Source organism: Crocuta crocuta, unplaced genomic scaffold, assembly GCF_008692635.1.
Source record: "Crocuta crocuta isolate KB4526 unplaced genomic scaffold, BGI_CrCroc_1.0 scaffold186, whole genome shotgun sequence".
Taxonomy (NCBI): domain Eukaryota; kingdom Metazoa; phylum Chordata; class Mammalia; order Carnivora; family Hyaenidae; genus Crocuta; species Crocuta crocuta.
Window position 1 is genome coordinate 842891 of NW_027551569.1, and position 144179 is coordinate 987069.

A 144179-nucleotide genomic window follows, 5' to 3' on the forward strand; every position below is an offset into this window, starting at 1 on the left:
CACCTTGCTGGGAGAATAGAAAGGGGGAGTAGAGACAGTATCATAAATAAACTATTATTATTTATAATGTACATTCTTCATTCTCATGCACTAATGCACAATGTTATTTATTAGTGTAATCACTGTTGCAAGAATTGTTATTATTATTTCATGACATAAAACTGAGAATGGAAATTGGAAAATAGGAAAGAGAAAAATACATTCTATCTTGAGGACATGTGAGATTTACTATACCTAATCTGCACATAGACAAACCATATTTATTTCTATTACAATACCTTATTAATCAATGTATTAAATCGCCTCCTACTCCAGTAGTCATTGAAGCATTAGACCACCGGAATGCAAACCTCATTCCTTCCCATCATCTCCCACACCCTTCCCCTCATTTCTAGTCTTATAACCTTCCTAGTCCCACATTTCAACCCATCAAGCCTCAGATAACTGCGAGGCAGAGTTGGCTACTTCTGCAGACCCAAATGGTTCAGGGGGTTGTGGGAGTTAAAAAATTCTGAGTGCATCAGCTCAAATGTCGCCATGTCAAATTTCAGAGTCCTCCTTCCTCCTAGTCAGGGTCTTGACCCAGTAAGGGAAACCTGCTGGACTGTGAATTCAACCTTCTCTAGAGATCCACAGATCTTATAATCAAATACCGAGCCTTCTCTTTAACTTTCCTGCCCTCCAACTACAATAGTCAAGAATATTTATACTTACCGGGGTGCTTGGGTGGCTCAATTGGTTGGGTGTCTGACTTCAGCTCAGCTCCCGAACTCACGATTTGTGAGTTCCAGCCCCGTGTTGGGCTCTGTGCTGACAGCTCAGAGTCTGGAGCCTGTTTTGGATTCTGGGTCTGCCTCTCTCTGCCCCTCCCCTGCTCACACTCTGTGTGTGTGTCCCTTTCTCAAAAATGAATAAACATTAAAAAGAAGAAGAAGAAGAAGAAGAAGAAGAAGAAGAAGAAGAAGTAGAAGAAGAGATTTATACCTACCAAGGGGAACCTCTAGCTTTCACTAGTCACTGACTTAAACTGGTCATTGATCATCCTCAGACTTTCCCCGGTGCATCAGTAGCCACCCTCCACCCCCAGCAAGAGTTATTCAATTACACGTCCTTATCATTACCACTTTCCCCAAACCTTTCCTGTGCTTAAGCTATTGAACCACCAGTGTTCTCTCTCACCACTGTCCAAGTTCTAATGATTGCACAATTCCAGCAGGCCAAGGGCTAGCATGACTCCACATGCCACAGGCAATGGGGCTTTCATTGTTCTCAATTTTCTCAGAGTCTGCTTCCTAGAAACATTTGTGTCTCAACTGGCTTAAGTCAGGTCCCTAGGAAAGAGATGCTGAAACAGCAGATTTCCATGCAGAAAGCACTGGGGGAGTGCTCTCCTGAAACATATCTGTAAGAGAGTAAGGAGCAGAAACGGGCAGAGGGAAACATTGCTGGGGGCGGGGTGGGGGTGGGGGTGGCAGAGACCTCAGCACATCACACAGGAGTTCTGAAGGTGGGATGGTTCTTTAGAGTTAACCTACCTTTGAGGCAAAGGGACTGGACCTTTGTATCCCCACCTCAACTAGTCATGATATTGAATGAGGAAGTTCATTTTGGGGGAGAAACTCAACTATGTCCTGAAGGTGGCATATGAGCAGTGCATACTCAAGGGTCCACTTCATCCTGGGAATCAAGAACCAGAACGATGCAAATGACAAGGATGGCCAGCACTTCCCAGCCAGGCATCTGCTGACTTCTCCAGCCTCATCTGCCACAGCACCTCTACTCAGACTTTGTCAGCCAAATCAGTCTACCAGGTATTCCCTAAATAATTCACAAACATTACTGCCCCTAAGCCTTGCCTCAAAGCTTACCTCCTGCCTGGAATACCCCACTCCTCTCCCTCCCACTTTCTCACTGATTCTCTTTTGACCCAAGCCCCACCTTTTCCAGGAAGTCTTACTGGTGGCTTCAGCCCACACTGCCCTCCTGTGAGTCAATGGCTAATGCCCTGTCCTCATCATGTGGACACTGACAATACCCTGTGTCCACAATTCACTATTTTCATGTACATTTTCCCTGGCTTCAACCAGACTGTAAGTTCTGCTACTTGCTAAGATACAACCTTGGACAGTCAATGAGTATGTCTCTGAGCCTCAGTTTCTCTGTTTGTGTTAAACCTAAAACTTATTAACTTACTGCTTTAGTGAATATCTGAGAACCTACTATGTGTTAAGCCTAACAACAGACTGTTTCAAGAGCTGGGAGGTGACCTTGTTTATGGAATCCTTAGCTCAGTGTGTAAAAGACAGACTAAATCAATGGAGGGGTATCTGGGTGGCTCAGTTGGTTAAATGTCCGACTGTAGCTCAGGTCATGATCTCACGGTTCATGGGTTTGAGCCCCGCATTAGGCTCTGTGCTGATAGCTAGCTCAGAGCCTAGAGCCTGTCTTCGGATTCTGTATCTCTCTCTCTCTGACCCTCCCTGCTTGCGCTGTCTCTGACTCTCAAAAATAAATAAAAAACATTAAAAAAAAACTTTTAAATAAACCAATGGATATGCCGCAGCCTCAGTAGGAGGAGAAAACAGGTACAAGGTAAGAGAAAGGTAGATTCTGGGGAAAATGGGCCTGGAGGGGAGCAAAGTCTAAGCCCCAACTCCATACCCACCCTCTTCCACTGTGACTCGCTCTGAGATTCACTGCTTACACCTGACGTCCACAGCTGCTAGCTTTAACCCAATTCTTCCGACTCCCCAAGGACATTCTTCTCTCCAAATATAAAAAGGACTTCAGGAAAAACAGCAAAAATGAAAAATTAAAGTCAGTGGGGAGGAAAAAGGTAACTTTGAGAGTTTGTCGTTAAATCCTATGCTAGTTCCTTTAGATTTTAGGGCCCTAAGGCAATGACCATTCCTTTGTCCTAATTTACTTTAAGCACCCAGCTCCCCCACAGGTATTTGTCTCATTGGCTTTAAAATTGTGCCCTTAGAATGAACTTCTCCAGGGCTGGGGTAAATAAACATCCCTCTTCTATGAGATCATGTCTCTTTTTCATAAAGTATCTTTGTTCTGTTCTCCTGGAGTGGCTAAGTTTGTGCTTTCTCGATTTTACAAACGGGAAGACCCTGGAGAAAGGAAGAGTGAGGAGTGACGGGGTGGGTAGGGAGCTGAACATAAAAACTGGACCTTCAGCCCACCTCTGTCCAAGTCTCTGCCAAGGGCTCATCTGGAAAGAAGCACATACTTCCCAGATACAGACTCTTAATCCCCACATGAGGGAATAAGGTCGGCCAATTCTGCCAACTTCAGGCTAAAGACCTGTGTCTAAGAAGGGAAAGAGGCAGTCACTGTAACTCCCATCTGTTCCCAAGTCTCCATGGACCCGTGTCCTACCTGCGCCACTTCATCACTGAGCCGCTCCTTCCTGGGGTCTTGAAGTAAACCCCTCCAGGTGAGGCCACACCACCACGTAGAGTGCCCTATCTTCATTCCTGAGGGCACTTTCCCCAACTCCTTCATTGCCCAGCAGTGGCTGGCCTGTGGCCCCTTGCTTCTAGACTCAGGAGCACTCCGGGGTCCAGCTCTGGCTCTGTTCCTCAACACGGTCTTCTTTGCGGTTCAAGAATGTTCAGTTCTCCTCCATGAACACAACACCAATAACAGCTATTGACCAAGTGAGGCTTCTAGAATTAGACAATATGCTCATCAGCAGATGAAGGGAGGAGAGGAGAAAAGATAGCAAGGCTTCCTGACAACATGGAGTGGCCATTTCACCACAAGGACACACAGGCTGCTGGAATTACAGCTTCCTGATGAATGGCACATGGGCTCCACCAGGAAGGTTTCAGGGTCAACTCCTTTTCCCCAGTCTAGTTTCTGAACTTCTATGCTTCTCCATAAGCAGGTCCTTCCATTCAAACTTCCGTGTTAGCCAAAGTAGAGGTATGAGCCTAAGCAAGCCTTCACTTCTCTGGGTCTCAGTGTCTTTACCTAGAAAGTGAGGACAGTGAACCAGCTCCTCTCTGTGTTCCCTCTAGCTCTCGGTACATGAGATTAACATATGGGCCTCACACACATGCTCTTGTCTTTACAGTTTCAGGGTCATCATCTAGAACATCCAACCTCTCCCTCTGAATAAAATTTAATTCAAGGGCGCCTGGACTAAGTCGGTTAAGCATCCAACTTCGGCTCAGGTCATAATATCACGGTTCCAGGATTCGAGCCCCATGTCAGGCTCTGTGCTGACAACTAGCTCAGAGCCTGGAGCCTGTTTCAGATTCTGGGTCTCCCTCTCTCTCTGACCCTCCCCTGCTCATGCTGTCTCTCTCTCTCAGAAATAAAATAAAAACATTTTAAAAAGTTTTAAAAATGTAATTCATGTTTCTCTTTATGCTTTTATTTGTTTGTTTTTAGAGAGAGAGAGAGAGGCAGACAGAGAGGGAGAGAATCCCAAGCAGGCTCCATGCTAACAGTGGGGCTTAATCTCTCAAACCATAAGATCATGACCTGAAACAAAATCAAGAGTGGGATGCTTAACCAAGTGAGCCACCCAGGCGCCCCTAAAGTTTAATTCATGTTTAATTTTGCAGTGGACTCCCTGTACTGGTTGGTAACTGGTCCAGTTGGAAATAAAGACAGCACCTTTCGAGTAACAGATAGTCGGTGGTCATTCTAGAGAAGAGGAGGAGCAGGTTTGCCCTGCTCATCAATGTGCTTCAGTAATAATGGCCTCCACTAAATCATTCATCATGCTTTACACACATGTCATCTGAATCCAACTCAACAATGTCAGCTTTAGTCTCTCCACTTCCTGGAGAGGAAAACTGTAGGTGGAGGAGCAGGAATTTGACATTAACCTTCATGCTCTTTTGACTCTGCCATGCCTGCCTGTCTGGAGCACCAAGTAAAGGATCAGACCAGCACGGTTAGTATATTATGGACACGCAGCTACTTTTTAGCCATAGTAGTTTTGTGTTTTACCTACTGTTTAGGCACCATATCCTCTTCCTATTAATATAACAAAATCTGCTCTTATTTTTGGTATAAAACTTTTATTGTTTCACTGGTTTTCATTGATGTATTTCCCTCTGTGTCGAATGCTTAATAAGTAGAATAAAATTCCATTACAAAGTCAATGAAAAAATTAACACCTATAAGTGTTCCCAGACTTTACTAGGTGTTATGCTTCAAGGGGAAAATTGAGTCATGGCATATTTAAGTATATGCAGTGATGAATAGGTCTGACTGTTCTCTTGAAATCTCTTTAATTCTCCTAGTCCCTCAAAAGAGACTCCCAATACCAAGACACTGTCACTTTTCTCCTAGACCACCCAAGAGTGGCCATGTGCCACACCAGCCTGTTACCCTGAAGCTTATTATGACAGATCCTACAACCCATTTGAGCCAGCCAGTCCTTCTATCAACCTGTCCCTATATATCTTAGGCAGCCCATAAATGAGGCCAGCACGATTGCTATTCAGTTGACATGAAACAAATATTCTCAACTTATCCTTTTTATTTTTTTCTCTACAAGTCTTTAAAACCCTAAATAAATTCAGAAAAGTACAAAGGAAACATGTAACAATCACCCAATCTCCAGCCACGTAGAGTTGGTCACTCTTAATATGTCATGTTGACTTCCACTTTTCCCTTTGTTTTTTAAATTTTAAAAAAATCACTCATTTTCAGAAAAATGCTAAAGCCTATTATGAAAATGTAAAGAATGTAGAAAACATAAAGCCAAAGTTTGAAAAAAAATAAAAATCCCACAGCCATGAATAGCTGTTAACATTAAGTTAAAATGATCTCACACGTCAGGGTGCCTGGGTGGCTCAGCTGGCTGGGCATCCAACTCTTGATTTCAGCTCAGGTCATGATCTCACATTTCAGGAGTTCAAGCCCTGCATTACACTCTGTGCTGCCAGTGCAGAGCCTGCTTGGGATTCTCTCTCTCCCCCTCTCTCTGCCCTCATGTACTTTTTCTCTCTCTCAAAATAAATAAACTTTAAAAAAATCTGAGGATTGCAGGCTTTTTAAAGCTACTTATTTTGATATGATTTCTTTTCACTCTCTGCTATTTGCTGTGAAACATGAAGACTTTCATATTCTCACATATCTTCCTATCCTCTCCCCTCTTCCTGATATTTGCTACATTATCATTTCTAAATTGTCCATGTTTACAACACACACATTTTGTTCTTTACTCATAAGTCTCATAGCTGTTTAACATGAATTCTACATTTATATGAATTCAGTGTTCAACACAGTATTTGCTAGGGCTTCTACGTTCCTGTATTCTGTATTTTGATTCATACATTAAGTGGCTGGCTGTAATTGCATGCAGTTTTTTTTTCCCAAAGAAGCTCATATAGATATGGCATTCTTTACATTCCTCTGTGTTTCCCTGTCAGAATGGCTAAAGTTAACAACACAGGAAACAACAGCTGTTGGTGAAGATGCAGAGAAAGAGGAGCCCTCTTACACTGTTGGTGGGAATGCAATTTGGTGTGGCCACTCTGGAGAACAGTATGGAGGTCCCTTAAAAAATTAAAAATAGAACTATACTATGATCCAGCAATTGCACTAATAGGGATTTATCCAAAGGATACAAAAGTACACATTCAAAAGGGCACGTGTGCCAGGAGCCGCACCGGCCTCGCTGGATGGCAGTCACAGCGAGGAGATGGCAGTGTTTGCATAGCTCCTGCCATGAGAAATGAAAACTGGTATCTCTTTCTGTTACTACTGGCTCATGTTGGATATAAGCCTGCTGGTATTGACCAGGCCTCACAATATTCCAGATGAGACCCATATTCTGAACACAGATACCTCATAAGGAAAAGCATATTCCTGCCTTTACAAAAGAGATTTTAGATGAAAGCTCTATGGATGATTGTCAAAAGGCTCTTCCTATGGGCCTTGCAGATCCAAGACTTAGATAATAAAGGGGGTTAAGAACACAGGAGTTATTATTGAGCCTGGCCCCGAGACAAATAGCCTAATTTAGAGTTAAGGTACAGATAGGGGCAGAACATAGTTACGACATATATCTTTGCTAATTGGTGATGTATAGCAGTCCCTTCCTCAAGGCCTACTTTCTGCAAACACCCNATGTGCACCCCATTGTTTACAGCAGCACTATCAACAATAGCCAAATTATGGAAGGAACCCAAATGTCCATTGACTGACAAATGGATAAAGAAGATGTGGCATATATATATAATGGAATACTACTCAGCCATCAAAAAGAATGAAATCTTGCCATTTTCAATGATGTGGATGGAACTAGAATGGATTATGCTAAGCGAAATGTCAGTCAGAAAAAGAAAAAGAAAATATCATATGATTTCACTCATATGTGAAATTAAAAAAACAGAACAGATGAACATATGAGAAGTGGGGTACAGAGAGAGAGAAACAAACCTTAAGAGACTCTTAATGATAGCGAACAAACAGAGGGTTGATGGAGGGAGGTGAGTGGAGGATAGACCAAATGAATGACGGGCATTAAGGAGCACACGTGTTATGATGAGCACTGGGTGTTGCACGTAAGTGATGAATCACTAAATTCTACTCCTGAAACCAATATTACATGATACATTAACTAACTAGAATTGAAATAAAAATTTGGAAAAATAAAATAAAGTAAAATAAATTATTCTGTGTTTCAAAATCCCTTTATACCTGAACATCATCTTAGACAAGTAAAAGAATTCAAGTCAAATGTTTCCCTAGTAAGATTTTAGAGTTCTAGTTCTATTGTCTTCTGCCATTAAATACTGTGGGAAAACCTGAGACCAGCCTAGGTTTTTTTTCTCCTTGTAAAGGACTTGCTCTTTCTCTCTAGATTCCTAAAGAATTGTTTTTTATTATTGAGTTTCAGCTTCTAATTTTTCTAGAACATAGTATACCCTTTGGATTTCCATACTCAGTTTTGTATTTGGTTCAGAAAACAGGTTCTTCATTATTTCTTTGAATATTTCTTCAGGGATACCCAATACTTTTATGTTGATTTCTTTTTTTGCATTTTACATCTATTAACTTCGATTTGATTGCTTTAATTTTTATCTTTTTCATTACATTTGCCTAAATTGTCTCAAGCCTTTCTTCTATATTAATAAATAAATAAATTTTAGCCATTTTTAAATGTTGTTCTTTGCTACTCCCAATTATTAGTTCCATAATGATATCATTTAGTTCTTAACCTGAATTCCACAGGTTTCCATAACTCCTGGATTGTACTCCATTGTTTTATCATGTTTGAGTTACCAATTTATTATATTTGTTCTCTTATAAAGTCAAATTGTTCTATAACACAGACTGCAAAGAATTTTCTTCTGTTCCTTCTGTTTATTTCTAAAACAGATTCTGCATAATTTGCTTCTTGCTTACTCACTTTGGTCTGTAGTTTGTTTGTTGTGTCTTCTGCTGAACAAGGTTTACATTCCTGTCCTGCCACATATTTTGTTCATGGTCGACAGCCCTGACTGGACTTTCTAGCTGGTCTTTTGTAGTGGACTGGCTTCTTGGCACTCTTCCCACTGTATCTGACTAAAGTATCAGGAAACTTTAGTTTCCTGTCCAAAACACAGATGAGAGAGCTCACCTGAGTAGGTGGGTACAGCAGGGTTGGTTAGAAAACTTAACCTTGCTCTCTTCCACCATCTTAATATTTGTACTATCCAAAGGCCCTCCCTTTGATAATATGTGTACCTCGTTCCCATTGCTAGGTGAGCATGCACTTCAGTGGATTTCTCCAGTTCCATGCTTCACCTTGGAGCTACCGACCACCACAGCCCTCTTTTTTTCAGGATTCATTCCCACTATTTCTCAGTCAGATGAAGAAAAATATAAGGTCGGTTTACTCAGTTGCCTTCTTTTCAAATTGGGGTTATTCATGAGATTTCTCAGAATTTTATTGCCTCTGGCTTATCCAGGCTGTCTTCTAGAGGGTCTGGCTTCTAGACAGTCCAGAGCAGTCTGGGATTCTACTCTGTTCCAGCATTTTCTTCTTTTAAAAAAAAATTTTTTTTAATGTTTTATTTATTTCTGAGAGGAAAAGAGAGAGAGAGACAGCGTGAGCAGGGGAGGGTCAGAGAGAGAGGGAGATACAGAATCCGAAAGGCTCCGGGCTCTGAGCTAGCTGTCAGCACAGAGCCTGACGTGGGGCTCGAACCCATGAACTGTGAGATCATGACCTGAACCGAAGTTGGACGCTTAACCAACTGAGCCACTCAGGCACCCCAATGTTCCAGCATCTTCTGAGACTCTCCATAGTGGCTAGTTTTTTAACCTTATTGATATATACTATGTCTCTTTCCTCCCTTGGGTACTGTTCCTTTGTTTCTTTTTGCTTTTATGATTTTGCCTCATTTCATTAAGTTTTGGGAAAAAGATACAGTGTGAGTCTACCATACTAACCCAAAACACACAAATTTCTCTAGATGTTGTTAAATTGTACAACATACTCCCACGTGCACCCAGGATTGTGAGAAGTTTCTGGCATGCTAGCTGTACCTATTTCCTTTCTCTCCTACTCAAGAATCCATATAAGAAAGGAAATGAGAGCCACCCACTCATTCAGTAAATACTGGGTGAGCAACTACTCCATGGAATACACTGTGCCAGATACTGAAATACATCAATGAGGAGAACGGAGCACAGTCATAACCATCATGGAGCGGAGAGCCTCGTGAAACAGGCAAACGTTAATCAAACGTTAATCAAAGAATCACACAATGTTAAAACGATTTCAGGTTTGTAAGATGAAAAGAACACTGTGGATGGATTGGTGATCACAGTAAATGTATTTAATGCCACTGAACTCTATGCTTAAAAATGGTTAAGATGGGGGCTCCTGGTGGCTTATGCAGTTGAGCTTCCAACTTAATCTCAACTCAGGTCATGATCCCAGGGTCTCCACATTGAGCATAGAGCCTACTTAGAATTCTCTCTCTCTCTCTCTCTCTCTCTCCCTCTCTCCCTCTTCCCCTTTCCTCTCTCTCTCTCAAATAAAATAAATAAATAAATCAATGGTTAAGATGGCAAGTTTTGTTATGTGCACTTTACCACAATTATTAAAAATGAAAGTAAGTGTTACGAGAGGAAGAAAAGCAGTGCTGTGAAAGCAGAGAAGAGGGNTCCCCTTTCCTCTCTCTCTCAAATAAAATAAATAAATAAATCAATGGTTAAGATGGCAAGTTTTGTTATGTGCACTTTACCACAATTATTAAAAATGAAAGTAAGTGTTACGAGAGGAAGAAAAGCAGTGCTGTGAAAGCAGAGAAGAGGGTAGGTCAGGAGACCCTCCCCTGAAGAAGAAATGATCAAACTGAAATCCAAAAGAACAATAGGTTGGACGTTATTATAGGGATAACCTTGAAACCACTCCAATTTATAAAAAAGATAAATCATTCACAAATGTTGGTACTTTATTATTGGTATGGCAGGATAATATATTTGAAATATTAACCAATCGTTTTTCTCAGTATCCCTTTTCACCTTTCTATCCTTCTCCTGTGGCTCGGTTAGCCAGGACTTGTTTTGTGAGGAGATGGGAGGCAGAGAGACACAGCAAGGAGAAAATCAAACAGCCTTCAAGATTCATTCCATGTCGGAGGCCGGCTCCGGTTGGGTCCAGGGGTCCCTGAAGGATGGACGGTGTCGGGGGGTGGCGGGGGTGGAGAGAGAGAGCCCCGAGAATCTTTCTAGTCACCAGGCAGGCATCTCCACTCTGACTGGGGCTCAACTTTATTTTATAATTAAGTGTTGGGGGACAGCACAGAAGTGGCATTTGCCTTAGACAATGATTTCTGATGACAAACTTCTTTGATATGTAAGAATTTCCCAGAACATAGATTTGTAGAAGACTCCTGCATAACCTTTATCAATAGTGATTGAGGTAGGTAATTTAGATGCTTTTCCTATGGGGAAGGAAGGTATCTTTAGCATACAAGACAAAGTTTTTAGCATAAAAAAGGTGAAGTTACTTCTTTGTGAGCAGGGGTCAATAGCTCGTTTAAGGAGTATTAAGAAAAACAGGTCTTTCAGGAAACACCTTTGCTCCCATAATCACAAAAGAAGTTCTTCAATAGGTTCTTTCACAGGGAGCAATCAGCATATTCAAGGCCAGAATAAGTCACTCACAAATGCCTTGGGGGACCGGTGCTCCAAGCAGAAACAATTGGGTGGGGGTAGATATCTGTCCTTAACTCTAAATTAGGCTCTTTGTGTCAGGGCCAGACTCAATTATAACTCTTGTGTTCTTAGCCCCCTTTATTATGTAAGTCTTGGATCTGCAAGGCCCTTAGGAAGAGCCTTTTGACAATCATCCACAATGCTTTCATCTGAAATATCTTTTGAAAAGGCAGGAATATGATTTTCCTTATGAGCAATCTGTGTGGGGAATATCGGTCTGATCTGGAATATTGTGAGGCCTGGTCAATACCAGCAGCCTCATTTCCAATATAAGCCAGTAGTAGCAGAAGGAGATACCAGTTTTTGTTTCTCATGGCAGGAACTCTACAAACGCTGCCATTTTCTCGCTGTGACTGTCATCCAGTGAGGCCTGTGCTTCTCCCAGCAATCCCAGATTTTGGTTTTTCCAAAAGACAAAGCATTAAGCAAAATAGAGAATTTAGGTTATGGTTTTTTAGGGAGAAATCATGAATAAAGGAGCAACGATCCCTCCCACTCCTAAATTTAGAAATATTTCCCAAGATTGAGATAGAAAGCCTCAAGGGAAGCAGAGAGATCATAGAAGCTGAGGATGCAGAAGGACCTACCTTGGGCCAATCCCAGGGAGGCACTGAAATCCCCAGGCAGGCTGGAAATGAGGCATCAGAGAACCCGGGCAGAGGCTCTCCACTCTTAGGGAAGAACTCTGGGAGGCAACAAGATTTAGAGAAGGAAGAGCTGTGTGGGGTTTCTGGGACAGTTGTCAGGGCCACAGCACCCTCAGCAGCTTCACAGAGTAGGGCAAGGCAATCTCTGTACCTCTAAAGGCACAGGCGGTAGGTGAATGAGCTAATGAATCTGAAACTTACAGAAGAGAGGATGGATGTCTCCTTGGCAATCTGAGTGAACCGATAACCAGGGACCAGATGAGTAATGGACTTCTCAACAGATATCCACGGCCCAGATGACATCCAGGGCTTAAAAGATTGCCTCTGTGCACACACCAGGGTCTTCACGTCACCCTCTGCCCCCTCCTGCACCACCCACCTCAGAAATGACTAAAGGAAGTTTCTGCCATTCCAACGGAAGGCGGGAACAAAATGAAATGAGAATGACTCAGGAGGAGGAAGCAGGCTACAGTTTGGGCTGCCTGAGTTCCAGGCTGAGATCCTGAGGAATAGCAAAGGTTCCCTTATTTACTCCTTACAGTCCCCAGTTTACACCTGTGTGTCATGGCTCGAAGATTTAGAATCACTAATGCAAACATTCGCTGCTGGGATGTTACATTAGTCAAATCCAAGCATCCACCATGAGCAAGGGCCAGCACTGGGCCACTCCAACGAAGGGATCGGAGACAGGGGCCCTGACGCAAGAACCAGCTCTCCTGCCCTAATGTCTCAGCACATTGGCTGCTCCTTTCTTGTTACTTTCCATTTAGGACCTTGATAAATCTGATATTCCTTCATGATGGTGATAATACCTTAATTTGACTTAAATTTTTAAAATCTCCTGCTGAATTGTAAGCACTGAAAACACCTGGAGTAGGTCCACAATAAATATATGTTGAGTGAAAGACTGCATCTTTGTATCTTCTATCTAGAATGTCTCAGAGTAAAGACTTTATACAAATCTCAAATGGCAGCCAGGAGGCCTAAGTTTAACAGCTTGACCAATTCCATGAAATTCTGGATTTAGCCAAAGACAGCCTGATGCTCTTAGATAACTTGGCCTAATTTTTAAGACTCAACAATTCAGATCCAGCTGAGTCCTAATTACAAAAATATTCTCAACATCTGGAATGCGGAATACTTAATTGATCGTTCTTATCAATACCCAGTTGAATAGAAGCCTGGAGGTTAGAACCTGCCACTTTTAAAATATTATACTAAGCTATTTAGGCCTTTAAATGTTGCGTTAAACTCACAATACGGGAGTAACACTGTGTTGAGTGCTGAGAGCCATCTGTGTGGGGAGTGTGAGGAGAAGGGTGTGTTCCAAATAGTGTGGTTATGCCTCCCTCTAGTGGTGAAATGCCATAGCATCCGAAACATTTCTGGGAAAAACTTCCTACACTGCTGGTACCGCCAGTAATAAAGGTGTACTGACCACTTTCTGTGACTTTATAAGTGTTACAGATGTTCTTTATTTTGTATTTAATCTCCATAACAACCCAACTTTCATGTATACTACTAATATCTCCATATTACAGATGTGAAAAGTGAGGCTCAAAGTTGGTATGCCCCAGTTCACCCTAGAGGTAGTGAGACCATATCCAGACCCAGGTGGATCCAATTCCAAAGCCCATATCCTCTCCTACATTACTATTACCAATAATAATTTGTTCAGAGTTATATCTCTGGTGTCTTACACGTAGTGGATATTCACTAAATGTTTGTTCAGTGGGTGAATGACAGAAGTAGCAGTTGTAACTTTGTAACAGTGTCTACAATGTGTTGAATGCCCGCCATGGACACAGATCATCTGATTGTGCAGGGCAAGGTTAAGACATATTCTGATATAGTTTTCAGCTCCTTATTGAAAAGCATTTAAGTACTCTCTCTATACAGATATATGCCTTCATCACTTAACAAGTATAAGAACCTACTGTGTACCAAACATTGTTCCGGCTACGGCAAGGCTTCAACAATTTGAATGATGTCCCTAAAGCCTTGGAGGCAGTTTTCTGCCTTTCCCTTCACTTCTCTAAGAGCTGGAACTGGACTGAAATCCTGCATCTATTTGTTGTGTGGTGTTTTGGAGCATGGGTCTTGATTATTAGCCTTCTAGATTATCTAAATTACTTAATAGTTGTATGTAATAGCTTTAAAAGAAAAAAGAGAAGAGGGTGGAGCCTGTGTGTTGTTAAAAATAATTGCACTCATCAAAACAGACCTGGCCAACACTGTTGGAATTTATAAATCTGACCATCCCACAGTTTCTGTAACTGTCAAGGGGGCCCACTTAGGAATGGCCAAATGTAGGAGTAAAGCATTAAGACCCCAAAGCTACCACCTGTTTCCCAGCTTAACGAGTCACTCCACAATGAAACATTCAGGAAACATGAGCAGGGAATGAGAAATTTGAGAGAAGAGCAAACTGAGTATCTATCCAATATATATTCCATTCAATTCAAAAACGAAAATATTTAAGTATATGTTATTGAACCAAGGCTCAGACAGTAAGGAATGTAAGTCATTAAATTCCTATTTGTAAAACAACAAAGAAACCAAATAATCACTAAGATCCCTTTCATCTCCAGAATATTCTGATTGAAATTGCATGAAAATTGCCTTTCTGTTTTCTTTGCCCTGAGATCAGAGAATCAATGTTAAACATACCCGACTATGTTCTGAAATCTCAATCTTCTCTTTGTTACTGCAAATGTTTTCATTCAATCAACAAAGATCTGTCGAATAATGCTGTGTGCACTAGCTTCATATAGCTTTGGGGTTGGATTTGAAATGGAAGGAAAGCTGACATCATTGCTTTATATTTTCCCTTCCGCCGTCAGCTCTTTGTCATCCCTGGGTGTTGCTCTCTCTCTTACAGTAGGTAAGCACCTTCCCAAAAGGCCGCAAAGTGTGGCAGAGAGGGACAGAGGGGGAGGCTCCAGTGGTGATTTAAACCCTAACGATGTTCTGCCTAAAAAGTGGCCATGAGAAGGAGACAGACAGCGAGGTGAGTCTTGTAGACTTAGTTGATCAACTGCAGGATGCATTGACCTTCCCCCTTCTCAGTTCCGATGTCTGAGTCTCTAAAGCTGAATCCTCCCATCCCCAAGGGTCACTGGCCTACGTATAAGCTCTCTCTCTTCCTGAGACATTGCTAAGGAAAGAAAATGGCACAAAAGCCTCTGCTGTCCTCCTAGCCAGTTGGCCCCGGCAGCAGCCAGAGGCCAAGTAGTGGCAGTAGGAAGGTCATCCATGCAGGAAACCATTCACATGGGACTCACTGATGGGCCTAGGGCCTCTCCCAAGTCACCCTGGTGGCTGTCAGGGGAGCTAGAGATTCCCACAAGACCTATGCGTGGGGACAAGTGGGTTGAGGGATTTGAAGTCACCCTCAGGAGAGCCTGCTGGCCAGCTTGTCACTCATACCCCAAAGGTGTAGATTCCCCATATTCCAGTCTTATCAGAGCACACCTTTGGATTGCTGGAATCCTAGCCAACTGCTAGCTAGGTGTTGTAACCTTTAGCAAAACTCTGACCTCTCTGGGTCTGTTAACTTTCCTAAAATGACAGGGTAGGAGTAGATGACATCAAAGGGCCAATCTAGCCCTAAACTTCCCTTTTAAAGAAGTAAAAGAAAACTGCCATCCTAGGTAACCCCGTAGCCTTCAACAGAGAAGGCCTTGGAAGCTGCAAATCTGCAAACTCAGTTCCACCTTCCCACCAACTCACTCACAAAATTGCACAAGCCGTGTAATTTGCTTGATTGCTACCTACATTTTTCAAGGCCACTCTGTCCCTAAGGTTGGCTTTATTACATTTCCTCCTATATTCCTAGTAAAACTGGACTCTAAAGTGAAACTAGGTACATAAAAAGGAATGGCTGGGATGCCCATTGTGAACAGAACGGCTTACCTACCCATTGCCTGAGCTCCATAGTGCCTGCCTTATTTTGGTCATTTGGTTGTGCATAAAGATGCCCTTCTAAAGTAAACCATACTGACTATTAGCTTAAAACTCCACATAACCTTGACCTTGAACCATTGTTTCTTAACCCTCAAACACACATAAAATGCTTTTCTGTGGGCCTACCTGGCCATTTTGTTTACATTCTTTCTAGCAGTGGCTTTCTACTCAACTCCCATTTGAGTACCACAAGCTATTAGTTTGTCGCACTAACAGGAACCCCCACCAGGTGTGCAGCAGGATCTGAGCCCCACCTTTACAGGTAAAAGTGTTTATAGGGTTTTTTTGGTCTCTTATCTGTCAGCCAGGCAAGGCCACTCCCATCTTCCCATACCTCCTCCCTCTAATTTACCTTCTTCAAATGCGGCTGACAGGCTCACCTCCACCTCGTCACCTCACCTCCTCAGTCCAGCAAGGGCTGATCTTTCCCAGTCCACAGTCTCACTGTAAGCATTAAGGTGGCTTTCTTTACTTACTTTCAATCAATATATAAAGTTTCTATTCTTGGAACATTCTTTATGAGTTACCCCGATTTATTTCTATCTACTCTCTTCTTATCTCTCCCAGTCCACAGCCCCTGGCAACCTCGCACAATCTCACACAATCTCACTAACTCTCTCAAGGTACCCCTGAGACTCCAGGGTGCCTACAGGCTCAGGACTCTGTAATATTGGGTGATTTTCCTCCCTAAATACCCATCTCCATCACCCCCAGCCCAGCATTCTGCAAGTGGCCCCCTGTGCTTCCTAAGAAGCACCCCTATGTACAATAGCCATGTATATGCAGGTGCTGTGCACACACTGTCCATTATCTCCCAGCCCCCGTCCTGTTCGGCACACTATGTCCTCTCTCTTGCCATTCCACTCTCAGCATGCCACATGACAATTGTTTTCATTAAGAGACTTACATGAATTTTTTTAATCCTTGGAAATGTTTATACTACCTCCTGCAAGAAGTGGGGAATGGGCAATTTNCCAGCATGCCACATGACAATTGTTTTCATTAAAAGAGACTTACATGAATTTTTTTAATCCTTGGAAATGTTTATACTACCTCCTGCAAGAAGTGGGGAATGGGCAATTTTGAGCGGTGCTTACATCCTCTAAGGTTATCTTCGAACTGTAAAAATTAAGGCATCTCTCTTGGAATGAGTGGAATGAGTCCTAAGTGTCAGCAATGAGCAAACTTGTCAGAGTAGTTTTGTCACCAGTAATAATGCTGACGTTTTATCTCTGTCTGACTCCTGTGTCTTATTTCTTAATTGACTCTGAACCCAGAGAAGGAAGAAGGTGAGATTCTTCCTCAAGCCTCAACAGGGAAAACAAATATTAAACAGATAGTAGATAAACTAAAAGTTAACCGCAAGCTGGGATGAGCGCCGTGGAATATAACTGAGTGAGTGAGAAAAGCCTCAATCCTCCTGGGTTTCTCCCCTACTCTCTCAGGACTACCACACTTCCTACACTTCTGACACCAGATTGGGGGAGTCCCCCCACACCAAACATTTCTGTGACCCCAGCCGCGTGGTCTACAATTAACTCAATAATGACACTATCTACCTGGAGATAGCATCAGACGCCTCAGGTGAAGGGCTCTGTCCCACAAGACTGCCCCGCCCCCCAGCTTCAGATGCCCCTGGCTTCCAACCCATCAGCTGTAAATCAGTTCTCTCCTCCTCTAGTTCTATTAAGGCACATTAACAAATATAGAATCAAACTAGATACAAAGTAGCCAGGGAGCTTTCCACTGGCAACGCTGAGGCCACGGTAGTGTTCCTGCAAACGGACACACCCACCCCTAGCGTTGTGGGGCTCTGGCCCTGAATACGAATGGAGGCCAATATCCCATGTCTGTAATAAGCTGAACGTTATGCATTAAGTTAAACATGTTCTACCTTCCTGTCAAAACAAATACACCTTCATGAAAATCCACAACTGCAAGGGGGCAAATATCAGACATCTGAATTTAATTATCACTGCACATGCCTGGGGCCTGTTGCCGGTCAAGTTTGGGTGAGTCATAACGTACGGACATATGTAATTTGCAAATTACACATGAATTCCTAAATATTTATTTTTCTTGTCTTAATTTCAGCAATGTCTCTAATTATGTTGTTTAATCATATTTTCCACAAAATTTCTGTTCTATTGATGGTCATGCCAAATGATGTGATTTGTCTTGAGTCATTGAAGTGCTTACATAATTTTTTAACTCTAATTTTGGGAAGATACTCTGCTGAGGCTGTAACAATTTGAATTGCCATGAAGTCCTTAAAGGCTTTTTGATTAATATTTTCTATTTTCTTATTGTGCCTTGTACCACGAATAATAAATTGCTTATGGAATGACTCTGAAAAACACAGCAACCGCTGGAGACATAGGGTCTTCCTCACTTAGATTCAAACGTGATAGAATAGGACTGTGTACGGTGATGTCCTTCCTAAGAGTACAGCATGGAAAGGAGAAAAAGAGAACTTTATTTTAGAGAAACCTGATGAACACTGCCTCAGCTGTGAGCGATCAAGGTCAACATCAACAGTGATGAGTCGTATTGATCGTGTGTACCCTTGATACAATGTGATGAAGACGGTCTTTCACCTCTGGTCTTCCTCACAAAATGCATAACCTCAGTCTAGTCAAGTCCCAGTTGAGGGAACATTCGACAAAATACTCTGCCAGTATTCCTCTAAATTGTCAATCTCATCAAAAGCAAAGGAGACCTGAGAAACTGCCACAGGCCAGAGGTTCCTAAGGAGACATGATTAAATGCAATGTGGTATACCTGGGTGGGATCCTGGAATGGGAAAAGGACATTAGGTAAAAAAATAAATAAATAAAGTAAAATAAAATAAAATAAGTAAATAAATAAAAATTAAAAGCCTAGGGAAAGCTGAATGAGGTATGGGCTTTAGTTAATAATAGTGTATCAATACTGGCTCATTTGTTGTGACATACGCCCTTTAGGAATGTAGGATGTTACTAATAGGAGAAACTGGGCATGGAATATATTGGAACTCTGCTATCTTTGCAACTTCTCTGTAAAATTTAAAACTATTCTAAGGCTAAAGGTTTATATATATATATGATATATACATATATCATATATATTTATTTTAATGTGATAGAATATGTCAGAAGGACAAAATGGCCTCAGATGAGGTCTCCTAGCAGGAAAGGAGAAGCTAAGAAGACACTCACCATAGAAAAGATGATGGCACAATCATCCCAGGGCTCAGACCGTCCTAGGAGAAACCTGTCTGGGCACAATAGGCAGTGATTCATCTTGTCTCAGCCATCCTGCTGTCATGGACATACTTTGCCGGAAGTAGCCATGTGTATGTCACCAAGAGCCATCCATAAGCCTGGGAACCTCAGGCCATTTTCGCTATGAGCCACCTTGACTGATTCAGACTGAGTGAAGGAGCTTCCTCCTCCCACCCAGAGCGGGGCCATATCTAGCGAGGACCACAAGGGGGCGCATGAGGCCAGGAAGAGCCCCAGATGGAGCCCTGGAAGGGGATGTGGAAAGTACCAGCCACAGGACAACCACGCTTTTGATTTTTCAGGTCAGGGTAAGGATTGCCAGGCTGACCGAGAACACGCTAGGTGTGCACGGCCAACGTCACAGCAGCGAATAAACTGCATTGCAACTCATTTTAATTTCTGAACTCTTGTGCCAGCCCCTTCGCTAGTAGCAGACGATCCCTCCGGGAATGTTTACATCACAAAGTGACATCGAGGGGGAAGCTAGGCTTCCGTCTTGGTTGCTCATCTCCTCCCCTGTTCTCTCCGTCCAGCGATGGCTCTTAGCTCCCCCTGCTGACCCGGCCCACAGGTTGGCCCTGAGACACAGCAGATTCTGTGAGACCTCAGCCATGTATTTTATGGTTGTCCACCCCTCTGTTCCCGGCAACCAGCCTGCTGGTGTCCCACTTTCCCTCTGCCCAGGTACATGAGAGCATTCAGATCCCCTCCGCACCCGCAACCACACTCTGGACCCTCCTGTGAATAGACGTGCCATGTCCCCATTTTCACGGCTTCTCCATGCCTAGTGGTATGAGGAGAAATCTATAGGGTTGGTGGCCTCCGAGAATTCATATATTAAGCCCTCCCCACCTACATGATGGCATTAGGAGGTGGGGCCTTTGGGATGTGACTAGGTTTGGATGAGGTCAAGAGAATAGAGCCCTCATAAAGGGGATTGGTGCCTGGTAAGGATCCCCAGAGAGCTTCCTCCCTCTCTGCGCAGCCATGCATGGATCCCATGAGAAGGCAGCAGTCTGCAACTCGGAAGCGAGAACCCACCTCAGCTGGCCCCCTGATCTCAGACTTCCAGCCTCCAGAACGGTGGGAAATAATCAATTTCTGTTGTTGATGAGTGCTCCAGACTAAGGTATCTTGTTATGGCAGCCCAGACAGACTAAGATAGTATCTCAAAAGGCCCAGGCAGGGGGCGCCTGGGTGGCTTAGTCGGTTAAGCGTCCGACTTTCGCTTAGGTCATGATCTCGCGGTTCGTGGGTTCGGGCCCCGCGTCAGGCTCTGTGCTGACTGCCAGCTCAGAGCCTGGNTCCAATGCAAGGAATTTTTCTCCTGTCCTGGACATTCCTCACGACAGCCGACAGCCCATCCCCCTCAGGCACACATACAACCCCACGACAGATCTGCGTGGGGAGAGGCAGGGTGGGGTCACGCAGAACACCCCTCCTCTCCTCAGGGCAGCTCATCAGCTCTGCTGTGGCAGATAGGGGCTCCTTTTACCTCTCTCTTCCCTCCTATTCTTGGAACAGAAAATAAATTCTTTTCTCTGTGCCACATCAAAATCCAGCCTGCCTTACATTAGAGTGATAGGAATCATGAACTTGGCATCTTTGTCTCACCCTGTAAATTGTTCCCACAGCTACCAAACAAAGAAGAAGGACAGCTATTTTTGGCATGTGAAAAAAATGGGGCCTCAATTAATACTTTAAAAGACTCTTAACCACACCAGCTTTCAAGAAAAGAATGCTAGAAAAAGGAAATAGTTTTAGGCTAATGAGGGCAGGTAAGAGGTTAGAATCACTGTACTTTAAACATTTAAGAAGTGGTTCTTATTGGGGCACCTGGGTGGCTCAGTCGCTTAAGCGTCCGACTTCAGCTCTGGTCATGATCTCACCATTCGTGAGTTAGAGCCTCACATCAGGCTCTGTGGTGACAGCTCAGAGCCTGGAGCTTGCTTGGGAATCTGTGTCTCCCTCTCTCTCTGCCCCTCCCCCACTTGCGCTCTGTCTCTCTCTGTCTCTTAAATCCTGCTTTGCCAAATCATGGCCTGGGTTGGGGACTGGGCCAGGGCATGTGGAGGCAGGGTGGGTGGCCATGGAAGTGAAGACTGTCTGAAGGCAGTGAGCAGAAGCTCATACATGCCCCGTGGGGCATGGCAATGAGCATGAGCAGGGCAATGCTCAGGAGAGATCCAGCAGCCACCCATCTGCAGAGTGCGATCACTTCAGGTTTGTCATAGCCTATGTGTAGCCGAGTCCAAAGTAGCAAGACTTGCATTGCTTAATGTGCCCACATCTACAACCCTTGTGGAAAACGAGTTAGTGACTGGTCTTAATACGTAGGCTATGGCTCAGTGCAAGGGTGCACAATGCTGAACCCTTTCTCAAAAAGAGCTGCTTGCAAAGGGCAACCTTGGTCCATCATGAATTCATGTGGAGGCTATGCTTCTCCCAAGCTGGCCCCGGCCAATGGCTGAGCACACGGGGGACTTGAGTCAGGCCACTTCTGCCCAAACACAGGCGCATCAGCTTTTGACCCGGGTGCCCGGTCAGCTGAGACTTCCTCAGGACCCCTCTGACCCAGTCACTTCCATCCCTCCCTTCACCGGTGTTGGCTCTGCATCATGGCCGGAGGGCTCGCCCTAACACTCCTGCTTCCTCCCTAACTTATCCTTCTCAAGATTCTCCCCCTCCCCCTACATCTGCTTCTCAGAGACACAAGCTGACTGAGTAATTTCACTCTTATAAAAAGGGAATTCTTAATTTAAAATAAGACCCGACAAAAAAATTTATCAAAGCATTATTTATAATGAGGGGGACGGGGGAGGAGGGTGAAAACAACTTGAATATTCAACTTCAAGGGGCCCCTGGGTGGCACAGTCAGTTAAGTGTCCAACTCTTAGCTCAGGTCATGATCTCACAGTTCCTGGGATGTGGCATTGAGCCCCCTTGTTGGACTCCGTGCTGACTGTGCAACCTTCTTGGGATTCTCTCTCTCTCTCTCTCTCTCTCTCTCCCTCTCATTCTCTCTTTCTCAAAATAAACTTAAAAAAAAAATCAACCACAAAATAAAAGCTAAATACAGAACTCAGGCAAACCATAGAGCCACTAAAATTGTTTCTGTGTTTATCTGTGTGAACGAAATCGCAGGTAGTACACCCTACCCATGAGCTTTACTTCAGAGTTCTTTGACCCCCTCTAATTGTCTACCCTGGTGCAGTGTGAAGCTTCCTGCAAGCCCCTTCCAGAGCAGGGGAGGGTGGATCCACATCTACTTTTGCCCTTCCTGCTCTCAGTCTCTGAGCAATGAGCATGAGCAGGGCAATGCTCAGGAGAGATCCAGCAGCCACCCATCTGCAGAGTGCGATCACTTCAGGTTTGTCATAGCCTGTGTGTAGCCGAGTCCAAAGTAGCAAGACTTGCATTGCTTACTGTCTCTGCCTGGCTATATATCAGTCAGGATTCAATTAGAGTGTTCTGTCTCTGCCTGGCTATATATCAGTCAGGATTCAATTAGAGAAGCAGATTTCAAATGTGGGTGTTTACATATATATACATACTTGCTACAGAGGTGTGATCTTACACAATTGTGGGAGTTGATTAAATACTCCGCCTTTGCATCTGATATTAGAATTTGAAGTCCACAAGGCAGAAAACCTGGAAGGGAAGATGGAGTAAGGTGTGGAGAGGATGTAGGGGAGCCCACATGAATGAGCCAGGGTCCACGATGGCAGGCTAAGCCCACACCAGTTCTTGTGGCCGCTGACTTTGATAATTGCTCTGGGCTGAACTGCGTTATCCCCAAACTCACACGTTGAAGTCCTCACTCCCACACGATGGTTAATGTCATGTAACAACGTGACTGGGATGCAGGGTGCCCAGATTAAATATTATATGGATGGGTCCACAGGTTGCTTCCAGATGAGATTAGCATTTGAATGGGTAGACTCAGCAAAGTAGATGGACCCCCCCAGTGTGAGTGGGCATCATCCAATCAGCTGAGGGCCTGAGCAGGACAAAAAGTGGAAGAAGAGATGAATTCTCTGCCTGCTTGAGCTGGAACATCAGTCTCTTCCTGCCCTTGAACTGAGATTTACCCCATGCTTTCCCCTAGTTTGCAGGCCTTTAGACTCAGACTATAATGACACTCTTATCTTTTCTGTATTCTCCAGCTTCCAGGGGACAGATCCTGGAACTTCTCAGCCTCTATAATTGCATGAGCCTGATTCTTTATAATAAATCTCCTTTTATACATATAAATTATTATATATATAATATGAATAATATAATGTATCTTATATAATTATAATTAATATAGCATAAATAGGATATATCTATAAGCAGATATTAATGTAGACACATGTATCTATAATACATTTATATCTTACTTATGTATTTTGGGGGCTCTTATTGGTTCCATTTTTCCAGAGAACCCTGACGAATACACCCCAGTGCCTTAGCATGTGACTATATTTGGAGATAGTTTCTTTAATAAGATAATTAAGTTAAAACTACTTAGTAGGGTGGGCCATGATTTAATATGGCTGGTGTCCCTTTAAGAAGAAGAAATTAGAATTCAAACACACACACACACCAAGGGAATGTGATATGAAGACACAGAGAGAAGATGCCATCTACAAGCCAAGGAGAGAGGCTTAGAAGAAACCAACCCAGCCACCACCTTGGTCTCAGACTCATCACCTCAGAACTGTGGGAAAATACACTCCCGTTGGCTCAGCTACCGGGTCTGCGGTATTTCCTTATGGCAGCCCCAGCAAACTAATACAACGACAGGGGCGTCCCGCAGAAGCCACGGCCCTTCCCCATGAAACTTCATACATCTAGGAGTCAGAGATGCTGAAGGAGGGTTCAAGGAGATTAGAGCAGTTGCACACCCAGCGGCTGCTTCACACCAACAGGGTGACCAGAAACCTCCCCTGACCAGAAAAACCCAGGAAAAGGGATTCTAGAGAAAGCAGTTCAGCCCAGACAAGTAGGCATGCTACAAAGCCAACACAGTCACCCAACACGAAATGTAGCCCCATTTCCATTGCAACAGGCGTTCTCAGCTGAGTTTGCCACCATGGGATATTTGGCAATGTCTAGAGATACTTTGAGCTGTCATAAATGGAAGGTGGGCTGCCAGTGGCCTCTAGCTGGTAGAGGTCAAGGATGCCACTAAGCACTCTTCAATGCACAGGGACTGCATGACAAAGAATTATCCAGCCCCAAAATGTCAGTGGTCCCCAGGTTGAGAAGCCTGGCATTGCATCAACAAATCCTTCACACTGAGGATTCAAAATTTTAGCAGATGTAACGCAAATGAGCTGGGGACAGGGACATTGCACAGTGTCCAGCAGTGACCATCACCTCTCTGTCCCCCTCTCTCCCTCCGTCAGCTCTCCACTCCCACCTCCCACACCTCCTGGGAGCTCCACCTTGCCAAGTAGCTTTCTCCTTCTCTGAAATTTTTACATCATCCAATGTCCTGGAACTCAGGATCCCATCTTACAGCCCAAGGAATTATCAGAATTTTTTTTTAAATACCATGACATCTTCCCCAAAGGGAAATTCGAATGCATAGAGGCAAGATACAAAAATTTTCTCCACCTTGAAATATATATATGAGTGTACTCAAATACTCAGACCAAAATTTAAAAAAAAAATCTGAAGGTGTATAACACAAAATGTTACTAAGGCTTAATTCGGAAATTGCAATTTGATTTGCTTTCCCTTTTTGCTTATCTGTACTTTCCATTTCTCCCACACTGAAGAGACATGTTTATTAAAGGAAAAGATTATGTCTATGGGGGTGATATAGAACAATTCTTACAAAATAATACCAAATGAATCAAGTCTCAAATTTAGTTTTACATACTATGTGACTCTATTCTTAAAGTATGGGTGGAAACCGAAGGGGAATAGGGAGGATCAACAAGAACAAATGACTAGAAAGAAACAAAACCAAATCAGAAATGATTTTGTTTTTCTCTGTTGTTGCCTTTCCTAATTTTTAAAAATTAACCCAATATAATACCCAGTATAACCCTCTGGCCTACAATGTGGGTGAGCCCTTCAAATATGATGGGTGTCCCTTCCATGATTAAGTTACATTATATGACAGAAGTGAAGAGAGTTTTACAAATAACAGGTCCCTAATCAACTGACTTTGAGTTCATCAAAAGGAAGATTATCCTGAGAGGACCTGACCGAATCAGGTAAGCCTTTAAAAATGCTTATTTATTTATTGAGAGAGAGAGAGAGAGAGAGAGAGCGCACAAGCGGGGGAGGAGCAGAGAGAAAGGAAAAGAGGAAGAATCCCAAGCAGGCTCCACAGAGCCTGACATGGGGCTAGATCTCACGAACCATGAGATCATGACTCTGAGCTGAAGTCAAGAGTTGGGCACTTAACTGACTGAACCACCCAGATGCCCCAGGAAGCCTTTTAAAGGAGGTTTTACAGGCCAGAGATAGGAAGCAATAGACTCTCCTGCTGGCCTTGAAGAAGCAATTTGTTATTGCTATGAATTTTACATCTGCAAGGAAATGAATTCTGCCAGTATTCACATGGGCTTGGAGGAGGGCCCCAGGTCTCAAACACCTTAGTTGCAGCCTTGTGAAACCCTGAGCAGAGGGTTCATTTCCACCGTGCTGAGACTCCTAAAACATGGAAACTATGGGATAATAAATGTCTGTTTTAAGCTGCTTAATTTGTCATAACTTGTTAAGCACCAACAGAACATGAATAGATCCAACTAGGCTTTCAATAGAAAAATGCATTTTAATAAATAAACCATAGGGGTACCTGGGTGGCTCAGTCAGTTGAGTGTCTGACTCTTGGTTTTGGTTTCGATCAGGATCTCGAGGTTTGTGGCTTTGAACGCCACAGTGCAGAGCCTGCTTGGGATTCTCTCTGTCCCAAAATAAATAAATAAACTTAAAGAAAAAATAAATAAGTAAGCCATAGAATGGAAAGAGAGATCTGGGTCTGTATCATCACCATTAACTACCTATGATCTTAAACAAGTCACTTCTTAAGGTGTGAGGTTTTAAATAAGTAATAAGAGACAAAGGCTTGAAAATCCTATGATTCTAAATCTTGCCACAACCAACTCTCAGTTACTGTGCTTTTTTCCTCCTCTTGCTTATGATGGAGTCTTGTAGTTCTAAAGATAGGTAACCCGTTAGTAAGGCTGTCAAAATCTTTTGATAATAAAGAGATGCTCTTTATAGCAATATTTATTCTTCAAAATATGGCACTTGCCTTACTACAACCCAATTGTAATTTCAGAATAAAAATAGATAGCAAAATGCTTAAGATCAAGTATACACAAACTAAAATGGCACAAAGGAGTATTTTATGAAAAGGAGAAAGCCCAACAAAAGAAGGATTCAACTGCAAGTGTGCTTCTTAGAATTTAGAATTGGATTTTGAAAAGGAAGGGAATTAGAAAATAAAAGCAAGCAGCCCAACGTGAAGAAAGGAGAAAGCAGGATTAAACAAGCAGGTAAAACCGCATCTGAAACAGAATATATGTTTCTACAGATTGAATTGTGTTACCCCTCCCAGATTCATATGTGATGGTATTTGGAGATGGGGATCGCCTCCTTTGGGAGATTCGGTTCAGATGGGTCATGAGGGTGGCGCCTTCCACTGGGATTACTGTCCTCATAAGAAGAGACACCAGAACCTGACAGCGTGCTCAGTCTCCCTCATGGCCACATGAGGACATAGCAAAAGGCACCTGTCTGCAAGAAAGCTCTCACCGGAGCCTGACCACAGCAGCACCCTGATCTCAGACCTCCAGCCTTCAGAACTATGAGAAATAAATTTCTGTTCTCTAAGCCACTGGTCTGGGGTATTTTCTTACAGCAGCCTTAGCTGAGTAATACATATGTATTAGGGGAAAGGGAAAAATAGGATTGGAGATGTAGAGGAGAGAAGGGAAAAAGATGCTTGGTGGCCATGCAGAGAGTCTGAATTCATTACCCAAGGTTATAAGAAGTCCTTGTGACTTCCTGAGCTGGAGAGATTGAGGAAAATGAGTCTGATGATGATCTCCTCAGCAAGTTTATGTGATATGAAGTTATGAGGGCTATGATTAGGATGGTGACCGTGCGAAAGATTGGAAGTGGAACTTCCAAGAAACATTAAACGACATGAATTGCCAGGACTTCAAAATAAATTTAATTATTATTAAATAATGAACTCATTCCTTAAGCTCAACAAATGAGAAATTCTGATAAGGAACATGGTGGGCATCTGGCTAATTAATGAGGAATTGACAAAGGAACCTGGCCCTCTTTAACAGAGGCACCTATCTCCCATGCTCACCAGCAAGCCTCTCAGTTTTCTGGAGAATCAATAAAAAAGTGAAAACGTTTGATCTTTAATTGGACTACTGAAGAACAGAATACCCAGGCTGACCTCTTTCTTAGGTGCCCCTAATCAGTGCTAAAAAAATTGCTAGGGGTGCCTGGGTGGCTCAGTCGGTTAAGCGTCTGACTCTTGATTTTTGGCTCAGGTCATGATCTCACGGTTTATGAGTTTGAGCCCCGAGTCAGGTTCTGTCTGCACTGACAGTGTGGAGCCTACTTAGGATTCTCTCTCTCTCTCCCCTTCTCTCCCTCTCTCTCCACCCCTCCTATGCTCACTGACACTCGTGCACTCCTACTCTCCTTCTCTCTCTCAAAATAAATATTTTTTTCAAATTTGTTAAAAATGCTCACTATTTTGGGGTGCCTGGGTGGCTCAGTGGGTTAAGTGTGCAGCTACAGCTCTGGTGATGATCCCAAAGTCCGTGAGTTCAAGCCCTGCGTCAGGCTCTGTGCTGACAGCTCAGAGCCTGGAGCCTGCTTCAGATTCTGTGTCTCCCTCTCTCTCTGCCACTACCCTACTCACTCCCCTTCTCTCTCTCTCTAAAATAAATAAACATCAAAAAAAATTTTTAACTGAAAAAAAGCTTTACTTTTTTGGTCTTTTGTTGTTAGAGTGCTTTCTTATTTTATTGCTTTTAATCCTCATGACAGCTCTGAGAGGTAAACCAAAGTAAAATAATCCTGATTTTGTAGATTAAGAAACTGAGCCTCAGGAATATTATATAACTTTCCAAGGTTTCCGTAGCTGAACTGCTGAGTTGGCACATGTCACAAATCAGAGTAGTGCCCAGGTCTGTTCCACAATATGGCTTTATCTTTTATTTATTTTTTGGTAGCACATGAGACTGCTCACTTAAGTGCATTTTTTATTTTTATTTTTAATTTTTTGAGAGAGAGATCACATGTGAGAGAGGGAGGGGCAGAAAGAGAATCCCAAGCAGGCTCCATGCTGGGCATGGGGCTCGATCTCACAACATGATCTCATGAGATCATGACCTGAGCCAAAATCAAGAGTTGAACACTTAACTGACTGAGGCACCCCACATTCATTTTTTAATACCTTTTTTTTCAAAATGAAGTACAGGCATACCTCAGCTTCGGTTCTGGCACACTGCAATAAAGCCAATTTTACAAAAAAAAGCAAACATTGCAAAAAACTGAGTCAAATGAATTTTTGGTTTCTCAGTGCATATAAATTATGTTTACACTATAGCCTATTAACTGTGCAACAGCATATGTTGTAAAAAATGTACATACCTTAATTTAAAAATATGGCTAAAAGATGCTAACTACCCTTCCCTGAGCTTTCGATGTTAATCACTGACCACAGATCACTGTAACAAATATAATAGGCACATTGTGAGTGCCCAATGGAAAAGTTTGAAATATTTCGAGAATTACCAAAATGTGACACAGAGCAGATGCTGTTGGAAAAATGATGCCAATAAACTTGATCCATGCCAGTTGCCACAAGCCTTCACCTTTTTAAAAAAATCCAATACCCGTGAAACACACAAAAAAATAAGGTATGCCTTATTAATAGTTTCTTTCCTATTGTCGCCTATTACCAATTTCCACAAACATAGTGACTTAAAACCACACAAATTTATTATCTTACAGTTCTGAATATCAGAAGTCCAAAAATGGGCCTTCCAAGGCCAAAATCAAGAAGTGGGCAGGGCTGTGTTTCTTCCGGAGGCTCCAGGAGATAATCCATTCTTTGCTGTTTCTATATTCTAAAGTATGTCTGCATTCTTTGGCTCATGGACCTCTTTCAAAACTAGCATCTCTTCTCTCTTTGACTCTGGCCCTCCTGTCTCCTTCCTGTAAGAATGTTTACAATTATATTATGACTATCCATACTCACTTAATTACATCAGCAAAGTCCGATGCCTTCAAAGGTAACAACGTATACACAGATTTGGGAATTAGGAACATCTTGGGGGGGGGGTGCATTATTCTGCCTGCCACAAGGTATCATCTATATACATTAAAATGCGTTGATCTTAAGGGCATGGTTCTATGAGTTTTGACAGATGTATCTCTGTCACTTATGTGACCCACAAGGTAATTAGACTATAGATGATTTCCGTTAACCAAAAGTTCCCTCTTGCTCCTTTCCTGGCCATTTTTCTCTTCCCACTCTAACTCCTAAGCAACTGCGAGTCTGAACTCTATCACTACAGGTTAGTTGTAACTGCTGTTGAGCTCCATAGGAATGGAATCATAAAGGATGTTGTCATTCATGTCTGTTTTCTTTTGCTCAGCATGTTTTTGAGATTCGTCCATGATATGCACGTATCAGTAATTCTCTCCTTTCTGCTGCCAAGTAATATTCCATTGTATGAATATATCACAGTTGGCTTATCCATTCACCACAAGGTGAACATTGTAAGTTATTCTGAGATCTTCCCTATCATGAATTTAGCTACGATTAACATTATTTCATGAAACAGTTCATGAACGTAAGATTTCATCTCTCTTGAGCAAGTACTTAACAACGGAAATGTTAAATTACAGGGTTGGTGTATGTTCACATGCACAAGAACAATGGTTAAAAAATTTACTCAGCAGATGTACCCTTTTCCAGCCCTATGAGTTCCAATTGCTCTACATCCTCATCAACATTAGTCATTGTTTAAAAGTTCAGCCATTTTAAGGGGAGTAAGTGATACTTTGTTGTGATCTGAACACCTTTTCATGTGCTTATCATCTATTTATCTATTTTCTTTGCAGCGGTATGTTCAAATCTTTTCCATTTGTGTATGTTTTATTTTATTTGTATATTTATTATTGTATTTCTATTTATTACATTAATATATTCATAATATATGTTATATTTATGTTATTCATATTATGTAATTCATATTTATTTTATTTCTGTTTATAGCCTGGATAGTTTTAAAAAATATATTCATTATGTGTTTACTATCGAGTTCTTAACACATTTTGGACACAAATTCCTTTTAAAATATATGCACTGAAAATATTTCCTCCTGTTATCTCTGTGGCTCATTCATTCATCTTCTAAAAGATTTTAATATATAGAAAGAGATAGATAGATAGATATAGAAATGGGAGTGCCTGAATGGCTCAGTTGGTTAAGCATCCAACTCTTGTTTTTGGCTCAGGTCATGATCTCAGGTATGTGAGTTCAAGTTTCACATCAGGCTCTGCGCTGACAGTGCAGAGCCTGCTTGGGATTCTCTCCCTCCTTCTCTCTCTGCCCTCTCCTGCTCCCTCTTTCCCTCTCTTAAAATAAACAAACATATGCACACCTATATATACACACACACACACACACACACAGACACACAGACACACACACAGACACACAGTCACACACACACTTCCTAGCTCTGTCTGTTAAGAGATTTTAGAAACATTAACAACCCAGTAGTAATGAATACTCCTAGAATATAAACACCATTCTCCACTGAAAGAAAACAGGTCTTCTTGGAGAAATAGCTGATTCCAGGGCTGGATCAAGGAAAGTAGAAAAATATAAATAGTGCAAAAATGTAAGAATGCTCTCAAAAAGATACAATAGTCAGTTTGAAGAAGCCCTCACTGGCTAAATCTGAGATAATCTGAACATCAAAATGATAATAGGTAGGATTATAAAGTATTGAATAAAAAATGGGTGAGTCTATAACAATGTAAATTAATCAATTACATGAAAAAATAAATAAGAAAAATCTCTGCCTACACTAGAAAGCTAATAATAAATGTAGAAAGAATGATAGAATTAGAAAACCACCATTTGGCAGCTGTCATAGCAATTATTGATTCAGGCAAGAATCATGAATATACATGGTAAAACTAGTGGGTGAATGTTTAAGGAATAGTGAGATATTTGCAGAATTTCAAACTATCTTCTTCAAGATACATATCAATTGCAAAAGGTAAATACAATGGAAACACCTCCTTAACGAATTGATCAACATTATCGTTGCCAGAATTCGGACTAACTAACAGCATTTGGCTCCTGACATGATTCACTAAGAGAATTCAGCAACATTTCTGTGGTGGTCTTCCCAAATGTACATAATCTGAATGTAATCATGACACAAATTGACATTAAGGTACATTCTATGAAATAAATTATTTATACACTTAAAAATTACTAGTAGCAAGAAGTTCAGGAACACACATCCCTTCAAGAACTCTTCCGGGTTAAAGGACACTAATGAGATGTGACAAACTGGATGCAAATGGCAACGTTGGATTTTCTATTTTAGAAAGGACATCATTGTGGCAAGTCAGCACACTATGAATAAAGTCTGTAGATTAGATGATAGTATTGAACCAGTGTGAAGTTTCTAATTTTGATCACAGTTCTGTGGCTATGTTACAGAATTCCTTGTTTTCAGGAGCAACTAACATATTTGGGGATAAAGAAGCAACATGCTTGCAACTTATTCTCAGTTGTTTTAATTGTATACATTGTGCCAGTGTATACATTTTTCATGCATATGTGAAATATGTATTCATTATACATCTTAGTATATACGTAACACATATATTTCTTTTAGTTGCTGTTAATGCAGACCTTCAAGTTGGATTTATGTGAAGTCAACATAGCATAGTTGGGAGCCTATTCAAAAATAGGAAATGATCAGGGTGCCTGGGTGGCTCAGTCGGTTAAGTGTCAGACTTCAGCTCACGTCATGATATCATGGTTTGTGAGTTCTAGCCCTGCATCTGGCTCTCTGCTGTCAGTGTGAAGTATGCTTCAGATTCTCTGTCTCCTTCTCTCTCTCCTTCTCTCTCTCTCTCTCAAAAATAAAAATAAGACATTAAAAAAAATTGTTTTAAGACTAGAAAATGATCAAAGGACACCTGGGTGGCTCAATCGGTTAAGCATATGGCTCTTGATTTTGGCTCAGGTCATGATCTCACAGTATGTGAGTTCAAGCCCCTGTGTAGGACTCTGCAGTGACAGTGCAGAGCCTGTCTGGGATTCTTTCTCCCTCTCTCTCTGCCCCTCCCCCACTTGTGCATGCATGGGCTCCTCAAAATAAATAAACTTTTAAAAAACTTATTTTGCATTGTAAATGTTTTCTAAATTTACTACCTAGTGACTTCCATTTACAATAATATTATTTGAATACTCTGAGGACCCTTATTTGAAGATCTTTCTCTTTTACCATCTTAATTTTGTACTTACCGTCTCAGTTTCTAATCAGTATATAAACTCGTGCTGAATCAAACTTTTGAGTACAATTGTTTTAATTGGTCACTTTATCATTATATCCCAACTATTAATAAAAAGGATTATGTGATTAGCTCATTCTCATGCAGGACGGGGGGAAGCTCCAGGCCACTATCCAAGCCACACTTCAAGAGAGCCAGTCTCAGAGTGATAAAAAGTAGCATTATGACTGCCCCTTATTATTGACCTAAAATCACTAAACCATCTGGCCCCAGCCGCTCTCTGATTTCCCCTGCTCCCTTTCTCCTGCCCTCCTTCATGTACTTCTGCAGCCACATAATTCCTTGCTATTCTTGGAGCATAAGAGACATGCTCTTGCATTAGAACCTTTATTGGGGTCGCTCCTTATTCCTGAAAGGCTCTTCATGCCCACAGTATTTTTAAAAAACGTTTTATTTTCTATTTGAAGGGTAATTAACATAAGTGCTATATTTATTTAAGATGTTACACAAATCAAAACCACAATGAGATATCACCTTACACCTATCACAATGGCTAGCTCCACTCCATGTCTTTATGGTTCATTCCTCCTAAGTCTCTGCTCAAATGTGAGCTAAACAGGGAAGTCTTCCCTGACCTCCCTGCTTTAAATGTAAATGGCAGTCCCCACTCACCCCCCAGAACCCTATTCCCCTTCCTCGCTTTATGTTTTTTCTCTATAGTACTTAGCACTTTCTAATAAATAATTTTTTATTTATTCTATTTCTCCCATGGCTAGAATGTACACTCTATGAATTTTGTCTGTTTTATTGATTGCTGAATCCTCAGCACCAAGAACCTGGTGTATCTGAACAGTCGGTGCTGAGAAAGAAAAAGAGGGGCCCTTGACAATCAGAAGCTGGCCTGACACACACAACCAGACCATGTTATTCTTCTATAGGACATCCACAATCTCAGAATACCAACCACAGACCAGTTATTCTGCAACTAAGATAAAATGAAACAAAGCAAACCATTTCATGATTTTATCTAAGCACAGACAGAAACAAGTTCCCTGTGTCACCACAAAGTACCAAGCACTTCCTCTCTTGGCTAAAATAAGTAACTACTGTTTATTCACCAATGATTGCTTTATCCTCATTCTGATCTCTCCTTTAGGTAAGATTGACTGATTGATTTCTACCAAACCATAGAAATCTGGGGTACTTCTAACAGCATCCAATCTAGAACAAACCCAGATTCCCTAGATCCTCCCACCAATTACCCAACCAAAGTGCAAATCCTATAATAGGTTATTTCTAAAGCCCCCATGCACAGAGACATGCCATGCATGTGTTCCTCCTCGTTGCAGTAAGTACTAAACCTAATGTGTTCAACTACACTGTCGTCTTTAGCTGGAGGCATTGACTGTGCCCAGACAATATTTGTTGAAGGAAGGAAGGAAGGAAGGAAAGAGGGAAGGAAGGAAGGAAAGAGGGAAGGAAGGAAAGGTTATCTTATGAATATTATGTTCTTAATACAACATTCACTGATTAAATACATTGCCATCTACTCAGTTAAGTAGTGTGAATTTAATGGGAGCTCTAAGCTGTTTATCTCCACCTTATGAGGTTCACTTAATCAAGTTCTTATTGAAATATAATTTTAGGGGCGCCTGGGTGGCTTAGTCGGTTAAGCGTCCGACTTTCGCTTAGGTCATGATCTCGCGGTTCGTGGGTTCGAGCCCCGCGTCGGGCTCTGTGCTGACTGCCAGCTCAGAGCCTGGAGACTGCTTCAGTCTGTGACTCCCTCTCTCTCTGACCCTCCCCTGCTCACGCTGTCTCTCTCTCTCTCTCTCCTAGAAATAAATAAAACATTAAAAAAAAATTGAAATATAATTTTAATCCAGTCTCTCTCTCCAGAACTGGTAGTTAATAAATCTATGAAAAAATTAGACCAAAAGACGCCTGTCCATTCCTCCAGGGTATAAAGGTATTCCAGCCTTTCCTTTATCTGGTATGAATCAACACTACTTAGAAAGCATACACACCTCCAAAATAAATGTCACTTCAGGATGGAACTTGGTAGAGCCTGAACACACGCACACACATATGCACACACACGCACTCGCAGATACACACGCCACACCCTGTTCATTCTATCGGCATCAGAGCTTAGGTATGTTGAACACTGTGCTCTGCAGTCGGGATCTACACTCTGACCTTTATGACAATTATAATCTTAAAAAGCTATAAGTACATTCAAAGCATATTTGATGATTAATTATGTGCCTACTATAAACAATCCTGGAATCATAGTTAATACAGTGAAGTAAAGAGCCTGTTGCCCATTTACTCAAGGAGCTCAGAATGTTTATGAGGAGACGCCAGGTTCCAAATCGTGATTTGGTGCAAGGATTTCAATTTTCATTTATCCGTGAGAAATGAACACAAAAACAATGACTTGAATTTACCTCATCCATAGCAAAGAACGTACCTTCTTCTCTAAGCTCTAAGGGGAAAATATTCTGCTCCTTGTCTCTCCCTAATCCTCCCCTGGCAGATATGTTGGTTCAAGCGCTGACAGCTTGTGTACATGGCCAACCAAATAGATGCCTAAGAATAGCACAGAAAGGATACACTTGACTAGAGTTAGTGACAATCATGGCATTCTTAGGAAAAGGGTCTGGGGGTTGTCTTATCATCCATAAGCAAAAAGCAAACTAGATTTATGACCTCAATACTTTCTGAAGATTCTCAATACATACTGATTGTTTGATTCATTTCAATGAAATAAGGTCACATCAGTGTCCTCTGCATGAAAAAGCGCTTATTAACTACCTCCATTGGGTCCTATGCTGGGTTGTAATGCCGAGCAAACAGGTTTTCTACAACTTGGAAATCTATGACAGTGACCCAGAATGCTGATATGGACAAGTTAAAAAGAGTACAGACAGCTGAGCAAATATTAAAGAAGTCTATGAATTAATAAATAATATTAACATTTTGTGTAAGTAGAGTGAGTACCTAAGTTTAACTGGGAATGTTGGCAAGAAACTTGATGAATGTTTGCTTGGACTAGATAAGGCCATGGAGAATTCACAACCTTTTCACTAATTAATCATCATGCAATCTAGCAGGCCAATAACATCTGGCTTTCCCACACCAGTCTTCCCCCACTAGACCTGTTTAGGAGAATTGGAATTTCCCCGCAAAGTCAAGGTCCTGTGAGCATTCTCAGAAGACGTCAATTATTCGTTGTTGGCTGAAGACAGTGTAACTCTAGCACTCTAAACCATATTCAAATTAAGGGAATAGAACTAGTTTTATTAGTCTTAATAAAAACTAATATTTTTGTTTCCTTCTTTGTTTCAACCAAGCAATCAATCAGAAATAATATTTGTAGAACATTCTGTAATTAAAGCAATACTTTTTTCCTGCATATCTCTTTTGAGATATGAACCTCACAACAGACCTAGTGAAAAAGACGTTATTAATATACTCACTTTACAGAGCTGCAGAGGAGTGAAGTAAATTTCCTTATACTAGGAGTGCAAATGCTCCTTGATATTTCCCTGTAAAATATTTTAAGATTGAACTTATAATAGATAGCAAGTATGTTGAATATCTTACTATTAAAATACTTTATAAGTAAGGTGGACTATCAATCAACAAAAATTAGTTAGTGGCAAGTCCAAAGCTATATACCCATGCACAGAATTACATAATTGTCTTTGGCCTCAGAAAGTTTACATCCCATTTAAAAGGCAAGTTTGTGAATGTTCTGTGTACCCTTAGAGACATAAAGAATAATGAGAACTGGCCTGGTCAGAGAAGGCTCAGCCAAGATGAAATCCAAGTGAAAGTGGGAAGGATGCCATGGCTGCGGGTAAGAAGAAGGAAGGACAGTGGGGAGAGAATAAAGGAGCCATGACAAGGCAAGAGTGCGTTCATGTGGAAACCAGGGAAGTGGGAAATGTCCTCATGCATGTAGCCCAGGACCTTCAATATAAGAAGCACTTAGGAAAGAAGAAGATAAAAAGGGAAGCTGAGTCTCAGGCAGTGAACGGTCATTCCCTAATCTATCAAACAGATAATCCCTGCTTCTTTTGTAGAGGGCAGAAAAATTTCTTCACAGTATTTCCTCAAGAAAATAAAACTGTCAGCACAAGCTCCTATTTTGTCAGGAGAAATTCTAGTATTTTTTGATTCAATGACAAAGGCAGTCATTGAAAATTTTTGAGCAGGAATTTTAATTTAATTTCAATTGAATTGATATTGAATTTTGAAAGGAAAATGAATCTGGCCATATGAGGCTTAGGTACGAGTCAAGAGAAAATGATGTTGGTGAATATAGCTAGAACTCAGGAGCATCATGCAGGTAAGAAAATGAGACCCAGGAGGGAAGTTTTGAGTGAGAAAGAGAAAAGCACTCGCATAAAAGAGTAATTACATAGCTCAAATTATTAGGATGCAATGATCGATAAAATGAAAAAGGGAGGAAAATACACCAGATTTTACTCTATGATTTAAAATCAGAGGAACTCTGAGGAAACACTGTTAGTGACGAAAACAGAGCTGAGTGCCAAGGAGGTAGTAGTGGAATAGTAATAGGTCAATATTTTTCCTTCATCCCTTCCAATGTGAATGCAGAACAGCAGTTTGTTTTTTTGTTTTTTGCTTTCCAGCAGTGAGCTTTTTATCCTTGTCCTGGAAAAGAGGACTTTCTATCAAAGAAGATGGAAGAAATGTCTCAGGTGTTAAGATATGTGGCCAGTGTGGACGTCTCCAGAACCCTGACCTCAAACTGAGCTCAACTCAGTGCCAGGACTGAGTTGAGAGTGGGTGGACTCTAGGGAAAACAAACTGACACAATCAGATGAAAGGGCAAGAACACCAAGCTACTGCCCTGCTACCCAGTGGGAGCATGCCTGAAGTCAGTACTTAATATAGAGGACTATTTCATTTTCTGCAATGCAATTCACCATCACCTTTATCTCCAAATACATCAACCCTGCCTCCTGAACTTCGTCAATGAAGAAGAGAACAGTGTAACTTACAAAGACTACACTGTACAAAGAAAGGGATAAGGACACGTGTGTGAAAGGGTTTTTGCAAAGGCTGTTGGTGCGTCTTCCAGATAATTATTATCTGGTGGCCCTCCTAAAAATAAACACTAGCACTGAAATGATCTGCACTGGATGGGGTTTTTTCCTTTTGTTTTGTTAGGGAAAGGAGGGCAGGTAGTGAGTTCTATCCTAGTTTCTGTATATATGGCACTGTTTTATTTAAGTTCAGAAAAAACCCTCGAACTCAGTCTAGCTGTTATATTTTTCCTCGGTGTTGATATCACTATGTCCAATTCAAATTTTCTAAATAAAACAAAGAGGAATAAGAGCTTAATACATTACAAACTCTTAACCTTACAATGTGTGTTGCCTCATATATATTTTGGCTCAAAAAAAAAAAAGGGCTGTGGGTTCGTGGCCTTGAGTTAACGTCTGCCCCAGATGTTACTTAAGTAAGTTCTCTCAACTTCGACAGCCACCTGCACTTTTAAATCTTACCCCACAGCGGACTACGTTTTTCAAGAGCAGACGTCGAGAGAAGCCCATGAAGTGCATTGCGGGAATTGTAGTCCTGGGTCACTTTCTTTTTTTCCCGGCCCTGGACCCACGCTCCGATTCCGGGAGGGTTGAACCCAGGATCTACCAATTAGCTGGGGCCATGTCGGTGAGGCCGTGGTCCTACCGGGAAAGCCCGTGTGGGAACCTCGCAAAATGATTGGTCAATACATGACCCCGGGGGCGGGGCAATAAAGTGGGCGGGAAGACTGCGACGATTGGGCACGGAGCCCGCGGCGGCGGGCGGGGATTGGCTGCGCGGTAGGGCAGGGAGGCCTGGGAAGGGGCGGAGGAAGGAGACCAGAGCAGGAAGAGCAGCGACGAGGCGGTGGCGGTGGCTGAGTCGGTGGTGGCAGAGGTGAAAGCGACAGCTCCAGGGGGTGGCAGCGGCCGCGAGAGCAGGATGCGAGTCCGGGTTGGGCTGACGCTGCTGCTCTGTGCGGTGCTGCTGGGCTCGGCCTCGGCGTCCTCGGGTCAGTATCCGCCCCCTCGGATTGGAGGCCGGGAGCCACCGCCCCCCGGCCTCCAGCCCGGGGCAGGGCCCTGGGGGCTCAAGCTGGAGACTCCACTGTCTCTGGTCACACCTTGCACTAGCCTGTCACTCGCTGTCATTCCTTGGACTTGGGCTGGCTTGGGCTAGAGCGGGTATTTAGGGAGCTAGAGAGGGGAGGAAAAGAAGGGGCGGTCACCCTGCCCACACCTCTCCTCACTTAACAAACTTTACGCGACTCCTCGCGAATGAGGAATTGACTGTGGGAATGAATCCCAACAGCTGGCTCAGATCCACAGAGGCACCTGAACCTTACTGGAACCTCCTCGACTCTCATACAGATTATGTGCTTGGGATTTGTAAACTAAGTAAGTGACACACCTGGGGCTGTCACTGAGCCGAGTAAGGTCCATCAAAACCAAGATGTTGACAGTGGTTTGGTGCATTTGCTTAGCACATGAGGGGGTCCCTTGTCTCTTTATCTACTTAAAAGCGATGACTTTTGATGTAATTGTGCCCACTCTCCACCTCTTTTTAAGAAATATTCCTGAGAAAGTGCTGTTTACCTCAGTCACAGTGTTGGGGTTGCCCCATGTTTGTGGACAGTAACTTTATGACTTTTGAGAAAATTTGGCCCCTATAAATTTAAAATGTACAGCAGCTGGTTTTCATTTTTTGAATAGATGCAGAAAGATATGTGCTTTGAATTGATTTTCCAGTTAGCTGATTTATACTATGGTTCTGGTTTTTCTTTTCTAATAGTTTAATCCGCCTACATCTGAAAACTTCTATTTTGAAAATGTTGATAAAGAAGCAGTGTTTCTGTTTGTAAAGAAACAATTAGTACAATAAAGCTTTTGAATTTTAATCAGTTTAGCTAACAAGACAGCTGTTCTGCGGCTTTAAATTTTTTTGGAACAAGGCAGGGTATAAATGTCAACTCTTTTTTTTTTTCCCAACAGAAAATTTCCCAGATGGTTATTTGAATCCCCAAATTATCTGTCCTAGTTGTAAGTCAATGCCATAACGTCATTCTGTTTCTAAAATAAGAGGTTTAAACCTAAAATTCTATCCATAATGTGGTTCGAGATACCATTTCAAAAGCAACAAGCATATGCTAGTTATTTGACTGCCAGCATTATGCTTTGAGGTCTGCCTTATCCCCGTTTAGTGATGGTTTGTATTCATCACCAAATCTTGAAAAACTCTACCTAACTCTGGAAGCCCTGCTAGCAATTATTTGACCAAAGGAAGTATGAAATGAAACTGTTGAGTGTAATGGATAGAGTAACTGATGGACCACAGACCACTTGAGTCAGAATTCCTCTTGGGAGTTTGTTAAACATGCAGTTTTAGGTCTGGAAGAGGTCAGACATCTGTCGTTTAACAAAGTTCACCAGTGATTTCTTCACACTAAAGTATAAGAACTACTTAAGGAATAAGGTAAATATTCCTCTGAATTCAGTGTGCAGATTTTAAGGAAAATTAAAGCGTACAAACATTTTCCTGCATCTTCTGTTAGCTAGATTTCACATACTTAGAGCTTCATGTCAGTGGAGATAATACTTGAAGAAGTCATTTTAGCAACAATTGGGATTCTTGGGTAGTTATAATAGAAGATTATCAATACTGAAATGTTAAGTCACTGGATTGTGTTGATGTAAGCGGAGTACTGGGTTCAAGAAAGTTCTGCTCCGATTTTCATCATATTTAAACTGTGCCAGAGCGTTTCTCTGGCAGAGGCAAAATCCATACTTAGCCAGAGCTGAAACTGTGTGGATGTGCTGCTGACAGGTAATAAGGACAGTACCCATACTCACATGAAGCACAAATATGGCAAAACACTTTTGTGAGATAAAGTTTTAGAAATTGAGTACATGGATTTTTGGTTGATTTTTTTATTCATTAAATTGCTTATTCATACAGGAAGTCCGCCTCATTATTAGTTTAGATGTAGAGATTTGCTCCTATTTAAAACTCAAGTGTTGGGTCATAGTTTGTGTTGACTTAAACTTTGAGAATTAGTGGTTACCTAGGGCAAATTGCATTTATTACCAGGTAGAACATAATCAGCCAACAAAGGGAATCTGTCCTGTCACTGTTAATAGCTATTATTTCGTATCTTGTCTCAGAGGCACATAAAAATATGAAACTTTTATTGGAAACGTTTTCTTTTTCCTGTGAATAAATAAAAGAGGGCATTAAAAAGGTATTTCTCCTTCATTCACTCAATAATGAAAAATGCTATGATTTTTGTCACTTAGAAATACATGCTTTCTTGGGGTGCCTGGGTGGCTCAGTGGGTTAAGCATCCAACTTTGGCTTAGGTCATGATCTCATGGTTCATGGGTTGAAGCCTCGCATCTGGCTCTGCTGACAGCTCAGAGCCTGGAGCCTGTTTCAGATTCTGTGTCTCCATCGCTCTCTCTCTGCCCCTCCCCCACTCACACCCTGTCTCTCTCTCTCAAAAACAAAAACATTAAAAAAATACATGTATTTTTAAATTTTCAACAGGAAGAGATAGTTTCCTTTTTTTCTTTATGCCAAACAATGTTACAGAATCCTTTAAATTAGATTCTTTGCTAAGCATTTCAGGTAATAGTTCTATTTTCATATTCAAAGAGTAAATTTCACGTTGCAGAGGATGTTTAATTTCATTGTCTTTTGTTCCTTAGGACATTATTGTGAGTCAACAGGACAGGTGTTACTATTCTCCTTTGACACATTGAGAAAAAGGCTGAGCAAGCTTGCTGTATTGAACCACATATGTAAAATTAACATGTAATGAAGCCAGGTTTCAAACGTAACTCTCCAGGCCTCGATTTGGGAGTGATTAAAAATCAGGGGGGGCGCCTGGGTGGCTTAGTCGGTTAAGCGTCCGACTTTCGCTTGGGTCATGATCTCGCGGTTCGTGGGTTCGAGCCCCGCGTCGGGCTCTGTGCTGACTGCCAGCTCAGAGCCTGGAGCCTGTTTCAGTCTGTGACTCCCTCTCTCTCTGACCCTCCCCTGCTCACGCTGTCTCTCTCTCTCTCTCCTAGAAATAAATTAAAAAACATTTAAAAAAAAAATCAGGAATATTGTGGGATCTGCACAGAATCAGTGGCAAAGCAGAAAATAGGATGTCTGCTCTCTTTTCACCAAACTCAGTACTTTCCGGTTTGAAGGTCTATCAGTCTGCTTTGTTTACATAACAAATTGGAAAATGAATCTGTGATGATTACTTTCCTCTGAAAGAATATCCTTGGTACTTTTTGCAGTTTGGTTAGCTGATATAATAAAAATGAATATTGTCTTTTTCAGAAGAAGGTGTACAGTTACTAACTAACATTACTAACATGTAAACAATTATGTTTTGGATGTGTTGCTGTTGAAGGAGACACCTGTAACTCTTCGTTGAATTCTTTTGCATTGTTTTCTTGATGTCTATGTGCTGATAAAAGCATTATTGTGTTTTTATTTATACATAACTTCAGTGTCTTTAGTTGTTACCTGGCTACAATTGTGAGAAGTTTCTAAGATTATAAACAACTTCTATAAAACTGTTACGTGAATGGATATATCAGTTTGAAAGAGAAAATAGCTTATGCTTTAAGACTACCATCTGGAGTAGTCTTTCCCAGTTTAGTAAATGAGAAAGAGTTCTCTTATTTACCAGTAACCTTAGTATATATTCCTAGTTTGAAGAGAAAAGAGACAGAGAGAGAAGCATGATGCAATTCACATGAAATAACCCTGATGTCACAAGTTTCCATGTCTCTTAGAGTTCAGAAACACATTTTGCTACTCAAATGTGTCAAATGTACGTGTTTTAAAATTTATTTTTAGGTATCTATATTATATACCTGTTAGCTACGTATGTGACCTGTGTTGAGGAGGTACTAAATTTCATGATTTAGTGATTAGTAATTTAAGAGTTCCAGCTTGTCTAAAGTTTCAGTATTTAGGTATAAACTGTATACATTTGCACATTTAATGTTTGATACATTAATACATCCTTGATATATTAGCTAGTTAATGTTTGTGATTAATTAAACACATCCATCCATACAACTTTCTTTTTAATGTTTATTTTTGAGAGAGAGAGAGAAAGAGATAGACCGTGAGCTGGGGAGGGACAGAGAGAGAGGAAGACACAGAATACGAAGCAGGCTCCAGGCTCTGAGCTGTCAGCACAGAGCCCAGTGCGGGGCTGGAACCCACGAACCGTGAGATCATGACCTGAGCCGAAGTCAGACACTTAACCCACTGAGCCACTCAGGTGCCCCCATGCTTACAACTTTGATATATAATGAAGAATTTTTTTCCTTTATCCAAAGGTTTGCTGAGAATGGAATTTGAACTGTGTGTTTGGGTAAGACTTGTGAAGAAGTTAGCATGAAGGATGACTGTTAATTAACTGGCATCACTACCTAAATGCTATGGGCACTGTGGCACTAATACATGCTATACTCTCTCTTCCCCACTCATCAGAAATAAAACATATTTGGAAGGCCACCTAAAAGTACTGAATGCGAAAGTAGCTATAGTTTAAGTGTTCTTTGAATTGACAGCACTTTTCTTAATATGGCAAAACCTCAGTAGTAGACTAGTTTTCTCAAATATTCAAAAGAAATACTGTGAAAATAGTGTTGTGTATTTTGTACATAATGAGTTGGTTATACTTCTTAAAGTTAGCTCACTACTTTGATACTACAAATGCCAAAGCATGTTTTTGTTATGCTTCAAAGAGTTGCAAGTTATGAATAATATTTAGAGCGTAACCATAGGGAGTAAGGATAAATGACAACCAGAACACCTGATTTTTTTGGTGAAAGCACATGGTTTTATGGCATGTTGTCTGCTGGTTAATTTCCCATATAACTTATGGAGCAGGCAATACAGAAGCTCACTCCTGGATAAAATCAGGTAATTTTAAGACTAAGAAGGAAACTTATAGATCACGTGACAGTTGTTTTTAAACTGGCCAGGAATACAAAGATCAAACATATGCATATAGACAACAGGTTGTTGAGTGTGTTTGTATAAGAGCAGAAAAAAGAATAACAAGTTGCTAGAATAGAAGTAATAGGAAAGCACAAAAAGAGTACCAGAAGGAAGATTAACGTACCTGGACAGAGCCAAAGCAGCAGATAGGAGTTTGGAAGAAAGGTGTAACCAGGGTCTGGAGTCATTGTTTATTTAATATGAGATCTTAATTTCTTTATAAATCTCACGTGAGTATGTACAGGATGGCTTGATGCAACTTTCTACTTGTATCTGGTTATCTGTTTAGTAGAGTAGAACGCAAATCCTAAATATCTTACCCTGGCAATTCTGCTCTCACATAATAATTCTCAGTGTCCATCTTTGCTAGTCTCAGTGAACAATAAGATGCTAATCAGCACCAAAATAAGCTCTGTAACTCTAGATTCTGAGCAGAGGAAAATAATAGGTGGTATCCTGAACCACAAAATCAGAGATTTATTTTTATAACTTTAGTAACACCTTCTTAGTAGTAGACTCAATCTGTACAGAAGAATTGGATGGTTATGTGTAGCAGTGTCTGGTTTGGTGGTGGTGGTAGTGGTAGCTGGTCTTCCTGCCCGCATAACAGGTGGAGCTGCCATCGTGCCCGGGGAGAGAGGAAGAACTACCCCATCCAGCCCCTTGTTTTCCTTTCACCTAGTCTTTTCTGAGCAGTTGCTGAACACAGCCGATTTTTAGGTAATTCTAGATGTCTTTATCAAGTGTCTGATTATTATTTGTTATACTTTTCAAGTGCTTTAACAATATCTGCAATTTCCCAATGAGAAGGATGACTAAAATTGTCTTAAAATTTCTTTACAGATGAAGAGGGCAGTCAGGATGAATCCTTAGATTCCAAGGTGTGTATGAAAATTTGCATTGACTACTATTTGATGCCCAGCTTAAAAGCATGAATTCATGTATCTTAAAAAGGATATGAAATCTGCACCTTTTGACAACAGAGCTGGATTAAGAAGAGCATAGCTGATATCAGTGTACTAGTTCTTCTGGGTGGGGAGGAATCACTGACCTGTAGGAAGGAGAATAATAAATACTGTGTTTTCATTCAGAGTGTTGGTTATTAGGTTTAATTTTAACATAAATGTGCTGTCTAAGAGCCTGGCGGCAGTAACATTTTTACTGCCTAATGAGAGATTGATTTTATTCCTTTTTTTTTTAGTTTTTTTACTTTTGAAGGCTTAACCTCTGCCATTTGTTTCCATTTATATATCAATTTTTATAAGTCTGTTGAGTTAATGCATTTAAATTGGCTAGTTGAGTGAATGAGGCTGATTATTATGTATCCACGGAGACCATTCAGTTATGATCTCTGATCTGTAGATTTGAGGAAACACAGATAAGAATCAGAAAGTTGTAGTACAGGGCTAGCATAAGGGTAAGTATAAGATATGTTGGGAGTTTGGAGGGAAAGTCCCTAATTCAGACTTCAGGAATTAAGGAAGACTTCCTGGGGGAAGTAACATCTAAGTTAAAATCGGAAGAGTCAGGTTAGGCAAGTGATGAAGGCGTGTGATGAACACATACCAAAGTTTAGAGAGACAACCAGGTATGGCACGTTCACAGCTGAAGGCGATGTATCTGGGTTAATAAAAGTAATGGTCAAATTAGGTTGGAGACCATCTCGATACTATTTGAAAACTAAAAATATATTACTTTCTCAGACCCCTTTGCCATCAGATGAGTCGGTAAAGGACCGCAGCACAGCAGGCAGAGTAGTCGCCGGTCAGATATTTCTTGATTCAGAAGAATCAGAATTAGAATCACCTATTCAAGAAGAGGAAGACAGCCTCAGGAGCCAAGAAGGGGAAAGGGTCACAGAAGAAACCAGCTTTCTAGAATCTCCGAATCCGGAAAACAAGGACTACGAAGAATCAACAAATGTACGGAAACAAGGTAGTCTGGACATTTTCTTTGCTTTTGCCTGATTTGGGAAGGAGACAACTGAAACTTAAGAAAGATGCAAATGTCTGGTTTCTGATTTTGAACTATATATAATATATAAAGTGTGGTAGTATAGGATTTTTTAGATTTTTATATATCAGAGTTTTTCATTTAACAGATTTGACCAGTTACGTAAGCTGAATTTGATGATCACAATTGCATTTGTATTACAGTAATATCCTAACATTTCTTTTTGTACTCAAGTGTATAATTATCTGCCCGCGTGGTACACAAAATAGAAACTTAAGAAAGATTGTCTGATATGCTGCTCTGGTTATTTTCAGAATTGTGTAAAGATTTTTGCTACAATAACCTTCCCTATCACCCTAGAAAATTGATGTAGGTGTTTATTTTTCTAATTGAAAAATACACGTACACTTTAATTCTTTTCTAACTTTCACCTTCTTGACACCCTCTCTTTTTAAATTTACAACTTGCTCTTTCTCACAATAGAGTGTGCTAAATACCTGTCCTTCTAAAATTAACTGTTAATAAATCCACTGTGTTCTGTCCCATCAGCCTTCTGTCATTCAGTTTATTATTTCAGACATCGCCACCATACCCACTTATTATTCTGTTACTAGCTGCTTTTAGAAATTGATCCAGATTTGACCTTTCAAAAATATAATTTTTTTATTACAAATACCCATACTTGCAAGTAGAAAAACTGTGTTTAAAAAAATTAAAAGCATCTTAATTCCATCAGCTAGACATAACAGCTGTTAACATCATGGAGAAAACTCAGGATCTTTTCTAAATGCATAGTTTTAAGAAGACTGAATTGGGTCAAAATGTATATTCTATTTTACAGCCCATATTTTGTGCCTTAACAGTTTATCTTGAACAATTTCTTTTATCATTTAGTATTCTTTTACAATTTGATGGTTAATGACTATAAAAAATTTTACATGTCAGGGTGCCTGGCTGGCTGGGTCAGAAGAACAACACACAACTTGGTCTTGGGTATAGAGATTATTTAAATAAAACTTAAAAAAAAATTAACATGTAAATATATCATAAGTTAGAAATAGATTGTTTACAGTGTCTATTTGCTGGGCGATCATTTTAGATGTATCTTTGTGCACATCTATGAAAAGTTTCTGAGAATTTTTTAAAGTAAATTTGCTGGACTAAATGTAAAATTTTAAAAGAAGCTTGATACATACTGTTAAATTGTTCTTTAGAAAAATAATTCTGTTTGCTTCCTTTGAAACTGCTCCTTTTCCTCTGCCAAGTGTGTATTACTGTTTTTAAGTTTTTGCCAAATACTATAGCTTACTTAATTCATTCTTTTTTATGTTTTATAAGGGAGACTTTGAAACATGCACAAAAGTAGAGGATGTAATGGGCCCCTGTGCTCATCTCCCAGAGTCAGTGGCCCTCCACCATCTTTTTCCTGTTGAGTCTCTGCCTCCCCACACACGTTAACTCCTTTCTTTCCTAGAGTATTTACAGCAGATTCCACATGTTATTTCACCTACATATGTATCTCTAAAAGTATGGGTTTTTTTTCCCCAACAATACAACAATAGTATTAGAACACCGACAAAATTAGCTGTTATCCCTTTAATCACTCAATCCCTAGGCTCTCCGTTTCCAGCTGTTTCACATATCTTCTTAGAATTGATTTGTTTGATTCAGTATCCACACTGAGATCGTAGATTTCTCTTAATCTATAACAATTCTCTCTCCCTTGTTTTTTATTTCATTTTATTTGTTAAATAATGTCCTTTGTGCTATACAGTTTCCCATATTCTGAACCAAGTTGGTCGCATCCTTGTAAAGTCATGTAACATGTCCATTGTCTGTTTTCTAGTTTATAAACTGGGAGTTAGCTCTACAGACTTGGGTAGGTTTAGCTCTGGCTTTTTATTGAGATCTCATAGTGTTGTGTACTTCCTTTCACGTTCCATTGCATATGGTACCCGATTGTCCCACTTCTAGTGATTAACCAGTGAAGTTGGGTGGTGCTGGCCTGATCCAGCCACGCGAAAGTTCCTCAAACATTTCACATAGAGGTTTTGGCAACCATTTTGTTTGTTGTCTGGAGTTCACTAAGAGTTGCAAAGTGATGGCTTTCTAACATATAATTCCACCTGCGTTTGTTACCTAGAATTCTTTTATAAAGAAAAACTTTCCCTCATCAAGTATTTGGCTACCTTGAAACATAGTCCTTACAAACAGGATAAATGCTTGAGCTTTTCCCTTGTAGTATTTTCAAATAATAATTTGGTGCCCTAGCAACCTCCAGAGGAGGCCATCGAGTACGTTTTTTGTTTGTTTCTGTTTGCTTTGCTTTTGCTTTGCTTCTGAGTATCATTACAGACCCATGGGTTTTACATGTTTATGCTTCACGTTATTGCAGTCATGCTTCTTCATTGCTCATGTGACCCCAGCTGTGCCTGTTGAGAATCCCTTTGAGTTCATTCCTTTGTTCTTTTGGCTAATTGTAGGTAACTTTTAAACATTTTTCTTTTCAGGCAGGATAGGATGTCTTAAATTCATCTTCTACATTTTCTAACCCAGAAATGAATCAATCATCCTCCTCCCCTCCCCCCCAAAAAAAAACAGATTCCTGTTAGTGGGAAATTGTATTTAGACACTACAATCTAGGCAACAGGGACATGCACTGCAGCTGAGTTGTCAGTACTCGTAGCCCTTTTTGGTAGGTATGGTTAGGAAATGTATCATTCTTCCTGATTCTTCCAGTTCAAGTTAAATATTGTGAGAAAACCCAGTGGGTCAGATTGACATATTGGACCCCAAGGAATCAGAGATCTTGCCCAGTGCCAAACCTGACTAGTGTGTTCAAAGATAGGATTATCACAAGACACAGGTGAACTGGAGAGAAGTCCATGACTGCCAGGGCTGCTCCCAGCTACCGCTGGCCTCAACTAGGATGTACTCTGGCCCAGATTTTAACATACGAAGCCTCTAAGTGATGCATGTGGAATGTCACGTCCATGAATGGGAGCTATTTCAGTTATGAAACATCTCTAGTTTATTCTCTGATAACTGCATAGCTCGTGTGATATTTTCTAGGAAGTCATTCCTCATGAATATATACATCCCAGGTTTATGTACAATGAGCAGTATAGACATACCACATGCATCCTGTTAAAGCATTCCATAGGTAGGAAGGACCCGCCTGGTTGTAAATACCTTTAGTGTGTTTGACGGAAGGCTTTTGTCAGGTGATCATGTCTCCTCTCTGTTTCTGTATAACATAAATTATATATGCACGGTTTTGTATGCAGTCCCAACTAGGTTAGAACTGGGTAATATGATACTTACTTTTAGACGTGCTTCCTTTGTTGTTATCTCATCCACATCTCTGCCATTTGAGCTTCCTAAAACCCAAATTTGATCCGTAACTCCCCTATTTACAACCCTTCCGTATCTCCCTATTTGACCGTGAGATGAAGCATAAGCCCCTTAACATGATTCCCAAAATCTTCCATGTGCAGCATGCCTGCTGGCTTCTGTGACTTCGTCTTTGTGTCTCTGCCCAGGACCCTCTTTCAGTGATATCGGACCCATTACCATTCTTCAGATACACCGTGCAGTTTATGCCTCTAGGTCTTTGTACAAGTTCTTCCTGCTGCATGGACTACCTTCCTCACCCCCTTGCCCAAATTGATCCTATTTCTCCTTATCCTGAAAGATGAACTTAAGTTTCTCTTTTCTGAAGTGGATCTGAACCACCAAAGGGCAGTTGAAGAGTCTCATGTCTGTAAGAACTTCCTGCCTGGTGTCCCTGCTTTCTCCTTTATGTCACTTCTCTAACAGCAGCCAGACCAGTTTTCCTTCCTGTTCAGAGCCTCCAGTGACGTCCGATCACATTTAGAATAAAGTCCAAATAAGGCCTTCCACGATCAAGCCCCTACTATCTCTCCGACTTTATCTTCTGCCACTTCCCTTCACTCACATGATTCCAGCCACACTCGCCTTCTTATTGTTAAATATTTTACACTTAATTCCAACTGTATCTGGGATCCCCAGGGCCACATCTCCAGGCTCGATGACTTTCCATGAGACTCATAGGACTGAGCATGTTGCCCTATTTATAGCTTTGATTTATCACAGCAGAAGAACACAAAATATAATCAATAAGGAGAAATATGCATAGGTGAATCCTGGGGGCTAACTGGATATAAGCTCCCTGTGGCCCTCACCCTGGGGAGTCACACATAACGTGTTTAATTTCTCCAGCAACAAGTTGTGACAACATGTGTGACATGCTGTCTACCAGGGAAACTCATGAGAGACCTATACCTAGAGTTGTTTTAGGAGGCCGGTCATGTAGGGACTCTGTGCTGTGCCTAGCACAGACCAAAACTGCAGACTCGTGGAAGGAAAGCAGGTGTTCACCATAAACCATATTGTTTGTGCAGTTGGAATGAGTCACTCCTAACAGGGTAGCGGGAACCCTTCCAAAATCTTAAGTTCCCAGACACCAGCCAAGGGCTAACCTTATAAGCAGGTCTTTTCAAGGGCAGAAGTTTAAGCCTGCTCTGTGAACCCTTCTCTGCACAGTCTATCCCCTTGGTCATTGGCCATATTGGCTTTATAGCAAAGTTACCCTCAGTAAGACCCAGACAGCAGAAGGAGACCAGTCTGCAGTCTTGATTTCAGTTATGCCCTTCATGGGTCCTGGACTCAGCCAGTCAACAAATCCCAGTAATCATAAAGGCCTGTCTTAGCCAGGTGGCTTCCTCCTGAAATATCTGCATTAACCCTTTTTACCTGGCCTTAAGCATCAGTTCAGGCCCAGCACAACCGGCCAGTAAGTTGAAGCTGAGGCAGTGTCGTGATAGGGTGCACATACAGAAATACAGTCCCAGAGGGCACATGTGGGAACCCTGAGAACAAAGAGGTTACCATCTTTGGGCCACTGCAAGCAGGGCATATGCTAGGCAGTACCATGGGCTTCTTGTCCTGGGATTTCCAGTCCAAGTCACTTAGCTCAGTCTTTAGTTTCAGAGGGGACTGCCAGGCAGTCCTGAACAGTTTTGTTGTCCATGACACCAGTGCATCCACCTAATGAGCGGGGACAACATCTGCAAGTTTTCTGCATGGCAAGCGCAAGGCCCTCCTGCTGCTGCCTCATGGTCGGCCCTGTCCGGTAGGAGCACAGGCTCAGCATTCTGAATGCAGAGCCCTCTCAACAGCTTGGAAAGGTGCGAGGAATGGGAAGAAGCTTCCAGAAATAGTTTCAAAAAACAAACATCATCATGTCTTCTCCCCTCACCCATGCCTCTCCAAGTGCAGGGGTTTCAGTTTATTTTCCTTGGTTGTTACAAAATCAGTGTTTCCATTTAGCAATCATAATTTTGTATTTTCTGAGTCATCCCCTACTCTCATCCACACCTTTCACTTGGAGGGGCTCTGTGTAAGAGGGGCCGAACAACTTCTCAGAAGAACATTTTATAGAACTGAGCCAGAAAACCACCATGTTCAAAAATTGGTCAGGACAAAATGCTGAATTTTCAAAAAATTTCAGAATTTTCAAAACTTTTGGAGGTTTACATAACCTCCCACCCCTTTCACCCTGATCACATGACCAGTGAGCAGCCTAGAAAAGACCAGCCCTTCTCTGAGCACAGCTGCAGTGGCTAATCAGATTGCAGTAAGGTGTGCGCACAGGACAGAGGTGAGGGAAGCAGTCAGGGAATCAGTCCCGGGGTGGAGATGGCGGCTTATGTGAGAGCCAGACACAATTGCGACATGCGGGGAGTCCACTCTACCTCTAAGGCTCAGAGTTCCTGTGACGTACCCTGTCCCCTCCCAAATTGCAGCTCAGGCAACAGTCACAAGTTAATTACGCACCCGTCAGCAGCTTGATTTCAGGTCATCCCATTGAAGAAGAGTTCCTTACCTGTGAGCATTTGTATGTGACCAGACAGTCCAGCTAAGCATTCACGATTTCCTCACAATGTGGGGACCCACAGACAGGAGGCCTGAAGTACAGAGGTCACAGAGTCTGAGTTCTGTTTATTGAGCCTCTTCCTGCTTTCAGGTCAGTCCAGCTCATACTGAAGCTGGACGCCTTTCCCAGATAGCATCAGGTTTTAGCTTAGAATCAAGCCCAGGCGACTAGCATCTGTGAATTCAGGATTTTTTAAAAGCCAGAGGCTTTTTTTCAGCAACAAAGGCAAGATGGCAGGGCCAGAAATTCCAAGTGCCCTGCAAAGTGGCTTTGCTACACCTTTTGTGTTGTTGGTCTCTCTCTCTCCTGGTCTCCCCTCTCTTCTCTCCCTCCCCCCACCCCCACTGGCATGCATTTCAGGCCCTAAGGTCAGATCTCTGCTTTCACAAGCCCTCCTTAGCCAACTAAAACCTGCTCTTTAGAACTTCAAAAATGTGTCTCTATCTGTAGATCACCTCTTTCTTACTGTCTCCCTTTTTATAGGGACTCCACTAAGCAGACATCCAAATCTTCCGTAGCAAAGCCCAACAATTACAGACATTTGTTCAGTTTCCAGTACTCAAAAGAGTTTAAATTCCAACCCGCCCACTGGTGGCAAAAAGCAAGGAAGTTGTGTCCTACTAACACATTTCTTTTTTTGCAGCTTCGCCTGATCAGGATGATTCCTCAGGCATGTATGGAATTATAAACACTAAACACTATATATCAATTATGTCAGGCATCCAGTTGTGATAGCCACAAAGTACAAAGCTATCAGAGAAACTCTTTTTTTTTTTTCTTATTGCAAATTTACTTAAACTGCCAGGAAGTAAATTCAGCATTTGCATGTTTAACATCACAGCTGCTGGGGAAGATCCCAGGCTGGAATTCAAGGGAGGAAGAGGGGTAGGGGAGGCTACTGTAGCGGCAGCTAGACTGAAAGCAAAACACTGCTGGGGTGCTCCCTCCCTTCCTCCCTTTTCTTTCTGGTTTCTCTAAAGTTCTGCTCCAGCCCTAGGTCCTGGTTTTATTCCCTACCCCCATCCTGCCTCTCCACCAGGCTTGGAGGAGAGAGCACTATATACTTTTAACATTTTTGGCCCATTCACCTTTGGAAATTTGGGGACCCTTTCTCCTGTCACTTCAGCCACTGTGGCCAAAAGCAGCGAGCCTGCACCCCTGGAGTTGGATCTATCATTTTCAGGCTCCACAGGTAACGTTTACCTCTCACAACAGAGAGCGGCTCAGCCGCTGCACCCCACGGATGACCCTGTGGCCACCTGGCCACCAGAGATTGGTCAGAGCCTGTCCACCGTCTTTCCTTTCCCAAATAGTGCTTTCACCATGTTTCAGTGAGTCGGGGTCATCCTAACGAATCCTGCTTCTGATGCCCGCTGATTTCGGGAGTCCCCAAGGCCTCTCCAGGTTGCATGATTTGCTGGGAGGATTCAGCAAGCAGTTGTACTCACAGCTTTGGGTGATTCTAGCAAAAGGGATACGAAGCAAAATTGACATGAGGTGAAGCCCAAAGGAAGCAAGGTGCTAGTTTGCAGCAGTCTCCCAGGGGACTCCAAGGATGTACTTCATTCCCCGAGCACGTGTGGCAACACAGGTGAAACGTTATCTTCCAGGGAAGTTCGTTTGAGACCCAGTGCTTGGAATTTTTAATGCAGACTAGTCATGTAATCACTCTCCGCCTTGCATGCACCAAAATTGCAGGCTCCCAGAAGGAAGACAGATGTTGAGTGTAAACCACATTGTTTGTACAGTTTAGGCCCAGTGAGTCACTTCTCTCTGTTAGGGTAGTGGGAACCCTCCCAAAATGTAAGCTCCCTGATTCTAGCCAAGGGCCCACCTTTCAAAGGAAAACAGCCATGCCAGTGGTGACTGTTTTTTGCACGTTATCCCAGTAAATGTTTTTTGCAAACGAATAAACAAATGGCCATCGAGAGGGGAAGTGATTACATTGTGGTGTTTCCTATTATAGAATATTTGTGGTTATTTTAAAAGGCACATTTTTATTGCAGATAACAAAATCCATTAAAAGGTGGCAAAGGCAGAGGTTTATTTTGGTTCCATACTGTATTCAGCTCATGCCATCATGGACTCCAGCTCCTCTGTATCCTATTCGTTCTCCTTAGTAAATGAGCTTCATCGTCATGTTGGATCCACGTGATCACACCTGATGGTGGATGTACCCCCAGGTCCTGGGTCCTCAGGAAGAAGTGATACCTGCATCGGAAGGGCAGGAGCCTCCCCAGGAGTCACTAGTAAAAGTACCAAGACAATCATTTGATCATACCTAGCGCTACAGAAGGTGAGGAAAGGGTTGAGAGTGAGCCAGTCCGCAGTCTGCCACCTGCAAGAATAGTAGTGTAAAGCAGGAAGGTCATCTTGCCAGTAATTCACTTAGTGTGATCCTTATATTGGTCACGGTTCTCCAGAGAAAGGAAACCAAAGGCTGCCCGGTGGCAGAACTCCTGCTTGCTCAAGGCAGGTCAGTATTTGTTCTGTTGGGCCTTCAACTAATTGAATGAGGCCCACCCATGTTATGGAGGGTAATCTGCTTTACTCAGAATCCACTGATTTAAATGTTAATGTCCTCCACAAATACCTTCACAGAAACATCCAGAATAATTTTTGATCAACTATCCGGGCACTGTGGCTCAGCTGAGTTGATACAATTAACCATCACCGGTCCCTTTTGTAAAGATAAGCTTTGGGTTTTTTTTCTCCATATACTTGCAAGTGAGACAGAAAAGTGAACTACTTTTCTAACAGTCATTTACCTCAGGAAAAAAAGGGAATTTGTAGTGACAGCTACAAATGACTGTCATTTTTCTTTGATTTTGTATTTCCTATCACTGGGATTGTCTTTGCAACAATAAACACATTATCCAGATAGTCTTAAAAAAGGAAAAGAAAAGTCAAATATTGAGCATCTTGCTTTATTTCAAATGGCACAAAAGGAACTGAGTTTAAACTTGCTAAATCATGCTTAAGTTGAGCTCTGAAATAAGTTGAGTAATGGGATGGCATTTCTACCTCATTGTCACTTTGCATGGAGGTGGCTGGGAATAAACAAACCTTAATTTAGTGATCAGATGTAACAGAAAGTAGATGGCTCAGGAAACATAGGTCATTCCCTACAGCAGGTTGTGACTTTAATAAGATTTTGTTGTTTTATTTTATTTTGTTCGGTTGTACACGAAATTCGTTGTGCAAGAAAACTCCTTTAGAAGACCATCTTTGTGGAACAGCACACCACCAGGGGCTGTGGAAACTCTAAGAACTGTCTTTAAAGCCGTTATTCAGAGAAGCTCACTCTTCTTAAATAGCAGTTCTCGTGAGCCAGTTTCACTCTGTATGGTTTCTGATCGTGCCTGTCACTTAAGTGTCGTGAAACTTGTCACTTTTGGGCACCATGAGCCAGTGCTTCCTTGTCTTTTCTCCTTTAAAATTCTCACAGAGAGAAGTGAGTTTGTGAATTCTATCTTAATGTTTTCTTCATTCTCCATATCATTTCATTCCTGTTCTGAAAATTGTTTTAATCCTTAAAGCAAGGCCTTCCTGCATAGTCAGGGCTTCTCTTTCCTTCCTTCCTCCCTTTCTTCATTAACATATGTAATTTCTCAACTGTAGTTAGTAATTCTCAGCACTGGGTGAAAACAATGTCTATAGCAAATTATATAATATTAGTAATTTCCCTAAGAGAATGCTGTACCATATTTCCACAGTAAATATCTTTTTTTGGCCTATACCATTTGCTCTGTCTCAAGTAGGGTTTGCTTTGAATCATCTATACTTGTGTTTTGTTCTTAGTACTTTGGGGATTTTCGATGATGGTTGGTTGGTTGAGTTTTTATCTTGCTGTTTACTAAAATTGATGGACACTGTATGACAGTTGTGTTGAGGTTGGTAGCTTTTTAACATTAAATGATTGTATTGCAGCTATTTTCTACTATAAATACATTTGACTAAAATGCTACTTACTGTTGTATGCTTGGAAGTACAGGATTGCTTCAAACAAGCAGCACGATTAATAGGGCACTTATCTAAACTTATAGATACAGTATCAGTCTTTAATGGCAGTGTAAAAGCTGTTAAGAGAAATTTGCAAAACTAAATCCCTTGATTTTATCTTTATGAATCAAGAAGTTGACTTTTCTGGGTTTCATTTTGATTTTACCATTAGAAATGAGGAAAAGCTATTAGGTGTTGCTATTCCCAGGACATTTAATTCAGTTCATACAGCAACATTCTAGCCCAACTTACATTGCCCCCTCTCTCTTGGATTCTTTCCATGATCATTCAGAAATGCTGTAATAGCTTATATTTTAAAAACCAAAACCCCTTCTAGCAACCTCTCTCCTTCCCTATTCCCCTCTTTCTAACAGTGTTCTTTGGAAGAGTTGTCTGTATTCACTTCCTCTCTTCCCATTCTCTCATCCAACTTCGGCGATGCTCTGGTCCCCTCAAGACCTGTCAGTCCTCTGGCTCCAGTCATGTTCTCATTGCTGGACGCTGGTCAGTTCTTGGTCCTCATCTTACCAACCCCTCACATGTTTTTTCCTACTCTGAAGATGCTTTCTTCACTTAGCTGCTCATTCCCTGGAATCTGCCTCACCTTCAAATACAGGGTTGCCCTGACACCCAGCTTTTGATCCTCTGCTCCATCTATTCTTCCATCTGTATTGCTGGCCAGGTTTTCTTGTAACAGCTACACTGTCACGATTTAACCAATCTCCTACTGATAAACCTTTGAGTTGTTGTTGGTTTGATAACTTTATACACACTCTCTTACACATATCTCTTTGCATCCTTATGGGACCATTTCTACAGGTAACATCCAGAAGTGGAAAAATGGGCTTCCAAAGTATGGGCCGTTTTAAATGCTAATAGGTGTTCCTAAAGGTCGCTCTTGAAAAGCTTGTCCTAATTTATACTCCTACCAGCAGTGTGAAGGTTCTTCTATACCCAGACTCTGGCCAGCACTGAATGACTTTGGGGTTGTTGTTTTGGATTGTCTTTTTTTTTTTTCCTCTCTTTCTAGCTTTCTTGAATGATTTTTACTGACTTTGCAAGAGCAAATCTTTACTAGTTTAAATATAAAGCAGCCTGTTAATTAAGTTCTCATAAACAAATCATAAATATCTTACAGTCGAGGTTTAAATAGATAGTGGTACTGTGTCATCATTGTAGAGTCAAAATATGATTCCTTCTCTAAAAATGTGATTTTTCACAGGAAGGCACAGAATTGACTTAAGGACACATTTTTCCCCCCTTTCGAGAATCAGGTTTGACTATTGGCTCTCATTAACTTAAATTTCATAATCAGCCTGCTTCATTGCGTCAGAGCAGTGATTACCATTGTTTTTAAAGCTGGTACTGTGTTTTATGGCAGTTTTTAAAATGGTAGCTTTGAAACTCTTGAAGAATTTCTTCATGGAAAGAAAATTAACTGAATAATAATGCTATTGTACAGAATATCTACACGAGATAATCGACTTAGAACTAGCAAGTCCTGGTCAGTAACTTTTAGAAGACTTTATAACCAGTTTAAAAGGTAGTAGCAATTCCCTGTTGTGATTTGGCTTAGAGAACATAGCTGAGACGTACAGATTTTCTTTCCACTTACTTCCTAATAAACACATTATTTAGACCATGATTCACTTTAACTAAATTGGTGAAGCACATGCACCCTGGGGGTTCTTTCTACTTAAGTTAGTGCTGAATCAGCCTTGGGTTAAAACCTTTGGTTGCCAAAAATCTTTGAGTTCTTTCCAGTTTCTTTGCTGGTGTATGGTTTCATTACATGAAAGAGAATTTTTTTCGTATATTTGCACCACTTAGAAAGCTTTGACAAATCAGAATTCTTAGGACAAGTTTTTTTTTTTTTTTAATTTCTGTTGCCAAAAAAAAATCAAATATTCTTTTAAACTTATTTAATTTGAAATTCAAGTTTACAAACTGCTGTTTTACAAATACTATTTTTCTCAAGCAGATTTGAATCTAGTAGCAGTACATAGGAGTGCCTTTTTCAAACCCTGTAGTTAAAGTCACCCCTCTGAGGTTGGTGCTAAAGGACACGCTGTACTAAAGATCATCTTATAAACATGGGCAAGTTTATAACTTGGTACCATGTTTATAAACATGGTAGTGATTACCAGCATGGTGAATGACATTTATCTGGTGGTGAACTGTGTGAATTTAATTTTGCCTTTTATAACTTAACTGAAAATAATTTTCAAATTAGTATTTTCGTATGTATTCTTCTTTGTCTTGGAAAGAAGGAGCGCACATTTTCTAGCCTTTCAGAGCAGGTGTTCCAATAATAATAGTAGTTGTATCGCTTATTACCTTAAGTGGCAGCCACCATGATGGGTCCTTTACATGTATTAGTTCAGTTCATCTTTGTGAATAACCCTATGCAGCAAGGACTGTTATCTCTATTTGTAGATAAGGCAGTTATCTGCAAATCATTTTACAGATAAGTGAAGAGATTAAATAATTTGCTCAAAGTGTACAGCTAATAAGTGGTAGGGTTTGAATCAGGCATTCTAACTCCAGAAATCTGTACTCTTGATCACTAAGCTCTGCTGCCTAATTAAATTCTCCATGTAAAACCAACTAGTGGAAGTTGATGTGTACTCACACTTAAAATGTATGCTTCTAGGCTCAACCCTGGCCTTCTGGTCTTCTCCTGTACTTCTCATTTAGCATTCTTATGCATACTCTTGGCTTCCAGTGTATCTAGGAACTGGAAAACTTTCTCCAGTTGTCTTAAAACATCTTTACTTGTGTTTTGCTTTTTGTTTTTTGTTTTGTAGTCACTTTGAATGTAGCAGGATCAAAACTTAACTTGTGTCTGCCCTGATCCCTTTCATCCCTACCCAATAACCTCCTCCTTTAGTGTTCTCTTAGTGAGGACAGCCATCTCCTCACTTCCTGAAGCCTAATATCTAGGACTGTTCCATGACCCCTCTTCCCTCTCATCTGCACCTAGCAGAAAGTGATACCATTTCTACTTCCTCAACATCACTTGAGTACATCCACTTCTTTCTTTTTTTTTTTTTTAATGTTTATTTATTTTTGAGACAGAAAGAGACAGAGCTTGAGGTGGGGAGAGGCAGAGAGATAGGGAGACACAGAATCTGAAGCAGACTCCAGGCTCCGAGCTGTCAGCGCAGAGCCCGACGCGGGGCTCGAACCCACAAACCGTGAGATCGTGACCTGAGCCAAAGTCGGACGCTCGACCGACTGAGCCACCCAGGCGCCCCATCACTTCTTTCATTCCATTATCCTCTTCAGGCTACCCTTACCTCTTGATTAGGCTACTGTCACAACCTTTAAACTGGTCACCTTGCATCTAGCCTTGCTTCTCTCTTTTCCGTTGTCCACTCTCTTAATAAAAATGCAAGTATGAGCATGTCATTCCTGTTTAAAACTCTTAAGTGAATTTCCATTGTTCTCAGGATAAAGTCCAGACTCCTTACTTACATGTGTCAAGGTCTTCCTACTCTGGCTTCTTTAGGCCGATTTAGCTTTTAGCCTCTTCTCTCATCCACATGTTCTAACTTACTGAACTTTTTGTATTTTTTTCTGCTGTACCGTGCTATCTTTCATTTGATTCTTAGCATACAAGGTTCCCTTTGCCTATAATATTTCTGCCACCCACCCTGAAGCAATTCATCCACCCTCATCTCCTGCACATTTGTGAAGTTCAGTGTAAACCTCAGTTCCTGACAGGGGAGGCTTTCCTATTCATATCATCGATCACACTTTTGTTTCATGGCACTTTTCCTTGCCAGGCAGTAAGTTGTATACAGCAGAGGCCTCTGCTCCACCTTGTTTCCAGCACCTAGAAGATACTCAAAAAGACTTAAGAACAAATTAGAGGGGTGCCTGGATGGCTCAGTCAGTTAATCATCTGACTTCAGCTCAGGTCATGATCTCACGACTGACTCATGGGTTCAAGCCCCACGTCAGACTCTGTGCTGAGAGCTCAGAGCCTGGATCCTGCTTCAGATTCTGCGTATCCCTCTCTGTCTGACCCCTGCTCATGCTCTGTCTCTCTCTCTCTCAAAAATGAATAAATGTAAAAAAAAAAAAAAAAACTAAAAAAAGAACAAATTAGAGATATGGTCTCTACTTTTAACAAGCTCAGGGTCTAGTGGAAGCTAGAATATGGTAAAGAAAGAAGCTCAACACATATGATAAGTACTCTGATAAAATGCTGTGGGATCACAGAAGTGTGCATGAGTGATTAACTTTACCTGTGGGAGCATTTTCCCTGTATAAGTTTACACTATTAAAGAAATTGACTTACAACATTCAGATAGAAAAAAAGGAGAGTTGTGCTAAGCAACGGAATTGATTCAGTTGCATTTGCCTTATTTTTTGCTCGCTAGTTAGCTAGGAGTTTTACAGTAGACTTTTAACATTCCAAGGTTATCAGCTCTCAAGACCTTCAGAGATTCTAAGCTAGATATAGAGCTGGGAAATCAATCAGCCATGTCCACTAAGTTGACCCACCCTCAAGTTGTCTCTACAGAAAACTGATGCTGGTCCTTTCATGTTCTCCATTTCAAATTATGTATTTTTGTCTTCAGATTCTAATCTTTAGAATGGACAGTAACGTATCCATGAATACCAGAGGTGCCCTTCATGGTCAGAGTCTTTCTTATCTTTTCAGCTCTGACTGCCATCGAAGGCACAGCACATGGGGAGCCCTGCCACTTCCCTTTCCTGTTCCTGGATAAGGAATACGATGAGTGTACATCAGATGGGAGGGAGGATGGCAGATTATGGTGCGCTACAACCTATGACTACAAGGCAGATGAAAAGTGGGGCTTTTGTGAAAGTAAGTATTGCTCAGTAGGAGGCGTGTCCACATTGGTCTAGGCCTTGGACAACATTTTTGAGGCCTTTTTCTAGCCATTCCTTTTCCACGTTGGTCAGAAGTGGTCAGTGCTGATGACATAGTTATGGTCCTAAAGACGAGACTTAAGAGCAGGAAGCATGCGATGTACTTACTTCCGGCTGCCACTTGGGCAGCTTCTCCCACTGGTGTTTTATTTAGAGGTGATCTCCCGTTGGTATGCACAGGTGTTCTGTAAACCCTCAGGCCGCTCAATTAATTAATGTAAAATGGTTTTTGGCAATGACAGAAACAGAACATTATGCTGAAGGCTAATTAATAATGCTTAGAAGAAAAATAGATAATAACCTTTTTAAAATAACTTTAAGTGGAATGTGCTGTGCTAAGGTAGTATTTGGGAGATAAAGTATATTTAACCATCCAAAGTGCTAATGTCAGTATTGCCTCTAAAGGCAAGCTGTGTTTTCAGGTAAAACTTTCTGTTACCGAACGACAGAAAACCTTGAACATACCTCCTTTGTTACCAGGTAACCTATTCAAAATAATGGCTCTGATAGAATATTTAGGCATTCTGTAGAGATATCACTAAATATAGTCCACCTTTGGATATGGGCCAGTATGATTTAGGTATTCCTGTTTAATACATCAAATTTTGGTTTTATATCCCAAGAAGTAGTTTACAGATATTCCAAACAAACCATTCACATGTCTCTTGATGAGTTCTAGATTTCTGTTAAAATGCTCCATTATAGTAGCAAAATAATTTGGGGGGCATCTACTCCAATTATCTGATTTCCAGTGTTACATCAATATATTGGAAAGAACAGAGAACTTGAATATTAATGAAAGATCTCTAATAAAAATCCTTTTTTTAAACTAATTTTTTGTTATGTTATTAGCCAGATATTTTCTCCTTGTAAAGATGCAACTTCTCAGGTGAGGTTGACTACAACAATATTTTTTTGACTATTGTTTTTTACTGTTCTTCTGTCCTGGTTCTAGCTCATCTTGGTATATAATCATAAGGCCCTACTGGAATTTTAGTTGAATTATATAAAAAGTTTTATAATTACTAGCAGGAAAGCACCTTCTAAAAACAGGTTGATATTGCTTTCTTTACAAGAAAGCGATTTCAGTGAGTTTTATTTATTTAGTTTTTTACAGTCCTCTTTCGTCAGATAAAGGCCACACATAAAAACCATGTGTCTTTTAAAGTCAGATTTGGAAATAGTGAAATATTGTGTTTGTATGACTGCCGAAAAGAAAGAATATATATTGTTTGATAAATAACTGGTATAAAATTAAAACCCATTTAAAAGCATCTGCCATTCTGCTTTTAGCTGAAGAAGAGGCTGCTAAAAGACGGCAAATGCAGGAAGCAGAAATGATGTACCAGACTGGGATGAAAATCCTCAATGGAAGCAATAAGAAAAGCCAAAAACGAGAGTAGGTAGCACTACCAAGTCCTTTCCTCCCCTCATACAGGCCATTATGGAGATAAAAAGCTAAAGTACAGTATTTTTTTTCTTTTTGAAGTGTACTGCAGAAGACAGGATTTCTTAAGTTGTACTATAAGAAAACCTAATATGAAATGTTAGAATATATGAAATATATTCTAATGAATAGATTCATTATATTAGATAATATGAAATATTAGAATATGGAGCAACAGTCTTAGTCTAGCAGACAAAGACAGGAATTTGGAAAGAATATAAGTTAAGTTGACTATCTTCCAACATTTTATGTGCCTTACTTTCAGCTGACTTTTGTTATAGTCTGTGCAAAGATTTTAAAAGGAAATTGCCATGGTTATTGTTGGATTATTTATTGGGTACCACGTTATTATAATCCTCTCACTGCTAATCTAGATAACTTTTTTTACTACAAGTTTTTAGAATTAGACTGTTTTAAAATATTGGAATAACAGCACTGGTACCTTATATAAAACAAAAGTAGCCAGAATGCTTTCTACATATATAAGTAACACAATTTAGTAGAAGTCAAACATCGAAAGGATTCTATAGAACAGGGAAATTAATTTTTCTGCATTTTAGATTTTGTAAAAAAAACAAAAACAGAAACTTTCAAGTTTGTTTTTATTTTAGTAATCTCGACACCCAATCTGGAACTTGAACACAGAACCCCCAGATCAAGAGTTCCACACTTTTCTGACTGAGGCAGCCAGGTGCCCCAGATTTTGTAAAAACAAGATGTTTTATTGGCAGTTCCAAAATATTGCTAATTTGTTTTGTTTTGTTTTGTTAATTGCTTATGTTTAAAGAGCATATCGGTATCTTCAAAAGGCAGCAGGCATGAACCATACCAAGGCCCTGGAGAGAGTGTCATATGCTCTTTTGTTTGGCGATTACCTGACCCAGAATATCCAGGCAGCTAAAGAGATGTTTGAGAAACTGACCGAGGAAGGCTCTCCTAAGGGACAGACTGTAAGTGTACTTCCGTGGCATGGCCTTGGCACACAGCACTTGTTTATTGTCACAGCAGCTTACTCTTTGTGCTCGGCCTTCCTTTAGTAAGGATGGCTGGGAGGTAAAATATCTTTAAATACTGATTTTGCAGCAGATCACTTTACCAGTCCTCTTGGACAATCCTCTTCCTTAGTCTGAGAACACTGGTCACCTATGGCACTCTTGCGGTTGCATCTTACCACAATTGTATTTGTAGTTTTCCAAATTCAGTCTGTAAAGAGTGAAACCTAAAGGTAATTATTTTTTATGTGAAATCACTCCCCATTGCCCTTTTTCCAAAGTTCAGATGCTGCAGCTTTTGGTAATCTGGGTGGTTTTCTAAAAAAATATATTTTATTACAGGAGCAGTACATGTTCATTATAGGAAACTAGAAATAACTAAAAAAACTAAGAAAGTAAACATCTTACCTGTACCACCCAGACCTGAACATTGGTAACGTGTTAGTGCATGTGCACCCTTCTTGACCTTTTCTTTGTGTATTTATACTTGTGAATTTTTTATTACAATGAAATGTCACTGTCTCCTGGTCCATTACTTGCTCTTCCAGTGAATAGCCCTCACTGTTCCACTCCGGTTAATGTAATACCCACACAGTATTCATAGGGTGTTGAACCAGAACATGTTCTTCATACCTCTTGTGTCCAAAGCAGCATCCAGTCTAGGCCTACACCTTATATTTGGTTATTATTCCTAGCATAGTCCCTGCCTTTCTTTCTTATCTGTGTCAGAGATAGGGCCTCTGCAGAATGGCCTACTTCAGTTTGTCTGTTTCCTTCTTCCTTGTGCCCTTTAGTTTATTCTTCATCATCTGGGTTTCCTACAGAGGATGTCACAGCTCAAGGTTGATGAATGCAAGGAAAATACTTTGGGCCCAGACCGCCGTATGGGGGTGTGTTCTGTATCCCATACTGCATCACACCAGTTGGCACATATTACCTGCTGGATTCCCCTTGGTAATAGTAAGATTGACAGATGGCTTTAGAGGGCCACCCCATGTCTTTTAAATGCTCTCAATAATTCAGGTTTGTTGAAGGTATGGGATATGCTTAAACATAAAATAAAATTTCTAGTCACAGTTAGAGGAGGTCTGTTTTCAGATTGTTTCAACAATAACAGGAATTGTGACCATTGTTTTCTATAGGACCGAATACCTAACCAGTCTGCAGCTCTTACACGGTCTTGGTTTCATTTATAAGCAGGTTATATCTTAATTGCTCCTCCTTTGTTTTCAAAGCTTTTTTTCCCTTCTTTGTGTAAAATTCACACATACCAGCAGACACATTTGGCTCTGAAGTATGGTTTTACTTGTAAGGCATCTTTTCCCTCTATAATAGCACCTTACAATGTCACGGTGCTTCACACTATACATTGCAAAGCACTCTGTCTGTGGTAATTAATTCTGGCTGATGTAACAGGCACAGCCCCCAGATCACAGTGGTCGGCACAGCAGAGAGCTAGCTACTCCTGGTTCACACCAGGGCCGGTGCAGTCCCCTGCCTGCGTCCTGTCTTCCAGATGGTGACTCAGTCAAGGGCTGCTTCTGCCACATAGCTGCACTGTCTGGGACATGGGGCTTTTGAGCCATCATAAAAGGAGAAGTGAGCGCTGGAGGATTCTCTGGAAAGTTTTTAATGGCCCCGCCTAAAAATGGTTCACATCTCTTTACCGCATCCTAGACACGTGGCCCTACCCAAGTACAAGGAAGGCTGAGAAATGTAAGAGAAAGAGAGCTCATGGATTTTGATGAGCACTGGCACGTGACATACCTGCCTTTCTAACTTTAGCTTACACTCTCATATTCATCAAGGATGGTCCTCAGAAGGCAAAGGTTAGAACCTTATCAGTGCATTTTTTGGTTGGTTGGAGTTTTTTTGTTTTGGGTTTTTTTTGTGTTTTTATGAAAAAGTGTGTGTGCTTTAGCACTGTAAAGTGACCTTTCTCTGTTGACCCCTTTAACTTGACCCTTACTGCCCCTTTTCATTTCTAGGATAGTTTCCCTTGGTAGTCTCTTACCATTTTTATTGTGTGTTCTCTTTTGCCAGGTAATGTGTTGATCATTATATCATTATAGGGGTTCTTTGGTTCTCAAAATATCCATCAAGATAAAGCAAAAGCCATGTTTAAGTGTGTTCAGCTTTGTTTTTCTAGTTAATATTTTATTAAGTTGTCTTTAATCTTCAAGGTAAATGTTTTGATTTGTTTGATTTTGTATTTCATTGTGTAAAACCTTGAATGCACTTCTTTTTAGTTCCACAGTTGTGCATACTTAGGTGGTTCAAGTCTTTAAGCATCTAAAGATTGTTGCATCTTTTCATAGTTTATAAAACTATGTCTCTGCTGGATAAACCACCACTCGGGAGGAATTCTTACTTTTATCATTTTATTTCAGGCTCTTGGCTTTCTCTATGCCTCTGGACTTGGTGTCAATTCAAGTCAGGCAAAGGTAATAATATTAAAACTTTATCGCATGCTACCATTTGAATGGGGTCAGTGTGTGCCTATGATCAGTTAAGTGTCTTTTATTCTTTCACAGGCCCTAGTGTATTACACTTTTGGAGCACTCGGGGGTAACCTGATAGCACACATGGTTTTGGTAAGTAAGATTTCAGGGGAAGACTTAGAAACGTTGAGTAGCAGAAGTTTTGGTTTCTGAGGGGCCATAACTTTTCTAGCTTTCATGAACAAGAACTGCTTATATTCATTCAGATCAAATATTCAGTTGAACATCCTTTAAATTCTTATTAATGGATATAACACTTGCATCTACATGTGGATGAAAATTTGTAGAGTCCACAGTTTTCTTTAAAATGATTAGTTTGGCTGATTGCCCTTAAAATAGAGATCTGTTAAATGGCTCTTTTTTTTTTTTTTATTTTCAGGAAGTTGGGATTATTTGTCAGAATCATTTCCTAGGTTGAGGTTTCAGATTTTACATTTGAGTTGATTTTTACATTGAAAATTGATTTGTTTTACATTGATATTCACACAAGGAAGGAGATCATTACAGTACAGAAATCACCTAGACAGGCACTTACCGCACTGGCGTCAGAAGGAGAAATTAAAGGAGATACTTGAGGAAAGAAACAACTAAAGTAATTTTTGAGGGATAAATAGTAGTAAGTGAATAGAAGCAGAAGGGCGTCCAGACAGCAGGAGCGATGTATAGAGAGGAATAGTGACAGGAAACATGGTGCTTGCAAGAATATACAAGGTTTTTCGGTGGCTGGAGAGCAGAATGCCGGGAACAGCACCAGGAATCATGTTAGGGGGCTCTGCATCCTGCCACGGAGCTCAGACCTTGTCTGCGCCACACGCAAACTGCTAAGGTAGTTGAAGCCACAGGGGCTTATTGCTTATTCTGGCTTTGTGAAACATTCCTCACTAACTCTGGAGCTTTTTTTCCATTGATTTTTTTCATCTATGGTAACATTTATTCCTCAAACAGTAATTGAAAAGTTCCATTTAGATTAATTTTCCAGAAATTTGAAGACTATTTTTGTGTAGCAAAAGCATGTTAAATATTTTTGACAGGTATGTTTTTTTATTTGCCAATCTTCTTAAATAGTGGTTACAGGATGAAAACATTAAATATTACATACATTATTATACAGTAATGCCCTAAAGATAAAAACCTTAAATATTATACACATTATTATACAGTAATGCCCTAAGGATGAAAACATTAAATATTTTACACATTATTATACAACAATGCCCTAAGTTTGTAAAGTTGAGTCTGTGCTAAATGACTCGAGCCTTTACTTTCCCCTCCTGCAGTCATTTTTTGCTGGTGGTATTGTGCCTGCCTCCAGTAGCCTTTTGTCTTCCCTGTTTTGCTAATTGTTCCTTCTTTGCTGCTTTGGTAAATCAACCCCTTTTTTGGTTAAAATCCTGTCTAAAATAAGATTAGAATGTGTTCTAAGCAAGAGCCAAAGTAATTTTCTCTCACATGTTAGATACGCAGAGCTCATGCATAAAGTTCACAGCATCTGATTTGATTTCCGTGGGAACTTCATTATTTCCTAGTGCTCAGCTATAGTCTGGTTGTTGGAATTGCTGACCTGAAAACTCAGGATAAATGATGTGGTGATGTACTGGGATCAGGGGATCGCAGAATTACATCCTGAGTGCGGGTGGCTTTCTTTGTTACAACGAGAGCGCCCATGAAACCGCAGGCTTCTCACCAGAGATTGTCTCGCAGGGTTACCGGTACTGGGCCGGCATCGGAGTCCTCCAGAGCTGTGAATCGGCCCTGACTCACTATCGTCTTGTTGCCAATCATGGTACCTACTTTTTTTTTTTTTTGCCTTTTACCTTATCAAAAGTAACAAAAACCAAAATGGATTTAACTTTAAATACATCTGTTTTTGTTGGACTACTTGAAATGATCATGACTGACTCTCCTAAGTGGGACAGTCTTTACGCTAGTTGACTAAGAACTCGTGTGTATATGTGCATACGTGCTTTGGATTCCACTTAAATATGTTGTAGAAAAGACTAGGCTTGTGTAGACTACAGTTTTGTAATCTGTAGATTACTGTTTGCATAGTGTCTGTCAACATTTGGCAGCTGAAATGATACTTCTTTCTGTGGAGCAGTCCTTCTGACCTTCCTCCATGTTATTACTTCGTCCCCTCGTTTCAGTTGCTAGTGACATCTCCCTGACAGGAGGCTCAGTAGTACAGAGAATACGGCTGCCTGACGAGGTGGAAAATCCAGGAATGAACAGTGGAATGCTGGAAGAAGATCTGATTCAGTATTACCAGTTCCTAGCTGAAAAAGGTGATGTACAAGCACAGGTATGTGTTTAAACATCTCATGGTACATCTTGCTGCGTTTTATACTACAATCTCAGGGAAAACACTTAGCATCTATTAGAAACATTTTCATTGCTCTGAGCAGTTGCTAACTACGTATTAGAATCACCTGAGGAGCTGCTTTTTTTTTTTTTTTTTTTAAAGTTACCAGGAGTCCCACACTCTCAAGACCTTTCCATTTGGGGGGCACCTGGGTGGTGCAGTCAGTTAAGCATCCAACTCTTTGTCTCAGCTCAGGTCATGATCTCACATTTCATGAGTTCAAGCCCCTCATCAGGCTCTGTGCTAACAGCACGGAGCCTACTAGGGATTCTGTCTCTCCTCTCTGATCTTGTCCTGTGTGCTCACTCTCTCTCTAAAATAAACTTAAAAACAAAACAAAAAACTTCCATTAGGATTCATCTGGGATGTCGCCTAGGCACGTGTTCCTAGCTGGCCAGGTGATTGCACCAGGATTGAAAACCACTGTTTGAATAGAGCAGAGTTTTACAGATGATGAGGCTCTCATTGGAGTCACCAAGGATGAAAACTGCTACTTTCTTTAAACAGAATGTCTCTGGAACATTTGTAATTTCAGATGCCCTTCAGAGCCACTTACTGTTCATGTTTTCTTTGCTTGTCTTAGACTATAATTTCCTCAAGGTCAGCAACAGAAGTAGCCCAGTTCAATGTAAATTATACAATATACCCATCAAAGCACCATGTATGATTTGTTATTTCATGGATAATTTGATAATCCTAAAACAAAAAGGAGAACTTCAACACCTGCCTGTTTTTTTCTATGAAATTTAATAGATCTTTTCTGATTTAGAAATTTAGAGAGGGAAACATTAGATACTTTTTGAGAGGAGTTAATATTAAGACTTAACAGAAGGAAATCTTACATTTGAAAAAAATAAATAAAAACTGGGGCACCTGGGTGGCTCTGTTGGTTAAGTGTCCCAACTTCTGCTCAGGTCATGATCTCACGGTTTCAAAGTTCAGGCCCAGCATCCAGTGCTCTGCTGTCAGCACAGAGCCCACTTCAGGTTCTCTGTCCTTGTCTCTCTCTGCCCTTCCCTTGCTCTTTCTCTCTCTCTTTCAAAAATAAACATTAAACATTTTAAAAATTTAAAACCTGCAGTGGAAGATCTAAATCTTAGCTCATGGAAATTATAATAAAGTTATCTTGTCTAATTAAACATCTTTCTTTTAGATCAGAAGCCAGTTAAAATCCAAAACCATCTAAATGCTTCAAAACAGAACTATTTATTTCAAATATGACACTTCCACGTAATGGAATTCTATGCAGCCATCAAAAACTATGTAGAATACTTCAGTGTATTCAGTGGAAAACTCAAGTGAAAAAAAAAACCCATGTGTGGTATTATGTATCATTTTTTTCTTTTTACTACTCAAATTATGACCTTAATATAGAAAAGTACATAAATCTGAAGCATAAGACCCCCCGAATTATCACCAAGTGAGCCTCCTATGTAGCACAGCTAGCATCCCAGAGCCCCCCACCCCCAGGGGTAACCCACTGAACTGACTTCTAACACTATGGATTGGTTTTATGTCAAAAATAAACAAATTTTTTAAAAATCTGACACATTTTTTGGTATCTGCTTGTTTTGCTCAGCATTGTTTATGAAATCAATCCATGTGTTTTCTTATAGCTGTAATTCATTCATTTATGTTGCCCTGTGGTATTTCATTGTATAAAATCCCACAATTTACCTACCCACTTTACTCTTCCCCAGATTTGGGCTATTGCAAATAATGCTCTGTGCATACTCTCTTGCGTGTCTCAAATTTCTACAGCTTTAATGGATCTTGATACCTAGTAGAATACATCCTCCCACTGTCATTTTCTCATTATATTTAGCTCTAATTTTCATTATGGTTTCTTGTGACCCATGTGTAAATGTAGAAGTGAATTGCTTAGTTTTCATATAAATGGGGATTTTCTACTTTTTTGTTGAGTTCTGGCTTAATCATCATGGTCAGAATATGCTCTGTATGATTTCAGTTGTTTGAGATGTCCTGAGACTTGCTTTAAGGTCTGTCACTTGGTCAGTTTAGGCAAATAATTGTGTGCTGAAAAGAATATGAATTTTCCAGTCTTTGGGTATAGTGTTCTTTATGTATCAATTGAGTCATGTTTCTTAATGCTGTTGTTCAAACCTCATGAATCCTTACTGAATTTGCTTTTTCTGTCTAGTGCTGAGACAGCATTGTTTACATTTCCCACTTTGGTGTGGATTTGTCTCTCTTCTTCTAGTTCTGTCAATTTGGATTTATATATTTTAGGCCAGCTGGAGTGCATTTAGACTTAATATTGTTATCTTTTTGTTAAACTAGCTTGTATATCACAAAATGTCCTCATTTAGGTCCAGAAATGTTTTTTGCTTTTGTACTCTGCCTGCTACTACCCATGCCACTTTTTTGGGGTTAGTATTTATATGAAGTATCTTTCCTGTTCTTTGTATTCAACCTCTTATGTTTAAGATATGTCTCTTGGAAGCATCATATAGTCATATGTAGTCATATATATAAAGTAGTCTTTTTTATATTTTTATCCATCTGACCGTGTTTTAGTTGAAAGTAGTTTGTGATATATTTGGGTTTAAATTTTCTATCTTACTTCCTTTCGTTTTGCTTTTCCATGCTTCTTTATATCTCCTCTCTTCTTTTGGTTTGAGTGTTTTTGCTATTGCATCTCCCCTGCCTCTACTAACATGATAGATGGACTTTGTTTTACTGTTCTTTTTTCAAAGTCTAGTATGAATGAGCACTTTTTTTTACCATTTATTGGACAGTGCAAACTTTAGAGTATTCTATACGTTTTAATTCTGTATATTTTTGAATCCCACAAGATACAATTTTATACAGTCCATATCATTTAGATTTATTCACAAATTTAACTTTCCATTGCTCTTTATTTCTTACTGCATCTTTAGGCTTCCCAGGATAAATTTTCTACCTCCTAAAGCACATCCATTAGCATTTCCTTTAGAGTAGGTTCACTGGTGACAAGTTCAGTTTTAGTTTGCCTACAAATGCCTTGATTTCAGAAAGATGCCTTTAATTAAAAGCAGGCATTTTCAGTTTTTAAAAAATGAGGTTAAAGTAGAGTAATATCTTAAGAGTTAAGACTAAGTCTTTAAATTTTTGAATTATGAACAGAAACCTTTTTGTAATTGTAATTACACGCCAGATGCTACCATTTACTTCTGCTCACTTTTGGTAATTTGCAGGTTGGTCTGGGACAACTGCATCTGCACGGAGGCCGTGGAGTAGAACAAAATCATCAGGTAACTGTCCTGTTCCCAGGGCTTTGCTCTTCATGTCGTAGACGGAACTGATACCCCAGATGTATTTCTTGTCAGTCAATGACATTATCAAGTTTGTGTTATTTAGACAGTCTTCACAAAAGATCTTTCAAGATCCAGCTAACCCCTGAGAAAGCTGAAGGTTAAAAATGTGATTATACCTCATAGTGGTGGGAAAGACCTCTTTAATTCTGAAACCTAGTTCTCAGTACTGCCAAACATACATACACAGTGTCTTGGGTTCCTACAGTATGTGATAGAAGTGTGTCTTAAAACTCCCATTAGAAAATATTTCAGGGGCATCTCAGCAGCTCAGTCTGTTAAGCATCCAACTTTGTCTCAGGTCATGATCTCACAGTTCTTGAGTCCAAGGCCCACATTGAGCTTCGTGCTGACAGCTCAGAGCCTGGCGCCTGCTTCAGATTCTGTGTTTCCCTCTCTGCATCTTTCCCTCTTGCACTCTATCTCTCTCTTTCTCTCTCAAAAATAAACAAACATTAAAGAAATAAAAGAAAATATTTCATAGAACTGAGGAAAAGTCATTGTTGAATTTGTGAAAAGTAAGGAGTATATGACTATAGCAGTCAAATCCATATCCAGTTACCAAGTTTTGTCTGCTCGGTGCCCAAAATCTGACTCCTCTCTTCCCTTCCATAAGTATACCTACCACTTGTGTGAATCATCGCCTGCTTGCATTTGCTAAGCAGTAGCCTGCCTTTGTAAACCACACACCTGGACCTGTGGTTCCCTTGCTTAAAACTCTTGAGTGACCCACACTTTCCAGTCACTTAAAAACCGAAACCTGAGTCACAGGCACATGGACCTTTTTTCAGGTCTTTGAAAATATCAAGAACCTCCCTACCTCCAGATTTCTGGAATACTAGTCCCTGTGTCTAGAGTGAATATTATCCCACTTCCATTCTTTATATAGCTAATTCCTGCTTAGCCTGCAGAATTCAACTCCAGTATCTCTTACCCAAAATATCTCCCTGGACCCCTCACCCCACTCCAGGAATAAATCGTGTACAGTTACAATTTCTGAAAATCTGTATTTATAACCCTTTCCCATTGTAAATTTGTTAATTATGTAATTAAATTGTTTCCTCTGCTAGAACTTAAGTTGCAAAAGAGCATGGACTTTGCCACTTTATTCCCAGCACCTGACAATGCCTAGCACATAGTTCTTAACAGATGTTTGTCAGACTAATAAAACTGTTATTCTGCCATAACAGTTAAATATTCTAATTAAGGTTATTTCATTCCCATACCCCATCAAATTTAAGAATTAGATCATAACAGAGTATACTTAAAACTATACCAGATATCCATGCTATTTTATTCAAACAACATTTTGACAGCTTTCATTTTCTGTAGGTCATTAAAATATATATCATTAGGCCAGATGAATCAATTAATAAAAATGTCAGGTACAGAACTCTGGATGATGAGTTTGCTGCATACCTTTCATACAAGTACTGCCTACTTGTGAAACATCCACACAGAGATCAGTTTTTTCACCAGCTTCACAGAAGAAATAAATTGAGTTCCCAGTACATATTTGCATTAACTCAGCAAATATTTGAATACCTGCTAAGTGCCTATTCACTACTGGGCATTCAGGATGCAATGCCAGACAAAGTAGCTTTGATGTTTTTGTCCTGACAGAGCTTCAAGTTTAATAGAACTAGGACGTTAAATATTTTTTAAATGGTCATACTAACAAATATGTAATAGTGATTGTTGTTACTAAGGAGAATGGAAGGGTCCAGTAATAGGTTCATAAGTGGGAGGTGGCAATTGTCTCTGAGGAGAAATGGATGACATTTAAGTTGAACCTGGAAGTAAGATCATTCCAGTCCAAAAAGAACAGTATGTGTATAGGTCCTGAGGCAGGAAGGACCAGAGTACAGAGAGCAAACTGAAGCACTACTGAGATCAGCAATGTCTGATCACATCTGTGTCCCCTGCAGACTGCCCGGGGCTGTAAGGACCAGCATGTTGAGTTTTTTGAACTGCTGCTTTGAGTGACCCAAGAATAAAAGCTGGGAGATCAAGGAAGGGAGTGGTCCAGAAGTTCAGGGGCCAGATAGTGTACCTTAGCCTAGAATGGTGGTAGTGGGTGACTGTAGGTGGATTCAAGAGGAATTTCCTGGTGAAAGTTAGAGGACTCTGTGAAGGATCGGATATGAGATTCAAGGGGCGTGGGTACCTTAAGCAGCCAAGAGATGTCATGTTGCTATTTACTTAAACTGAGATAACTGCAATGTTACCAGATTTTTTAGATGATCCTGAGATAATTATTTTGGTTAAACACCAAAGGCAGATAGCTTGTATAAAAACTAACTATCTTAATAAATTCTTTTCTCACAGAGAGCATTTGACTACTTCAATTTAGCAGCCAATGCTGGCAATTCACACGCTATGGCCTTCTTGGGAAAGGTACTGTACGTCTTGTGAACAGACTATGTAATAGCAAGAGTTGTTTGCATAATAAGCACATGTTGTGGTTAGGATCTACAGTTTGCCAAAGATAAAGTGGAAATGAAGTTTCCAATACAAGGACCTTGTGTCTTATGGCAAAGTAAGTGCTGTTTTGAGGGATTTTCTTAGGTAACATAAGGGAAACAGTGTTTCCTCATCAGTATGTGAATTCTCTTGTGAAATAAGCTGTCACTGAGGTCTTGCTTTCTGTGAGTCAATGAATACGCAATAATGAAGAATTTATTCTTTATGCTGTGTAGTTTTTGGCTCAGTCTGTCATAATTGCCTGCTTTCTTCCATGCCGAATAGAGGCAACTCGAGTTTGTTGAACTGTGTCTGCAGACCTTTTGCTTACCTTCAGTGTGAGTGCCATCACCCACCTCCCAGCATGGGTATTGTTCCAAGTAAGGGACCACTGAAGCCTAGAAATCTAATGAATAGATTCCACAGGACGTGGCACAGTCTTAAAACTTCCTTTTTCATTATTTTGAAAACAAATACAGTATAAACCAATGGGTATTTTCATCTATCACCCAATCCTAAGGTTAGGATGCTCCGATAGAATAAATATGTCACAGACGTTCTTGCAAATAGAAAAATCTCAGCCGTGTTTGCCACATAATTGCAATGAGTCATTCAGGGCCTGAGAACTTTACGTTTAGACACCCCATCTATTGTAACATAGAATTTGGTATTGCCCACGTATTTTTGCTTAAGCATTAATCTTCTGTTCTTCTATCTCTTGGCCCTTTCATCATTTTCCATTCCTGGTACTCTGATCATTCAGTGTTTGAAACCTTTTAAATCTTTTAGTTCTTTCTTTTCCTGAACTTAAGACCTACCCATTATCTTACCCTGCGGAGAAAAGCAGTGGAAGAGAAATGAAGCAGATATTGCTAATAGCACTCCTTTTTCTCATTTAATCACTGATCCCAAGCAATTAACAACCATTTGACTGCCTTGGGATAGAGTGAGAGTAAAGATTTACCTTGAGTTTGATTTCCCCTCCTGAGATTGATCCATGAGCTGATTTTAATGTATTCATGTTTATAGAGAATTCATATTTATATGACAGTATATAATTTTAAAATGTTTACTTTTAATGCTTTGCTTTTAATTCTAAAATGTCCTTTGGGGAATTTTAAACTTTGTTGAAATACTTTGTGATCCCTCTCAAAAACCAGAATAAGATGAGCTTGAAACCATTATAGGAGAGAGGGTTGTAACTTAATAAAATTAGGCTTTGTTTTGTAGATGTATTCAGAGGGAAGTGATATTGTCCCACAGAGTAATGAGACAGCTCTTCACTACTTTAAGAAAGCTGCTGACATGGTAAGATCTCATGACTTAATCTGTTGAAACGTGTGCCATATTATTACTTTAAGAAGTTTATTATACTGAAGGATTAGTTATACCCAACTCATGCCTCAGATTATTGAAAGCACCTGTGTAAATGTGATTTCTGTGAATGGATTGGCTAGAAAAAACTTCCCCCCAAAAAAGCAATTTATGGGGGGGAGGCATGGAGAGGACCAAGTTATTGAATATTAAGCCTCTGTTTGCATTTCATTGAGAAGTTTCCTGATCAGGAAAATACTGATTTTAGTAATGCAACTGAAAGTCATATAATTTACCCTATTTGTATTACAACTTGAGGTTTGAAACACACAACTAGGTACTTTCAACAATCATAAATACATAATTTGGGCTTTCTTTGGCCCCGAGAAAACTACATATGAATTTTTAAGACCCCGTATGCGTCCAGTGTGTACGCTTATCTCCTTGCCAACTACGTGTTACTTTAGTTCTAAATGTCAGTTGAGTATTTCCCAAAGGACTGCTGTGACACTTTTTAACAGATGCCTCTGTCCCTATTAGTTTAGGCTGAATTTTAGATTTTTCTCTTTCAGGTCTCAAAACAATGATTATCTTTGTTCTGTGAGACTCCAGTCATCTTTAGCGTATCTTTGCCACCTGATCCCAGTGTTGCTGTTTTACATGGTTGTTGACGTGACACCACAGCGTCTTCCTTCTTTACTGGGGAGGGCGGTTACCAATGAAAAACTACCAAAAATAGTGACCTACTTTTAATTAAAAAGAAATACGTTAATCATGTTTTCTATCATAAACTCATGGAACAGATGGTCATAAGCCACCAAAATTTAATTCTAGATACATTTACTATTTGCTCTTTTTCAGCAAATTATTGGACTCCCAAATCTCTAAAAGTCAGCATTACATTTAGCCTAATGGGAAGGAGAATTTTGATTGAAAATGCAGAGACATTTTTTGAACATGCTTGTAAATTATTTCTTTTGCAGTCATTTATTCTTGCCTGTGTTTTGTTTTGTGTTGTTTTGTTTTGTTTTGTTTTTTAATGAATCTGTTCACTCTCTTGTGTCTGGTTTGCAGGGCAACCCCGTGGGGCAGAGTGGACTCGGAATGGCCTACCTCTACGGGCGAGGTGTTCAAGTTGTAAGTTTTCAGTCCAACATTCTGACTTAAACAGGCGGTCAGCTGGTGAGTTAGGGAAGTATAACTAGCTTCCAGCCTGGGTGAAATCCTCTCTGTATGTTTTTTATTAACTCTTTTTAATAAATGAATCTAAGTATATCAGCCTTCTGAGCTTTCGCATCATGTGATCATGTGACCCCTTTTCCTACAGAATTATGATCTGGCACTAAAGTATTTCCAGAAGGCTGCTGAACAAGGCTGGGTGGACGGGCAGCTGCAGCTTGGCTCTATGTACTACAGTAAGTATGTTGCAGTTAAATGTTGTGTCCACCGACGTTTAAATTGCCTATTTTCCATTAGATGCCACTATGATGTGGAAATCGGGCTGATTAATGTTCTCCCACTTCAATACTCTGTGCATCTTGTTTTTCACTGTGAATTAGGTGAATCTGTATTAATATACAAATCTGTATTGTTAAGGTTCACATCTTTCCTTAGTAAGAATTTTGAATTTCACTTGATTTTACTCCTTATGTAAGGCTGCTCTGGTGCTTCTGTTAAATCTTAAATAGGACTATTTCTGACCTTTCATGTGATTTTCCTTACAGATGGCATTGGCGTCAAGAGGGATTATAAACAGGCCTTGAAGTATTTTAATTTAGCTTCTCAGGGAGGCCACATCTTGGCTTTCTACAACCTCGCGCAGATGCATGCCAGCGGCACAGGCGTGATGCGGTCGTGCCACACTGCGGTGGAGGTAAGGGCTGCTCCGGCAGCTTGTGCACGGCAACCTCCTTTCCCAGGAGGAGCGTCTCTCGTTTTCTCTGCGTGCTTCTTCTAGAGGAGAAAGAGACTCGACCTAGTAGCTTGGATACACGGAGGGAAGATGCTGAGGGCCTGTGTGTCATCCTCACGCTATTTCATTTGCGTCCCCACGTTTGTAAGGACAGGTGGTGGTGTCTGCAGTCCCTCGAGCACCTAGACAGAATCGGAGACAGCACGAAAAAGTTTGTGTTGAACGAATGTTGCAGTGGGCAATGCTGATGTCTCCTGAATGGAACTTTTCCTCTTCAGTGCTCTCATAACTGACACCGCAGAGTGGCATTTGATAAGTGCTTAGCACAGTTTCTAAACCTCTCAGTGCTTCAGTTTCCTCAGATGTAAAATGGGGCTATTCATAGGATTTACTTTGTAAAATGCCCCCATGAACCTCAGGGGAGCTGTAAGGGAGTTTCTGCACACACTGTACATAGAGCCCAAGAACAGTGTCTGGCGGGGCTAATAGTATACAACTGTTACTGTTGTTTTTATAAACCTGCTCTAAAGACTAACTGAAAGCTTCAAATAAATATCCCAGACTTTTATATATATTTAGTAAAGTTATCAGAGATTCAAAGAGATAGCTTAATAATCACTTGTAGCCAAAGTGCAAACATGATATCCTGGCATATGTTCCTTATTTTATTACTGGGGGTTTTTGTGTTTTTGTTTTTTTCTGCTCTCACAGTTATTTAAGAATGTGTGTGAACGAGGTCGTTGGTCCGAGAGGCTAATGACTGCCTATAACAGCTACAAAGACGGCGACTACAACGCCGCAGTGATCCAGTACCTCCTGCTGGCCGAACAGGGCTATGAAGTGGCGCAGAGCAATGCAGCCTTCATTCTCGATCAGAGTAAGGTTCACTTTCGTCCTGCCCTGGGTTTAGAATACGAAGGCTCACATCAGGTAGCTCATTTTTGTTTTAAAGAGAAAAGCCACAAAGAAACTTCTTTATTGTTGTAAATAGACCTTAACAACACACCTGCTTGAGTACTTTACCTCTGCTCCCTAAGCCATCCCAGTTAGGTTTGCAATTAGAGTTGACAGTAGAAATCAATTTGCCATTTGTCACAAAATTAACCGCTTTTAGTAAACACATTTTTCAAACTACAGCAGATAGAAGAACCTCGTTTTTCCAGGGGTGTGCAGATCCCAGGTGTGTGGCTCCGTAATTACTCTCCATAGTAGTTCTGTGGATAAAACACATTGCAGAAAATAGTGTCCTCTATGCAGTGATTCCTTTGAACTCAGTGTTTCTTTCTAATACTTGTTTAATTTCAATACAATACTTTTGTCATTTAATACTTGTTACATCTCAGTTATGCTCCACATATCCACCCTAGCATGTAAATGAGGCCTAAAAGTCTAGTGCCTTTCCTTAAATGCCTGAGTTGTATTTATTTCATCTTCCCTGAAGGAGAAGCGACCATTGTAGGCGAGAATGAAACTTACCCCAGAGCTTTGCTGCACTGGAACAGGGCTGCCTCCCAAGGTGAGTAGCCGCTCATTCTAGGCCAAGAGCTACACCCAGGGATCTTTCTGTACTGTTTTTGTTTTGGGTCTCTCACAAAAATTAAAATAATGTCATGCATCAGCATACTAATTGTTGCCTAACTTGCATCATGATTTATCTACTCTTAAAAGGGAAACTCTGGAAATCTGGCCATGTGTAGCAACATGGGTGGAACTTGGGGATGTTATGCTGAGGGAAATAAGTCAGGCAGAGAAGGACAGATACCATATGTTTGCACATATAAGAGGATTAGGAGGAACTTAACGGGGGACCATGGGGGAGAAGAAGGGAAAAATAGTGGGGGAGAAGGAGGGAGGCAAACCATGAAAGTCTCTTCAATGCTGAGAACAAACTGAGGGCTGATGGGGGTGGGGAGGAGGGGAAGGGAGGTAATGGGCATGGAGGAGGGCACTTGTGGGGATGAGCACTGAGTGTTATATGGAAACCGACTTGACAAACTATTTTTAAAAAAGGGGGAAATTTAAAAAAGGGGGAAATTCTGGTCTCAGGGTTTCTAAATTGAATTGTGATTGGTCATTTATATCATGTTATGGTTTACTCTTTGATATTTAGTTTGAAGCCAGTTATATTGGATACAGTGAATCACATGGAACGTATAATAAAATATGACTCTAAAACACAAAAGGATTTTAACCTTTACCCACCTTTTTTGGTTTGACTATTTTCTTCTCACACATACTCCTCTCAACAGTGCCTAGCTATCCCTTCTTCAAACCTAAACAATAGTCCAGTTGAACTACTTTAAAATGTAAACAGCAGAATATTAACCATCAAAAAAAAAAAGAAATCTTGCCATTTGCAGTGATGTAGCTGGAGCTAGAATGCATTAAGCTAAGCATAATAAGTCAGAGAAAGATAAATACCATATGATTTCACTCGTGTGGAATTTAAGAAACAAAACAGAATTTATGGGAATTGGGGACAAAGAGAAGAGAAGGAAACAAACCACAAGAGACTGCTAGTGATAGAGAACAAACTGAGGGTTGGTGGAGGCAGGTGGGTGGGGGATAGGCTAGATGGGAGGTGGGCATTAAAGAGGGCACTTGTTATGATGAGCACTGGGTGTTGTATATGATGAATCACTGAATTCTGCTCCTAAAACCAATATTGCACTGTATGTTAACTAACTAGAATTTAAATTAGAAAAAGAAAAGAAAATGTAAATGGCATGATAGACCAGAAGGTGCTTGTTTGAAGAGTCCCATTGTGACATGGGGAGCAGCACCCACCTTGTTGACCTCTCTCTGTTGCAAAACCTGCTTCAGAAGAGCAATGCCTCGAGTTTCAGTCTTTATTGAATTTATAGCTTGACTGAAGGATTTGTTATGAAGTTTATGCACTACAACCTAAAATTCTGTCTTCTGTAAGCATGTTAACAGAAGGAGAAATAACAATTTTTTTCTGTTTTAAACACACTTTATTTATTGGCAGTTTTGATTTAATTTCTGTTTAAGGCTATACAGTGGCTAGAATTAAGCTCGGAGACTACCACTTCTATGGGTTTGGCACCGACGTGGACTACGAGACCGCATTCATTCATTACCGCCTGGCCTCCGAGCAGCAGCACAGCGCACAGGCTATGTTTAACCTGGGGTACATGCACGAGAAAGGACTGGGCATCAAACAGGTGGGCCTGGCTTCCAAACAGATGTCTAAATGATGTAATTGTGATTTGGGGGAAATGTCTGCATTTTTCCCTCTAGAAAATAGGCTTTCTTTGGAGTGTGCTCCTCCGATTTCAGGTACTAAGTTATGGGGCAGTTTTGTGATGCTTCAGAAGCCCGCCTGTGCTCTCTCCCGTTGTGGGGCCCACGTGTGTTTCTGTCACACACACCTGCTGTTTTACGACAGGGAGCCAAAAACAGATGCGTTGAAACGGAAACGTGGCGCAGCCTCTATCGGTCACTCCTTGTTTGAGAAACTCTGCCCATCTTCAGCCAGATTCTGTTCTTTCTAAAGTACTTTGAAATGAAGTAAGATGTTTGCTACTGATAAACTTATTCCTGACTCTTAGCCTTCCTAATAGAATCAAACATTCTTTAGACCCACGGTCTTAAGTTTTTGCCTGTATATTTTGAAAAACTGTGTTTCGTCCTGCACATTTTATTTGTTTATTTGTTTATTTTCTCTTTTTCTTTTTAATTAGGGTGAGCTCGGACAGGGGTAAAGGGGCAGAGGGAGAGAAAGAAAATCCCAGGCAGGCTCCACACCCTGTGGAGACCAATGCAGGGCTCGATCCCACGACCCTGGGGTCATGATCTGAACCGAAATCAAGAGTAGGACACTCGGGGGGCACCTGCGTGGCTTAGTCGGTTAAGCNGGAGCCTGTTTCGGATTCTGTGTCTCTCTCTAGGACACTCAACCAACTGAACCACCCAAGTGCCTCTCTCCTGCACATTTTTACTTTGACATTTAAAATTTTTCATCATAAGCTTCAAAGGGTCTAAGTTCTATCTATTTTAGGCATCAACACCTTTTTTAAAATGACTAATTTACACTAAATACCAAAATTTTGATATCCTCATTATACATTGTTTAAATACACAGCAAATTTATTAAATGAAATTGTATCTTTTGCTTTTCTTCCTGAATTCATTTTTTCAGGTCATATTTTCATAGATTGCATACAAATGTAATGTTTTTAATGCCTAGATATTTTACTGATTACTTAATCTACTTACCTGAAACAAAGTATGTAAATTCAAATTTTGGATTTTATTTCCTATGATTATAGGCTCTAAGTGTTATGAAAAATTCATGACATACTAGTCACAGTTGGTTATTTATCAATATAGTATTGAACAAGTCAACATAATACTGTCGAATTTCACTAAAATTTTACTTTCTGAGATAATTATTGAAAATGCATTTTTTAAGGAGATGAATGGAGCATCTTGTAAAAATTAATTTAAGTATCATTGAGTAGATATAGAATTAATTTTCTTTTTTTTTAAGTTTATTTATTTTGAGAGTGTGAGAGACTGTGAGTGGGGTAGGAGCAGAGGGAGAGGGGAGAGAGAACCCCAGGCAGGCTCCATGCCATCAGCACGAAGCCCAACACAGGGCTCGATCTCAAGAGTTGGACACTTAACCAACTGAGCCACCCAGGCGCCCCTCATTTTTGTAAATATATGGCTGGAGCCTTGTTCACATAAACAAGTAATGGAATTAGGAGAATTTTATTCTATCTACACATCACTTAGTTCTTTAAACTGCTTTAGAGTTGCATGCTGTTCTCCTACAGGCTGCTACATGGGGTACCATGGGCAGGGTGGCTTAAATAATAGCATTTCTCACAGTTCTGGAGGCTGGGAAGTTGAAGTTCAGGGTGGCAGCAGGTTTGGTGTCTGGCAAGGAGGCCCTACTTCCTGGTCAGAGACCACTGTCTTCTGTCTTTTGTCCTCATCTGAGCAAAGAACAGGAGAGAAGCAGCAAGTACTTAGGTATTCTTTGAAGAACCCTAATCCCGTTCATGAAAGCTCTACCCCTTTAACCTCGTCTAACCCTAATAACCTCTCGAAGGCCTCACTTCCTAGTTCTAGCCATCACTTGAGAGAGAGTAGAGTTTGCACAGAGAAATTTAGGGGGGGAAGGGGCACATTTAGTCTATAGCATATGCCAAAAGTCAGAGCGATCTGTCACTAAAATTATTTTCAATGATCTGTCACTGACAACTTGGTTAGGTCTGCCTTCAGTCTTGTTGAAAGCAAAGAATTGGCAAAGGGTATGTTTGTTTATTCCCTGGTCACTGGAGTCATTCATTTTCTCAGTTTTTGGGTAGAATGCCGAAAGGCTTTACCCAGGCTAATCAAATAACTAAATATATTCCTTACCTCATCACTTAGAGACACTCTGTTGACCTAAAGTGCTTAAGGGCAAGTTACTCATTTTCATTTTGCTAATGCACTATTTTTTATCAAAGTGCCTTTTATTTGACCACATTTTAATATTTGTTTTATTTTAATCCCAATATGTAAATTTTCATATTTTGCATTTATGTTAATATTAGATACTTGAATATAGTTTTATCAAGACTCTGGAACTGCAGATGGAGTGCAGTCAGTGTGCAGACCATCTTTGCCATGTTCCCAGAGCCTCTCTTTATATCAGACCACTCAGCCAGATCAGGCTTGCTTCTGTCAGCAAGTCTGACTTCATTTTCTTAATGCAAATAAAGTCAATGTGTGTCTGATGACTAATATAAAGATAGTGCGTAAGCTGTGTTTTTTTGGGAATACACTTCATAATAATGTACTGAAAGCAATCAAAATTAAAGTGATAGAACTCTGACAGCCTGTTTCATAATAGATCAAAACCAAGAAAATTAATCAGTGTACATTCTCATAATTTAATTTGCAATATAATGTTATGTGTAGCTTATATAAATTCTTGCGAATAAAGACTATGGTAAAGAGCATAGAATTTCTTTGACAAGAATGAGGACAGAACCCTGGGATACAGCTTTTAGGAGTAATTAGTCATGTGTTAAAAGAATGATTCCATTAGTTTTTGTAAGACATCATGATCACCTTTTCTTACTTTTTCCCATTTTTCAAAGCAGGAAACATGCGCTACTAAAAACTAATCAGTCCAGCATGTAGTACAGTTAGAAAATATTAAGGATTACATGAGGATTGGTGTTATATACAGAATAAATAATTCAAGATGTGATTGATAAGATGTGGTTACCTCTTTGAATCATCCACACAAAAGTCTATCTTATCACATAAAGTTTGATCCATGATCTTGAAGAATGTGGTAGTCCAAAAAAACGTTTCTTACCTTTTTTAAAAAAACTCAAAGACACTGACTCTACCAATACTGTTGTTGGAAAGTGCTTTCTTCTTTGCTAACGACGCCCCCTAGGGACAGCATAGGGGAGAGCTGACAGTAACTGCTTATACTGAACTAGGTGGGAAAGTCCTTTTTAATGTTTAGTCTTTCTTTATCATGTCTCATGGAATTCTTGCCCTGGAGTCTGATATTCTTTGACAGTAGTCAGGACATGGAGAAAGTGAGGTTGTTAAATGCAAATTTCACCGCGTCTCTCCCTGCCATTCTGCATTTGTCTGAATCAGAGCATTCCAGTCTGGGCCCGGATTCATCAGGACTCGTTTCACCCTTTATGGAATATGTCTAAGGCAGGGGAACCCAGCATGTGGGTCCTTGAACACTATCCATGCAAGTGCCCTTTGAAAAAATCTTTGAGTGTGTTCCCAGTTTAAGGATCACTGCTCCAAAGAGAAACCAGGAATTGTTTACACTGAAGTTTTAAGTAAGAAACTTACTTAACTTGCTTGACCTAGAACTTGAGACTTGCAGGTCGCCCCCAGGATTCTTCAGAGTAACAGTGTTATGCATTGGTATACAGCTGTAGCCAGCGTATCTGCACAGCAGATGAGATGTCAGACAGAAGGTTAAATCTTAACATTTTTCAGTTAGATTCTTAAAAATTAAGCCATTATATATTACCCAATTACAGGTGGGGTTTATCCTTCAAGTAAGGGAAATTTTTAAATGGAAACTTGAAAGGCAAAATCAATGTTCTGAGTGTATAAACTGATATAATATGAATATATGAGCTAAATAATATTATTTTACTTATTTTACCAAGAGGTGAATTTTGGTTTATTGCCTGTATTACAGGATATTCACCTTGCAAAACGCTTTTATGACATGGCGGCCGAAGCCAGCCCAGACGCGCAGGTACCGGTCTTCCTAGCACTGTGCAAACTGGCTGTGGTGTATTTCTTGCAGTACATCCGGGAGACAAATGTAAGTGTCCGTGCCTCTTTTAACTAAAATATAAGTGATGTAAGCCGCCCGCTCCAGAAGTTTGTATTGAAAGTTCGGGGAGAAGGGACAAGTGCCCTGCGGGTGTCAGGTCCTTTCCCTCCTGCCCCAGGTGAAGGACCAGGAGACCGCATCCGCTGTGGGGGAACGAAGCCACAGAGCAGTATGTTTTCAGGTAGCAGTTGATGGTTCCAGGTGCTGAAGCAGTTTCCACTGATGCAGGTGTTTTCTGGTTTAGAGAAAACGGAGACCAGCCCTTGGCGATTTGAAGCAGCAGTTAACTAAATTCAGTCCACATTAAATCAGGTGACTGACTGACTGCCTGGCAGTGGCTCGGACAAGACCCTTACAAAGGGAGAAAGAGAACCTGAGAACGTGCCCAGGCTGTTGTAGGTCAGATTGTTCTAATAGCGAGAAACATGTTAAAAACATGTCTCGAACTTTGTTCTCTAAAAATACCTTGAACTACTTTCCGTAGGCTCATGGTAGAACCTAGACGAGAGTTGGGCTCCCCATTCCTTTCAGAACTGCTGACCTTATTTACCAGTATTTCTGTGTCGGTGCTCTTGGGTTCTCCCGGTTCACATTTGGCTTACCTGTACTTCCTCATAATGGATTAACTGGAAAGCATTTAACTCCAAGAGGCCTGAAATGTGTGCAGAAAGAAGGGCTACATAATGTTAATTTACTCCAGACCAGAACAGGATGACGTTTCAATCTTTTGTTGAATTTGTTCAGAACAGGTTGATACACCGTTTCGCATTAGATTCCAGAAAGGGCTTTTCCACCTGTGTGACCCCCGTGTAACTGGTGCCATTCCTGTCTGCAGCCCTGTCTTTGTGTACGGAGGTCTCTGCGCATAGGGCTCCGGGGGACCCGGCGTGTTGGGCTCTGGCCTCCCGATTGCTTACATGCTTGTAATGGCACATTCATAACTTCTTGATAGCCAGAGCCAGGCGTGCTGTACCGTCTCCTGGTGGAAACAACCTTTGTTCCTTTCACCAAAGAGCTAACAGTGTGGCAGCCTGCTGCTTTTCTCTCTCAGGGCTATTTCAGACCCTCGTCTCTCACAGTTCGTAAGACTAAGAAACTGTTAATTACAGTCTAGGATTTAGTCATGCTTATACCATACTAAGTGTATCCTATCTTTGTTGTTTTTTTAATACAGAAGCATAAAGAAGACAATAAAATGCTCCATAATCCTACCAATTAGATATTCCAACCAAAAAAAAACAAAAACAAAAACAAAAAAAACGAGTTACTAAATATCGATGGCGAGAAAGTCAGTGCAGAAAACACAAAAATCTCCCATTACAGATCCCACCCCAGGAAACACAGTTAATGGTTTCTTAGAATCTTTTTCTAGGAAAATTAGCACCTGCATCTATAAGTATATATTATGGGGATCTTTATTTCAATATAAAGGATTATACTCCATGTTTACTTCCCTTGTAGGTAAGTAGCAGTCAGAAAATTTCAGGAATAACTTCTAAGGGACACTAACTAAAACAAGGTATCGTGGACTAAGAACATAACTTTTAAGTTCAAATTCAAAAGTATTAAATATTTAGTGAAATCCTACTTGAAAAGCATTAGTCATTCAACTATTAAACACTTGAATTCCCGCCATCTCCAGTTATACGAGGGAAGAAGTAAAATAACCCCGGTGTCATGGGAACAGGGCTGCCGTCACCACAGATAGGTGACAGGTGCCAAGAGACTAGTCCCCCCCCCCCAACCCCCCCCCACNGTTGGAAAGGAGGCCGGCTGGACACTCTGTATCATCTACGGTCACAAAATAATAACTCAGTTCCTGAGACGCATTATTTTTTGAGTTGAAGGCTTTTAAAGCCTCTTTTTTTAAGGCATTCAAAACATTCCTAAAACCAATTATTTTAATAAGTTCGGTGCTCATCTCTAATTTGTGACGTGACTTTTTCCTGGTTCCTTCTCTGACATTTTAGTGATCGTAATGACTCTTCTATCATTCTCATTAAGATTCGAGATCTGTTCACCCAGCTTGACATGGACCAGCTTTTGGGACCTGAGTGGGACCTTTACCTCATGACCATCATCGCGTTGCTGCTGGGAACAGTCATAGCTTACAGGCAGAGGCAGCACCAGGACATGCCTCTGCCCCGGCCCCCAGGGCCACGGCCGGGGCCACTGCAGCAGGAGGGGCCGCCTGAGCAGCAGCCACCACAGTAACAGCCACCGTGTCCAGCCTTGACCAGTAACATCCTAGGAAATCGTTTGCTGCGAACACTTGCATTGGATTTAGGACTTGGGCTCGGTGGTCACCTCCTGGAAGAGGCACAAGGAAACCTTGAATTCCTAAAGCTGCTTAGAATCTGATGCCTTTATTTTCAGGGATAAGTAACTCTTACCTAAACTGAGTTGAAGGTTTGTTTCAGTGCCGTATGGAATAACAGCTCTCAGTGGCTTTCCCCCTCTCCACCACCACCCCCACACCCCCCTTTTTTTTTTTTTTCTGGAAACATGTGAGACCCAATGTCTGCTGTACCCAGCCGTCTTTCTTGGGTCCTTCTGGTCACTCTCAATATGCAGAAGTTCTATCAGCCACCTTTAAGGTCTTGTGCATCAACACTAAAACCTGATCACTTTGTAAAAAGGAAAAACCAGTTAGTTGCAAGTTTGACCTTAACACGTTTGAAAGTCTGAAAATAGAACTTGCCTTTTAAGTAAAAAAAAAAAAAAAAAAAAAAAAAAAGTCTTCAAAGTGTTTCAGAACTGCAATAACTGAGAAACTTTTACCAATCCACATGCAAGTATACATACTCAACATATTTGTTATTTTAACAGGGGAGGCTGGGACGTTTCTTCTTATTGGTGATTGTCACACTTGATACCATACTTCTCTCCTTCAAAGACTGAAAGGCCTGTTAAAGAGTTTTATGTGAACTTCACTTCTCTGGAATGGAATATATAAAACATTGTGAACTGACTCCTTGAGCTAACATGTGAATTTGCCCCACTTACTCGATGTAATTTGCTTGTTTGTTTTTGAGTATACAGAGCTTTGATCCGGAAGCCAGAGGATGGACTAAGTGGGAGAAATTAGAACAATATTAAAGAACTCTGGGTGGGGTCCCAAGGTGATAGACACACTTTCCCGAAAGAGGAAGCATTTGTTCCCAGGGTTTATTTTACTTTGCAATTTTTTTTATTGCAAAAGAACTGTTCACACTCTCCTGAATTCTTTAAATTTGTAATCTTGTTGCCAAGATATGGCATACAGTGACTACCATTATAAAACTAAAACTCAGAGAATCTAAGACGTATTAAACTCAGTGGTTGAGGAAAGCCAAAGCCTGTTTATACTGTTCAGGTAGATTTTTACTTCTGCAGTTTTATATTCCAGTAGAAAGTCAGCCACTTTGTTAACTGTCCTGTTCACCACCCCTCCCACTGTTAACGTTAGGAAAATCAAGGCCATTACACTTCAGAGTTGTCTGGTTAAATAGTGTGAAATGCAGCAACAAAGAAAACCAAGGATTTCACATATCATACAAATGAAGAAATTTAAACTAAACTGAATTTGTATTTCTTTTTACTATCAGATGGTGGTATTCACCAGCCTGTGTCTAGTCTGAGACTACATTAGTATCTGAGCAGGCTTTCTATGCCTCCTGACCTCAGTCTGTTTATATTAACCTTATTATACTCTTTCCATAATCCCTCATCTGCCAGAAAACTTGAAGAGTTTATTACCTGTAGAGTTGTAAGACTTTGGGTTTTGAAGTTGGGATTGTATTTAGAACTAGATTTAATTAGTCTGTAATGAACACGAAGGCTTTAAATGTGAAGTTGTATGCTTTTTGTGCGTGTTTAGAGGATTATGAGAAACCTGGTAAGCAAACTTTACTCCCACGTAGTTGCTTCCAAATTTGAAGAGGTGGCCACAGAGAGAACCGTGTGTCTAAATGCGCATCCGAAAGGTAGGAAATGTCCATCTCAGAAGCATCGTGTTGCTCTGGGCAGCTCTTAAATACGAAGACTCGTTTGCTGTCTTACACAGGGAGGTCTGAGAGCAGTTGGGACAGTATGCAGGTGTCTTCACCACTGTCTTCTCCTCACCCTTCAGAACGGAGTGTAATTCACGGTAGCAGCCACATTTCTTTTCAAAGGAACTATTGTAACTTATTTAAATGTTTAAAAATCCCTCTAAGATGACTAAATAACTGTTTCTTTCCTCTTCCACCCACCCGATTTCTCCTTTAGCAACATTTTTATCCTTAGCTTTCCTTCCCTCCGGTAGTACTTGGAGAAGACATTTCATAAAGTAGTGCGCACCACCCGACGCCAGCTGGGAACGCGCGGTCTTGTTCTTCACGCAATAACAAACTCCTTGTCAGTTTACCACTACTTGCCAGGTCCTTTTTATCACTAATATGCCCACCCTTTTCTTGGCTTTTTTTTTTTTCCCTTCCCTCCTGCCATACCCTTGGGTCATTTGCTACTGGAAATTTGAACAGTCTAGTTAAAATAACTTAACTTCCTGTATGGCTTTGGGACTTCAGTCCTCACGACTGTCTCAAAATACTCTGCTCCCTTTTTCTTTTCTGCTCACGGGACATAATTCCTAGGCAAGTAGGAACTGGGTTTGGTGTTTCTCCTAAAATAATGCTCAATACTTACCTAATCAAATGGCATCCATTTGAATAAAATGACAGTAACTAAAGCTAGTTAATGTCAGTGACATTAAACTAACTCCAGGATTCAGGAGTTTTAATGTTAGAACTTAGAGTTAGCAGATCGAGTGCAGCTCCATTTCTCCATGGTAGCCTGTCTCCTGACCCCTTTAATAGCCTGTCTTCCTGCCATCAGAGGTGACGACAGTAGTACTCTACTTAGCGTATATTCTCCTGTGCGTTTGCTTTGTGGCTTGTCAACTGCTTCAGTCTTGAGACCACCCTTTTGCTTCTGTTTTATGTCACAAAGGTAGCGTTGGTGTTTGGGGTTGTTTCGTTTTTGTTTCTTTCTGTGGTTGTATTTTTCTGTTTTTGTTTTCTGAGTAAGGCTTACCTTAGTTTTGGTTAACACTCGATGACACAGAAAAAGTAACCCTCCCCCCCCTTTTCTTTTTTCCGTAATTCCTTATTTAGCACTGAAATGAGATTAACTTGGGAATCGCTTATCGTAATACTCTTGAGGATTTGTTTACCCTTGTGCATATAAGGTTAATTTGTGAAAGCTTTACTGCTAAGCTGTTCCGTCTCTGTACCGTTGGGAAGTTGTAGAAACTTCTACCACGATCTGGCCATGATCTGATGCTTATTTAATTAAGGAGCTGCTGTTGCCTCCAGGAAACTTAAGTATTTTGTATAGGATTTTTTTTTCTTGCTTCGTTTTTCCCTCCTTTCTTTGCTGTTCATATTTGTTCTTCAAACCAGTGTTTTGGAAGTATGCATGCAAGCCTGTCAATGGAGACCACAGCTCTTCGTGTGTGTAGCATGTGTATTACTGTCTAGCTCCATCTGCAAAAGAACTTCCCTCACAGAGGTTTGGACTGATGTTTCACATGCACATTTCAAAAACAGTGTCAGATAAACAGCCCCTTCACCTGCCAAGAAGAGCGGAATGGGCTACTTTTGCCCCGATGACAGCTAGTATTTGTTCTGGAAGTGAGTTTAATATGTGTTGCACCACATTATGACTAGGAGAATGCAAGAAACAAAGCAAGAGAAAACGATTTTCATGAAAATCTTTTTCCTCTTCATTGCCCTCCAGTATAGATGAAAATGGAAATTTGCTGAACACCACACTGTCTGAGGCACTACCTGATATTTTAAATGTGTGGCAGTCATTGAAAAGCAGCTAAACTTCTCCTTCCACTTAGTAGTTCAGGAAAACCTAAATTACCCCAAGTAAAAATGATTTGTATTTTAAAACGACTATTTGCACAAGCAAAACTCCAATTTTGTGTGCATGGGAAGGAGGTCTTGGCAATGTGCAGGGAGTCCTCTTACTCGCACTGGTTTTCCTATTTGCAATGAAAACAAGCTGACACTAGTCTCTTTGGTTTAAAAAAAAATCAGTGTCGATTCGATCAAGGTATAACCACTATCAATATTTAGGAGAAGTTTAAAAAGACCATAAGCTGGCATTGGAAGGAACACCATAGTAGACTTTTTTGTAAATTTATTTTGTATTTAATTAAATACGGTATAAAGGCTGGTGAAGTGTAATATAATTGTGTAAACAAATCCTGTTAATAGAGAGATGTACAGATTCGTTTTGTACTGTATCTTGAAACTTGTGAAATAAAGAATCCACCTCTGGTTTTCCTGTATGCTGTGATGTACCATGACCCAGCACCTTTCCAGGCAGACTTTTTTTTTTTAAACCTGAATGATTCCATTTTTAATGGCCCTTTCTGGACTTTTAGAAGCATCTGGGAACATTGACTTGAGGTAGTTTGAATCTGTCTTTCATTGGCTTTTAACTCCCTAAATTCAGATTTTTGTAAGTTGAATTTTGCCCTGGGGATAATATAAATACGCTAAGAAATGTTACCTTTAAAAATTTTTTTTACATTATAAAATCGCCACCGTAATTCTAGTTACTGTCTGTCATTATACAAAGTTACCTCGGTGTTATTGGCCATGACCCCTATGCTGTAGGTTATATCCTCATGACTGACTCATTTATAACTGGAAGTTTATGCCTCTTAATCCCCTTGACCTATTTTGCCCTACTACCACTTTTTAAGTATCTGTACACCCATCATGGAGCTCGAACTCACAACCCTGAGTTCAAGAGTCACATGCTCTACTGACTGAGCCAGCCAGGCGCCACAACATTACCACTTTTTAAATCCCTGAGCTCTTTGACCTGAACCAGCCTGTGGTACATAGTGAAATGTAACTAAAGTGTGTTTTATGCTTTGCCTTGTTCCAGAAAGGTTTTTGAGAGCTTACAGAGTCTCATACAATGATAAAGTTTACATAGATTAAGGTGATCTAAGTAAAGAGGAAGTGAAAACATTAAACCAGGAGTGAACTTTGTACCCAACATGCGCGTTCGAGATGGGCTACAAATCTGGCCCGAACTTTCCAGCAGCCAGATCAAACAGTAAACTGAGCTAAAATGTTACCAGTTTGGGAGCATCAGATCCTTGGATAAAATGTCCGTCTGGATGATGCAAATTGTGGCAAGTGAGAAATTGGATCTCAAATTTTGCTTCTGGGAATGCAATCAGCCACCCCACATGACCCTGACTGACCTTGGCTATAATTAACGTGGAGAAGGTGGACATCAGAGCTGTAACATCAGGGGTTTGACCATTCAGCTTGGGGGCAATACTATTTACTGATTAGTCTCTTTCTCACAAATCATTAAAATGGGTCCTTGGTCTGCAACTGGATGAAAAACAGCCTCGCTCCTTTAACATCCTTTATACGAATTTTGATCGGTTATACTAGCCTTGACATTTGCCAATACTGTGTAACAGCAGATACATGAATATATGCAAGTAAATAATTAGAAGCAATTTCTGTAGTGGAAACTATGGAAAAAACACGTATTTTTATATTTTGGATAATTAGACAAGTAAAAAAGAGCTTTAGAACCTGCCGGTTCAAAGAGAGGTGCTGTGGTGTTTATGCATCTTCTATTTTTCTTCCCATGTATTTCGGCCTCTACTTAGAAAGTCATCAGTCAGGTTAACCTTATAATTGAGTCCTGAAAATTCTACCAACCTTATAACTTATTGTTAGTATTACATTTTGAGCAAAACTCTTGATCTTCCTAGTGTCCACATGGGGGGAGGGGAGGATCTAGATTAATTTCTTTTAAATGCAACCTAGTGTTAGTGCTGAATTGTGTATTAAACTCTTAAAACCCCACACACTTTCTTCTCATATAATGTGAGTAGACTGTGGCCAGTTAGTTGACTTCAGAACATTCGTGTAAATTTCTTGTATTGTTGCTGAATGCATTTTCCCTTTGCCTTCTCCCTACCTCTCAGTAGAACTCTATTAATTAATTAGCCTGTCAGGATTGAAAAGAATGTCTCAGAAGTAAGTGCTAGGTATGAGGTTCAAGTATCCTAAATAAGGATTCTTAACTTTGAACATAAAGCCGTCATCCGATGTTTTGCATGATTCAAGATTTAAATGTGAACAACAGAAACTTTGTTCTTGGAAACAGATTTATTTCAAGATCTGACAGCACAGCTGTGGGTTTCAGAGTCAGCACATCTGGGTTTCCCCACTTACCTCCCATGCCTTTGCCTGTAACCTTTTTTCCTAAGAAAAATTTCATTAATTTTTTGTTCTAACTGAAATATTTTGAAACGAATAGAAACTAATCCTTCTTGTTTGTGCAAGGGAAGAGGGGAAGGTCAGGGAATCATCCAGCCCATCTTGTTTCCCTTAGGTCCTAATGAAGAATTGACTTGAATTTTTCCAACCTATACAAATAAGTTATTTTCTTCTCCATACTATGTGGGCAGTGTTCTTTGGAGACATCTTAGATGATGCCTGGAAATTTGCTGCCAGAACACAGGGGTGAAAACAGTGCACTATTTGCCTACGGTCCCTATTTTGACTCTAGATGGAATAAGGATGATGAAGAAACAGTCCACACAGGAACGGCAAGCCACAGCCTCTAGTATTTCAAAGGCAAGGGGGAAAAAAGTAATTGATGAAGCCCAAAGTTTGTTTCATTGGTATCTGTATTTCCTCACTCATTTGGAACTTAAAAGCACTTAGAACTGCATAACTAAGTTACCTGCTACTTTGTGTCCTCGTTTGCCAAACCGAAGATGAATCTAGTAGATGTCACCAGACACAATAAAGTAAGTTAGAAATGGGACGTTTATGCCGTAAAGCAGTGAAATACTAGAAGAAAGGCCTAAGAACTAGGATGAAACCACAACCTTAATTACAGAAAAATTAAATTGCATCCCAGCAGACTTACTATTAATAATAAAGGGACTTTTTAGTGGTGAGTCATTGTTTCAGTGCAAGTCATGATGACGAGTGAGGACAGATGCAGAAAGGAAGGGTTCCCCCCCCAATCTGCATGGCCCGCGGGTGGGTCTTGCATCTCTGACAGGTTCTCCCTTTGCATCTCCCAAGGTGCCCAGTCTCTTCAAAGAAGAGATTAGTGATCAGTCCTGACCACACTGAATGGCCCCGAAGTGCCAAGGAAGAGGGTAAGAATGCCATCACCATCACCAGCATAAGCGGGAAGTAGCTCTTGCCCCCACAGCAAGTGGGTGGCCTGGCGCAAGCCACTCACTTTACATATGCACCGTGAGAAGGGGCATCAGGGATGGTCCTTAAGGTCCTATCCAGCCCTTGGAAGCCTTAACTATCAACAGCAATTGAATTGACTTATTTTTCCACTGACCTAAAGTGCTTGGCTCCAAAGAATTTACAAAGTTCTCCTTTATGTTGAAAAGATCAATCTTCCCCTCCTCTGCCCGTGCTCTCTCTCAAAAATAAACATTTAAAAATTTTTATTAAAAAAAAATCTTAACGTTTATAACATAGGGTTTCATTTTGTCATTCATGCAACAGCTTTTATTAATCACTGTTCAGACACTGAAATGTACATCGAGTTTAAAGATGTGTAAGAGAAGGGGCACCTGGGTGGCTCAATCACTTAAGCGACCAACTCCTTGATTTAGGCTCAGGTCATGATCTCATGGTCATGGGATCGAGCTCCGGATCAGGCTCTGTGCTGACAATGCAGAGCCAGCTTGGGATTCTCTCTCTCCCTTTCTGCTTCTCTCTCTCTTCCTCTCTCTCTCAATAAACAAACAAACAAACAAATTTACCAAAAAATGGTGAGTAAGATCAGGCCCTTGTGCTCCTGGGATCACTCCCAATCACCATTTGACTAACTGACCACAAAATGTGCATGCGTGACAGGCCCTAAGTTCTTTACATGCATTATTAGTCTCAAATACACCATGATGTTGGTACTACTTGTATCATTTCCATTTAACAGATGAGGAAACTGAAGTCCAGGCTAAGCAATTTGCTCAAGGCCACTGAGCTAGTGTAAGTTATAAAACTGGAATTCAAATAAGAGACTCTCTTTGCCATCAAATCCGAGCCCTTGAGCAGTGTGCTATGCTGTCTCCTCAGTGCGGCATGGGGAGGTTTATAGTGNTTGTGCACGTCAGCCTTGTTCTGGCCCCTGCTAACATGCTGTGCTATTTCCAGCATGTGTTGCTAAAGCAGTGTTCACAGGCATCTACTGCTGCTTTACAAATGTAAAGGCACGAAAAAACATCTAGAGCACATGGAGGTTGGCTCATGTGTGTTCCATCTGTCTGGGGCCTCTCCTGGGGTGGCTTGAATAGCTTCTGTTTAACATATCCCAGAGCCAGAATATCCAAGACCATTCCCTCACTCACACCTGGTGCCTGGGCTGCAATGGCCAAAACAGCTGGGCGCTGGCTGGCATCACCCTCTCCGTATGTGGGGGTCTCAGGGTCCAGAGCATCCCAGGAGCCTGGTGGAGCTGCAAGGCTTCTCAGGACTTGGCCTTGGAAATCCCAAACATCATTTCCACTGCATCCTGTGGGTCAGTGAGTCACCTAGGCCAGCCCGGATCCATCGGGTGTGGTGCACGGAAGCAGGTGCCACCTGCCAGGGAAGAATCAGAAGGGCAGGCAGAGAGGGAAGCAAATGATGGCAACCATGTTGGAGACAGGCGGCCACAGCCACACCTGTGTTCTCCTCCGTGGCATCAGTCACCTTCGAATTTAATAAATAGTCTGTTAGTTATGGAAATATCAGTGTCTGACCTGCTTTTAGATAACTTCTCTCTGTAAAACTCCTGCTATTAATTATGGGAAAACGGGGGGACTCGAATCAGACATTAGGCCCATCCTCAAGAACTTCATTTATTTAAAAAAAAAAAGGGGGGGGGCACTTGGGTGGCTCAGTCGGGTAAGTGTCCGACTTCGGCTCGGGTCATGTTCTCACAGTTCGTGGGTTCGAGCCCCGCGTCGGGCTCTGTGCTGACAGCCAGCTCAGAGCCTGGACCCTGCTTCGGATTCTGTCTCCCTCTCTCTCTGACCCTCCCCTGCTCATGCTGTCTCTCTCTCTCAGAAAAAAATAACACATTAAAAAAAAAAAAGAAGAACTTCATTTTTCCTCCAAAAATTAATTACCTCCAAGAACGGGCCTGGATGGCTCAGTCTGTTGAGTCTGGCCTCCAGCTCTTGATTTCAGCTCAGACCAAGATCTCCTGGTTCGTGAGGTGGAGCCCCATGTCCGGCTCCATGCTGACAGCACAAAGCCTGCTTGGGATTTTCTCTCTCTCCCTCTCTGTGCCTCCCCCTCAAAATAAATTTAAAAACAATTTTTAATGGCCTCCTAGAGCTTCTCACAATCAAAGCTGCTTTCCCCAATTCCAATTTTTAAGAGCTTCTAATTCAACTGTAGGTTCTTCCACCTGATTTGTCTGCAAATTTAGCCAGAGACCTCCCACATCTGCTTTCCTGAAATAGCTGAACTGGTGAAAACGATTAACAGAGCCAGTGTGGATGAGTGTGTGCCTGTGCAGTGTTCTGACAGGGCTTGGTTCAGTTCCTTGCCTAGCCCCCCATTAAATCAGGTACACCTGTTATGCATTCCCCTCTATTTCCCCTTTATGGCACTTCTTATCATTGATTATTCACAGGGGCTGTCCATTCTAGGTCTCCCTGTTGGTGAATCTGAAGAAGACAGACATTTCCCTCTTATTCACCAGTGTGGGCCCAGAGCTCTGCATGATGCAGGACACACAAATCAATTCAGTTAATGTTGGAATTCGTGGACAGACTTAAAAATAACATTATAAAAGATAGTTAAGATCCCGAGTCAGCTCTTGAGAACACTTGCTTAAATGCAGATGTACTTGAAGGGTTTATTAGTGTATGATTTACTCACTTGGAGTAAATTCCCCTGCGCTGTTCTCCCTGTTGCCACCCAGGGAGGAGAAACCCCTGCTAGCAAGCCGCTCATAGGGGAGGGAGAGCAAGTGGGTGCTTCCACAGGCTGTGGGAGGGGTGGCTGTGCTCCAGACAGAGGGCAGGAGGGTGCTGCACGGAAGGTAGCCCATTGAAGTGACACAGCCCTTTGCAAATTGAAAAGCAGGAAACATTAGTACGAAAGCCACAGCGCAGCCCGTGTCCTCTGCCCAGGACCACTGCTCCGAGGGTGTACAGTAAGGTGTGTTGAGTTATAATGTAACTGCTCCAAGTCCCTTCCGCTATGGTTTAATTGCTATTCTATGGCTCTCCTAACTAATCATCTAAAATCTGATTCTTTTCTTTGGAAAATTAAGACTCCGTAGTTACCACAAGATCCACTAGAGGGCGCCAAAGGGCCACACCGGAGGAAATTGGGCAGAAGTCTTTTCTGGGGAAAGTCTGAGGGACCTATCTTCCCAGCTTCCCCCAGTAAAATCAGAACTTTAATAACCGCACCAGACCAGCACTGTGAGTTGTGAAATGCTCACAAAGCTTTCTTGCCTCTGCCACCTAAAATATTTTAGTCACCATAGCAAGTCCAATGGTGCTTCCGAAAAAGACATTTTCATAACTTAACCCTGGCACCTGTCAATATGGCCTTTTTTGGAAAAAGTTAAAAATCTCAAAATGAGATTCTGGATGATCAGGGCGGGCCCTGAGTCCAGTGACAAGTGTCCTTCTGAGAGAAAGACAGAAGGAGACTCGATGCAGACGGAAGAGGGGAAGACAGGAGTGGGTCCGTGGGAAGTCAAAGCAGAGACTGGAGTAACGCAGATACAAGCCAGCAAGCGCCTGGAGCCACCAGAAACTAGAAGAAGCCAAGGAAGAATTCTCCCCTTGCGCCTTGGGGGGAGCACAGCCCTGCTGACACCTTAATTTTGGACCCCCGGGCTCCAGAACGGTCAGACAATAAATTTCTGCTGTTTTAAGCCACCATGTTTGTGGCAATTTGTTACAACAGCCCAGAGAAACAAATACAATCACCCCACACCATGTTTTCTCAATGGGGCTGACTCAGCCCCCAAAGGGGGAAAACTTTTTTAAAGTTTATTTATTTATTTATTTATTTATTTATTTATTTTTGAAAACATGAGAGAGCTGGAGAGAGAGAATCCGAAGCAGTCTCTGCACTGTCAGAAAAGTAAAAAAACTAGAACCTATGAGGTTTTCCCCCCTCAGAAATAGGCATTTTGGTTTTTTTTTTTAATGTTTATTTATTTATTTCAAGGGAAGAGGGTCAGAGAAAGAGGGAGAGAGAGTCCCAAGCAGGCTCCACACTCAGCACAGAGCCCCATGTGCGGCTTGACCCACGACTGTGATATCATGACCTGAGTTGATATCAAGAGTCGGACACTTAACTGATGGAGCCACCCAGGCACTCCTATTTTATTTTTTAAAGTAGGCTCCACACCCAACGTGGGGCTTGAACTCATGACCCTGAGATAAGAGTTGTGTGCTCTTAGAATCTCCTGCTAACTAGAGTAATGTCTCCTGTCTTCTCCAGTGGGTGATATTCCTTTGTGTGATGTGGGTGCCTGCCCCCAAGTGCTCTGAGTTACACCCCGGGGAGAATGTGTCGCTCAGCCCCGTTCCATTCACTGTCTTCAAAGCAGCTTCATGGGGTGCTGCCTTTGTGAAGAGAAGTGTCTAAGAAGCACTCCCTCCAGTTTGATCATCGCCCCTCAAGACCCTCGCAGGAAGCTGGGACACAGACTAAGTGCCAGACCCCAGGCTATATTTAAATTTGTCCTCTCCTCCATCTCTAGTCCATTGTCCTTGGTACACATCTTATATTTTTTCGATGTTTTTTTATTTTAGAAAGAGAGAGACAGAGCGTGAGAGGGGGAGGGACGGAGAGAGAGGGAGACACAGAATCTGAAGCAGGCTCCAGGCTCCGAGCTGTCCACACAGAGCCCGACATGGGGCTCGAACCCACGAACCGTGAGATCATGACCTGAGCTGAAGTCGGACGCTTAACCGACTGAGCCACCCAGGCATCCCTCCCTGGTACATACCTTCATGCTTCAGCTTCTCTCAGTGCGTTCTTTCCCATGAAGATCCTGACACAAGGAAGGATCCTCAGCAAATAACAGCTTAGATTCTCAATCTTAGCCCCCTCACCCCCTACATATCTGGCCCTCAAGGCACGCACGCTGGAGACTTCCTTCACCTCCACCCACAGACATTTTTCCATCCTCCAAATTCATTGTGTTTATCGTCTGGGCATCGCTTTGTCATCATCAATGTTGTCTCCTTGCCTCTTTTGTGCTGTTTTGTTTTGTTTTGTTTTGTTTTTAAAGACACTGAGGTGACGGGGACAGAGACTGTCTGATGGCAACTGGACAAGTCATCCTGGCTACCTAGCCTTGAACACAGGACATGGGAGGCAAAGCCCAATTCCCGGAGGTCCCTCCATACACCGCTTCCCTAGACCTCCTTGCCCTCTCTCCATCTTGTTCCTTCCACACCCTGGAGAAGCTGAGAAGCAGACAGAAGGGGGCACTTGTGAGTGTAAAAGAATTCCGATCTAAAATAGAACTGGAAGAAACAGAATGGAAATGTGTCACGCATGTGCCCTCAGGAAGACAAAACTTGAGGACTAGGAGACAGACTTCCCACAGGTGCCTGATTTACAGACAAGTGATAGTGCTGGAACTTTCTTGGATGATGAGAAGCTGCTCAGAGGTTGTCTCACATCAGCGCTGGCAAGCTTTGCCAGAGGAGTGAGCAGAGGACCGGGCCGGCTTGGTCCCGCGGCGCGTGCAGACTCGAGCCTTGTTTGTGTGACTGGAGTAGTTCTGTCTGCTCGGGAAGCTTTCAGTGCTGGTCTCCATTTTGCTTTGTTTTGTTTTTGAAGTTACTTGACCTTGAGCTCTCCCTTCTTTCCATTCCCTGGCCAAAAACACAGCTACTCCAAACCCTCAGCGGACTCACCCACGACTTGCTACAGTTCATTTGTCCCAAACTGCAATTCCTCTGCTATTCCCGAATAAACTCATATGTCAAAGCTTGCCTCAGTTTACCTATTTGTGTACAGCAAGTGCCTCTCACTACAGGTAACTTACAATGGGTGGGGAGAATGTCTGCCATATAAGATGTTCGCATTTTCTCAGTAAGACTCTCCAGAGCCTCCCAGAGACTCTCAGTGTTGTTTTAGCTTGCGTTTCTTTTCTTTCTTTTTTTTTGATGTTTATTCATTTTTGAGAGACAGAGTGAGAGGCAGAGTGTGAGTGGGGAGGGGCAGAGAGAGAGGGAGACAGAATCCAAAGGAGGCTCCAGGCTGCAAGCTGTCAGCACAGAGCCCGATGTGGGGCTTAAACTCACGAACTGTGAGATCATGACCTGAGCCGAAGTCAGATGCTTAACAGACGGAGCCACCCAGGCGCCCCAGCTTGCATTTCTTTTATGAGTAGGACTGACCATCTCCACGTACCGGAGGTCACATGCAACTCTCTCTGTGAACCCATTACTCATGTCGTTTGCTCGCTTTTCTTAGTGGGATTGTTGATCCTCATTGATTTCTATGAGCTTTCTATATATTAAGGAAATTAACCTCTTGCTATAAAATGAATTCATTTAGAGAATAAGGTGGATGGTGGAGAGGGTGGAGAGGGTGAAGGTGGGAGGCAGCTCAGCCTCCCTGCACCCTCCTGAGCAGTCCGGCTCGCCCTGAATGTGCATTCCTCAAACAGGAAACGCGCTCTCTGTCAATGGGACCCTCCTCCCTGGAAGGCAGCTGGCAGCCACCAGGTTTCCTGGAGCAGGTGCCGTGGGCAGGGAGGGGTCCTGTCCCCCCCTCCAGATGCACCCTCCCTGAGAGCAATTCTTCATCTGGTTGCATTTCATGGGTGTTTTAGCATTTTGGTGACATTTTCTTGCCCCTTGGGACCTGAGGGATCCCCTCCCCTCTGGCCAACCCTCCAACCTGGCTCAGCTCCTGATGAACAAAAAGAATAGACGTGGGTCAGAAGCAGGAAGCCGGTTCAGCTCCAGGAAGGCTGGGCAAGGGTTGGCAATCATTTGTGAGGAGAAAAACAAGTGTGATGGACTGAGAAAGGAAACTGCTGGGTGTGGTGAGGGAAATGCGCCCCCATCTGTGCGTGTGCCACTGAAAGGGGATCCAAAACAAACAAGGAGGCTCACATATATGTGACGATATGTCTTCCCACATGTCTTCCGAGGATAAATGCTGTCCTGTGTTAACCAGCCTTGAAGTGGAAAAGGACTCACAAGATTTTTTTTAATTTCAGCTTTGTTGAGGTATAATTGCCATATAAAATTCTAAGATATTTAGGGGCGCCTGAGTGGCTCAATCGGTTGAGCGTTCAACTCTTGATTTCGGCTCAGATCATGATCCCAGGGTCGTGCGTTCGAGCCCCACATCGAGGTCTGTGCTGAGCATGGGGCCTGCTTAAGATTCGCTCTCTCCTTCTACCCCTCCTCTGCTTGTGCTGTCTCTCTCTCTCTCTCTCTCTCAAATAAATAAAATGGAAAAAAAGTTAAAAATACGAATGCAACAGCATTTGTACTTTCTGATGGATCTTCTTTAAACATTAGTGCTTGCAAAATTAGTAGGGTTCCACTTTTATATCACCAAATGAAGGATTCTCTCAGTAACTAGACTGAAGGAACTGGCAGAACAGCAAGTGGCATTTGTCTCCATTTTCTGTTTCTACAACATAGGAGTAAGATTTTTATCATCACGGGGGTTTCCATAACACGTCCGCAACTGGGAGAAATCTCCGTGTGGGGCTGGTAAATGGAGCTTCCTGGACTTCAATTTTCATCTCTCTACCCAAGCACACAGGTAACTCCCAATGGCCAGATGTGGCTTGTCCCCGCTGTTGTTGACACAATGACTTTTCACACTTGGCCACAGTAACCTCTGACCTTGGGCAAAGAGTCCCCTGCCTGATCTGGTGAATATTCCACAGCCAAAATTTCCCCCAAACATTCCTGCCTTCAAGGACCCACGTTCTGGGCGTGGAAGATTGTCAGCCAATGAGGAGTTCCTTGTATGTACAGTGCGCTGGACCCTTCCCCTTTCTGTCATTAAGGTTGTCACCCATTTGGATGAAGCCTCACTAAGCTCTTCTCTAAACTTAGCCATCAGGTTGCCATCAACAGATATTGAGTGTTCAGCATGGATTCACGGACTCAGTGCTGGTTCCACTCTTGATAGAACCCATGGCTTAGTCCGAAAGCCACTACTGAAGCATTTGGTTGACAATTATATAAAATCATGGGCAAAACCCAAAACTCCATGGAAATCACCGACATTCTTTTCCTAGGGTGTGGAAGCTCTATGAATATGGTAGCTTGTCTACAGCTATTAGCAGTTAGCAGTGGTGACATCATTGTATTGGTATCGTTGTCATATCACCTTGAATTTGTCGATATTCGATTTTTTTAAGACTTAAGAATACGGTCTTCAGCAATAACTCTGTGCTGCCGCCTTAGCTTTGGTGGAAGGACCCAGTTCTTTCTCTGGTCAGTGGAGCTTGGCCAAGAGTGGGGACACAATCTGAGGATCTGTGGGTGGAGGTAAGGATGGGGCCCTTCCTGTTGAGGTTAGTGGAGGTTGTGGTGGGTCAGGAGCATGGGGTCAGTAGGGAGGGAGAGGTCATAAGGGGTGTGCAGGGCCCACGGCGTCAGCAGGGCAGCTGACTTCAGTGGATCTCTTTTGAGTGATGGTGGCCCTAGTTCCCCAAGTCAGCCTGCTGCAATCACGGTTAATGAAAAAAGGGGGTGCAGTGTGGCTCCAGTATCAGGAGCCCGAACTTCCAGTCTTCAGCTTCTATAGGCACCAGTCTGAAGCCATTCCACCTTCTTCACAAAGGGTTTCTCACTGTCATCGTCTAACAGGCCTTGCTGGTGCCCCAAGCCCTTAGAGACTACCAAACTGTAGTGTAACTTTTTTTTTTTTTTTAAAGAAGGCTTCACACCCAGTGCAGAACCCAACACAGGTCTTGAACTCACAACCCTGAGATCAAGACCTGAGCTGAGATCAAGAGCCGGACGTTCAACCGACTGAGCCACCCAGGCGCTCCTATAAGACAATTCTTATCAAATTAGTTGTTAGTTTTCATTTTGAACTCCGGAGGAAAATAGCCAGTTGTACGCTTGACAGCTGGAAGTCTTCCATTCCTAGGATGCTTATGAGAACTTGTTCAAATTTCCAAATGGAAGCAGAATTAGATTGAAATGCAATATATTATATTTTAGATTTATTCTGGAAATAATGAAAAATAAATGTATCATTAGGCTGTGGTGTAGGTCTCAGAATCACACTACAAAAAGATGTTCCATCAGAGAGCTCTAAAAGCCTAGCTAATTGAAATTGTTAGTCCAGCCGTTGAAGATGAAGCATTAACCTCTGTCATTCTGTAAAGCTCAAATCTCTAGGCCCACCTGTCAACTAGGAGAAGCAGGGTACTTGACTGACAGCCTCACTAGGGCTGTGCAGTTGGGGGGGGGGGGGAGAAAAGGATTCTGAGCAGGAAAAATCAATAGATTCCATTACAAATGCCATATTTATTTTGTGCTCTTAAATCATCTTTCCCTCGGGCCATCTACAATATCCTTTCAAGTGTCCAGAATGTCCAGAGCCATAAACTAAGACTTCAAGTCTTTCCCCCCTGAGGAGCTGACACCCTAGCTGGAGAACAGACACACTAACACACCCATTAGTAAACTTAGAAACTGAGAAATGACCAAGTACAACCATATACACTTTAAAAATTAAAGAAGAAGACATATATGAGGCACAACCTGCAACTATTCACCGTTTGTGACAGTCCTTCTGATAGTCTGAGACAAAAAAATCTATTTCAATGATTCCCAACTTCTCCCAGTATGGGGAATCATTCTTTTTCAATTTTCATGACCTTTACGTAATAGTCATATTTTTGTATATTCAGTTCATGAGCTAGGAAGGCCCTCTAAGGCATTTCTAGTGGCTTGCAATAACTCTGACTTCCACCAGGCGGCGTCAGCACACACGTTTCTAAACACCAGTCTGCCGAATGGTTTACTGTTTAGATTCGATTGAGGATGTGACTTCTAATAATAATTCACTTAATTTGTTGCCAGGTCTCTCTTCGCCATTAATATAAGAATGGACTTTGAATAACTGTCGTCGAGAGATATGTGGGATTAAAAAACAAAACAAAACAAAACAAACACAGGCCCTGAAATCTGAAGACATGATTCTGGTTCCACCTCTGTGTTGGTGGCTCTGTGATCTACACAAATTATCAACCTCAAGATGAAACACCGGTCACCTTGTAACAATGTCCTGCCTTCTTCATAGGGTTGTTCTGAAGAGACAGTGTCTTTAAGTTGTTCTTTTAAATGTTTATTCATTTCCTGAGAAGGAGAGAAAGACAGGGTGTGAGGGGAAGGGGCAGAGAGAGAGGGAGACACAGAATCCCAGGCAGGCTCCAGGCTCTGAGCTGTCAGCACAGAGTCTGACATGGGGCTCAAACTCACGAACTGGAAGATCATGACCTGAGCCACAGTCAGACATTTAACCAACTGAGTCACCCAGCCGCTCCTGAAGAGATAATGTGTGTGTTTTTTTTAATGTTTTTATTTATCTCTAGGAGAGAGAGAGAGAGACAGCGTGAGCAGGGGAGGGTCAGAGAGAGAGGGAGTCACAGACTGAAACAGGCTCCAGGCTCTGAGCTGGCAGTCAGCACAGAGCCCGACGCGGGGCTCGAACCCACGAACCGCGAGATCATGACCTAAGCGAAAGTCGGACGCTTAACCGACTAAGCCACCCAGGCGCCCCATAACCTGAAATATTATTCAGCTTAATCTTCTGCAGAGACCTCACCCCTCACTTAACGATAATGAATGTTAAGTGCCCCTTCATGGATAAGTAGATTGTGGCTGCTATATAATTGTTTGTTTCTTGTCCCCCAAAATTATCTCCCCAGTAAAATAAAAGATCTAGATCTGCACTTTCCAATACAATAGCCATTTGCCCCATGTGACAGGTGAACATTTGAAATGTGACTAGTTGGAGGTGAGGTGTGCTGTTGAGTATAAAATTCAGACCGATTTTCAAAGATTTAACATGAAAAGCAGATGTAAAATATTTTATTAATAATTTTCATTTGATTGTATGTTGAGACGCTATTTTTTGATTTATCAGCTTAAATAAAAGATATTAAAATGAGTGTGGTTACTGAAAATTGTAAATGATGTATATGACTCACATTATATTTTCCTTAGACAATGCTGGTCCTGACTATGCAGGTTTTCAGTTTCTCTTCTGCTAAGAGGTCCCATGTTCCAAACATAAACACTCTGAGATGGGAAAAGAAGTTCCAAGGAAGCTTGGGATTTAGGTATTGTGCTCCTGGGAAACTATCCTTCAGAAACACATTCACAGCTCCCTGTACAATGTGCAGATGTTTGTAGTATTGTGTATAGCTTGAAGAAAATACTGGAAACAACCTAACTGTTCAATGATGGAGGACTGTCAAATGAACAATGGTACATCCTTGCATCAGGCATGTGCAGTTATTAAAAAGACAAGACATTTTCCATAAGAACCACCTGAAATGTTGCACCTGAAACTAATACAATATTATACGTCAATTATATCTCAACTTAAAAATTTTTTTAAATGAAGAAATCTCTATACCCAACAGGGAGCTCAGACTCATGACCCCAAGACCAAGAGTTGCATGCTCTTCCACCTAAGCCAGCCAGGCACGTCTAAAAATTTAAAAATTTTTTTAAAAAGGGGGAGCTGCCTGGGTGGCTCAGTCAGTTAAGCGTCTGACTCTTGGTTTTGGCTCAGGTCATGATGTCAGGGTTCGTGATTCCGAGCCCTGCATCACGCTCCACGCTGTCAGTGCAGAGACTGCTGGGGATTCTCTCTCTCTCCCTCTCTCTCTCAAAATAAAAAAATTAACTTTAAAAATTAAAAAAGGGGCTCCTGGGTGGCTTAATCGGTTGAGCGTCCAACTTTCGCTCAGGTCAGGATCTCTCGGTTCGTGAGTTCGAGCCCCACGTCGGGCTCTGTGCTGACTGCCAGCTCAGAGCCTGGAACCTGTTTCAGAGTCTGTATCTCCCTCTCTCTCTGACCCTCCCCTGCTCACGCTGTCTCTCTCTCTAAAAAAAATAAGAAGAACCACCCAAGACACTTATTAAAATACAAATCCATAACAACCTCTCAGGCTTCTGAGAAATTCTGGCTCAGCAGGTCCAGGGTGAGACTACATTTCAAAAGTGCCCCCAAGACATTCTGATTTCCAGACAAGTTGGAGACACAATAAAATAATTTGTGTGTGTGTGTGTGTGTGTGTGTGTGTGTGTGTAAAAGATAACCCAAGATGGTGTTGGAAAAATATTACATGATGATTTCTGTTTATAAAACAGTAGAGAGAGAGTGTGTGTGTGTGCAAAAGATAACCCAAGATGGTGTTGGAAAAATATTACATGATGATTTGTTTATAAAACAGTAGAGAGAGAGAGAGAGAGAGTGTGTGTGTGTGTGTGTGTGTGTAAATATACATATTTTAGGCACAGCAAAAAGCCCGGATCCATATGAGCCCGACGGCTAGCCATGGTCGCCTCTGGGAAGCATAAAGGGAAGAGGCGAGTACTTTCCATTTTCATTTGCGCTCCAACTTTTGTTTGTTTATACATCATTTAAAGGGAGGAGGAGAACTTGTGATTTCATCATTTCCCAAGTGTTGGGGAGGCAGGCAAGGGTGAGGCTGCCAGCTGTGCTCACAGACGGGCCAGCTGGGGTCCCCTGGTGCAGCCGAGCCATTCCCAGCTCCGCCCGCCCCAGCCCTGCGGCGCCCGCCTCGCCAGACTCTTGCCCCTCCGCCGCCCGGCCGCAAGGGGGAGCCCGAGGCCGACTAGAAGAAACGACTGGGGGAGGAGGACTTTTCCAGATCTCAGCGTGGCCAGAGGCAGAGCCAGGGCGGTGAGGTCACCAGCACAGCTGCGAACTATTTCAAGGAAACAGGTGGCGGCTCCGGGCTGGTCCTAGGCTGGGAGTTTGCTGAGAGAGGCCTCTGGAAGGGCGACCTCAGAGCCCAGAGAGCCTCTGTGCTGGGAAAGGGGAGCGCCGGGTGACCCCGGAGCCTCGGGAGCCTGCAGATATCCCCAGCCCCAGCCCCAGGGAAGGGTGTCTCAACCCTGGTAGCACACGCAGTCAGTCCCCAGGGAGTTTTGGCAGTCCTGGGCAGAGCTGTCCCCTATCACATCGCAATCTCTAGGACCGGGCCTTGGCATCAGCGTTTCGAAAGCTCCCGGTAATCCCAATGGGCAGCCCAGGCTGGAGACCAGTGGCCTTACCCATGCAGTTTAAGTCCCTGGATCTGCCCCACTCCCTGGAAGTCTCCTAGAGACACAAAGTCTCCGGCCCGATTCTGGACCTAGTAATCAGAACCTTGCACTTCCCCGAGATCCCAGGAGATCTGTGTGCTCTTTAGGGTTTGGTGAGGCTAGGAGATTGAACACATGGGCTCTGGGGGCTTGCAGAAAGGTGTGGAATGCTAGCAAAGCCCTTGACTCCTGTGTGCCCCTCAGAGGCCCCTCTCTGAGCCTCATTCTTCCCACCAGTATAACGAAGATAAAAAACACACACTTCTTGGATCCTTGTGATGATTAAGCTTGACAATGCCTGTAAAGTGCCTGGTCCTCAGCACTCGGTAAACACGAGCTCCTAGTTAGGATCATACTGTTTAATCCTGAAACAGAACCCTTCAGTCGGCCTGCCTGTGGTGAGCATGTTCTGGCCATGCTTTTTGTCCAGCTCATCCCCCTTCCTCTCCAGCATCAGAGGTCTTTTCTCTCTAGGGACTCAGACTCGGAGACCAGAAAGTGTGTGGCTCAATCCAGACAGTCGGTCTCTGATTCCAGAGTTGTTTTTCCTGTAGAAACCATGTGATTGCTCCATCGTTAGAAAAAGAAAAACAATAAGAGGGAGTAGGTTCTTGTAATTGCCACGGAGGCCGCAAATGCAAAGCTTCTCCCGGCCAGCTGGAGAGGGGAAGGGTTTGGGGAGGGTGTTTGCCAAAGGTCCGCCTGCCTGGGCTTCCTGATCGCAGATTAACCCGAGACTGAGAGTCTGAGAAGCCATGTGAAGCCCTCCCTGACAGTTTGGGGAACAATATGATGATAAGGACAAGTCGTAGACAAGATGGTTTGGGGAATGACATGCTGATAAGGATGAGTCATGGACAATATCAAACAATGCTGTGCTTTCAGGGGTGACACAGCTTCAGCCAATGATGGTGCTGGGTTTTTTGGTTTTTTGTTTTTATTGTAGTTGTAGTTGTCTTAAGAACTGTTCATTCACTTAACATTAATTAAGCACTTCCTATGTGCCAGGTATTGCACTGTCTCATTTTATCATCCAAATTACCCCTTGAGGCTGGTACTACCCTAATTTTATAGGTAAGAAAATAGGCTCGGATGTTTGGCTCGAAGACCAACCAGCCACCGAATGACAGATGGTGGATTCAGACGAACACCTTCTTGGGTCCACAGCGCACTTGGGTTCACTTTACCTGACCGTTGCAGCTATGAGAGCTGGAGCTCCTCTAGTTCAAGATGGGATGGCTGGATACTCTTAGCGTGTTTTCCTGCGGGTGTTTAGAGGTGCTGTCTCCCACAGTACTCTGCCGGCCCTTTCATCTACTGGGAGGAAGGGGGTCCGTTCCACTACCAACCACAATTCCGTGTTTGTCTGCAAAATACAAGAGTTTCAAACATTCCCCTTACTCTCTTCCACCTTTCCATCAAAGAAATATTTATCAAGAATGTCAGGAAATACACAGATGAGTAAAAAGTAGGCGTGAGTCCTGTTTGAGAGATGGGGGTGTAAATGAACCAGCCCTGGCCCTGGGGCAGCGGAGAACGTGTAATGGTTTTATGGGGCCAGAGGAGAGACTTCAAAGGGGATGGCACAGGTAATGGCACAGACATGGGTTTATCTCTGTGCTTTTTTTTTTCAGTCGCTAAAATGTAGGCCCCTTGAAATAAAAGCTGGGTGGGACTTTTAAGAACACATTTTATTTTGAATTAAAGATGAGTTCAAAATACTAATGTCAATAGTATTGAATAATTTCTAACACCAAGTGCCAGCCACTATCCTAGACACTTGATGTACCTTAACTCATTCACTCCTCGCAAGGACTCATTTTTCAGATGAAGAGACTGAGGCACAGAGAGAGGCGAAGCAATTTGCCAAGGGTCTTACAGCTATGACACGACTGAGCCTGGATTCAAACCCAAGCCTCCTGGCTCCCAGCTCTGTGCTCCTACCCACCTGGTGCTAGCTTATCTCTCAAATGCCAGATACCCTAACATATTGGTGCGGTCTCTGTCGGTCTCATTTTGAAAATGCTTTCTTTTGACATATCCCTAGTGCAGAACAGGGCCGTAATCCAGGAGATCTGTAGCGCTGTGACAAATATCTGTGTAGTAAAATAGGAATAATAGTTAATATTTATCAAGTACCCACTATGCGTCAGGAACAGTGTTAAGTTCTTTATAAGTATTTCCTCATTTAATGCTTACCCCAATCCTCTGATGTACGTAAATTATTATCCCCACTTTATAAATACGGAACTGGGGCCCAGAAACCAAACTAGCACCCCACAGCTGGGAGAAGGCAGAGCTGGGTGTCAATACCAGGTCGTCTGAAATCAGAGTTCTCTCTCTCAAAAACACTTCCATCGTGCCTCTTCATCTTGGTTGGGAGGGGGTGGAGTGTCACTTAGCTTTCCTCCTTTTTAGTTTTCTTATATTTCAAGTGAAACTAATAAAAATAACTAATATCTGTGTGCAGTTGTATAGACCACAAAGGAGTCTCTGGGACTCAGTTTCATCTGACTCTCCCAGAAACCATATCAAGGTAGAAAACGTCTTATTCCAGCCAGGTCTTCTCTCGAACTCCATAGAATTCTTAGAATGTGATCTTTTTCAGTGTGGACTACACCCCTGCCTGCACGCACTGCCCCCCAATGGGGAAGAGGAGATGGATGAGAAGAGCACAAGGAACGACTATCCCTTGCCTACATGGCTGAAGACCGACCAGGGATGGCATGATGTCACCTCACTGGTCAGTGGCAAAAGAGGACACCAACCAGAAAGAAGGTCGTGCTGGCATTGTGGAGCAATGGGCTGGAAATCTCCAGGAGGAAATCGGCGTGACCACCCTGAAAACCTGGTGGGGAACCGATGGAGAGGCTGGGGCAGCTGCCCTGGGTGCCAGCGCAGAGTGAAGAACACCTGCCCCGTCCCCGCTCCCTCAGGTAGGGCAGAGACAGCACAGCAGTGGGACGTGGCCAATTAAGAGCAGTGTGTGGGCCCACATATACAGCTCACGCTAAAATATATAGCCCAGAGCCCTAAATTCATCCTTTGTATGACGTGAGAGTCACCCCAAATCAGCATGCCAGCATCATTCTGGACGCCCAATCTTGTGCGATCCTGCAAAAGAAGTGACACACGGGCCAGCGAGGCAGTATGTCCAGGTCACACTCCTGCATGAAGGATCCAGCCACACACAACTCAAAAGACCCCATGGGTATGAATCTAACTAGCTTTTCAGGGTCCCTGATCAATGCCACGTGCAGAATAGAGGGTCCAAGAGTGCCTCAACCAAGAAATGGTAATGAGGGAAAGAGGCACATTTGGGTCCTAGCCTAGGCTCAGAATATCCCATCTGCATAGCACTGTTAGCCCCAACCAGTCTGGGGTACAAATAAGAAAATTGTGGGGAAAGCCAGTGCCCCAGTTGCCTGCCTAAAGGCAATACTGCCAGTAGTACTATAAGCACTTCTCACAGTTATGGCTGGAAAAGTCCTAGACTGTACTAGTTTCTCTAGCCTCTCTTGCAGCTCGCGATGGTCATGTGCTCATTTCCAGCCAATGGTATATAAGGAGAATTTCACCAGATGGGGAGGAAGGGGTGTTTGAGAAAGATTTTCCTCCCTGATAAAGGAAAATTTCTTTCCCAGCTCAGTCCACTTCCTTTTTTTCCTCGTACATTCTTTTCTGAAGAGGAGAAGCCTGGAGTTGTGGCACCCATGTTTCATTCACAAAGCAATCAGCCTAATAGAAAGCTAAAAAGCCAAGGATGGAAGAGCAGAAAGAGCCTAGGTCCTTTAGTTATCACGGAGCCTTGTACCTTGGGGCTGCCAGCATCCAGAATGTTTGTGTCCAATAATTACATGTCTTTACCACTTGAACCATTTTAACTGGTTATTCTGATACTTGCAGCTGGGAAGCATTCTTAACTTAAATATAGACTATAAACATTGAAGTCTAACTCAAGAGTGGGCTAGATGCTGATGCTCACATGCCAAGATTGAAAGATTATCTCTTTTGAAAAGGAGCTTCCAGTCTAGAAATGAGATAAATATACAGGTATGACCCCATGCTGACTCTTAACACTTGAAAGAGTACGTGGGTTCAATCAACTACCTACAAGACGTCAGTCTTATCTGGCCAAATATGATCACAGATGGAAGTTCATGGATGGTGGGAAACCATTTCTTTATGGAGCTTCCTTTTCATTCACAAAGACTCAGTGACAGATGGGACTCCTAAGGCCCTTCTCTCCCGGACCTCCCTTTTCCCTCTGACCCTCCTCTCTGTGTGTTCCTCAGTCCTTCCTGCTGCATCTCCAGATGCCACCTCCCCCTTGGTGGTTGCTATTTATGGGGTGCATTTCTAGTTCTATCCTGGGGGGGGTAGCAGAGGAGAGCTCTTATAGTTGGCACATTTTTAAAGTTCTTAGGATTAAACTTGGTTAAAAAAAATCTTCATGGTGAAGCAGCTAAAACTTAAAAGCTTTTTTTCCCCTTCAATATTGACTTTATTTAGGGCACAATATCAATAGGTTGCTATGTTCTAAGTTTCCCTTCCCATCAGGTGGTAAATGGAATAATCAAAACAGGCAAAGAGGACAGAATACACTATTTCTCACACCAAAATGTCAAGTTTACAAAGATACTTGGTGGTCATGGGGTCCAGTGTTAAAAGATGCAGGAAGGCGTAAGAGAAGAGGCACCTTTGTGGGCTTGGAAGACTGTTACTCTGCTTTGCTTGCCTCTGTTTCTCCCTGCATCTTAAAACAGAGAAAGAGTGACTCCAATTTTTTGCTCCTGATAGGAAATTCTCAGGAACTCTGGCTGGTTCACCTTGGTTCCATAGGTCACCTGTAGGCCAGTCGGTTGTAATAATGTGAGAACTTGTCATTGCTTTGTCAGAGACACATGGGTGAGGCAGTGGAGGAAGATGCCCCAGAAGAAAGAGGGAGGTGGTTTTGGAAGGAATCTTGTTATAGCTGGAGTGTGTGTGTGTGTGTGTGTGTGTGTGTGTGTGTGCAGGGCACTAGGCAGATAAATAGAAATGAGCAGAGAAGGGAAATGGAAGATGATGATGTAGTTGGGGAACAGCATACCGGGTAGAAGGAACAGCACAGAGACATGAGAATACATGGTGCATTCTGAGAACTACAAAAAGTTCAGTGTTGGTGGCATAAAGTTAAAGTGTAGGATGACAGGGGCGCCTGGGTGGCTTCGTCGGTTAAGCGTCCGACTTTCGCTTGGGTCATGATCTCACGGTTCGTGGGTTCGAGCCCCGCGTCGGGCTCTGTGCTGACTGCCAGCTCAGAGCCTGGAGCCTGTTTCAGTCTGTGACTCCCTCTCTCTCTGACCCTCCCCTGCTCACGCTGTCTCTCTCTCTCTCCTCGAAATAAAAAAAAAAAAGTGTAGGCTGACAAAAGTTGAAGGTGGAGAGGTAGGCTAAGCCTGATCCAGGAGATCTTGTACCTCATGGTAAGGAACTAAGATTTCTTCCCTTTGGTAATGAGGAGCCATTGAAGTAGTTTGAATAGGAGAGAGAAATGATAGCATTGAGTTAGATCATTCTGATAGGGATGGATCAGAGCAGTGTTTACAAGTATGTGGTACCCAGGATGAGCGGACTTTATTTGGTGCAGAAGCTGGTTTTAAGAGGAATGCAAGAGGGACATTAAATTTCATTGGCTTATGTAGTGAGAGAGTTATTCTTTTTTCTTTTTTTAAATTTTTTAAAAGTTTATTTATTTTGAGGGAGAGAAAGGGTGAATGCAGGAGAGAAAAATAGAGAGGGAGAGACAGAATCCCTCCACACCGTTACTGTGGAGCCTAATACAGGGCTTGAATCCATGAACCGTGAAATCATGACATGAGCCAGAGTCAGACACTTAACTGAATGAGCCATCCAAACACCCCAGGAGTTATTCTTTTTTTCAATTCTCGTTCAATCAATTTGATTTAACCAAGGAGAAATGTTTGGTGCTGGTATGTCTTTCACACTCTCTAAATCTTGATAATCTTTTTCTTTATGAAAGAAATTGCAGGGCCTCAAACTCAGAACTTTTGGCAGCCAACACTATCCAGCTAAGATGAGATAATGTAGTTTTACTTTCATTGTATTATTTTTGTGGTTAACATTCTATTTATGGCAAGTGATACTAGTTTTTCACTGACGATAACGAGACACAAATTCCTTTTCAATGAAGTTGAGCAAGATGAGAGCCAATGTAAAGAAACAAGTACATAATGGTGCAGATGATACATGGATATGGAAAGATTGGTGACAGCAGGGCATAGATGGCTGAGATTGGGATAATAGGAAAAGAAGAAAATAAGATTAAGCACAAGAAACTACTAAGAAAGATAGTGCAATAGTAGAGGTGAGATTTTTAAATTCCTTGAGATCAGAGAGACTTACTATATATATATATAGATTATATAGTATATAAAGTAGTATATATATACACTCTGTATATTATATATAGTATATTATATATACTATGTATATTCTGTATATAGTATATTCTATATCTAGTATATATATATAATGTGCTATGTAATATATATATATATATACACACACCATGTATATACAATATATAATTTTTTCACTCAGGAATAAGCCTTGAGGGCAGTAAGAATAACTGTCCATTTAGGACCCTTGTTAGCAATGCAAAACATTGTCACAGATACTGAGCTGGATCTTGTTAATTCTTTCAAATGCTGGTCTCTAAAACTTCTAACACACTACCCCAAATCCAATTTTAGAAAGTGAACAGTATAAATGATTTAATTTAAGAAAATGTTTTAAAACTCTTACTTATCCTTCAAGTTTCTTTAGCTTAAATGTCACCTCCTCTGAGATGCCTTCCCTGATTTCTCTGTGTACACCCAGCTGCTGCTTGTCCTGTGCTTTCAGTGAACTTCCTACACATTTAGGACAAACTTTGCAGAACAGTTTCTTTGTGTGCCTCTGCATTAGGCTCTAAACTGCCCAGAGACCCTGTCTTTGTTTTTATCCACAGCTCCTAGGAATGTTCTGGTACAAAAATAAGCAGGAGCTCAATAAACATTTGTGCAACAAATGAATCTTGCTGTGTGGACACCACATTATAAGGAAGAACACTTAGAAAGTCATTACATTCTATTGATTTCAAATTCAGTGGAAGTTCGAAGCAGGGAAAGATCAACATAAACTGAAAGGCATATTGAAGGAGTTAAGGATGTTACAAGGCTGGAGTTGGAAACAGGAAATCTAACTAAGGATTCTTCAGCATCACTTCAGCATCTTAATAGCAAGATTTCCCACATGAAAGAGTATGTGTATGTGTTAATGGGGTGTGTTCCAGGGAAGGAAGGAAGGAGCCAGGTACTTATAAGGGATTTATCTTGTCCCTTCTCCCTGTCAGCCTTCTCAACACCAACCCTTTGGAATTTGGATGACACTGTCTACAATCCTTCCTCTTCCCAGAATTCCACGTAGTGTGTGTTCCGTAAATATTTGTGGAATAAAAGCACTTTGCCATAAAGACAAAACTAAAAGCTGTATTATTGACTGAAGTTCATGAAAAGTTCATAGAAGGGAGAAGGGTGGGAGCAGTGAGATCCTATTGAAGGATTTCTAGTGGATAGAGGCTTGGGTCAGGCTATGGAACATAAAGACATTGACTCTTCCACTCGTATATCCTCCAGTATTATCCCAAACTTCCAGATAAGATGGCTCCAGTCCTCTAAACCAGCAAAAGCTACACTGCCAGTAGCCACTAGCCACATGTGGCTATTTAAATTTAAGTACAAGTTAAAATTAAGTTCTTCAGCTGCACTAACCACATTAGTGGCTTTCATATTGAGTAGCTCAGGTAAAGAAGATTTCCATTATCATAGAATGTTCAACTGGACAATGCAGATCTAAGGAGTAGATTTACTCTAAGTAACTGAAGGTGGGAGCATGAGGGAGAGACAAACCAACTTTTCACTGTGTTTTACAGGCTTTTCTGTTCCTCTACACTTTTACATACATAAATAACATTTCTATGAATATTCATGGAAAAGTTTCTGTATGGGTATATGTTTTAAATTCTCTTGAGTATGTACCTAGGAATAGAATTACTGGGTCTTATGGTAACTTCGTGTTTAACTCTTTGAGGAATTGTCAAAGTATTGTCTAAACCAGCTGCATCGTTTCATCGTGTGTACATTTAAGAGAGTCCTAGCGGCACCTGGATGGCTCGGTCAGTTAAGCGTCTGACTTCAGCTCAAGTCATGATCTCATGGTTCATAGATTTGAGCCCTGCATTGGGCTCTGTGCTGACAGCTCAGAGCCTGAAGCCTGCTTTGGATTCTGTGTCTCCCTCTCTCTCTCTTCCCTTCCCCTGCTCACACTCTGTCTCTCTCTCTGTCCCTCAAAATAAATAAACATTAAAAATTAAAAAAAAAAAAGAGGACAGGTTTTTCTGTTTCTCTACACTTTTGCACTGTTAGCTACTAACACTTTAGGATTTAACTAACATTTCTTTCATTGATGGTTTCTAAACTCTCTGAAGGCCTGCTATGTGTGTTTTGCTTTGTTTTTAACAACTCGGTGGTTTTTAATATACTCACAAAGTTGTGTGCCCATAACCACTATTTAATTCCAGAACATTTTCATCAACCCCAAAGGAAACCCAATATCCACTAAGTAGTCACTCTCCATTCCTCCTTCCCCTGATCCCTTGGCAACTACTAATCTGCTTTCAGTCTAAATAGATTTGCCTAGTTTGGATATTTCATCTAAATGGAATCATACAATATGTGGCCTTTTGTGTCTGGCTTCTTTCATTCAGCATAATGTTTCCCAGGTTCACCCATGTTGTAGCATATATCAGTATTCACTCCTTTCTATTCATTCCATTGTACAGATGTACCACATTTTATCTATTCGCCAGTTAATAGATATTTGGGTTGTTTACATTTTTCAGCTATTATAAATAATGTTCCTATGAATATTCATGAGCAAGTTTCTGAATGGGTATATGTTTTAAATTCTCTTGAGTATGTACCTAGGAATAGAATTACTGGGTCTTATGGTAACTCTGTATTTAGTTCTTTGAGGAATTGTCAAATTATTTTCTAAACCAGCTGCATCATTTCATCTTGTGTACATATGAGAGAGACCTTATTCTTTTCTTTACCTGATAGTGCCTGGCATACAGAAACTACCCTTTCCCTATTAGACTGGGTAGATGATCACTTTGATTCACATCAAATGTCCATCTAGCCTGGAACTTGAGGATGCCTTGTTGAATAGCCTAGGGGTATGGCTCAAGTCTCCTTAATGCCACCCTATTAGCCTGTAAGGGATTTTAGTCCATCAGTTCAAGTTTATTGAGTACTTACTAATGAGTTCTATGAACTAGGCGAGGCATTGGTAATAAATAATTGGAGGGGTGGCCATGTAAATGGGTCACTAGAATATTGTTGCTTTGTGCTGTAATAAGAATATAACACGGACAAGGGGATCACTATCTTTGCCTGGGAGAGTTAACGAAAGCCTCACAGACGGACGTTTTAGTTGAGTCTTGACTGATAAATAGGATTTGCCACAGAAGAAATGCAACATGGGAGGCACAACTAAGCAAAGCATTTTGGGAGGGTTGAAATGGGATGGCTCAGTTGGTTGAGTCCAACTTCAGCTCAGGTCATGATCTCACGGTTTGTGAGGTCAAGCCCCACATCAGGCTCTCTGCTGTCAGCACAGAGCTGGTTTAGGACCCTCTATTCCCCGCCTCCCCCCCCGCCCCTTTCCTGCGCTCTCTCTCTCTCTTTCAAAAATAAATAAACATTTTTTAAAAAGTTAAAAAAAGAAAGAAACTAGGGGTTGACAGATACACAAAAAGTTCCTGCCCACAAGACCCATCCAGGGTGGACATAGTAGAATCCAGATTCTTCTTTCACTTCTCATCCCTCAGAAATCTAAGTTTAGTGTGATCCAACCAGGGCTATGAATTTAAGACATCATCTTGGGTCAACCTAGTTCTCCAGCTAAAATAACCCTTCTTCTTTGGAGAGAGAGGGTGACCAATCCAAATGGAACTTCTGCTTTGGCAAAAGCCACCACTGTGAAAAGTATGCAACTGAAATGATGGGCCAACGTCTTCATGTGCTTCTGAAGCTTGGAGATGTAGCTGGTACAGGAGCCATTCTGACAGTGTATTTTGCTCTGGTGTTCTTACCAGCTAAGGCTCTACCCATGCCAGGCCATCCCTTCAGTACAGAGTGAGCTGCTTGCTTGTCCACTGATACAAACTGGGAAAACTGAGCTAATTTCCTCCAAGGGTCTTGGGATCCTCAAAGTAGTGACTTTAAGCATACATGAGGGTAAAAATCAGGCTATTCAGAGTAGGTCAATTTGGTTTTCACTCTGGGTTTAACTATTTCTCTACCAACCCAATTTCTCCCTCTAGGGTCCTGTCAACATAGGTGGATAGAATGAGGGGAGATACTTGTGGAAAATGGTTACACACTTGCTTTCAAGGTAGGAATGCAACCAAAGTCAAAAGTGCTAAAATATAACCTGTGCTAATTATTTCTACTCACGGTTACCTGAATGCTAGGGGGCAGGAGAGGGGGGTCCTTTTATGAGTGGAAAAACAAAGTTCTGGTGGCATCCTGATTTATAGTGGTTGCTCTCATTCTTTAGAAAGGCCCAGTGCTGGGGCGCTTGGGTGGCTCAGTCCGTTAAGCCTCTGACTTCAGCTCAGGTCATGAACTCACGGTCGTGGGTTCGAGCCCCGCGTCGGGCTCTGCGCTGACAGCTCAGAGCCTGGAGCCTGTTTCAGAGTCTGTGACTCCCTCTCTCTCTGACCCTCCCCTGCTCACACTGCCTCTCTCTCTCTCTCTCTCTCAGAAGTAAATAAATTAAAAAGAAAGAAAGAAAGAAAGGCCCAGTGCCGTTGAGACAAAATGTTCGGAGGGCCACAGAGCTATGGGAAAAGAAATAGAAGATGGGAACAATTTTAAATTCCAATGCTCTCTCTCCGTTCTTCCTTCTGCCTTTTCACCGCAGTGCGGAATGACTGCTGGGGTGTCTTCTGGATAAAAATCTCTCGTACTAAGAACCGCTGTCACTTGTCCACACATTTCACAGGACAGGTGGACATCCTTATGCCAGCTGTTTTCCTGTATTTCTGTATTAATATATGTAAAGCACTTAGAAAAGTGCCCGGCAAATAATAAGTGCCACGGAAACGTTAGGGGCATTATTACTATTATTACTATTACCACAATTATTCAGCCTCATCTCCCTAGCTAGGTATTCCTTATAAGTGAAGATCTATGTCACCACCTTTCTCCTTCTTACTAATTTTTTTGACAAGCCGAGGACCTCGCACAAGTTGCTTCCCCTTCACAAACTCTGGCTGGTCCACATAGAGATGATGCGTCAAGTCCACTCTAAGTCCACAAGCACATTTTGGCGCCCACCGTTTACAAGCCAGTCCTGCGTCCTACGCCCTTTTTACCGTAAAGAGTATAAAATTAAACACGGAGTCAAAACCGCGTGTAGGAGTCCAGCCTTGGTACGGAGTGTGGGAGAGACTCCCAGGCCATANTGCTCCTCGCCCCGCGTGTCCCCCGCGCCTCCGCGCGTGCCTCCGCCGCAGCCCCGCGGAGGCGCGGCACTTGCACTGGCTGCCGGCGTCCGGGGGTGGGAGGGAGTGAGGTGAGCCCGTCTGAGGCGGACCAAGGGGCGGCAGGGGTGGGGGAAGACACCTGCGAACCCCGCACCGGTACGCGGACGTTGCCGAGGGTGGCTTCCCTGAGATGTGAGTCCTCGCGACGTCTTCACTGGCCGGGGTGGGGAGGCGACAACAGGTGTCCCTGGGGACGGTGGCTTTCCCACCCCTCCCCCCACCGCGCGACATCCCGGCCCTGGCGTTGTGCCCCACCTTCGGGGTGTCCGGAGACGGGACCCCGGCCTGGTCTCTCAGGCGCGCTGCCCGCTGGACAGCGCCCAGAGGCGTCCTGGACCCAGCGGACCCGGGCTTTGGATGGAGTTTCCTCTGCGTGTTGCCAAGCAATTTGCTGGACACCCGCCTCTCTCTGGGTGAGAAAGAGTTGAAGATGAGAGAGCGAGGTAGAGAGAGACAGACGGGTGAGGAAGAGTTGAAGACGAGAGACAGACAGACACACGCACAGAGACTATGCATGTGTTGCCCTTACTGAAAGGCGCTCCCTGAGGGCTGTGGGTGAATCATTAACTGTCGTCTTGTGCAGCTACTGGCCTCTGAAAGGGAGAGACACCCTTTCTCTCAGGCGGGTCCTTCGTGCTCTATGTACCTCACTCTCCTAATCTGTAAGGTGGTCATAAATGATTGCACCTGCTTATATAGCCTTGCTTTGAGGATACAATAAACCAGTGCCCGAAAAACACTGAGCGCAACACTAAGTACCCAGTAAATGCTGGCTCTTAGTATTTGTTATACGGAGTGGATGGTCTTTTGAAGAGTAAATCAGACGTGTCCTAACTGGCCTAGTGACCATTTGGAGCTCTAAACAGCTTTCTTTTTTTTTTTTTTAATGTTTTATTTATTTCTAGGAGAGCGAGAGACAGCGTGAGCAGGGGAGGGTCAGAGAGAGAGGGAGTCACAGACTGAAACAGGCTCCAGGCTCTGAGCTGGCAGTCAGCACAGAGCCCGACGCGGGGCTCGAACTGACGAACCGCGAGATCATGACCTAAGCGAAAGTCGGACGCTTAACCAACTAAGCCACCCAGGCGCCCCTGGAGCTCTAAACAGCTTTCTAAACTCAAAGGGGAAAATGCTATTATTAATGTTACCGATGGTATCATTTAAATGTAATAACGTCCTTAGGGGGAATAAAAAACCCTCCATTGGAATGGTAAGAGAGATAAATGGATTCCAGCTAGTAACTGAGAAAAGCTTTGTGAACCCTGAAAAAGTTGTTATGAATGTTGTGTGAGGAGAATAACTTGGTGTTTTGTTGCTTCTCATCTTTTATTAATATGTCTGATGGGGGAGGACTTGAAGGTTCTTTTACTTTCCAAACTCCTCCCTGAAACAACTTTAAAGAGAGAGCGAAGACGAGAAAAACAAATAAAAAGCCCAACCACACAACAAAATGCCAGCAGCTCATAGAAACCTAAAATTGCAGTTCCTACTGTAGGCGGTTATTCTGGTGTCTGACTTGGGTGGTCTGGTTCAATTCTTTGCCACTGTGTCACTTTATTGTCCTTGTTTTTCTTTTCCTTGTTCATTTACCTAAAACATCTATATGAGGTCGACATACTTGGAATTTTGAACTCTCTGCTACTTAACATCCTACCTTGCGGCAAACCCGAAAGGGCCTTCCCACAGGTTCCCTAGGGCAGTGCCAGTGGGCGTCCACCTGTCTTACTGCACCACATTACCTGGGAAAGGTACACACAGAGTGCCCCAGTTCTCCAAAGGCTCCAGTGCATTGATTTGCCAGGAGCTTTTGAATAAATCCATCCACTTAGAGCGATTATCTTCTCAGGGGGTAAGAAGCCCACTTCCAGATGCAAGTCTTTCAAGTGTCAAATTAATTCCACAACCTTTTTAGTTGCTGATAAGGAGACTTTTACTCTCTCCACCACTGTAGGAGGATCTGAAAGCTTGCTGATAGAGGAGGGAGGGAGGTGAGTGGGGCACAGGAAGGATTGCTGAGATCAGAGCCACCCTTGGTGAAAACTCTGTCTCTGTGGCTGATGGCTGGGAAACCTGGACAAGTTGCTTCGCTTTCCTGACCAAAGTCTCCCACTCTGTAAAATGAGGGCTCAGTTTTTCTTTTTTTAAGAGGAGTTGCTCTAAGGATGGGGCTAATAAATGGAAAGTCCCAGGGACGTAGCTACTGGGCTGTGACATTCAAAGGGCATCCTGCAGGTGAGAGTCGATCAGTTATATCTGGGAATAAAAAAAGACTTGACTGAGAGGATAACACCTGAGCTGAGTGAAGAATGATGAGCAAGTCTCTTATGCAGATAGGATTGAGGTGGGGTTGGAAGGCAAGGTGGAGCAGAGGAGACAGACATTCCAGGCAGAGGGTTTATGGGAGATCAAATGTGCTGTGATGGTCAGCTTAGGCACAATAAGAAATAATTCCCAAATCTCAGTGGCTTACAACAACCGAGGTGTATTTGTCATTTAGGCTGCGTGTCCAGCGTAGGTCAGTTGTGGTTCTGCTCCTTACCTGTGTTCCTTCTGAGATCCCCAGAGGCCTAAGAAACAGCCTCTTCCTGTGGCAATACTGATCTCATTTATGGGAAAGTGGAAAAAGGGAAAATATGTGATAAAACAAAAATATGGCCCTTGATACCTGCTGAGAGATACCTAGCAGAGATTACTTCAACTCTCATGCTGTTGGCCAAGGTAAGTCACATAGGCAGACCCGATGTCACGAGTGTGGGGGAGGATAAGCCTTCTGCAGACAGTGAGGAATGGCTGAGTAGGTGGGAAAGTGCAGAAGGGAACAGGGCAAGGGAAGTGGCCCAGAGGCAGATGATGAAGGGCCCTGGACATGTGCCAGTGGGTTGGGGCTTTATCCTATGGGCAGGGAGCAGCCATTGAAGGGTTTTAAGCTGGGGTTTGACATGGTCAGATTTTTCAGGCCAAACACCTGTCTCTAGTGGCAATATGGGGAGAAGACCAAAATAGGTAGGATTAAAAGGGAAAGATGGTGAGTGCCCCCCAATGAATTCAGCAGCCTCAAATCTCCCTCACTATCTTTCACATGACTCGAGATTCAACTGTTAGAAGATTATTTTCTAGGCACTTGAATGACTTCTCTTTTGTAAGTCCTTTCCTAAACTGTACATGCTGCCTCATCCCAAAGTCATTATTTTATAGTATCATCTAACGCAGCGGTTCTCAAACTTAAGTGTGCTCAGAATCACTTGGAGCCCTTGAGAAAACATAGATTTGTGGGTCCCACCCCTGGAGTTTCTTTATCAATAGATCTGGGGTGGCGCCTGGGAGTTATCATTTTTTTTTTAATAGTTTATTGTCAAATTAGTTTCCACATAACACTCAGTGCTCATCCCCACAAGTGTCCTCCTCCACGCCCATCCCCCGCTCCCCCCACATCCATCAGTCCTCAGTTTTTGTCAGCATTCAAGAGTCTCTCATGGTTTGCTTCTCTCCCTTTCCCCCACCATTTCCGCCCTTCTTCTCCCCCTTGTTCCTCCGTCAAGTTCCTCCTAATCCTCCTATACGTGCAAACATATGATATTTGTCCTTCTCTGCCGGGGAGTTATCATTTTTGAAAAGTGCTCAGGTGATGCTGATGCTGCCAAACCAAATTCCACACTTTGCAAACCACTGAACTAAAGGAAGAAATTAAGATGTGGTTGAGGGAGGGTGCCTGGGTGGCTCAGTCATCTGACTGAGCTTCTGACTTCTGCTTAGGTCATCATCTCACAGTTTGTGAGTTTGAGCCCCACATTGGGTGAGCTCACCCAGTTCAGGTGAGCATGAGCCCTCCTTCTCTCTCTCTTACTCTTTCTTTCTTTCTTTCTTTCTTTCTTTCTTTCTTTCTTTCNCTAATGGAAGGAGGAAGAGGTCTGGAAGGTCTCAGCATTCTTCATTTGGCAGATTTGCTGAAGGCTGGCAGTGGCATTGGGGTCTATAAGAGTGACTGAGTCCCTAGGTTTATATTAAATTGCAGATGTAATTCTCGCAGTAAGAGCTTGGAGTCACAGAAGACACATACAAGTGCTACTTTATCCCCTGTAATTCTGCCCTGACTACAACTGCCCACCCCCACCCCACCACCAGCGTCATGTCATTGAGCACACACCCTTTTGTCTGGCTCCAGCCATCTCACTTAAGTTTGTCAGCTCAGCATATTACAGTCTCTGTCTGATCCATCACACTTCTTGTCCTTCTAATTTTAATTCTTTTGGAACTGGGGTTTGCCCACTGGGTGGATGTTTGGCCAAATTGTAAAAAAGACAAGAAATTTTTTGCTTCACTTGAGGTCATCTTCATGAATATATGTCTGTACCATATGATCATGCAAATTGGGATCAACCCTCCCAAGATAAATAACCCCCTGAGAATTCAAGATGTCCATAGTTTAGCTTATACTAATGGGTGGAGCAAGTCCCATCAATTCCTTTCACTGTGACTCACCACCCCTGTAATGAGAGAACATTCCAAGAATGGACGTTAAGGAGAAAATATGTTGGCGTGCACAACATGACACAAGAAATAGAACACAGTGAAGGTTTGTGTTTTTTTTTACTCTATTTTTCTCAATCCTAGATGTGGAAAAAATTTTGACTCTACCAGGGACCAGATAGTCAGAGATATGCCTGCCCACACTGTGTGAATATATGAAATACTTTCAGAGTCAAGATTTTGAGTGCTGGCCAGCAGGTTACAGTATTTGTTTCAAGGTAGCGTGGGATGTGGGTAGACTATACTAGAAATTGTACGCATAGGAAATTTGTATAAAACAAGAAATGTCGTGGTAGGCCCAAGCTATAAAATGAAGTGAGTAATATTTGAAAAGACCTCTTTTCCTAATTGAGATTTGACAGATCACACCTTAAAGGTGTGCTTTCTGAAACGGGAGAATTCCCTAGGATTCTGCATACGTCCAGAGGTGGGTGAGAAGGTTTGGAACCATGACCTCTGGCCAGGAGGCCTGAGGCCATCTCTGTTGGTCTGTTTCCCTCTCCAGGTAATTTTGGCAAGCCAGCTGTTTCGCTTCCTCCTGCAGACTTGGCCTTCCCTTGGTCAGCTCTATAGTGAAACCATGTAGCTCCCTCAGGCTCAGGTCTCCAGGAAACTTCATCTAAAGTTGTGGGGCACCTGGATAGCTGTCAGTTCAGTGGCTGACTTCGGCTCAGGTCATGATCTCATGGTTCCTAAGTTCAAGCCCTGCATCAGGGCTTGTCCTCTTCTGATCTTTTGTCCCCCTTCTGCCCTTCGCCTGCTCTCTCTCTCTCTCTCAGTAATACACAAAACATTTAAAAAAATAAAGTTGCCAAAGATGTAGCAGACAAAATCCTAGGCCTGAGTGAGAGCCAGTGAGAGAAGGGACTTAAACTAGCCAGGAGGGATCTAAAATGCTGCATATATTCATTAGAAAGTGTTACTCTTCCCCATTGGATAGCATTTAGCCGGCAATTTGATATTTAAGAAAAATACACATTAACCCACTACATAAATAGTATGTTCTCTATGTGTTTATATTGAATAAGTGTTAAATGTATCACATATATATATTTTTCACATCTCTAGCAGTTTCAAGAGGTAAGTTTCTTGCACTGTCGTCGTTTTTCTGAAACATGATTACTGAGAAACAAATGGCCAAAATTCTATAGACAGATGATAGAAGGGCAAGATTGAAAACTCAAAGTCCCTTGAATTTTCTGCTCGTTGTGTACACCCCCATCATCCCAGCTGGCCTCAGACTACCCCAGACGTGTGCTCTGAGATAGCCTCACTAACAGGTAACAGCTAAGAGACGCTTGATGTTCTTTGTGCAGTGTCATTATAATGAGTGTGAAGCTATCTGCTGCTTGCTAATGGCCCAGTAAAATCTTTGGAAGGTGGCTTCATGGGAATGGCACTGGGCATCTTCTGGGTGCAAGGCTCTGAGGAAGCTGTGAGGAATTCAGAGAAATGTAATTCTCTGAAAGAGAATTATTCTTTGGAGACAGCCTCTAATCTGGGAGTGAAAGAATTAATAGTAGCCAAATAATAGTGGGGCCAACTGTGTAATTAAAGGGGGTGCCACAAGCTGTGAATTCAGAGACACGGAATCTTTCTGAGGTTTTGCCGGGCTGGGAAGGTTCACGGAGAAGCAGTTGTGTTGAATTGGAAGTAGAAATGGAGTTTAGGTGGGCACATCAGGTTTTAGGGAATGGACCTCAGCTCTGGTGAGGTCCACACAAGCTTGTTCCAGATCTGTGGCTAGACTTCTGTGTCTAGAGCAAAGGAGTCAAGTAGAAGACTTCCTCAGGGAAGTGTGAGGTAGACAGCTTCTTAAAATCTTCCTTTCTTGACTTTCATCTGACCATCTGATTCCAATATTCTGAGAAATGAAGCCATCTGGTGATTTGTTAGCAAATGAGTACTCTGGACTCTAATTTGTTCTCTTTATATGTTCACTTTATTAATAGGAAACCACTTTGGAGCTAAGAATGTCGAACCTCTTTATAAATAAAATTTAATCCTGTCATAAACTCTGTCAAACTGGCAGGCGGGTTGGTCTTACTCCGCTTGCAAGATGACCAGGGAAGGTCAGGCGGCTTGTTTAAAGTCGCGCAGGCATCCCCTGGCACTCCTCTGCTCACTGGTCCCACCTCCCCTGGTGTCCAGCTTAAGTTGCTTTACAGATATTCACTAAGCACTTGGGGCCCCTTCCATCCAATTAGGACTTTCTCCATCACTCTTTTATCCCAGGGAGGCCCTCAGCCTTAACCCCAGCGACCCTCATTAATTTTAATTTGGGGGTGGGACGATTACACCCTTCTCTTTCAGGCTTAACCCTGGCTCTCTTTGAAAGAGGTACCATTTTAGTGCTGTGGGTCTGTGCACACACACCATCTGAATGAATTGGTATTCTCAGCACTTTTCATGCCAGATGCCAGCCAGCATAGCAGGTCTATCAGAGGCTTTCAATCTGCCTAAACTTTGAAGTGAGACACCAGACCCTTGCCAGCTTGATAGAATCACTCCATTGGTTGCCCTTTGAAGTTAGCTAATTGCTTAAAAGAAAAAAAAGGAGATGCTTTAAATGAAAACAGATTTTATTCCTCTGTTTGCTTTAGAAACGGAATATATTTGTCTGTTTTTTTCGACTTAAGTTTTTAAAGGAGAAAAATTATAATACCATAGTTAAGTGGCTAAGATTAGGGTGATCCATAGGCAGTGAGCTTACTCAGTTAAGTGTTCTTTATATGTGGGAACCTTAGCTATCACAAATACAGATTTCCTATTGTATTTTCCCGTCCTTGCCAAACATAAAGTATTAATTTTTTTCTACATCACTCCTTGTCCCTACTTTCCCTCCACTTAAGCCTCTAAGCAGCTGGACGGTGTGAACAACTTTTATTATTGAGATTATCAAAATTACTGTAAGTAGCCATCATGCATGGAGTTTTACTGTGTTCCAGGTCTTCTGCTAGCATTTTACTCCACATTATCTCAATTTTTGCCTCTGTGAGGTGGGGGATTAGTAGTATCAACAGGGTTAAGTAATCTGTCAGAGGCTGTGGTGGAGATAGGGCTTTGACCCCCACCTCTTAATCTCTTAGTTCTAGAAGCTGTGCCCTTAGACACTATTATTTCTGGAAACAAAAGGAGAAGTGCTCCAAAGAGTTAATGGGGGCGATCTGTGCACTCCAGGCACACCCATGGGGATCCTGCCAGAAGAACTGTCCTTGTTTTTGCTCTGTGGCTTCACTGTCAGCAGGGCTGACAAGTGAAAGTGAAAATAGGGCTTTTACCTGTTTCTTTCTCCTTAATATTTTTGGTATTAAAGTAGTATCTAAAAGGGGGGTGTCTGTTGGGTGGATCTATTTGGGTACATTCAGCACATCCCAGTCACTCGTCTGCAGCCTCCTTGGCCTGGGTGGGCAGTAATCTCCAAAGCAGCCCCTCCAGCCGCACCATCCATCACACTTGGAGGCCCTGGAGCTCTCCTGCTCTGCTGTTGGTTGGCGTTCAGTTCCTGATCCCCGAGCAGGCTTTGGGGAGGCAATTCCAAGGAGGTAGGGTCATCTGCTGTCATGTCTTAGATTCAGCTAGATGACTCGGCTGATCACAGCCCGGTGCTCGTGGGACAAGGAACTTTGGTCCCTTGTCACTTCGTTGCCACTTTCCTGTGAAGAGGACAGAGAAGGTGCAGTCAGTTCTGGCCAGGAACTTGGCAGAGGTGGGCCCCGGCCTTAAGAAAGCAAGATAAGAGTATAGGTTCATTTCTGAACTTACAGGGGGAAAAGTATATTTCGTGGATGGAGCATGGTGAAGTGGTTAAGAGCATGGACCCGGGAGCCAGACTGTCCAGGTTTGAATTGTGTGGTGTTGGGCAAGCCGGTTAATCTCCCTGTATCTTAGTTTCCTTATCTACTGAAAGAGGAGACTAGTGGTGTCTCTTTCAGAGAGTTTCTATGAGGATTACATGAATTCTCTCATTAGTCATAAAGCACTTTGAGATCCATGTCTAGGAGATAGAAAGTGTTACATAATAGCACGTTAAAAAAAAAAAGTGATAGGTGAACATCACTTCCTGTAGGTAGGCTGCGCTATGACTGATGAAGCCCACTTAACTGCTCTGGGAAGGGTGCTCCTGATGGCTTATGTGCAAATGAAGTCTTATTATGTGCACTAGGGGAGCTTGCTGTTTTAAAGAAGCATAGGAGAAATCTATTTGTACACGGCCTTCTTATAAAATGAACATGTGAGAAACCATGTTGGAAGAAGAGGGAAGTCCAGGGAGACTTGATGTTTTTGACCAACATCACTGCAAATATAAGCTGTCATTGAGTTGGATGCGGAAGGCTGCTGGTAGAGCAACTTTGGAGGGAACGTTGCTGTTCAGTTATGGATATGTGACCTTTGAGAGGCCTATTAAACATGGCAGTGAAGCCAGTCAGTGGGCATCAGGTGAGAGGTCAGGGCTGGAAACATCTCAGTAGGGGTCCTTGGCTGTAGATGGGAGTTAAAGCCATGAAAGGATTAAACTAGACCAAGAAGAGAAGGGGCTCTGGGGCTGAATCTGGGGACATTCCAGCTCTAGTCGAAAAGTCAAGACGGCTCTACTTTTCTGGTTTGTTTTCTTCACTTGCTAGAGTGAAATGAAGTGTGGACCCATTTGATGCTGGCATTTTCTTTGGATAGTTTATCATTTGAGCTCTGTGATGCGTGGACTACTGAGTCAATAAACTAGGGTCAGATACCACTTGACTTCTTCCTACCTTTGTGCCCTTGGGCAAACTACTTACCATCTGAGTCTCAGTTTCCTTATCTGGAGATGGTAACTGGTAGTAAAAATGCCCGTCTCAGGGGTTTGAGGGCCCAGTGCATGTAGCTGTGTCAGTGCTATGAAGCTGTTCCTCGCTTTCTCACTGTAAAATTCTCACTGTTTGTGCCAGCGTGTTGGAAGTGAGGAGCGGTAACAGCTCACACATTTTTAAAGCTCTTTGAATTTCCCCTAAATTGAAAACCACATTTTAATTTAACCCATACTGCTATTATTTTTTTTGTTCTTATTAAAAGTAAAAGATCTCAGGAAGATAGTCAATAAATTCCACACAATAGTTCAGCCATTTATGCTTTCTCTGAAAGCATAATTCAAACACTGCATCCAGAAATCAAGTCTGGCCTGTGTATGTGGCAGTTGGTACATGAATCACAGATACACAAGCATTCAGAGAAAACTGAAACAGAAAAAAAATGGATATCCTAGCAATGACAGTATTTCAATATCATTTACACTAACCTCATGTGTGCTCTTTACCACTGTGAGGCAGGTGAGAAGGCTCTCACTTTTGTCTAGTAAACTAACTGATGCTCTTACTGTTTTTGTTTTTTTTAATTTTTAGTGTTTGTTTTTGAAAAAGAGAGAGAGACAGAGTGGAAGTGTGAGAGGGGCAGAGGGAAAGCGAGATACAGATTCTGAAGCAGGCTCCAGGCTCTGAGCCGTCAGCACAGAGCCCAACGCGGAGCTCGAACCCATGAACCCCAAGATCATGACTTGAGCTGAAGTCAGATGTTTAACTGACTGAGCCACCCAGGCGCCCCTCTCCCTCACTGCTTTAAATTCCAGTTTTACACTTGGTTGGAAAACGCATTCAAGAAACTTGATTTCACTCAGCAAATAATATGATTCTGAATCTATTTTTTAAAAAGTCTCCCTCTCAAAGCTACATAAGAATCCAGAGGCAGGGAGAATCAAATTCTGAAGTCTTTTCTCTGGATTCTTTAATTAGCACGTCTGCTGTGTTTGAACTTATGGTTTATATGCTTTGCACTTGTGGCTTTTCTGTTTTGCAAGAGTTACTGTCAGTGAGACATCCACCGAAAGAAATACAACTATTAGTGGTGGCGGGACCAAATACATGTAACGGTGTGGTTGGTTTCTAAATCCCTGCTAGAATTTTTGAGAAAACTTCTCCAGATGGCAGTGGGTGGTGTGAAGGCTGAAAGAAAACATTTGAAATACCGAAGCAGAAAAAATAATAGGAAAGAGCTTCCAGTGATTAAATTTTTCTTTCTGGTCTTTCAGGTTGAGGAAGTGAAGAGAATAGGCATAAATGGTGGGAAATTTCCATCAACTTGGAAAAAACAATAGAATAAATAATTCTTGGCCATGAGGTGAGAGCCCAGAAAGTCACAAGGTCAAAGGATCCTGTCCCATTTGTCTTTGGTGACAGCCTTTCTCCCCCCAAAAAGGAATGCCTCACCCTTGAACAATGCAAGTGTCCCTAGGAAGCTGAAAAGGTGGATGCAAATGATGAAATAAATCACATCATTTCAAAAATACAGTGGTGGTTATACTTTTCTATATTTCCCAAATTTTCTTTAGTGAGAGTGTGTTCCTTTTGTAATAAAATATACATAGAAAATATAAGAAAATAGATGCAGAAGAGGAAAATTTACTAGGAGTGTGGAGATGGGTGAGTTGTCTCCGTTGAAAGGTGCCGAGTTGCTTGCATTTTGTAACGAGGATTATTTTGTCCTGTAAGTCGTAGCACTTCTAACTTATCTGCTGTCTAAATTTACAGTCTTTGGGGCGCCTGGGTGGCTCAGTTGGTTAAGCTTCCAACTTCGGGTCAGGTCATGATCTTGCGGTTCATGAGTTTGAGCCCCACGTTCGGCTCTGTGCTGATAGCTCAGAGCCTGGAGCCAGCTTTGGATTCGGTGTCTTCTGCTCTCTGCCCCTCCCCCACTCATGCTCTGTCTCTCGGTTTCTTTTAAAGATAAATAAACATTAAAATAAATAAATAAATTTACAGCCTTCAAAACTATACTGCGTGTCAGCCGTACCTGTCACTCATCACAACCCAAGACCCTGCTCTAGGAGAGCAGAGCCAGGCCTCAGGCAACTCTCACACTGTGCCAAGCCTACCGAGTGTGGCTGTGTTCCTGGCCACTGTCCCCAGCAGTTGGAGACCCCATCTTGCCACTGCCTCAGTCAGCCGACCTGAACTAGGGATGTTTGTTGCTTGTAAGGGCATGGCTGCATGAGGATAGCGTCACGATCAGCTTGGGGCCCTTGGCAATGCTCCTCACGCGGCCTGCTGCAGAGGCCCTGAGTTTTCACATTCGCCTGCGTTGTTTTGGTTTCTATGCCTGTAGTCTTATTTTGTTGGGGGGAAGGACGGGGATTCTTAGAAAAGGGAAGGAGATATCCTCTGCATTACTGAAAACGGAAATAAGGAATTATCAGTTCAGGGTCAGTGGAAGCCACAGTGCCTGGCTTCCTTTTGCTGTGCTCTCTTCTGGAATGAGTTAGTTTTGTTTTCAACATTCTGAAAGTGACATGTGTTAGATAAATTGTTCTAGGGTGGAGCTTTCAACAGGGAGTCCAGAGACCCATAGGGGATCCATGGAGGGACTTGGGCAAAGGTGTCTGTGAAGCAGCAGAAATCATTAAGTATGTTGCATGTATGTATATTTACTTCGAGATGAAGGTCTCTGGCTTAAATTATACCTCAGACAGATCCAGAGATCCGTATTTAAAAAAAAAAAGAAGCTAAGAACCAGTTCTAGGGAGAGATGTTCAAGTTTGAGTTACACATCTTGGCCTTGACCCTAACTAGAGAACTCTTCCTAGCAGATGACATGTGATTGTAGTTGAAGTATTGGTGTAAATGGGTACATCTCAGGTGCACAGAAGCCCGTGCCGCAAGAAAGGGGAGGAAGGTTTCACTCTCCCAGTGCTGGAAAGCTGGAAATGTGGAAATACACAATCCCTGCAGTTCTAATGCTGCTTCTCCTCTTTCTGTTGTCCTTGAGCCCACACAGAGATCCCTTAACTCTGTACGACCTGAAGAGTTAGCTTGTTGAAGTGAACACTAATGCCTCTTTTACCTGGTCTTCCTCTGGGCTCTAAGCAAACCAGGCTGATGTTTCCTGCAATGGAAGGCTGGATTTGATGCCGGCCTTCATGATGGTGAGAGAGCAGGCATGTACAGTGAGTGAACTCCCACGTGGCTGTTGATCCAGTGCCCCACACGTGAATGTTGACCTTCCCACCCTTGCTTCTTGTTTCTCCTCACATTACACATTCTCTCTAGGTGACCCACTCCAAACCAATGGCTGCCAATGACCTTTTAATCTGTATGATCAATACTTCTCTTCTTCTGACTTCTCGACCCATTTAACAGGCCCTAAGACATCTCCGTGCTGTGGTCCCACAGGCACAATCAAACTCACTGGGTTTAAAAGTGAACTCATCATGTCCCTACGATTTCTCAGTCATTCTTCCCTATAAAGTTCTTCTAAAGGCCGGTGAATGGCCAGAAACCTTTCCAGTCTTCTAAGGATCTTTTTCATCCACTGACCACATTACTACTCCCTCAATCTAAGTGAGCTTCAAATAGACTTTATCCCCATGTCTTGATGATCTTTCATTTTAAATGGCTCATTTAAAAAAATCCCTCCTGTTTATCTCTCATCTTGCAATGCCTGATCACTATAATTACTAGCTGGTCTTCCCGCCCTCTAGTCCATCTTCCTCGTTGCTTCCAGAATGATCTTTCTGAAATATGATTGAATCATCATTTCCTCATTTAAAATTGTTTAATTGTTCTCCATTGCCCTCCAAAATCCAACCTTCTTGGCATGACTTACAAGGCCCTCTGACGTCTCATCTTTCCAGACTCTTGCCTTACTCTCTCCTAGCTTATTTCCTCAAACTGAGCTGTGTGTAGTTCAGAAAGCACAACATGCTTTCATTCATCTCCTACACTTTGTATGAATGTATCACATTTTATTATAGCTGTTTTTAAGCGGAAGAACTTATTTAAAAAACTATTACACTTCAAGGTTCTAAGTCATGTACAAAACAGTTTAGCTCTGCATCACCCCCATCCTTGCCTCCTGCCCCATTCCTAATACCACCCCCGAATCTCAGGCCATCCTTGAACTTGACCTCATTTCTTAGCCTCATTTTCCCCTCACACCATGCCTTACTCGTATCTCCAGATCCTACCCCATTGCTGATTCATACATACTCTAAGGATTGGGGTCAGTGATAAGGGATGTTCAAGAATGGATTAGGTGGCAGGGAGGTCTGTGGATGATGTGAGAGACACGGATGTCTGTTGCACGTACCTTTTGGTACCAAAGTGGTTTTGCATGTTAACACAACTGTTTAAACATGGCTAAGTAAAATGGCACCCTCTAATTAAGTTGCATTGTCCTGTTTTATTCTTATGCCATACTGCCAGCTTGGAATCTCCTTTTTCCCTGCCCCCAACTAATTTCTGTTCATCTTTCAAGCCCCTGCCCAGCTATAACCTTCCCTCAGTTATTCTTTACTGACCCCAAGATTGGACTAGGTGCCACTCCTCTGTGTACTCATGGCACTGTTGGGTTCCCTGTGTTGTGATGATCTGTTTATTTGCCTGTCCCCTTCTCTCTATCTCTTAGCCCTGTCTCTATCTCAAGAATTTCACTAAGACATGCCTAGCAATAAGAGATGCTGAAGAAATGCTTGTTGAATGACTGAAGAATGGATGATGTCCTGTAACAGAGTTCTCAGAACCTGCAGAAGATCAATGAGCACAAATAACCCACAATCCAAGAAGATTTATTAGATTATCTCTTCCATTTTCTGTGAATGTGGCATTGCATACCAGTACTGGTTCATTTCTAAGCTTAACCTTCTTCTGTTGGCTGCCTCTTACATACCACCTGAAATCCTCTTAACCCCACTTCCTTCTGGGTTGCCTTGGTGACCAGCTCTGCTGGACTGTACCATTCTACCATCGAAGGCCATGTGGGGCTTACTCCCACCACTTCTGGACTCAGATGAAACACTACCCTGTAGTGTACAGGATCTAGCTTCCCTATTTGCTGCTGAAGGAGCAAGATGGTACACCCCAAAAGTGGGGAAGTTGGGTCACCATGGAATGAACCTTGGCCCAGTGGGGAATAAGAAAGGGGCAGGTGATGGCAGATACTTTTCCTCTCAGAGCATCACTCCCTTCAATGGAAACTTTTGGGAGGTTGTAGTCTCTACTAGCCTCTCTGGGGGTATCCCATATGACTGAGTGAGAAGTTATGTTTCTTGTGAAGCTATGACTGGTCCTGCCCCAGTTTTTATTTGATTTTGCTGTCTCATTTCTTTTTCTAACTCAAGCTTCCCCAGGATTGCTATAAAGCACTGGCCTAGAAGCGTGATCTCAGGTTCTGATTTCTAAGGAGCACACCACACCCTAAGACACTTTCCCTAGAGAAACAGGGGCCAGTGAAGGTACAAGAAGGGAGAGGAACAGATCAGATGGGCTCTAGTGTATGGATCTGACAGGGCCCGGCTGGGAGTCTGAGCCTTCAGTCATGCATCCCCTCTTCTCCCTTTTCATGTAGCACTGGCTGCCCTCATTTGGGGGAATGGGCAGATGGGTCTATTAGTAGTAAAAGGTCCATCATTTGGAACCCGTGGATCTGGTCCCTGTGTAGGCTAGCCATCTGTTCCGTGGTTTCCTATTTTTAAACGTCTTTCTAATTAAAAAAATCAGACACATATCTTTGAATGTCAGTGATACAGCTGTGAAAATTGATCCTGTGAGGGTGTGTGACATATTCTGCGTTTAAAGCCTCGCTTCACCACTTCCAACTTGTGTAGCTTTGAGAAAGTTAGCCGATCCAGGCTTTAGTTTCCTTATCTGGAAATAGGCATTAACAATAGCATGCTCGTGGAACGGTTGTAAGATTGGATAAGATAATGCCTGGAAGACCCCTAGCACAGTGCCTTACAGAATAAGCTGTCAGAAGGTATTTCCTGTAGTTATTATTCTGTCTTCAAAGTACAATTTGAGAATGAGAGGGAGTTAATCTCTTTGTAGCAAACAAATGTAAGGTGATATTTTTTTTTTTAGCCCTTAAAGGTTTTATTGGGTTTTCAGGAGGGGCTTTTTTGGTGAATCTCAGGCTAGTTTAACACTTGCTGAAACAGATAGGAAGGCATGCTAAAACCCTTCCATGGAAGCAGTGTTTACCTGCTAGGTGTTTTATTTTGTGCAACGTGTGAGACTCACGGTTTGAGACTAGTTAAATAGATTTCCTATCTTTTCAGTACTTAAAAGTATCTTTTAAGTATTTTCAAGGTTGCAAACAACTTTATATTAATCTCAAATTAATACATCTGTGGGGAAGAAAAGCAGAAAGGTTTTGCAACTTTGCTGTGGTCATTCAAAGAATTTGTGGCAGGGAAGATCCCAGGAAATCTCTTGCTCCTTATCTGAGGTGAGTTTTAATTCATGCCAGGCAAAAAGTACTTCCTCCATAGGAGTTTGTAATGGGGATTAACAGTGTGTACATTGGTAGCCTTTTGCCTTCCTTTACAAAGTTGTATTAAGGGTCATTAAACTTTAAACAGTAATCATGGTATATTATTAACTCTTTGCAATAGGCCTTCTCTTCTAGCTGCTTTACCCTGTTCCACAAACACTTGCTGCCTTCCTTCTGTGTAGCTGGCCCTGAGCTTTGGGAATACAGTGAGAAAGGACACAGACCATCCTTCAAGGAGCTGTCACTTCAGTTAACCTTCTGAAGGGTCGGCAGTGACCATCCAAGTCCCCGTCATGACTCTGTACAACATTTGACACTAGAGAAACCTACCTTCTTGAGAGTTTTCTTGCTCTCATGAACCCAATGGCCTCTGGCTTTTCTCTTCTCTCATCGTCTGGCTCTATCACTTTGGGCACCCCCTTTTTTCCTTCTCACCTCCCCATTTTCCTGTATGTAGACACACTGCAGGGCTTAGCCCTATTCTTTTGTCTTTTTCCTCTGTTGGTAACCTGTTCCTTTCCTTGGCTTCATGTATCATCTTTTGGGGGGGGGGGTGTGTATGCGTGTTCCAAATCTAACCTTCTACCCCTTGTTTTTCTCTAGGCACCAGATATCCATTTTCTGTATCTACCCTTTTGTTTCATAATCCTTGAATTTCAGCTTATCCCCAGTTAAAACTCCTGCCCACCTCCACTGCCAACTAATCCACCCTCCTCCTTTCCTTCGGATATTTACCGGGCCCTTCTCTGCCCTCTGTACAGCTGTCATCCTTCTGATCACCCAGGAAATATAACCTGATGGGTTATATTTCCTATCACTGTGGTTTCTTTTGTTCTGTTGAATGAAGAAGAAGCATAAGGATCCCTATGGCTGTAGACAATTACTTCCATCTTCTTTCCCAGTCAGGGTTTTCTCCTGAACATTTATCATCTCCCTGCTTTTCCTGAAGTGTGGGAATGAGTGGTGGATGAGCGCAGGCTGCTGGATTGCACGGCTCTGGGGGCAGTATTCCCATAAGGAGCCAGTGTTCCCTATCACATCGTATGTATGTGAATGGCGCCTCCCAGAGTTGTGCAGCCTGGTGCTGTGGGGGTGTTAGGGTGCCAGGGGATGGAGTGCTGGTGAGGGCATCTGGGGGAGTGGAGGGAGAGATGCTGAAGACTTCAGTGACCAAGACAGAGTAAAGGGGGGTGGGCAGTGCAGCCCAGGAGGAAAGTCCTATTTCTGTGAAAGAGGGAAATACAGGGAAATAGTTTTTCTCTCTGCCCTCTACCTGAGAGAATAAAGCTCTGTGTTTATTAACAGCTAAATCTGCACTGAGATAACCTCATTTAGAGCCACCCACCAAACTTGAGATCTGTGGCCTGGAGCTTGATTTTCCTCTAATTCTTGTCATTCTTGATAGAGGGAGCATTGGCAGGAGTTTCTAAAATGAAGGTCCCACATTGCTGCCACTAGATTGGAATAATCTCAGGTACTCTTGTCACAACTGGACCCTTTTAGATATGGTTTCCATGTGGCCCAAAAGGGTTGGTGGCGGTGCTGGTCGCACTACTGCCCTGTTTACTGAAGGAGCCCAGATGGTTTGGACACAGCAGCAATGGGAGGAGCTACGTAGCTGTGGTGGCCACGGTGCAAGGACCCTTGGGGCACCTGTCCAGGCCAGTGCTGTCTTCGGCTGCACAGGTTATGTCCACAGACATTGCTCACTTAGACAGTCATGCAAATGGAGTCCCAGAGTTGTCCTGTGTAATGTCCCTGCGTCCTGGACCTTCTCTCCAGAGACATTTCCAGGCCAACTAATAATACCTCCCATCCAGCTGGCCGGGCCATTTCCTGTGTCACACCACTACTTCCTTTTTTCCCCAAATTTCTAAGGTCTCCCTCTTCCTTGCACTTTCACTTCCTGAATGCCATGACCACAGGAATGAAATCAACAAGTTCTTGCCTGCCCTCCTTGCCATGCTAACTCCTACTCATCCTTAGTAGAAATAGTAATGGTAAGAGCTAACGTTAATGGATACCTATCATTCATGTGCTGAAAGTCTTACACACAGCATCTCTTTCTATCCCTATAGGACTCTCTGAAACTTTGGAGAGTTTGAGACATTCCCATGATTACACTTAACAGTGACGGGCTTGGCCTGCATGACTCCACACAAAGCTTGTGCTCTGAATCTGTGCACTATTCAGCTTCCTGAGACTCTTTTAGGAAGCCTCCCCAGGCTCCTCTACCCCTGTGACCTTTGGTCATCCTCCATAGTAACCCATGCTGTCATTCAAGTTCAGGACCTCTTAAAGGTAGTAGAGAGAGACCTATGTTCCTTCCTTTTTCAGAGGTTCCCATTATATTAAGGACTGAAAGAGTTCTAAGACAGGGTTAGAAAAATATTATAACCTTTCTTTTGTATTTGAATTTAACCAAATTAAAACCTTTAATGCGTATTCTTACACAGAAAAACACAGAAACCCATACAGAAACCCAGAAAATATAATTTTGCTACACACAAGATAACTATGGGAGTTATGAATGATATTCGTTGAACTCTCTAGGCAGAATGGTTTGGTAACAGGACATGAATTGAAGGTTGTAGCAGGTACCTCTTTCAGTCCTTTCAGTATATTTCTGTGACTAAATATGTGCTTCCATTTTTAAAAGTGTTTATTTTTGAGAGAGACAAGCAGGGGAGGGGCGGGGGGGGACAGAGGATCCAAAGTGAGTTCCGTGCTGATAGCAATGAGAATGGTGTGGAGCCCGATCTCATGACCTGTGAAATTATGACCAGAGCCCAAGTTGGATGCTCAAATGACTGAGCCACTCAGGTGCCCTTCTATACTTCTGTTGTTGTTGTTGTTGTTGTTGTTTTAATGTTTATTATTGAGACAGAGAGAAACACAGCATGAGTGTGGGAGGGTCAGAGAGAGAGGGACAGATTCAGACAGAATCTGAAACAGGCCCCAGGCTCTGAGCTGTCAGCACAGAGCCTGACATGTGGCTCGAACCCACGAACTGTGAGATCATGACCTGAGCTGAAGTCGGCCGCTCAACCGACTGAGCCACCCAGGCGCCCCTGTATATTATATTTTTAATAATATTCAAGTCCTTCATGAGTATGAGACTGTTGGCTAATTAGCCTTTTTGGATTTTGTTGTCTATTTGTCCCTAAAACTAGCACAGTCAGGGATTGGCACATCATAGGCTTTCAGTGCTTGTTGAGAACGAATGAGTCAGTGATTGTTAGAGAACAATCTCAGAACTTAGAATGATTTGGGTTACAATCCCAGCACTACCATTTACTAGAGCCCTGACCTGGAGCAAGTTACTTAATCAGTCTGTTCTCAACTTTTGTCATCTCCAAACTGGTGATATTACTAATAGTACCTACCTTATAATGTTGGTTGGAGGAACAAAGGAGGTGATGTGCCTCATCTGTGGGATGACAGAAGTGAGCTTGCACATAAAGAGTGCTTGGATAGGCTGGGGGAGAGGTAGGTCTGTGGGCATCATTGTTAATAAAGAGGGAGCCAGTCTAGCTGCTGCCCGTCCCTGGGCCTGTGCCTCCCCAACCAGCCGTGCAGAAGAACGATTGGTGGCTCCAGGAGAGTTGCCAAAGCACCTGACTTTGTTTTCAGGGTGCTCACTGTTTCCTCATTCTGCTGCTTCTTGATAACAATGTGCAGACATTACTTTTGGAATAATGCTGCAATCTGCTGACTACTCTCACCCACTTTGTCTCATTTCATAGTTATTCAGAATTGTAAAATTGCCTGTGGTTTCAGGAAATTCCTGCCTTTGTTATAACATGCCTGGTACCTGCCCCTCTCCTGCTGACAGAGTTAGCACTGAAGATATTTGCCCCTGGATTTAGTGAGTTCTTTAGAAGCATTTTCAATTTTTTTTTCTCCAAGCCTGGAGAAAAAGTGTCTCATGGAGAAAGCCCCACTTCAAACTCGTTTTCTATTTCCATGTGGCCGGGTATAGAACGCCCTGGTTGGTTTAGGACCTCTGGCCCCCACGTGCCCATATATTGAAGAGCAGAGCATGGCAGCACCTCCTGACTTGGGCCCCCTCCTCTTTTCTATCCAGTTGGAGTCACAGGGCCCTGGACTTGAGTCGTGTGGTATACCACCACACTGCCCTGCAGATGAGAACTTGAGCCACCCTCCTCTTTCGCTACAGTCTCTCTAGTTGACTTGATCCATTCTGGGTAATAACTTTACAATTTATATCTCCAGCACTGAGCTCCAGACTTGCATGTTCAAGTGCACAGTTGACATATTTCTTAGATGTCTAATAAGCATCCCAAATGCATCATGTTTAAAAAGAAATATTTACCCCTAAATCTGAATCTTTCCCTCAACTCAGTCAATGGCGGTACCATCCACCCAGTCCTCAACCATAATCCAGGAGTTACTGTTTCACCCTTGCTCTCCCTATGTATGGCATCCATCAGAAAGTTTTATAGACCCTACCTCCAACATCTATCTCAAATATGCTTCTTTCTCTCCATCTTCGTTGCCCCCATCCTGATTCTGGTCACTATAATTTTTTTTATTGATAAAAATAATCACTTTAATCACATTTTCAACTTCAGTGTACTAAGTGATGTTAGATTTGTGATTATTACCCTGTACGTTTATAATCAGTGAGAGTTCTTAACGTTTTGACAGAAAGTTTTAAAAGCTCACAAAACAGTCATGTTTTCCCCTTTGATTATGAAAATTGCTTTGCATAGTTTCAGCTTACATGGTCATTTTTTACAAAAACTTTTATTTCAAAAATTGTGTTGCAGTACAATGTGAAATTTACCATCTTAACCATTAAGTGATCATTCAGTGGGAGTACATATATTAACGTTGTTGTGCAACCATCCCTACCCGTCTTTCTTCATAACTCTTTTCATCTTTGAGGCCTGAAATTCTGTACTTGTTAAATACTAACTCCCCACCCATGTCAGTCACTGGCTGCCACCATTCAACTTTCTGTTTCTGCAAATGTGACTACTTCAGGGACATTCTGGGGAGTCATCTGGTATTTGTCCTTTTGTGACAGTCTTATTTCCCTTAGCGTATGTCCTTAAGGTTCATCCATGCTGTGTTGCTGTGTGTAGCAGAATTTCCTTCCCTTTATTTTTTTTTAATGTTTTGTTTATTTCTAGGAGAGAGAGAGACAGCGTGAGCAGGGGAGGGTCAGAGAGAGAGGGAGTCACAGACTGAAACAGGCTCCAGGCTCTGAGCTGGCAGTCAGCACAGAGCCTGATGCGGGGCTCGAACCCACGAACCGCGAGATCATGACCTAAGCGAAAGTCGGACGCTTAACCAACTAAGCCACCCAGGCGCCCCTCCTTCCATTTATTTTTAATGTTTATTTATTTTAGAGAGAGAGTGTGAGCACAGGAGGGGCAGAGAGAGGCGGGGGGACAGAGGATCCAAAGTGGGCTCTTTGTTGACAGCAGCAAGCCTTATGTGGAGCTCGAACTCATGAATTGTGAGATCAGGACCTGAGCCGAAGTAGGACACTCAACCAACTGAGCCACCCAGCAGCCCCAGAATTTCCTTCCTTTTGAAGGCTGTATTCTGTCTTATGTAGATACCACATTTTGTTTATCCATCCTCCACGGAAGGACACTTGAGTTGTTTCAGACCGCCATCATCTTTCATCTCAGCCACGTGACAACCTCATAATTGTCTTCACTCCAGTCTTCCCTCCCCCCCAATCTGTTCTCCACTCAGCTTCTGAAAAGGCAAATTAAATTTTAATTGTTCTTTAAATCCTTCATTGACTTCTCATTGTGCTTAGAATAAAATCTAAATGCCTAAATTTGGCTCATAAGACCCATATTCCTAAAAAGGAAATACCTTTACAACCTTACGTCAGGCTTCTGTCATCCTGGCTCATTCTACTCTCAATTGTTTCTTGTTTGTTTCTGTCTCAGACTCTGCCTTTGGTTCCCTCCACCTTGAATACTTTGAACTTCTTGTCTGGTCATAGTTGGCTTCTTCTCATCCTTGAGGTAGTAATTAAATGTCAACTCTTTAGAGAGATCCTCTATCACCCTAAGTTAATAACTAAGATCCCTTGTTATTCCTGGTCTTAACCTTGCATTGATTTGCAGATATTTTACATGTTTACAGTTGATCTGTTTAGTCCTTGTTTTCCTCTCTCGGATATAAGCCCCTTGCAGGCAGTGTCTATATTTATCTTGATTACTTTTGTATCCTGAACATCTAGCAGGTATTTGCTAACAATTTGATGGATGAATTAGTAAATATCCTATTTTTAGGAAAATGTTTGAGAGAAGATTCCACAATCTGTTCTACTTCTCCTTTCCTTCCTTTTTGCTCACTCTCCCCTCAGCCGACTTTTAATACATTCCAAAATGTTGACATCCCTGTTGTTAGGAAGAGTCATTGGTATGATGTCATGATTACTGCACCAGTAAACTGGTTGCATGTTCATTAGCCTCCTAATGTTCAAAGGAAAGATACCCAAAATTGTTATTTAATTTTTTGTTTTAAAAATGATCACCCTTCCAGCCTTGCCTCATGTCTCTTGGAAGGCAGGCTAATTTTGCAGTAGTCTAAGTAAGCAAGGCAGAAAAAGACATTAAACTTTTTGGGGAGAGAGATCCTATGTAATATGTTCCAAAATGCTACATGTATAATTTTGTGTTCTTTTGCTATTTTGTATTTTTTTTTTATCTGTTCCCTACTAGGTTTTGTATTTGATGTCAGTTGAGGTCCAGTCCTTTATCCACACTGGGAAGTTACTTAAAAAAGGCTTTGTTCCGGGTCGCCTGGGTGGCTTAGTCGGTTAAGCATCCGACTTTCACTTAGGTCATGATCTCGCGGTTCGTGGGTTCGAGCCCCACATCGGGCTCTGTGCTGACTGCCAGCTCAGAGCCTGGAGCCTGTTTCAGTCTGTGACTCCCTCTCTCTCTGACCCTCCCCTGCTCACGCTGTCTCTCTCTCTCTCTCTCTCTCTCTCCTAGAAATAAATAAAAAATATTTAAAAAAAAAAAAAAAAGGCTTTGTTCCTCAAGATTTTGAGCTCTAAAATAATTTTCCTCCCTTTTTAAATTTATGATGCTGGCACAGGATGGTTGGGTTCTCTATACAGAGTAATTTCAACAGGGTTGAAATTAAGGGTTAGCCTACTGTGAGCTCACTTGGAACTCAGAGGCTTCTCCAAGCTTATGCCTGTTGTTGGCCGGATTCAGTTTCTTGTAGTTTTAGGATTGTGGTCCCCCTGTGGTCATCTCCATCTGAGTGATGGAGAACCTTCTTTTGATGTTTGAACTTCTCTGAACTACCTCTTTTGCTACTAGCCAGAGAAAACCCTCTGATTTTAGTCACCCTACATTAATGGCAACTGGGTAGCATCTGAAAATCCCTTCTACCATGCAATATGACATAATTATGGGAGTTGCCCCAGGATGTGGAGATCATGGGGGTCTAGAATTCTGCTTGCCACGAATTGCATTCATTTGCCCGTATCAGAAAACCTGATCATAATAGTTTAAACAAAACCATTTTTTTCATCTAACAATAAATACAGACTTAAATGATTACTGATACTGGGCCAGTGGCTCAGTGACATCAGGGCCAATGACTGTGATTCTCTTGCCCTTTCATTTGTGGTTGCAGTGTGGTTATCACAGCTGCAGCCATCATGACCAGATTCAAGACAGCAAAAAAGAGAAAGGGAGAAGGATCAGGTCTGCATGAGCATTATCTGTGTCCTTCATTGAGACATGCAACACAAAGCAAGACAAAGCAAAGACAGAAACCACTTCTCAGAGCTTTAGATCTCACCATACCTCCATCTGTGTCTCACTAGACAACTTGGTCATGTGGCCACCCCTAGGTGCAAGGGAGGCTGGGAAAGCAGGGATAGAAATTTTTGCGATTGGCTTTACCAGTAACAATCCATCCTCTGGTGCTGGATAAGGAGAAGAAATGGATGTTGGGGATTCGGCTAACACATCTGTTATACCTGTTTTCTGAAAGGCAAAATGTGGTGGAGGGGAAAGCGGACAGAGGTTAGAGTTAGAAGACTGTGATTCTGTCCCAACTCTGTCATGGTTCTCTGTGTGACCTTAGGCTAGTCAAGCAATCTTCCTGAGGCAGTTACATATCTATCAAATGAGAGAAATATTTGCTTTACTTACCTCACAGTTATTGTAAAAATGAATTGAAACAATTAATGAAGTTCTTTGCATCCTGGAAATATATATTATTTATAATTTTTGGTATTTGGTATAAAAATAAGAGTATATTTCATTGATTCAAAGAAATGTGTGTATGTATATGTATATGTCTATGTATACATGCATACATATAAGTATACATACTTAAAAATATTTTATAATCTCTAAAATGAGATGCATTTTACAATCCATGGGATCTTAGTTTCAATGAAATATGATAGTAATATTTTGCTTAGCTTCTTGGAAAGTCTTAGGGGTATGCCTAGAAAATATGGCCACCATTGGGACCCACCAGACTCCTATAGACACCTAGGTAATGGACAGTCTTATGATGGAACATCTAAAGTGATAGGTTTGTGGCTCTAAAATGTAGATGGAAATAAATTATCCACACCAATGTCCTACTTTCATACAGGCAGAAGAGTAGTATTCCTCTTCCAAATATGAAACTGAAGTAAGCCAAGATGAGTTTACCAAGATGGAGGAAGCCAGATCCTGCTAAGGGTTTGAGGTGCTAGAAAGTGTTCTGCAAACTTTAAAGGGTGACGTGTTAGGGTTATTCATTACATTCTGGATGTAACACACTGTTCAAGCACCTAGGGATGTCCTTCAGGGTCACTGCCTCAGGAATGCACCTAAGATCAGAGACAACCTGTTTTTCAGGCCAAGTGTGACTTAGTTCCTTGACTCTGAATGTGGAGCCATAGAGTTTTTTAATAACGCAGCAATCAGGATTATTTATTTTGAAGAAAAATCACACAATAGAATATTTTTAACTATAACATTGGGATATATGTATATGCATGCATGTAAATATATATGTATATGCATTTGTATATATGTGTACACACACACAAATAATGTGACTTTTGAGGGAACAAAAACAGACATCCCTATCTAGGGATAGGAAATTATGATGTATGTGATTGTAAGAGAAATAGTGGAGAATCATGGATACATAGTGACATTAGTTGAAATATGACATATATTCCTTTTGGAGTTTCTATGTATGTTTGACTTGAAGCTGGGGTATTCATTTTATTCCCCAAGTTCCAGTGGAGGAGGAGTGATCAGTCTTTTTAAAAATTTTTATTTATTTATTTTTATTTTTTAAAATTTATTTATTTTGAGAGAGCAAGTGGGAGAGGGACAGAGAGAGAGAGAGAGAGCAGGAGGGCAGGGGGGAAGAGAGAGAGAGAGAATGAATCCCAAGCAGGCTCCTTGCTGACAACGTGGAACCTGATGTGGGGCTTGAACTCACTAACTGTGAGATCATACATGACCTGAGCTGAAACCAAGAGTTGGACAACTAACCAACTGAGCCACCCAGGTGCCCCCCCCTTTTTTTTTATTTTAAAGAATAATACATTTAAATGAAAGAATGAAAGAAAAAATGGCGAAAAGATAGTACAAGCACATAACCAAAGCCACTTACCTTTTCCTTTTGGGAACATCAAAGTATCTGTTAATTAAAAGGTGTGTGTGTGTGTGTGTGTGTTTTCCAGTGTTCAGGTTCTGTTAAAATGAACTCTGTTCTCTCCTAAATCAAAAGGCTTTGGAAGAAGGAAGAAAAGCAGTGTTCCAAGTCATGAATCTGATATAGGTCTTTGCCATAGGGTAATTGTGCCTTCCGGACTTCTGTTTATTCTGAGAAGTTATGAAACAAGTGGAATGGTTACTTTAACTTTGTGATTAAATCACTGTGATTTCTTTAGCCCACTGTGACAGAGGTCTCAGAGTATAAAACCATGCTTGGTATTATTTTGTATTCTACGTTGCAAATGCTGAGTTCATAGCAGACGTTCACTAAATTGGTTGAATGTCTTGCTTTGGAAGAAAGCTGTACAGAAATACATACAATCTATGCAGTCTTAGTTTCTTTCCTCCTTTCTTTCTTCCCAGTTTTCTTTTTGACCTTTATGTGCTTGTCTTTGATCAGAAAAAAGTTGAGGCTTTGCTTTGGGGTTTCGAATTGGCACTAGAATCTAGTTTTAGA

General features: G+C 41.9%; 1 protein-coding gene and 1 long non-coding RNA gene across 4 annotated transcripts; one reads left to right on the forward strand and one right to left on the reverse strand.

Moving 5' to 3' along the window:
* Window positions 1–29028: 29028 nt before the first annotated feature.
* LOC144220536 (uncharacterized) lies at window positions 29029–38244 on the reverse strand. The gene is made up of 4 exons (XR_013331769.1): window positions 38143–38244; window positions 36082–36150; window positions 35073–35191; window positions 29029–29266 (listed from the first exon to the last, which is right to left on the reverse strand). It is a non-coding gene; the product is annotated as an uncharacterized LOC144220536 (long non-coding RNA).
* A 269-nt stretch (window positions 38245–38513) lies between these two features.
* SEL1L (SEL1L adaptor subunit of SYVN1 ubiquitin ligase) lies at window positions 38514–99154 on the forward strand. 3 transcript variants are annotated; one of them, XM_077750831.1, is made up of 21 exons: window positions 38514–38672; window positions 44516–44553; window positions 45376–45607; window positions 60259–60426; window positions 61785–61890; window positions 62726–62888; window positions 65321–65374; window positions 65465–65524; window positions 67133–67214; window positions 67576–67730; window positions 70988–71044; window positions 73433–73501; window positions 74798–74875; window positions 75956–76018; window positions 76209–76296; window positions 76606–76754; window positions 77505–77670; window positions 78235–78309; window positions 79806–79978; window positions 93249–93325; window positions 98443–99154. In XM_077750831.1, exons 1-20 carry the CDS (start codon window positions 38603–38605, stop codon window positions 93288–93290), a joined length of 2088 nt encoding a protein of 695 aa, XP_077606957.1. In that variant the 5' UTR covers window positions 38514–38602; the 3' UTR covers window positions 93291–93325; window positions 98443–99154. The 3 variants fall into 3 exon arrangements, with proteins under 3 accessions (XP_077606957.1, XP_077606955.1, XP_077606956.1); XM_077750829.1 differs by lacking the exons at window positions 93249–93325; window positions 98443–99154 and adding exons at window positions 83998–84126; window positions 86143–90457; XM_077750830.1 differs by lacking the exons at window positions 60259–60426; window positions 93249–93325; window positions 98443–99154 and adding exons at window positions 83998–84126; window positions 86143–90457.
* The last annotated feature ends 45025 nt before the right edge of the window (window positions 99155–144179 follow it).

Excerpts from the sequence above, each read along its gene's own strand:
- SEL1L (XM_077750829.1), top strand. The coding sequence starts at position 38,603 with ATGCGAGTCCGGGTTGGGCTGACGCTGCTGCTCTGTGCGGTGCTGCTG. Across the intron at positions 65,375-65,464 it reads TCAATTCAAGTCAGGCAAAG|GCCCTAGTGTATTACACTTT; the intron begins GTAATAATATTA and ends ATTCTTTCACAG. Across the intron at positions 65,525-67,132 it reads TGATAGCACACATGGTTTTG|GGTTACCGGTACTGGGCCGG; the intron begins GTAAGTAAGATT and ends ATTGTCTCGCAG.